This window comes from Diplotaxodon limnothrissa, linkage group LG20, assembly GCF_057381915.1.
Source record: "Diplotaxodon limnothrissa isolate DT_005_m linkage group LG20, D_limnothrissa_male_GT1.1, whole genome shotgun sequence".
NCBI lineage: Eukaryota > Metazoa > Chordata > Actinopteri > Cichliformes > Cichlidae > Diplotaxodon > Diplotaxodon limnothrissa.
In genome coordinates, this window is record NC_140615.1 from 37,869,154 (window position 1) to 37,998,354 (window position 129,201).

At 42.0% G+C, this 129,201-nt stretch overlaps 5 protein-coding genes across 6 annotated transcripts; 2 read left to right on the top strand and 3 right to left on the bottom strand.

Annotated features, from left to right (window-relative positions):
* Nucleotides 1-18,059: 18,059 nt before the first annotated feature.
* LOC146611448 (PDZ domain-containing protein 4-like) lies at nucleotides 18,060-62,329 on the top strand. Of its 2 annotated transcripts, none has more exons than XM_085344576.1 (17): nucleotides 18,060-18,119; nucleotides 42,801-42,854; nucleotides 44,528-44,630; nucleotides 46,381-46,621; nucleotides 46,756-46,840; nucleotides 48,907-49,005; nucleotides 49,732-49,794; nucleotides 53,239-53,340; nucleotides 55,996-56,456; nucleotides 56,561-56,747; nucleotides 57,934-58,366; nucleotides 58,575-58,989; nucleotides 59,097-59,167; nucleotides 59,369-59,721; nucleotides 60,557-60,697; nucleotides 60,972-61,084; nucleotides 62,086-62,329. In XM_085344576.1, the coding sequence occupies exons 1-17, from the start codon at nucleotides 18,060-18,062 to the stop codon at nucleotides 62,327-62,329; spliced, it is 3,225 nt and encodes a 1,074-aa protein (XP_085200702.1). The 2 variants fall into 2 exon arrangements, with proteins under 2 accessions (XP_085200702.1, XP_085200704.1); XM_085344578.1 differs by having other exon boundaries at nucleotides 57,934-58,342.
* A 3,417-nt stretch (nucleotides 62,330-65,746) lies between these two features.
* LOC146611449 (CMRF35-like molecule 8) lies at nucleotides 65,747-68,844 on the bottom strand. Its single transcript, XM_085344193.1, has 6 exons — nucleotides 68,805-68,844; nucleotides 67,819-68,145; nucleotides 67,645-67,704; nucleotides 67,253-67,378; nucleotides 67,146-67,174; nucleotides 65,747-65,887 (listed from the first exon to the last, which is right to left on the bottom strand). Exons 1-6 carry the CDS (start codon nucleotides 68,842-68,844, stop codon nucleotides 65,747-65,749), a joined length of 723 nt encoding a protein of 240 aa, XP_085200319.1.
* A 6,013-nt stretch (nucleotides 68,845-74,857) lies between these two features.
* On the bottom strand, nucleotides 74,858-78,280 carry LOC146611450 (putative C-type lectin domain family 20 member A). The gene is made up of 6 exons (XM_085345619.1): nucleotides 78,247-78,280; nucleotides 77,614-77,798; nucleotides 76,598-76,799; nucleotides 76,119-76,457; nucleotides 75,662-75,753; nucleotides 74,858-74,980 (listed from the first exon to the last, which is right to left on the bottom strand). Exons 1-6 carry the CDS (start codon nucleotides 78,278-78,280, stop codon nucleotides 74,858-74,860), a joined length of 975 nt encoding a protein of 324 aa, XP_085201745.1.
* Nucleotides 78,281-81,193: 2,913 nt separating this feature from the next.
* LOC146611451 (polymeric immunoglobulin receptor-like) lies at nucleotides 81,194-88,057 on the top strand. Its single transcript, XM_085345620.1, has 6 exons — nucleotides 81,194-81,230; nucleotides 85,051-85,380; nucleotides 85,990-86,310; nucleotides 86,644-86,712; nucleotides 87,518-87,747; nucleotides 88,034-88,057. Exons 1-6 carry the CDS (start codon nucleotides 81,194-81,196, stop codon nucleotides 88,055-88,057), a joined length of 1,011 nt encoding a protein of 336 aa, XP_085201746.1.
* Nucleotides 88,058-108,791: 20,734 nt separating this feature from the next.
* LOC146611452 (polymeric immunoglobulin receptor-like) lies at nucleotides 108,792-116,681 on the bottom strand. Its single transcript, XM_085345327.1, has 8 exons — nucleotides 116,642-116,681; nucleotides 115,553-115,888; nucleotides 113,700-113,774; nucleotides 113,109-113,378; nucleotides 112,698-112,760; nucleotides 111,995-112,093; nucleotides 108,996-109,036; nucleotides 108,792-108,911 (listed from the first exon to the last, which is right to left on the bottom strand). The coding sequence occupies exons 1-8, from the start codon at nucleotides 116,679-116,681 to the stop codon at nucleotides 108,792-108,794; spliced, it is 1,044 nt and encodes a 347-aa protein (XP_085201453.1).
* Between the last annotated feature and the right edge of the window lie 12,520 nt (nucleotides 116,682-129,201).

Genomic DNA, 129,201 nt, shown 5'->3' on the forward strand with positions numbered 1-129,201 from the left:
ACTTTCTTTCTTTCTTTCAATAAAGCTCTGACTTGTATTATGAGTCTGTGGTCTGGGAGAGAGTCTGTAACTCTGTCTGCAAAATACAGTAAATAATGACCAATGTTGGGCAGTTAATTATATAGTTACTTCTTCAAAAAAGTAACTGAGTTATGCAAACAACAAAGTTTTTTGCAGCTGTTTACCTAAAAATGCAGCCAAGGCGTTTTTAAACAAACATTTCAAACTATTTACAGAACATGTCTATGAAGGTTCTCAGTCATCCAGGTCATTGTAGTCAAAGGAGCTTACAAAGAATAACACACAACAAAACTATTGACTACACTACACACTAACTACACAAGATTTGCGCTGAACGTCGCAAATCTCTCACATCTCAAACACTCCGTCACTCCTAAAACTTTCCCCTCCCTAAACATTTAAATGCCATGTTGCCATATCATTTTTTGATTGGTCGATATGGTACATTTTTCCACCAATAGGAAAGGGCGGGGTGTGTTGTCTTTGTTCACAGGCTTTCGAGCGTTTTCCTTATAAAACGCCGTTTTTACCGTTTCTTCCCTCAGTAAATATAATATAATATAAGGAAACCAAACATTGCAGATATTTTTATCATAACTCTGGTTTTACGTGGCCGATCAACACAATTTAAAAACTGGTATAAAGTCCACACTTTGTCCGTCAGTTGTTCCGTCTGTCCTGCTCACATCTCCAATGGTTGTACACGTTGTCGTTAACGTGGCTTCACTCGACATCAGCCGCTTTGCTAAAACACCGGCACATAAGGACGCTGTCATAGCCTGTCAGCGACGTTGATTAGCTGCGTATATACGAATGTGAATCGCGTGATTGGCTGGACTATGTGATAAGGTGGCATCGTTCTGATCACATACGGGAGCAGCCAGTCACTGACTAACACTGCAGAACAGAATTGTTAAACTTTTAACTTTAATTTAAATTCAGGTAGATTTGTTTTTTTGTGCGCAACGCATATTTACTGTGCGCAGAGACCGTGCAAGCAGTGCGCAATTGCGCACGCGCGCAGCTTAGAGGGAACATTGGTCAAAAGGTATTATGAGGTCTTTAAGAAAAGGTGGGGCGGATTGTATGTGAGGGGAAGGATTTGAATCTAAATTTTGTTCTGGGTCCAGTAACAACCCAAAGAAGGGCTGCAAAGTGTGTGTGCCCAAGATGGGCAGGAAGACACAGGATACATGCATCAAGTGCAAGAAGCAGATATGCAACACTCTCACTCAGGCACAAACAGGTTGTTTGTCCATTGGTGCTGATGGATAGTGTAGAAGGAGTAAAGCTCAATAATGATCAGAAACCCTGCTTCATCTGTAGATAAACATGTTGCTTCAACACTGGTCTTAGTTATGATCGATTTTTCTTTTTTATTACATTTCATCACAAAAAAGGACATAAATTCATAAATTAGTTTCAAGAGTTGTAAAAGCTAATTATTAACCATACACGTGGCCTGTATTGCTTGGAACTCAGTTAAAGTAAACACCTTTTTTTATATAGATTATTGTTGGTGCATTGATTTAATGAGGCGGTTCCACCAGACCTGCCAATACTGGCTAAGTAACAAAAACAAAAATGCCTCATGGGGCTTAATTACAGCTCAAGTGTTAGGGCCTGAAATTGAGCGTAGTGCTAGCTCACAGCTGGTACCCTTCTTCACACCAAGTAACCAAACCTCATGCAGGATGGACTGTTTAAGCTGCGTCAGAGGCAGGATACTGTCCCTGTGGATCTGCATGCCACTTTGCAACCCAGTTCACCCCAGCTCCTTTCAACTGGGTTCCACTTCCTACTTATAGAAGGTGATAGGTTCGTAGCTTGAACCCATCCGCTGGAACGTTGAAGACAATATAATTACACTGCTAAGCAAGACACAAATAGGCAAAGTTCTTCATGTTACTCGTGCACGGGAGAGACCGGACAGAGCGCCGTCCCTTCGCTTGACCCCAGTCGCTCTCGTCCGTTCTCCCGTACACTGTCCTTTTATTGAGGTTACATGAATATGCATAAGTTCATTAACATATGACGTCTACATACACAAAGAGTACCTTGCCTGTGTGTGTGTGTGTGTGTGTGTGTGTGTGTGTGGGGACTGCTGATCAAAGGGTCAAACATCCTTGGTCAGGAAGAGGGTAGCCTCCCCCTCACCCTAGATGGTTCATCCTAGATAACACGGTGAGGAAGTCCTGCAGTTCATCTAAACAAAGAGCACTTAGACTAGAACAGACGCAACTACGTTAATCCTACCATAAAATAATAAGACACGGTATGACCTCTCATGCTCCCAAAGTGCTGTCTAATACACACAAAGTTTGCAGACTATCAAGGATCAAAACCTCTACCAATCTACAACTAATTACAAAACTCTAAGCATATATAAGTAAATATTTCTAAGCATAAATGACAATCAACAATACAAATCTAACATTTCCCCCCTTTTTGACCTTTATGCCTGAAAAGTTCCCAGGTATGAATACCTCATGTCTGACAGTTTCAATGCAAACATTTTTATACTCAGCATATGTCAAATCACCCTAAATTACTGAAAAGGTACACAGTTCAACAAATGTATTAGCAGTTATCCCATTCATTGAGCTCATCTCATGGCAAACTGCATCTTACGAGCAAACAAAGAAATTGTTAATTTAATAGTGAAAATAAAAAAGTAACATTTTCAAAAACATCTCAGCTTGGTAATGCTTCCTCCAGGTGTGCACATCACATGTCTCTCTGCAGAGTGGTTTGAGTTCTGCAGGGCGTCATGAATGTCTCTTCCAGTTGTTTCCATCGTTGTCCATAGGACCAGAGTCCAAATGTATGTAGAATAAACATTCAAACATACCAGTTGGTTTTGTTGTTTGTCAACATGGTTCTCAGCTATTTCCAAAGCTGCAGACCTCTCAGCACTCTAGTTTTATGGCCTCCCATTACCTCACTTCAGGCCTTCGTCCTGTGAGGGGGATATTTATGACTCCTTCATTGTCCTTCATTGTCCATACTCTGCAGAAAACACCTCTGTGGAAAGGGTGCAGGGTTGTCTTACTGCTATTATGATCCCAGCAGCCTTCAGAGTGTCATCGTATGCACAGTACAGTGGCACAGCGTTAGGTGATGTTCATAGGAAACTGCTGTTATCACCACCATAGCTTCTGGTTCCTGTGCTTTTCACAGAATCATGATGTCATCCTCGAACTCCTTCTACGCTGTCGATGGAGCTTGGCACGCTCCTCATCCCCTGAGTGTTTATGTTCCAACGCTGCTGAAGGTTTAAGGCAGAGCACGTCGTACACCTTAGTCGTCTTCCTCAGCGTCAATATTGAATCTTTCATTGTATTTAAAATCTTGCTGTGGGAAGTCTCCTCTTGATTTCCTGGAAGCTTAGTAGCACAGCTCTCTGTGTGATGTCTGCTGTGCTGAAGATGATCTCTGATCCTCCTGAAGCCTCTCTCCCATCTTGTGGACGATCCTCTCCTCTATTTTGCAGGCAGTTTCATGGTCCTTGCTGTGGCTCCAAGGTCTGATTTCATGATGGGCCCCAATCAGCTTGATCTTTGACCTCAACCACTGCCTGGTCCTGTCAGCTATGCGCTTCTCACTGGGCCTCTGAAGATTTCTCAGGAGATTACTGCTGCACCTGTATTTCCTTGCTAGGAAGACAAACTATTTGGAGAGTATGTCAACAATCATCAAACCACATTCTTTAGTTCAGTGAACTTCACTTATAGGCCATCAAAGCCTCATCTGAACATGGGTGCACCACTTGCATAGGTTTAATATTTGTAAATAAAACGGCTAATCACACAAATCACTGCAACAATAATAAAAAACATTGTTTAATGTTAATCCTGGACCCCTCCTCTTGACGCATGGACACACCCATGCGTCAACTCACCAAACCTGGATTCCAGTCTTAAAGAAAAAGATTAGCTAGATCATATCCCAGGCAACATCAGGGCATCTCCTCCCCTGGAGCAGCACCACCCTGGACCTATAATCCTGCAATGAAAATGTTAGTGTGCTTTGCATATTAAGTTTGCTTAACACCTGGCTCTCCCAGGAGCCTGCATACACACCATCATGGCCTGGAAAACAAAATCTGGAAGTAAAATCAAACTCCATACCTGTAAACAATTGTATCATAAGGACAAGAAGCATTCAACATCAGCAAGACAAGTGTCATGTGCAGGTTTTCTCAAATCAGTAAACTACAATTATTTTCATAAGTCGCCTCAGACATGGATCATCCCATGTACTCAGGCAACATTAATGTAATCGGTGACTGCTCTTAAGCAAAGTCACTCCACTTATATATTACTATGGGCTCAAAAGTGGCCAGCTAATGAGCCCATATCAAACTATCCCAGAAACACTGTATCTCTTATTTGTTTTACTCATGTCACTTGTCCGTTTCAGCTGAATCTTCCACAGCATTCTCAAAGAAACTAACATTAGCAATACACATTGACTGTAGTCAGACAGAGGTCAGACACAGGTCAACAGGTTCCAGAGGTGCCATAAAAACACCATAAAGTCAACCCTAGCTGTGGAAAGAAGTAACACCAGTTCTCAACACAGGAAATTTCACACAGGTTATTCACATTATCAAAGTAACCTTCACATTTTCCCATCAACGCAATGCAACAGCATCACCACTCATAACCTGTAAACACAGTTTTCCTCACACATAAACCCAGAAATCCTGTAGTAGGAAAAAACATCAACCAGTTGTCCTGGTATAAATCACATCATCAATTCACATGAAGAACTGGCATGCTGTAAGAAAAGAAAATGCAAATATTAGCGCTTGCGCAGGCGTATGCATACTTTGTCACAGTTATCTCTGTGAGCAACTCAAGCCTATGAATAACACACCTGATAAATGCACAGACACAGAAAATGGCATTTAAAAGGTTAAATCATCATGCAACCTCGAGTGTTGCTGTCATCTTTCTGCTCCTGTAAAGGGAAGCACACACAGACTCATCTGCACCCCTGCCAGGCGGGGGTCAACTTCACACAGTCGTGTTACATCAGTAAAGTCTTGTCAGCTTTTGTCAGCTTTTACCAGTCAGTCAGTTTGTTTTCCTTTCACTCACTCATTCATGCATTCATTCTTTCTTTCTTTGCTGATAGTGGAACCTATCGTCGCATTTAGTTTCCACTCTCAGCAAAATGACGTCATTTCAAAAGAAAATGAAGAACTTTAGTTTGGATTACATCGCTGAATCCTTTTGGACTGGGACTGTCATTTAATAATTGTCCCAATAAGTGGCTTTCTCCAGAACCCATTTAAATGTGGAGAACTCACTTGGCACAATTTTCTCGACGACGTGTAGCGCTTTTAATTCCCGACGTGCAGATCTGCTTAAAGAACAGAGATTATCAAACAAAACTTTCAGTGCACTGTGAAAGTATCAAAATAAAAAGGCCTTGTTAAGTCATGACACAAACTCCTCATCTCAGGAGGGTAAATCATACCATTAGCATGGTTCATCATACTATCATACTAATCGGCAGGCTCAACTTCACAACAAAAGAAAAATCATCAGCTAGATTCACTCCAAACCAACCATCAGCTGCACAACACACAACATAACCCTAATGTCCTATTAGCTATGAGTTTAATTACCAGGTCTGTGCTCTTCACTCATTTAGGCCACAGATCTATTTTATTCAATTTTCCTTTTTCCTTCATCATAAAACATGTGACATGCTGTCATGCACTTCACAAAAGAAGTTTGTTCTGACGTATTCAGAGTTGTGTATCTAAATACAGGATTCACTCGCACATCAAAGCAGGAAACTCAGTGTTTTAGAGTCTCCACTCAACACACAACAACTCCAACACATCTCATTCACTCATACTAGAATTCAGTCACCTTTCATTAATCTAAAACCGATCAACTAATTTGCATATCAGCTATTAACCCACTAAGTTGACAGGACGACAGAAAAGCATGTTCAAAATAGTATCACAAAAGACAATTTCCCTCATACAGTAAATTACATGTGCTGCCTCAATCAAGCAGGAAGCTTCTCCCAATTTACCATTTTAACAACTAAATTTATTGTCTGATCACTGGTTGGTCAAACCAGGATCTTTTTTCCCACAAAGTTAAACTGTTGTCCTGCAACCTGGAGAGTCAATTTTTTGCATTGGATAAATTCAGTATTTAATAACAAGTGTCTGCTAAATTGACACTATTTTAACACTGATGAAAGATAACAAGCTAATTTTCATTACATGTGTTTGTGTTATTAGGCAGGTCTAATGCATGTCTGTGGAGCTGCATCTCCAGCAGAGCATGTTCTTAAAGCTGCCTTTCCTACACACTTCTCTGCTATTATTTAATCATTTCTTAACTAATGTGCTATGAGTCTTCATGAGTCATTTTGTGTTTGGAATTGTTAGTAGGGTTAATGCATGTTCTGCTTGTGTGTGTGTGATTCTGTATATGTTTCTATTTTCGCAATGTTTCAGACTCCGTCTCAATTTTCCAACTTAAGCAGTCAGTTTTCTTTTCCCAGGTTTGCTAACCCAAATTTTGATTTCCCACATTAAATAACAGCATTCCTCTGTGTTCTCACCTAGTCTTCTCACTCTGTTGTCCTCTCACTCTTTTGTCCTCTCCCACTTCAACAGTCCAAACAGCCGGCAGTTCTCCTTCAGCTTTGTCCTGTGTTCCACTGTCTCTTCTTGCCATTTTACTCCACAGGTGGCAAATGTCAAACTCCAACTGTTCAGTTCTCCTCAAACGTTTTCTTCACATGCACAGTGAAGTCACAGCCTGTTGTAAACACAGTGCCATCCATCCGATCAGTCAGGATGATGGGTTTGCTCTTCTTCTCTGATACTGTTTGTCCACATTGCTGCTGCTTTGCTGGGACTCTTTGCTCAGGACTTGCTGCTGTCTCTTTATCATGTTATTGCTTTGGAGCTGCATTCCTTGTCTTCAGGGAGGGGTGAGAGCTTGCTTGCTTGTGAGGTTGAGAGACACATGGCGCTGTAAATAAGTCAGCCAGAAACTTGGCCTGCATGTTTCCAATGATGTTAAACTATAACTTTCTTCCGACTGCTGCATGTGGAAAATTGATTCAGGTCTGCTTTTCACCTGAAAGTGACAAACTAAGACATTTCATTATTATCATCACTGCTTAATCAACACACATCTCTCTCTCTGTGTGTGTTTTTGTGAACAGTCTTTTCTTAAAAGCAGAAAATGAAATTATAGTTGTTTTTTTGGTTGATCAACACAAAACCTTTTTCCTATGATTATTTTTTTTCTACAATATAAATTCTCCCTCTTATTCACTCCTTTTTTTTTTTTTTTTTTTTTACAATAGCTGGCGACCTGCAAAATCACCGCTGTCACTCACAATCAAAGGCAATTACTTTTGCACAGTGCACAAAAACACTGTGATGTCAGACACATTCACACTCACTTTGTCAGCTGCATAAATAAATCATATGGCTGGAGATATGTGCCATGGTGATCCATAGGCATGATCACACGTTTATTTAATTATTTCCAACCCAACAAAACAAATAAACAAAAACATGATGCTGATGCTATGAACACTCCACACACAAGAGTCAAGATTCAGGAAAACTGCTCATGGAAACGCTGCACACTCCAGTTATCACAGTTAACATAGTGCTGTTTCCCTCTCTTAGAGTAGTTCTCAGACAGCTCTCGATCTGATAATGTGTAGTTTGCTCATCAGCTCAGAAAAAAAACTGCAACGCAACATCACACAGTAGTTGCTCTGCCCACAGCGGCAAAGTCTTACACTTTCATATTCAATTCAGCTTCTCCATCATGTACTTTTAGATGTTTCATACAGGGTTCAGCATATTAGTTGTTTTCACAGGTGTGCTCCATATCTCAACAATGGCTCATAACAAGACAACAGTCTTTCACACAGGTCAAGTGCCTCTATGCACTTCATTAGTTTAAATATTTACCTATATCACTTCACCTCACATGTCATTGTACTGAATTTAAGCAACCACAAGCTTAATGTAGATTACTTTTAACAACTATCCACCTCAATTACGTCTATGGTCTGGCACACAGGCTGTTGTCGATCAGGGCAAGCTAAAGAATAAACATTTTGTGTCAGCTGCCAGGAGCAAAGTCCAGCACAAACGTCTGTCTCCCTCCAACTCACTCTTGGTTGCTTAGAAACCCATGATAACAACAACAGTCGGTGTCACAGACCACGTGTTCTGCTCCGCACACACTCACACAACAACAACAAAAACGACGACGACGACAACAATGACAACAACACAAAATAGGCCTACTCCGGACTCACACCGGACCGCTCGGGACCCTGACCCAGTTGTGGGACGCTCACCCACTCGCGCGACAAAACCCAATGAAGGGACGCTCGGGACACACACCCAGGGCGATTTCAAAACCGGACACTCACCGGACGCTTGGGACCCTTGGGCGATTTAACCAAAACCTCTTTTTCGGGACACAAACCCAGTTATCGCTCCACAAAGCAGCGAACTTCTCAACGCCTCACACAGTGGCGGAGACTGCACAACGACACGGTTATAGAGTCGGCCTCTTTAAACTTACTTGGCGTTGCTTAGCGTGTAATATCAGCCTGAATCCCGCCGATCGCCATTCATCGAGGAGAAGGACAGACAGCGAATCCACAGGAACTTCCTGGCTGACGTCAGTCTTTCAGCGTGTCCCTCCTCCCCTCGGTGAATGCGATTCCAGGGCTCCGGCTCTCGAAGGACCAATTAATGATAGGTTCGTAGCTTGAACCCATCCGCTGGAACGTTGAAGACAATACAATTACACTGCTAAGCAAGACACAAATAGGCAAAGTTCTTCATGTTACTCGTGCACGGGAGAGACCGGACAGAGCGCCGTCCCTTCGCTTGACCCCAGTCGCTCTCGTCCGTTCTCCCGTACACTGTCCTTTTATTGAGGTTACATGAATATGCATAAGTTCATTAACATATGACGTCTACATACACAAAGAGTACCTTGCCTGTGTGTGTGTGTGTGTGTGTGTGTGTGTGTGTGTGTGTGTGTGTGTGTGGGGACTGCTGATCAAAGGGTCAAACATCCTTGGTCAGGAAGAGGGTAGCCTCCCCCTCACCCTAGATGGTTCATCCTAGATAACACGGTGAGGAAGTCCTGCAGTTCATCTAAACAAAGAGCACTTAGACTAGAACAGACGCAACTACGTTAATCCTACCATAAAATAATAAGACACGGTATGACCTCTCATGCTCCCAAAGTGCTGTCTAATACACACAAAGTTTGCAGACTATCAAGGATCAAAACCTCTACCAATCTACAACTAATTACAAAACTCTAAGCATATATAAGTAAATATTTCTAAGCATAAATGACAATCAACAATACAAATCTAACAGAAGGACTTCCTCTATACAATCTGTACTTTCTATAGATTAAACAAATCCAATCTGCGGTTTTTGGTAGTTTTCTGAGCTGGTTGGAGATGCCATCACTTTAACCACTCAGCCACGACACACAAATGCAAACACAAAAAACAGACTGACAGACAGACGACAGTCTACAGACATGTCCTGATTAGCTGAGTGAGAATATTATTGGCTGTTATTTCTAGCTGGGTCAATCAATAAATGACCAGCAGTGCAATAACAGCCGATGGTCTGCTTCGTAATTATTTAACCATGATTATTAGAGTCTCACTGGGTTGGTGCTGCGGTGGTCAGGAGACACTGCTCCGTGATCTTCCCACTTTAATAAAACAAAACAACAGCTGTGTTCATCGAGGCCAACGTGCTCCAGAGGTTTACCATCGCATTCAGATGTCATGACATGACATACTCATTCTTAAATGATCCAACTCCATTAGCTAGCTTTGTGAGGTGATGGACATTGGCTGTTTTTGCAGTTGCCTGGCAACAGCAGGTGGACGCTGTCTGTAACCTGTGTCGTGTGTGATCAGCTTCACCTGGTAATTAAATACATTAGAAATCGATATCTGTTGCTGTGGCACTATAATAAAATCAGAGTGTGATTCCTCCGAGCGATGGTGCTGCTCATTGTTCACTCACACACACACACACACACACACACACACACACACACACACACACACACACACACACACACACACACACACACACTGTTATAGCAGGACTCGTGGTGCCAGTGACGTTTATCAGTGTTTATGAGGTTCATGTTAATATGAAAGTAATTCATGACTCTGTGTGTGTGTGTGTGTGTGTGTGTGTGTGTGTGTGTGTGTGTGTGTGTGTGTGTGTGTGTGTTAGGGTACGGCGACTAAATTAAATTAAACTGGATACATATAAATGTCTGCAGAGTTAATTTATAAGAAGATTAATTGGTTAGGAAACACACACACACACACACACACACACACACACACACACACACACACACACACTGCAATCCTGTAGTTAAATTGTTGAAATGTTTGCTGCCCCTCCCCCTCTGAGCCATTATCTTTTGCCCTTTCTGTTTCTCTCCTTCCTTTCTTCTGCTGTCACCATGTTTCTCTCTTTTTCACCGCACACACACTCAGTAAAAGGAAAGCAGGCTGCCGTGGTAACAAAGACGAGAGGAAGGAAATGAAGACAAAGACAGAAGAAAATGAGAGAGATTGAGAACTTGAGAAATTCGGGTTTCATGGTTTTTATTCCTCCTCTGCAGCTGAGATGAAATTATTTAAAAAAGCCTCGGGAACATTAAAAATAGCAACAAAAAAGTGATGATTTCACTAAGCTCAAAGGGCAGAAGCTCGAAGTTTTGCTAAAAATCTAAACTTTGTGGCATTAGAGAAGCAGCGGGATCATAAACTGGAATGTGATCAGGAAGTTGAACGGAGGACGTTTTGTGTTGCAGAGGATTCATTTGGAATCAGGAATATGTGCACAATATGGACTTGGCTTCTTTCTCCCAATCATTTCTTCTCAAACTGCCACTTCAGGCAGGGCATGGATAATCAGGGGAGTAAAGGAGAATCTGATAAATCTCAGCTGAAAATAGATTTCAGCAACTCTCAGAACGACAAACAGCAGCAAGAGTCTGTGTTTCACAATAAAGCACAAGGTGGACGAATGAGAGACCTCGAACCCCAAACCAAAGGGAAACCGTGTACACGTGTTATCTCACATCTAACAAGGTTATCAGTCAAGAAAGTCTCCAACTCCGCTTTTGTGTCATGTTAATGACACAGATCCCTCGAGACTCACAGAACTAAATGATTTCTTATGCTGTGCAGATAGAGAGGAGAAGACGGTGAATGGCTGATGATCACAGGGCTACATCTGTGCCAGCATCATGCACACGCCTACACCAGGGACACCAACATACATGTGATCCAGAGAAACACTGGAAATTAATATTATTCTCACAAATGATCTGACCTCAGGGAAGAATATAAACCGAGCCGAGGCTCATCCCCTGCTGTTCCCCAGGACTTCATCCTCTTCTCTCCTCTGCTTGCCTTCAGCCCACAAGGCAGATGGCTGCGCCCCACTGAGCCTGGTGCTGCTGGAGGTGTGTTCCTGCTAAAGGGGAGTTCTTCCTCCCCACTGCTAATTCTGTCTATGTACAGTGTAGAGAGCCTTGACATAACTGTTGGTGTGATCAGTGAGGACGTCATCAGACTGATGCAGACTACTTCTGCTGCTGTGTCATTTGTCTTTTTGGGTGTTTATGTGCATAAATTATGACCTGAATTACTTTTTACAGAGAATTAATTAATACCATTAAATTGCCTTCTGTTAAGGCTAATGGGGTTACTGGTTTATTGGACTGGAACCAATTTATACCCGTGTCTGTCTGGTGTGTTTGTATGTGCACAGTAATCGGTGTACTGTTGTCTTCATTTTGAATCATAAATCATCCTCGGTCCTAAATCAGCTGTTTTAAATCCTCCCACATTTAAGACCACTTTCTTCTGATTGGCTGCCCCTCAGCATCAGAGGGTTTGACGAGCAGGTGGGTGGGGCATCTGTACTGACAGTCAGAGACTGAGATGCAGGAGATGAACTGAGTGTTTCACAGAGTCTGCTGGACTAAGACACGTAGGACAGAAAGTAAGAATAATAAAGAAAATAAGTTCTACTTACAGATGTGTTTGGTTGCAGACTGCTTAACTGTTTAAACTAGAAGATTTATTGTAAATATGGGATAAATACACTAGTGTATTCTGGCTGCTATCAGTGGGTCTGAAACCCCCCACACATGCCTGCTGTGTTCTTTACTGTGATTTTTTTCGTCTGACACATTGACCGTCCTCTGCAGGAGGAAGAAGCCGGCCGTATAAAACTCAAATGTTCCTGCTGGTTTAAACTGTTAAAGTTGACATTTTGAAGATAAGAGGATTCCTCCTGACAAACAGCATGCACATGCAGATAACAGTCTGCTCGGTGTTCTTTTAACCGCAAAGACAACACGAAAAATGTTTACATGCATGCACGCTGAGTAAGAGTTGAATGTCAGAGAGATAAATGAACAGGTGAAGAACAATAAGAAGAAGAGACGAAAAAAAAGGAAAGATGGGAGGGCGGACAGAGCAGGTGGGAGGGAGAAGCAGAGGAGGAGGAAAGAGGCATCGTGGAGGGGAAAATTAATTGCCCGCTGCAGGTTATTGGCTGGCTGCACCGCCACGGAGGCTGCTGTTGTTCCAGCGTGGGGAGGATGCTGCAGAAGAAGAGAGAGCGGCGAGCAGAGAGCTGCAGATCTCTGCTGATTCCTGATGCACCGCCGGCTCCTTTTCATCCGTCTGTAGAGAGCCACGGCCGCTCAGACTGGGAGGGAAACGCCACAAATCTGTTTTAATTTGGAAGAAAGCAGAAGGAAGACGAGCAGGTGGGGACACAAGTGTGCCGGTTTTACCCACTTCAGGATCACCTTCTGTGGGAGGAGAAGGCGACTGATTCCCCGGGGAAATCAAGGAGTGGACGGTTCCCAAAACATCTGGAAAGGTGCAGCTGGAAATATTCTTTAAATGAGATTTAAAATGAAATCACTTTGGCTAAATCCTGTTTAGATTTGCTTTTTCTTCCAGGGGGGGCTTTGGAGTTTCTGAATTTTACTTCTTCTTGTAAAGCTGAACTTAAAAAATCATCTTCTTATCCATCTGCAGTTTCAATTCCTAAATATTTTATCTATGAAAGTCTTATTTTCTGATATTCCAGTGCAGTAAATTGTCTTTTATAACTGGGATGCTTTAACAAAGCTGAGATGAAACATTCTTCATGATCTTATTTGATCGACTGATTATTTTCTCGATTTCTCCCAGAATGTCAGAGTCGGTAGTTTTGCATGACTGAACTTCAGGTTTTGATCCTTCAAGTTAAAGACAGATCCACAAATCCACAAATCTTGCAATTTGACAAACTGAGCCTGAACATTGTTGGTAAATTTTATTCAGTGTTTACTGATTTACTGTTGATTTATTCAGTGATTTCCAAATCACGCTTTCTGCCTTGAAAAAAAAATCCCCACCATTTAAAATCTTTTATGGTCGATCTGCATTCCTGCTCTCACCAACAGCTGTGAGCTGATGAGCAGTGAGTGGTCTCATGTCGTGGATAAACCTCTTCTTAGGTAAAATACTTTGTAGCAACATTAGTATGAAATGTCAGCGTTAGCTGCTGTTCATCTGCAAACCACTTTGGAACCCACCCCCACCCTTTCACACTGTCTGACTGAATCGGTGTCATATCTGATGTTTGGCTTTCTGAGGTTAGAGTGAAATGAAAGGGCGGGGTGTCAGAACAGAGCTATACCTACAAATGCTGCGAGAAAACAGGATTGTGGTTGTTTTGTGACAGTTTTCTGCTTTAACAGTCCGATCGCACAGATTTACCTTTCAGTTCGATTTGAAGTTTAAAGGTTGACATATTTTCACTGGATTGATTCCTGATAATAACTGACAGGATGAGCATGTCTGTGGGTCTGAAAGGTCAGCTGCACTGATAATCTCTCGCAGGGCAAAAAACTCAATGACATTTGAACAAAAACAAAAAGCTTAAAATGGAAAAAATTAAAAGATTTTGAGCAGCGAGATCAGCTTTTGGCTGCAGACATGTGAGTCTATTCGCTGCTCTGAGCAGAAGGACAAAGAACAAATTCAGAGAAATTCAGAGAAATGAGCAAAAACCAAGCCTGTGTGTGTTCATGTGCTCATTCAAGAACCTCTTTCTCTCTGTTTTTCTGCATCTCTGTGTCCAGGAGCGAGACTAAGCCGGATTTAACCTCTGTAGAGAAATGACGGAGCAGCAGAGGAAATCAAAGGATGAAAGAATAGAGGAGGAGAAAGGAGAGAAGGCCGGTACTCTCAGGGTCTAGCTCCTCTCAGAAAACCTGCCGGCTGCTCCTGGAGGAGGATTTTTTGGGGAGATTACGCGGAGATAAAGTCAGCTTCATGGCAGACAGAGGGCGACTGTTTGAGGCTGAAGTTTGCTGAAACAAAGCCGGTCTTCACCTGTGTGGATTATCTCACCTGGAGGAGGATTTTTGGGGATTGAGGAGTTCACAAATTGATTTTTCTTTCTGGTCGACAAAGATTTAAAGATACTTGGAATTCAGTGTGGTGACCTAAACACTGGAAATTTCATCGACTGAGGAAAAGAATTCGTGTAATTTTCTGTTTAGTGGCACATTTGGAAAATACAGATCCAGCAGCCTTGGGTCATTTGCTGAATTAGACGCACGTAACTGAAAAACAAAGTGTCAAAAAGGGATTTTGAGAAATTCCCAGAATAGCGTCTCTCCATTTAAACGCCTTTCACGCTGCAGTTTTTCTCTCCCTCTGTTTGTTTCCTGTGAGCACACTTTTTTAATCCTCTCTCTTTGTCTGGGTGCATGTCTTTTGCTCCTTTTCCCTCTGAGACGTCTGACAGGAATCCTGTGCTGGATCAGGGTGCATAAAACAGGTGCTGATGACAGATAACAGGTGCAGAGAGGCGCAGGTAGACTCTGATAAAGCCAGATAACTGATGCTCGGTGACAGAAGCAGCAGGTGATACAGGCTGAATGTGCTTCTGCAGAGAGTCGATCCTGTCTGTCATCTTTCTGCAGGCTAATCGAGGACCGTCTGTGGGCGAGGTGGGCGGTGATAAAACCGGAGGGAGACGCTGTTCTCTGCAAAAAACCAACATGCAAAAGGAGAAAAGTTAAACAGCCCCGAGCAGCAAGTGAGCAATAAATCTTTACTTAGAATGAAAAAGTGAAGGAAAAGATTCAGAAACTGCAAAGCGCTGATTTATAAAACAACCTTTTACACAGAAACATGCAGGCACAGGAAACACCTGTCAGTAAATATTCATCATCAGATCATTTTGGAGCTCACAGGTTTGTCTTTGAAGAAACTTCAGCTCTTTAACACAATAAAATAGTTTGCAAAACTAAATGTGCTTCGAGACTTTGCAGCTAAATTTAGATTTTCTGAGGGAGGAACAGCAAAAAGGACTGAAATCAGGCTCAAGGAGGAAACAACATGTGATATTCAACTGGATATTAAAACACACAGACATAAACTGAGAGACGCAAAGTGCACGTGGCAGAGACCGATGTGAGCCGTTAGTGAACCAGCAGGAAATGTATTTTTAAACTTTATAGTAGACACACAAAAGTGGCCAAAAGTGCACAAAAATGACAGATTTACTGATATAACATGGGAGCATTTTCCATCTGCACACATCAAAGCTGAGTGCAAACGTAACACTTTAGATGGAAACGCTGGATTCAGAGAGGAGAGGCTGAAATGTGGAGTCACTGCTAAAAGCACAAATGCTGCTTCTCCTTTCTGACCCTACAAACGCATCATTAATGCCACAGTGCTCAAAGCATTCAGCTCTAAACACAACCAACCTTTCAAAAAACACAAACGCACAAACTTTGATACGTAAAGTAAAAAACAAATCTCTTGTTTGGTTTGTTAGGTGAGCGGTTTGGGTATAAAACCACATTTTAAAGTTGAAACAGTAGAAACAGATGCTGGCGGTTTCAAAAGAAAAAGAAAGTTCTTTTACTTCTGCACAGACACGATCAGCTCGACTTTTGGACAATGTTTACAGAGGAGCCGCGGGCTTCTTATTTCTTGTGGTGATTCAAACCCTCAGATGAATTATTGAGAGCTCTTGATCCTCTCTCATCAAGAAACGGTTCCAATCTTTTATTGAAGCTCTTGGCGTTTTTACAATATTTCAAAATTTCTGACACAAGCCAGCAGCCTGTTAGAGTCAGATTGGGGGAGAAGGAACGTCGCTCTAAACGCTCACTGATGTTCACATGAATTATTGAAGCGAACTGAAAACAGTTTACAACCGGGAGAAGAGTTCTTTTCTTCAGTTCTTATTAACCGTCACAGGCCTCAATTCCAAACGCACCTCAGGAGACACACAAACTAACATTTAGCTGGAGAGTTTGTGTTTGATTAGAGGCTCAGATTTAACCCATTTTGGAAAAGCAGGAAAAAGAATTTTTTAAGCTAAGAACCTTTTCCTTCCTGTTTGCAGGAACACACACTTTATTTAACCAAACCAACAGAGATCACACAAACGTCATCCTTCACTGAGTTTGAAGTTTGTCGTCTATAAACTTTCAGCTGTTACATTTACTCTAAACAGAAGCTGAAAACACACAATTTGCAGTCACTTTCTTCTCCATCAGCTTTCCTGCGCTCATCATTTTTTAAAAGCACCACGATTTGGATCTATTCTGTTTTTATTCATCACTCTCGCAGAAGCTACCAAATTTATTCAAAACAGAGAGAGAAGCAATTTGTTTGGTCATAAAGATAAAATATTCAGTGCAAGAAAAAATCAAACCGTTTCTGCTGCAAACATCCAACAAAGTGAAGCTTAAGTTGATTTAAACTATTTGATATTTGCACTGAGACTACAGCTGAATGATGCTGTAAGCACACGTGTACACTCTCCCTGTGGGAGCCGTGAACCAGCACTCGGACTTCATCCTTCCATCAGGAGAGATTCAGCCGCTGTTCATTTTTGCTTAAACAAACTGAACTGATTTTTCATGTTAACAGTTTCAAGCACAAACCGGAGATCGCCTTCCTCCTCCTCCTCCTCCTCCTCCTCCTCCTCCTCCTCCTCCTCTTTCCCCCTGTAGGGCTGAAACAATCTACCGTGCATGAATAAAAATAAATTTTGATGAAAAGTGTCTCGCCTCCTCGCTGGCCGCAGGACGCCAGATAAAAGCTGTTTACTGCAAGGAGCAACAGAACGCAGCCTTTTTACGACAAAAACGGAGCCGAACGGCGTTTGTGCTGCTTTTGTCTTCGTTTCATCATTATTTCTGCTTGTGAGTGGGAAACAGTGAGAAACAGAGAAGTGGGTTTTACTTTTGTCTTTAGAGCAGAAAAGAGGACACGACGCAAACTCAGCTTGACTCTCAGCTGGGGTTTCCCTTTCTTGTCTTTGAAAGAGAACTTGTGACTTTGAGCTGATAAAAGGAGCTGCACATGTTTGGAGACACTTCTGGGGCTTCTCAGATGAAGTGGAAATCTCACTTTACTGTATAAAAACTACAAGTACCCTACTTTGGTGCATATTTGTCTAAAAACTGACTGAGTTTGAAGAACAAGCACAGATCTGCTATACAGCTTTTACCTGTTTGAAATAAATCAGCATAAATTTGAATCATTTTTTGATACATTTCTTGACAGATTTCCTCGCAGCCTTATGGTTAACACAAAGAACAAGAATAAAACTTTTTAGATACACGATCTTCATCACAGAATAAAGATTTCACTTTGTTTTGGCTCAAACCTGATGATTTGATATCAGTTTGGAACCTCATTTTAGGCCAACGGTCAGTGGGTGATTAAAAAAGGTTAAACAAGCAAGATCGCGAACACTGACCCGGACACATCAGATTTGGAGGTCAAAGGTCAGACAGACAAGCTGGATTATCGATACGGACTGGCAGCTGTTTCCTGAGGGACCTGCGGTGACAGAGAACAGACGACAGAGATTCAGATCAAGAGGACAGACAGACCGAGACGCCATCATGGGCTGCAACATGTGCGTGGTCAAACGTCCAGAGGAGCAGTACAGGATCATGTTCCAGGTAAGAAATCTGAGTGCTGGTGGCTGAAGCTTAAGCTGCTAAAAATGCTCAGTTTATTTTATGATGTAAGCATTTTTGAGGGGCAGCCAATCAGAAGAAAGTTAAAAAAGGACATCAGAATGGCTCATTTCAGATACGGATGTGTATCATCTGAACGGTGAAGCTTGCAAAGAAATACCAGTTATTAAAGAACTGAGGCAGAGCAAAAGTTTGGTGTTTGCCTTTGAACCGTGCAGTGGGATAAAGTCCAAAGATTAAAGAAGGAGATAAAAATAAATGCAGATGGATTTAGGATTCATGAGCGCTCACAGCCGAGAGGCGAGGTGGAGAATGTGAATTCATCAGCTTTGGTTTCGGAGAGAGAAACGAAGGTTGAGTAAAGACTGTGTGTTTGTGTGTGTTGATACAAAGCGTGGCACCATTCATCACTGCAGCTCGGTCCAGTTACTCTGTAAAGGTCGCGGTGTTATTCTGTCCAGTGGAGGCTGAAAGTCACGAGAGACTCAGCTTTCAGCGCGTTTGTGGAAACATAATCTGATTCTGTCCTTGTAATTTGCTTTTTTAGCATTTCTCTCAAATGAATCCTAATTCTGTTGGCACTTCATTGATCATGTTATGAGGATTATTTATTTTTCAGGAATGAAACAACCAGTTCATGACTCCAGATTTACCTCACAAGACAGCTGAATTTTATTACAGTTTAAAAGATAAATGAAACCTCTGATGTTTTCCATTCACAAAGACTCTTTTCAAACTTTAACATTACAGTTTTGGTTGCTGTTTTCTTGGGCGTATTTGGGTTGTCTGACGATAGCTAAAACAACTGGCAAGAAGTACTCATGAAACAAACAGACATACTAATAATGGGAATTTCACTCACCATAACTCCATAGCAGCACATATTGTTTTTATATAATTGCATAATAAACAGCACAAAGTCCAGTTTATTACAAGTTTACAATGATACGATAACCAGTGTAAATGACATTGAAGAGTGCTCTCCTAAGAATAAAAGCAAAATAAAATAAAATGGGTAAGTTTCTTTAGACCTGACTCCTGATGAACAGGATATTGTGAGTTCAATAGTTTTCCAGAGGAACGAGCTGTATTGAAGTAAATGTTTGTTGTCTGTGGTTCTAAGTCATGACTGGAGCTGTCCATGGTGCTGAAACGAGTCAGACTTTTCTTCTTACATCACTGCTCCTACATCTGTCTCATTTTAGTCAAGCAGGTTTGTTGTACTTTGTAAAGTCCAGTTTATATACTGCCTATCTTCATCCTTACCTTATACAGAGTGCTTAAAACTACATAGCATAATAAAACAATGAAATACGTAATATGTAATTTAAAATATGTACTGAAAGGATTTCGTTGGCAAAAGATTAGATTCTGGGTGAAAACTTCATTAACTTGTTGTTGTGCTCATTCAGTGATGAAAGAATTTAATATTTACATAAACTTAGCTTTTACTTTCCAACTTTGAGAACTGTATAGAGTCAAATACCAACAAGTTATGAACAAGTGTTTAGGAGTGAGTAGCTCTACTGAACTGCACTGTATTATTCAAAGAGTTGTTTCTTTTACTTAGCTAGCTAACAGGGTAAACGTCAGAGTGAACATAACTGGCTCCTTTGAACACAGAGAGTTAAAGTGAGCATGTGTGAAAATGTTACACATGGAGCAGAGCTCAGTCAGAATGAATGAAGTCAGTGACACAACATGAAATATACATGAACACACGTGGTTACTGCAGCTGAAATTCTAATTGGTTAAAATAAGGCACACACACACACACACACACACACACACACACACACACACACACACACACACACACACACACACACACACACACACAGATAGAGAATAAATACTGAACAGGAACCTGAACTCAGGCACAAAATGTTTTACAAAGAGTAACTTAATTCATAATGTGGAGATTCAAATCAATTCAGTTATATGTATGGCACTAAATCACAACACCAGTCACCTCAAGGAGCTTTATATTGTACAGTATATCCTATAATAATAGATACAGAGAAAAACCCAACAATCATATGACCCCCTATGAGCAGCACTTTGGCGACAGTGGGAAGGAAAAACTCCCTTTTAACAGGAAGAAACCTCCAGCAGAACCAGGCTCAGGGAGGGGCGGGGCCATCTGCTGTGATTGGTTGGGGTGAGAGAAGGAAGACAGGATAAAGACATGCTGTGGAAGAGAGACAGAGGTTAATAACAGATATGATTCAATGCAGAGAGGTCTGTTAACACATAGAGACTGAAGAAGAAAAACTCAATGCATCATGGGAATCCCCCAGCAGCCTACGTCTATTGCAGCATAACTAAGGGAGTGGACTTTTAAATACTCTAGGAACAACAAGTAGGCCTGCAGAGCGAGAGCGAAGTGCTCTAACAGGGTGATATGGTACTACAAGGTCATTAAGATCAGATGGGCCCTGATTATTTAAGACCTTGTATGTGAGGAGCAGGATTTTGGATTCTGGATTTAACAGGAAGCCAAAACAGGAGAAATCTGCTCTCTTTCTAGTCCCTGTCAGGACTCTTGCTGCAGCATTTTGGATCAGCTGAAGGCTTTTCAGTGAGTTTTTAGGACATCCTGATAATAATGAATTACAGTCGTCCAGCCTGGAAGTAATAAATGCATGAACTAGTACATCCTACAATAATACAGGAAAAAGCCCAACAATCAAACAACCCCGTGTGAGTAAGCACTTGGCAAGAGTGGGAAGGAAAAACTCCCATTTTAAAGGAAGAACCAGTCCCTTCAGTTAAACTGAATAAGAATCTGTGCTGTTAGTTATAAACTGGCCATATGATTCTCATCTTTGTGAGAAACTAACATCACAGATTTCAAGATTAAATGCTGAAGGATTTCTCTCATACATATTTTTCATGTTACCATCATTAATCAGCGCAGGTGAGTTCACTGACGTAGTCACCGCCCTCTGTGGCAGATCCCTGTGGGTGGATGTGGGATTGTACTGCCAGACTCACCTCTACAGCACTGTGCGAAGGTCTGGGGTAGTTCCTGTGGAATAGAATAGAATAGAATAGAATAGAATAATCCTTTGGGGAAATTTGGTTGTATCAGCAGCAAAAACACACATATACAAACAGAACAGAAACACAATTTTTACATATTTACATCATGGACAATAGTTACCAAAACAGTACTGTACAGTTATTACAATTAGAGTACAGATAGGTGGCAAACCCAGGTTGTAGAGTGCAAACAGAGCAGGATACTGAACGGTGTTTAAATAGTTTAATGAATAATTAGAAAAGTGCAGATTGTGTGATTGCATCTGTGGATTAAAAAGTAGACATGTGACTTCCAGTAAGTTAGTGTATATAAACTGAGAAAAGTAATGTGCAAGTTCTAACAGCAGAAGTTGTTACAGCACTGATGTCAACATCTATGTTTGTTGGGAGCAGTTTTGATTGTACAGTCTGACAGCTGCAGGGAGGAAGGACTAGCAGGCTTGGATGGCAAAGGATGTCCTCTAACATCAAGGAGATCACACTACTCAGCCTCCCTGGAAAAGTGTGCACCGTGTACTGTTACTTGTTCTTGAGTGGAGGGAGAGAGAAGCAGAAAAAACAAAGTTGTTGATTTACTGGCAGATCTGCTTCTGTGTGTGTGAGGTGTGTGTGGTAAAGTGAAGAACAAGATAAAGGATTTAAGTGGCTGGATGAACGTCCTCCACTTAGAAGCTCGGTGATTCGGGAGGAGCTAAGAGTAGAGCTGCTCCTCCTCTGCACTGAAAGGACCAGCTGAGCTGTGGACTCTGATGAGGATGCATGAGGTGTTTTTGGACATGTCCAGATACAGGACATGCTGCAGAGATTACAGCTCATTTGTGGCTTGGAAATACCCACCGAGCAAAGTAACGTCAGAGTGACATCTTTAATAAGTCATTTTTGGATGTACAATTTTGGTCCTCTGAAGGGTTTGTTCTCTAAGGCCTGACGACGCCTTTTTTTCAACATCTACTGAACATCGAGTGCTGACGTCTGTAGGACCTCCGTGTACAGGCTGTTTATAGTCCAAATGTGGTCGATGGGGACGTCTTTTATACTGCTTCTATAGACTCTATATGTTTCCAGAAGGTGGAGGAAACGTGTTCTGTAGACAAACAGTTATGTGTGAAGGAATGCAGAGTGATCAGCCTGCACAGTGGGTTTGGAGCAGAAATGTCTCCAGCTTCTCACAGGCAGTTTCAAAATGCGATGAGATGATTTGTTATGCACAGGTCTCTAATTTCACAGATGACACCACACTGACACCACACGGCCAGCAGACACAGGCTCCCTCTCTGTGGCACACAGGCCTGTTTATCAGGGCATCCACACAGTTCTAATGGAGGTAAATATTTTACAGCAGTGAGTCTGAATCTTTGGTCATAAAGCAGCAGCTCGGCTTCTGTTGCTGTATTAAACTTTATATTGTGGTAGCAATGTTCACAGAGTCACAGTAAGACCTGACTGACTTCTCTCTCTGTCTGTCACACACACACACACACACACACACACACACACACACACACACACACACACACACACACACACACACACACACGCACGCACACACACACACACGCACAAACTCCTCTGAGGGTTGTGCTTTCCTGCCGTCTCGATGATTGTTAGACATCATTGCTGCCTCCACTAGGTCACCTTAGGAGAAACACACAGACACACACCTGGGATTCACATTCATTATAGAACAGTGTTGGCCTGATTGATCTGAGCTCTCAGGGAGTTACAAGACTTCTGCAACCCCCAACACACACACACACACACACACACACACACACACACACACACACACACACACACACACACACACACACACACACACACAGGCCCACCTTCCTGTGTTATACACCTTCCCCATCCGAATAAGTGTTTTTGTTCATGATCCGGTCTTGGTGGAGTGATCACGGTCGAATCTTTTTTTCGTTCTTCTTAGAACAAAACTAAACATCCAGTTTGCTAAAGAAATGAGGTAGGACCCAGCTGTAGCTTTATTCATGTGTTTAAAATGAAGAAACGACCGTTCTGGCCAACAGCAACCTCAGACTGAAAATTGTCTTCGTTATTACATCAGAGAAAAATGATCACAAGTTGTTGTACAGAGATGAAACCACCTCTGTGTTTTTATTGTCCGTTCATCTGTCAGCTCACTTGTTTGTTCTCCCTGCTGCACACTCATGGATTTAGGTTTACAGATGTGCTCAAAATGACCTGCTTTAGTTTAAATCAATCGTCGGGAAGGTGATTTAAAGATTCCTCGATGGTCTAATTTGATGCCACAGATGCTGGAGAACATTATTCTTGTTTATTATTATTATTCTTGTTCCTCTTTCTTGTGTTCTGTTTTTGGTTTTCCATTTTGTTCACAAATGTTTTTTTTTTTACTTGAGCCACAGTGAGTGTGTCAGGAGAAATTATAATCAGAAGCTCTGTTATTTCAGTGTCACTTTTTCTTTCTTTCTTTCTAAACATCATTTATAACTCAGTGGGACAAACTTGGACAACTGTCCTTTACATCCTGTTTTTAAAAGCTGTCCTTTCAGGCTTCCTCTTTGGACAAAATTGTTTCAGTTTCTTCCGTCCAACTTTCTCCTTTTTTCGTGCCTTAGAGGTCTCGGCTTCTCTCTGAAACATCATCACCACTTCCTCCACTTCAGCTGGAGGTAAATGTGTTTCCTATGTAGAGAAATGGGAGCATGGCAGTATGCAGAAGGCTGTTGGTTCATAATGAGTCTCATTTACTAGCCGGCTCATGGTGGTGATTCAAGAGTCTGATGGCAATTTTGTGTTTGCACTTGTTTCTTTGTGCAGGGAAATGATGTTTGCACACACATCAGTGAATGATTGTTTCAGACGTCTTGTGGCTATTTTCTGATGCAGCTTTGAAAAATGAAGCTCAGGTGCCAGCTTCATTTTAGAGAGAAGAGGCTTCCTCCTGCAACCCTTCCATACAAGCCACATTTGTTCAGTCTGTTTCTTACCATACTGTCATGACCTTTAACCTTTAACATGCTAACTGTGGCTTGTAGAGATGGAGCTCTTGGTTTTGTTGTTTCTTTTTTAGCTCCGCAGAGTCTGACCTTGGGGTTAATTTCAATTTACTGACTGTAACTTTAAATTAAAATCATTAAAGTCTGTTGGTGCTGGCCAAACCTCACTGATACAACACTAACAAGTAATCTCAAGGTCAAAGGGTCTCTTCCAGAAGCAACCGTGAGAGTTTGGAGCCTTTAATTAAATGATTATTTAAACCAAAGTCCCGTCTCCTACCTGGGCTATAAAAGCACTAACACTGGAATCCAGTCTGTTAGTGATGTTTCCTGTTCCACGTGCACATTCTTTGTTCTTACAGTCGTCTTTGTCAACTCCTGAGATTTAAATTGAATCCAATGAGGTCTTCAGTAAATTAATCCCCATTTCATACAAATACTTGCTGTGTAGCATTTACTGTAACCAAGCGATTAGGTCAGCATCCTGCTTTGATTTATTGTCTGCATTTCACTTCCTGGTTTCATTTCAACTGCTTCAAGTTTATATTTGTACTTTGATGTTTTTCTCTTTTGTGGAAGGAATCCATTTGTACCCCAAATGCGAATGGGTGTTTGATTTGTCGATTAGTCATGCCTGCCAGCCGCAGCCTCTGGTTTGTCCAACACTGCCTCCGAACATTTGAACGGCCCTCTCGTGGCTTCAGGCTCCATCTGTCTGTCTGAAGCTAAACGACTGCCAGAAAGAAAAAACCCCTCAAAGTCTGAATGAAAATCAAACGTCCAGATTCAAACTGAGCAAATCAAAGAAGGTGTGTAAGTGTGTGTTACCGTCAGGGCTCAGCAGAGCTGTACAGGTGTGTGTGCTGAAGCTGGCGGCTGTTATTCTGATTTCTTTTTGATTTCATTTGATTTCCTCGATGCCCGGCCTGTCAGGAAACCACACAGCGAGTCCTTCCACACTCACAGTTGGATGAAGATGCACATAAATACACATAAATACACATAAATACACATAAATACACATAAATGCACATAAATGCACATAAATGCACACTGCCTTCTTTTGTTCTCTCTCAGTTCCATGTCTCTTTACATCTGTTACTGTATTGGCTTTGCTTCACTTTAGAGTAGAATAGAATAGAATAGAATTCAACTTTATTGTCATTGCACATGCACAGGTACAGGGCAACGAAATGCAGTTTGCATCCATCCAGAAGTGCTTTAGTGATATAGATATATTACAATATATATTAGCAATAATATAGATATGTGAGTATATTACAGAAATGGGTCTATTATGGTATGTTATAATGTACACGGTATGAAGTATGTTGTGAATATTCTATAACTATAAGTATGTACAGGCTGTAGTGAGTACAAGCTATGTACAGGATATGAACAGGATATAAATATGAAAAACTATACAGAATATGAAATAAATAACTTTACAGAATCTGAGATATACAGCTATACAGAAATGGGAACTATGCAAGTTGTAAACAGTTGTAGGGTTAAAGATTATCGAATGTACAGAATGATTATTTACACAGAGCTATACAGTAGTGCAGTTAAGATAAGTGAGGGTGTAGATAGTTTCTACAGAGGTATATAAAGTGCTAGTGGTTGTGAGTGGTGGTTCAGTCCATGTTATTATTGTGTTTGAGGGTACGGTTGTCCATTGTGGGTCTGTGTATGTCCAGTCCATGAGTTTAACGTGGGTCAGATGTCAGGAGGCAGAGTTCAGGAGTCTGACAGCTGTGGGGAAGAAGCTGTTCCGGTACCTGGTGGTCTTAGTCCGGAGGCTCCTGTGGCGCCTCCCAGAGGGCAGGAGGGTGAAGAGTCCATGTGATGGGTGACTGGGGTCTTTGATGATTTTCCCAGCCCTTTTCAGACACCGCTTCCTGTAGATGTCTTTTATGGCAGGAAGTGGTGCTCCGGCGATGCGCTGGGCAGTTTTCACGACCCTCTGCAACGCCTTCCGGTCCGAGGCAGAGCAGTTCCCGTACCAGACTGTTATACAGTTGGTCAGGATGCTCTCGATGGTGCAACGATAGAAGTTCACCAGGATGTCTGAGGACAGGTGGTTCTTCCTCAGAGTCCTCAAGAAGAAGAGGCGCTGGTGAGCCTTCTTGACCAGCTTGGAGCAGTTGGTCGTCCAGGTGAGATCCTCGGAGATGTGGACTCCCAGGACTCCACTTTAAATGCGTGTTTGACTAATTTCTTCACTTCCTGTTGACTAATTTTATTTTTGAATTGATCTCCAGACACGTTTTTTTTCCTCCCCCCTTTCTGGAACATCCCCACCCTCTCTTCTCCAACAACCTCTCAGCCTGCTTGCTTCTATAGTAACCCTGTCTTAAGTTGCTGCACATACAAAACACTAGAACTTGTTCTGTTTGTGTAGACACACAAGATTGATGCTGTCCCCTTATAAGAAACTCTGCAGTTGTGGAATAGGAAGGTTTTACTCGAGCAGCCAGGAGAGGGTTTTAGTGGGACAGTTTAGTTTGATCTGCATAACAGTGACAATGAATTTGTTTTGTGGGTAAAAACAACAGTAGTTTGTGGATGGACGTCTGTGGGTGTATGACACAGACGAACTGCTTACTTACAATGCAGATGCTCAAACTGAAACCAGCTGCATAACTCACATTAAGCTTTTGCTTGTTCTTTGGATCAGAAATACTTCATGTTATCATAAATACGTTGGCTACAGTCATGCAGTTATGAGTCTTAGAGAGTTTAACATGGAAGTCGACCCAAAGAAGAAATTCATTTCAAGCAGGAGGGGCTCTTAGATTTATTTCTTTTATTTTAAGAGTAATTAATTATTACATTAATTATATATATATATATTAAACTAAACTTACCAACAGATAATTATTTAAAGGACAGAATCTCCCCGTGCTTACAACCACAACTCATCATGCTTTCTAGCAACAACCGGAGAAAAGTGCCAAAAAATTACATCTTGCATTTACAAACTCTGTAGTAGTGCTAATATTACACACTGATCATTTTGATACACTTGCATAAAACTGTAACTGCTTTAAAAAACAGCAACAAAACAAACAGAAAAATCTATTGAAGATTCTTCAGTTCTCATGATTTTTATTAGACTCTCTGTCCTGATAAATGCATTTAGAGGTGCTGCCTCCTTCATCTGATACAGTGGCTGCACTCATGCATTACTGCCAGAAACAGCAGCAGCCAGTTATCTGCAGCTCTCTCTGTGTGGGTCTCTATTGGTGTGCACATATTACAGGAAAGCCTCGTTCTCTGAGTCAGGAACTGATAAAAGCTCTTATTTCCCACGCTTCAAAACTGAAAGCACCAGATTCCTGTGGCAAAAGAAAAGGTCTGAAATTAAAACTAGTGCATGTAGTAAAACGTATGTATCTAATCTGTTCTCAGTCTCTGTTTTTCCATGAAGTCGTCCTCCACCTTCCTCGTGTTTGTCTCTTAGATGTAATCTCTACCACCGTCCTCCCTCCTGCTCTTTCTCCCCCCTTCGTTCACCAGTAACCCCACTGCCTCTCCATCTCTGTCGCCTCCTCCACTCACTTCACTGTCAGATTTGTCTCAATGGGATGCTGTTGCCACGGTAACCAGGGTCATTAGGAAAGATGTATTTATGCTTTCTCACACTGGAGTTGGCAGATCTGGTGTAATGAACACACGTGCATGCATGCGCGCGCGCGCACACACACACACACACACACACACACACACACACACACACACACACACACACAGCTGCTTTTATAACACACAGAGAAGAAGAAGGCGAGGTGAAACATGTGCCGTTAAAACATTTGTTCAGCAGATCAGAGAATCAATCAAAACACATAAAGAGGAGAAGAAAACAGCTGATGATGATTTTAAACACATTCATCTATTTTTTAGCTTCAATCTTACATTTTTATCATTTCTGCTCTTCTTCCACCAAAATGAGCCACGTTACATCCGTCTGTTCAATTCAGTTTTATTTATGTGATGCCAAATCATAACAGGAGTCACCACAAAGCGCTCAATATTGTAAGATAAATCTCCCACAATGATAACCCCAACGATCAGACTTTGTACTTCGGTGACAGTAGGAAGGAAAACCTCCCTTTTAACAGGAAAAAGCTCTGGCAGGAGCAGGCTCAGGGAGGGCAGCTGCTTCCTGTCTTTATGCTAAGCTGTTCATAAACAGCTCTCTAAAAGAATACTGGAGATAATTTGTGTGAATTTCAGGGGCGACGACACCTCCTGGTTCTCTGTGTATATTTGCCTTCGTACACTACAAGCTGTTTGGTCTCAGTTTATTGAAAGTTAGATAGAAATCAGTTAAATATAGACAAAGAGTTCTGGGATGGATGTGCTTGTGAATGGGTGAACGAGACGTGCTGTAGTGCTGGAGCCCAAAGCTAAACACACACCGACTAAACAAAGTAAAAACAAAGCCTAACTGTTGAGCCCACAGGACACTTACACTGTCTGCTTTAACGCAATGAGCTCATCGGCCACTGGTGTTTCTTTTCTCTGTGGGACCGATTCTGCTGGTTTCTGAATGAAAAGAGTCAAATGTTCCAGTGATGTCGTTTGATCTTCTATCGTACTTTTGTGTCGCAGTGATAGAAATGCTTCACTGTCTGACTCTCAGTCATTTCAGAATAAAAAAGAAAATCCTCTTTTTTACATCAACGCGTTTACATGTTGCTCTTTATTCTTTATTATCTGAGAGTCGTCAAAACTGCATCAGTCTTAATGAGCTGCCGCCTCATTAGGCCTTCAGCAGCTGAAAGAAGCAACACTCCAGGGACCGAATCGGCCTGTTTGTGTTCAGCTGTGGATCTGAGAGGAGCACCAGGTGGTAACGTGTTGCTACCATTCCCATGCTGCACTGCTGCTGCACCGACAGGAAGTACTCATTGGAAAGAACTCAAGTCAGAGTTCAGAGTAGAAGACCGACTGATGAGCACTCGCTTCAGCAGCTGGAAGACTACATTTCAGAGGACTGAGCCAGCACCCAAACCTGGGTTTGATTAAATGCTCAGAAAATTAACGGCAAATTATTCTTGCCATTTGTCAGAGAAATAATTGGAAGGAGAGAATTTGAGCTCTGGGAAATTAAGGTATTTTCTTTCATAACATTTAATAAACAAAAAAAAATCACATTTTATTACAAATGTTAATTGTGGAGGCCTTAAATAATAAAACCCCTTTAAAGTATTACTTGTGTGACTGTTTCTCAGTTATTGTGTGTTGGCCTGGTGGGTCGGGGGGCGACACACACAAAACTTTCATTACATCACATTTGTTTTTCTAAAGGTCTCAGAGTTGGTTTAAAAAACTACAAGGAGATAAAATGATCCCAGAACATCCCCAAAATTTCCACAGCAATGACCACAAAAAACCAACCACACAGAGATGCAAAACGTCAGTCAATAACACAATAACATGCTTATCTTCCACCAGCATGTATGGGACATGAAGCTGATTGGACAACTGAGCACAACAGGGAGTAAGATTTGGGTTTAATAGCGCTGGAAGGAAAAAAAAGAGAGATTATTTGTGCTGCGTCTGCCAAACAATCGTGAATATCTTGAGCTAGCACCTGTACTTATTTTGCGGAAACGTGTACTAAACAACTGAATTTAAGAACTTGGTAAAATCCGAGCTTGCCCACAAGGACTTGAGCTTCCTGGAAACTTTATGTTACGACATTCTGAAGGCAAGTAAATGATTCAAAAGCTCGATAAATGAGGTGTAAGAGCATCTTCTGCAGGGACCCTGGAAATGTGTTTACAGTATAGAGGGTGTGAAATGTGTCCACAAACACCATCACTGGCTCAACATGAGCGTTAAAGGGATGTTGTTGTCAGAATCCATTATCTGTAACGACGGCTCACATCATCAGAGAAGCCCCCGGGGGCTGAGGAGGGGGGTGGATGATGGCTTGGATCGGCATCGTGTTTACTGTGCAGTTATGAATCTTAAACACACAAGATGGAGGTAATCTATGTGTTAGTATTCAGATTATGTTATACAGTTAAACTCAGAGCAACAAAGCATCCATAACCAGCTGTCTTTATGCAGATATTAAACTCAGACAGTGCAGAAAGCTCTAAATCAAAGCTGTGAGGCTGGAAATGAAGAAAAACAAAGTTTTGCGTATCTGAAATGGATCTGTCAGAGACAGAGGCAGGAGCTGCTGGCATACCCCGTATGGAGCAGGTGTGGGTAGTTGGATAGGTTAAAATATCTCGTATCCGTCACTTTATGAAGGAACAGCTTTCACATGTTTTCCAAACACGTGAATGTTTCAAATTAAATGTAATCAAAATGTTCTTTTGTGTGACGGAGTCGGTCTGGCAGCTGCTGTAATTAGCCGAACCACCAACGAGGGGAAAAAGGTTTATGCACTCAGACTGTGGAGGTCCTGCGTACTCAGAATGCTTGAAACCTCCAGTAACCACAGGTTTTATAGAGGTCAGAGGTCAAATGTGATGTGATATCAGCATGCGAACTATAATGTGATACAATAAACTTCCCGCAGCTACGCCCATCATTGCATACAGACCCATCAACAGCCCCGGGCAGATACAAGCATCTAAGCGGCAGCTCGCAACCAACAATTAGAGCCTTCATAACTGAATACAGAATATATAAATTATAAATTGCATTACCACAGGTAACAGGCAGTAATAACTACAAGTAACAGACACACATACATATACATACATATATATCTACACACACAAGTACATATATGTACATACATACGCACACTTTATTTTTTATTTTTTATTTTGGAATCCATACCAGCAATGGTAAGAGGACAGACATTACAGAGCACACTAAAACCCATCATTGAGTATACTGTGACCAGACCAACTGTTTGTAGAGAAATTTAAATCTATGAATATTTTTGCATTGTTTCAATTGTAAACTCAGACTGTTCCAGATTTTCACACCACATACAGACACACAAAAACCTTTACGGGTTGTTCGAGTTCTGGGTAATTTGAATTCTCCAAAGCCTCTCACATTATAAACCTTTTCTCGAATTTCAAATCTAGTTTGTAAATTTGCCGGTAAAAGTTTAGTAAAAGCTTTATACAAAATTATGGATGTATTGTAATTAACCAGATCCTGGAATTTAAGTAACTTTGCCTGAAGAAAGAATTTGTGAGTATGATCTAGATAACCAGCCTTGTGAATAATACGCAGTGCTCGTTTCTGTACTGTGACTAATGGATTAGTTGTATTTTTATATGTATTTCCCCACACTTCCACACAATATGTAAGATATGGAAGAACCAGGGTACAGTACAGAGTACGAAGTGCATCTTTATCAAGGAATTGTTTCACTTTGTTCAAAACTGCGAGGCTTCTGGAAATTTTGGTTTTTATGTGTCTGACGTGGGGTTTCCATGAAATTTTGTTATCAATTATAACTCCCAAAAATTTGTTTTCACTCACATTATCAATTGGTACACCTTCAATGAAAATTGGTAATTCTATATTATATTTTAAATTACCAAAAAACATTGCTTTAGTTTTATTTATATTTAATGATAATTTATTTATGTCCATCCATTTTTTTATTAATTTTAGCTCCCTGTTTACAGTCATTACAAGATCAGTATAATCATCGCTACTGAAAAATATGTTGGTGTCATCTGCGAACAGTATGAGTTTAAGTACTTGAGAAACATCAAAAATATCATTTATGTATACATTGAAAAGTTTTGGTCCCAACACTGACCCTTGGGGAACACCACATGTAATACCAAGTTTCTCTGAATGGTAATGCCCTATGCTAACATATTGTTCCCGACCTGTTAGGTAACTTTTTAACCAGTTACCAGTTTGACCTTATTTGATCTTGAAGAAGAGGTCAGAGGTCAAAAGTGATACTTAGAATTTCTATTTAATGTAAATATAAGTAATACCATTATAAAATATGATTTCTTACTGTCACTTATTATCACTTTGACCTCCAGGTTAATCTATTCAACCTAAAGGAGAGGTCAGAGGTCAAATGTGACATGAGATTTTAAACGTTTACATGGTTCTTTCTGTATGTTGACAACACACAGAACACTTATAAATATCATAGTTTCTAGTTCTAAGGCCAATAAATCATCAAGTTGGATTTGAAGACGTCGGTTGATGTAACACAAAGATTCCTGTTAACATGACAAACATAATATTTTTCTGATGCTGCTCCAAATGTGAGTTGATCCTTTCAGTCTCTCATCTTAATAACAGAAAGAATGACGATGATGATGAAATGGCTTTTGTTTTTCTCCTTCGTGGAAACTGTACTGCCATTTTCTTTTCATCCATTTGGATGCTGACAAGTTTGAAAGTTTGTGGCTGATGTGTGTGTGATACAACCTTCTGACCAAGTTTGTTAGCATTAGCTGACAACACAGCAGCTAACCCCGTCCTCAAAATACAGAATTGTGTCCTCATAGGGCTGCATCAGGGTAAAACTCTGCCAAATCAAACATGTAAGGACACCATCATCATCATCATCATCATCATCATCCTAACTGTTGTAATAAAGGTTCTCATGAAACCACGCCTAAACGTGATGACCTTTATATGACTGCTGTGTGACTGCAGGAATGCAAAGTTGATAAAAGAAATGATTTTTAGGTCATGAATATTAAAACCCATCATTGCAGTAATGCATGTTTATGCGAGGGCAGTTTTATAGCAAGCAGTGTGGATTTACATAATGGGCACATGACTGAGAATCAGCAGAGATATGTTCTGTAATATGTGCCAGTGCCCATCATGTGCAGCTGAAAGCTAATAAAGCACAATCTGAATGATTTGTGTTCATATTTCTATGCTACATGCTTTGTTTGCGCTTTCAAAATGAAATGTATGTCTGTATGCTGGTGTGAGCACCAGGGGCAGGCTGAACGATCCGAGCCACGACTCAGTAATATCGATGGTGGATGGATACGTCATAGAAAAGAGAAAAACTAAAGGAAGAAAGAAAAATGGTGATATTCTTGCGGGCGAGTTTTTCATAAACCTTTGGGAGCTCTGTTTGGAATAAACATGTTTCTGTTCACATACAGTCTGAATCTCAACCTTTTCCCATGGTGCTCATCGTGGGAACAAAATGCAGAATGTCTGAAAGCAATGAAAAGAGTCTGCTCTCCCAAATCACACTCTCAGGTTCTTCTGTTTCTCCATTTATTTGACAGCAGGAGCAGGAAGTTGGCGGAGAGTTTGAAGTCCTTAAACTTTGGTCTTTGGTTCTGTGCAAATATCTTGAGCTACATGTCTTTTTGCTTCCAAAGAGCTAGACATTTAGGTCAATTTAACTCAAAGTTACACACAAACTGCTGCTCTTAACTGATCTTAGAGTCAGCGACAGCTTGCCTCACACTCTGCTCTCCATCAGTCTTCCCACCAAGAGGTTTATCAAACAAACTGCAGAGCCTCAGCTTGACAACATCCAGTCTTTGTTAAGCGTGCGGACACTCCTGTGAAATGGAGACACGCTACAGTACCTAATCGGGTTTAAGTCAAGTGTAAAGGATCCGTGCAAACAGGCAGGAAGCTTCATGACTGAACAGTGTTTGAAATAACTTTGGTACATTTTCATTGAGGTTGATTTTTAGGTAAACTGGGCTGGCGCCGCTTGCCTTGTTTGTTCTGCATTTAAAGAAACCAAACAACTGGAGGACAAAAGAAGACGAAGAGTGAAGGTCATGTGGTCAGGAAGCAGGAAAACAAATCTAGCAAAGGCCGGACACAGGTCCTGAGTGGAGACCAACACATGTCGTAGTTTAGTGTTGCATTTCAGGCAGGAGTGCTGGAGATCTCAAACACATCTGCAGTGCAGCAAAAGCAAACCTGCACAGAAACACACACAGAGCTCCATCATGGACTGACCTCCTCAGAGTGCAGACCTCAGTGTTACTGAAGTGTGGGATCATCCTGGCACTGAACAGCACGAAAGGCAGAAACATCCAAAGAAGAGCTTTGAATGTCCTTCAAGAAACCTGGAGACCTGTTCCTGGAGATCATTACATTACAAGAAAGCTGCAGTTAAGGAATAAAGGTGGTTAAACCAGACATTGACGTTTGAGCTTATTGGAATCGTGCAAACTCTGTTTTGCTTTTATATACTGGATGTACATAAAAACATTTTCCTAGCAAAATATCAAGTACTTTTACCAGGTACTGTAGATGTGTTTCTCAGTGGGTGTGAGGGCCCCTCCCCCCTCTCCTCTTCCTGCCGGTGTCTGCAGATAAGGAGGATTGTTGGGCTAATATGGGAACGCCTGTGCACACTGCCGCTCAAACAAGCCCGGGGCACTTTCAGTCTGAACACTGTGTAACATTTTCCTCTGGTTACTGAATCGAAGGACATTGAAGGACGTAGGATTTAAGTCTGTTTGCTCGATGTGCCGGCGTTCCGCCTTAAAAAACCTCTGATTAATCAGGGCCTGGTCTGAGACCGCCTCCACGTCACTGAATCCTCTTCTCCACAAATGTTTATCATTTTTTCTTCTTATTTATGTCTTTGTTAAAAAAAACAACCTAATAATTGGCATCGTTAAATGTACGTTTTCCCCTCTGTCACTAGCCACCAACTGACTTGGAAAAGTGCACAAGTGTCTGTGTTCACATTTCCACACAGACACTTGAGTGGAGCAGTGCATTAAAGGAGGGCATCTCAAACTTGCATGAAACAAAAGCTTTCTGTAAAGCTAGAAACCATTAGAGAGTAGAAAGAGTGTTTTTGTGGTTGTTTGAGTAAAATGATCCTTAAAGAAAAGCTCTGGTCTGTAGCAGCAGTTGGGTGCCAGGACACACGCTCAGTGCGAAGACTGGTGAACTGGCTGGTGTGAGTCAGATCTCAGTTTTCAGTCTGGTCATTTATCTACATGCACATGGGCAACAGTCACATTTCTGCAGGGAGCTGGTTTCTTCAGTGTCAGAGAGGTTCTTGTAATTGGGTAAAAGGATGAGGAAAAAGTATCCAGCTGTGTTTCTTCTTAAAGCCAGATGTGTCTACAGTGTCTGAGCAAAGTGCACGGCAACAGAGGCAGAGAAAGTATGGATGTGACAGCGGAGCTGGAGGGGAAAAGGATGCACACGTCCAAAACGATTTCCTCCTTCCAGAGGCTGAAGGAACCTGCTAGAAGTCTGAATATGTCGTTTTACCTCCTTTGTAAAATTAGTCTCGTTCCATTGGTACATGTTTGTGTGCATGCTGCCTCAGTGTTGGAAACTTAAACAATGGCACATGGACAACATCATCCAGAGTCTCCAAACAAAGCTTACAGACTCATAATGGTCCTCTTTCACAAAGGGTCAAAGTTCACATTAGGAGGCTGGAATTCTGATTCAGTAAAAGGACCAGATGTTACAGTCCCTGATCATGCATTGCTTTAACTGGAGAAAATCTTAAAGGATGGCTGTTAAGAGGAAAGCCCAGAAACTTTACCAGCAGCACACATCGTTGTGCGCCTCGACTTTCGGTCTTTAACCCAGGCTAATCTGCCATTTTTTCTTCCTTGGTTAGGGTTAGCGATTAGAGATCTGATCTAGATTATCATTTTAAAACGTGGGACACATCGTCAGTAGTGGACCTTGGATTCATCGGCTGTTTCGGCCGTTATCGCTAGACACCCTCATCCAACGAGGCCCTGCCAGGGTTGATCAGGCCCCGGAGTGTCTCTGGAGTTGCACCACGATGGTGGTTTAATTACTAGTAAAATGCTGTAATAGCTTCCAGTACTCTGCCAGTGTGGACTGTGTAGACTTCATGTGTTTCAGTAATTGTTGTTCTGTGTTTGTTAACCTGATTTCATAGCCCTGCAGAGTAGTTTGCATTTTGCTTTGTCATTTTTATAGACTTTCACTTCCACAGGACAACCCCGTCTCACTATTATGTCTCTGTACATAATAGTGAGATTGCCAAAACAGCAGCATCAGTCTAATTATCTCCAAACTTTCTTGGTTCATAATGTTTCAGTTCACATTTAGTTTTCATGACTCACTGTTGAATATTCACCTTGTTTATTATTTTACTTTATTTTATTATTTGTGTAACTTTGATGTTTGTGCATTTTAAAATCCATACATTCACTTTTTAAACAATCTGTTTTCTCATCATCACATCAGACCAGAGCAGCACCTGCAGCACATCTTTCACTCTTTCCCTGCTCAACTCGTCTCAGCGCTTTTAAGATGAGAAACACGGCCTCAGACTTGGAGGTGCTGATTCTCCCCCGACTCACTTCACTGGGATGCAAACCCTTCACAGCTCAATGAAGATGAAGCCAACAGGACCACAGGAAACAGTGATGAGATGCTGAGACTGTTAAATCTGACATCTAGGCTATTTCTAGAAACCCTGTCCATAAATGGCTTGAACAGAGTCAAAGGGCAGCGAGTCTGACATACAGCTGCCCATGAAAACCAAGCTCTTGCTGGATCGTTTCAATATCCACGTCTATGAATAGCCTGAATATGAGCTTTTATGTGATGCCCAAGCTGACCTTAGCAAACCGAACCATCAAGCTATCTGATCTTAAAATGCTTTTGTGAGTTGAGGAGCTGCTGGTTTCGATGCTGTTTAAAGACTTGTTGTTTCCTCCCGTCTGTTACAAACAGGCTCCATCAGTCAGGCCGACAACAAGGAACAGATGTTGTGTAGGAGGAACGTTGGATTATTGCTGCTCCGGCAGAAGCATCAGTGAAATGCCTGGAAGCTAAAATGGAAATGTTTGAATCATGAATCATAATTAAGAGTGTTTCAAGGAAACGCTGGAGGTTTTCAGTGGGTTGGAGCTCTGTGGAGACTCCACTCAATGTTGAACACAACAGATGTGATTTTGCTGTGAGAATGTGAGCTGAGGTGTTCGTGTGAACAAAGGTTGGACAAAGTGCGTCTGCGTTGTTTGACGGGACGTGTAAATGTGCACGTTTTTAAATTCTTAGATGTCTGTTCTTCAAAAAAATAAAAAAATGCAGTAACCAAGAAAAAAATGTCACGTTTACTGAAATCCCAGCTCGATTTAAATGTAAACGTTGATCATAATAATCACGACTGAGTGTAATTTGAGTATAATGACTGAAAACAAGCTGGACGGTGTCCACTGAAGCCTGGCCCAGTTTCAGATGCTAGCTGTGTTTCAATCACACTTAATTTTGCTCATTGATTATTTAATGATTGCAGCGATTATGATTCATTTTTAAAGCTTTGAGTCTGGATCATCGTCACAGGTGTGAGCTGGGAGGACTTTTTAAAAGTTTCAATTACTTTTTATTTTATAATAATAAAGCTGAGATGTGGGGTTGCTATAGAGACAGACCTACAGTCACCATGTTTGGATGCTCGATGTCAGTCTGTAAAAATATATTAAAAATGTTTGAAATAATTAAGAAAATCGGTGTAAGAAAGGCCTCTTTTCTTATGTCAACCTGTCAGAAAACATTAATATCACTTAATTTTCAGCAGCACCAGTCTTAGTACCATCCTCCCCCTGCTAGCAGCTTCACTGGTTTACCATCACCTCGTTTTAATGGTGCTTGTTCTGCTTTGCTGAACAAAAATAATGGGCTGAATCTGTGTGAGGACGCCGGAGCAACGATTCTCAAAGTTCAGATTCAACTTTGTGTCTGACTTTTCACAGCCTGCTTGGTTAGGTTTGGTTAGTGTTGGTTAGGTTTGGTTAGTGTTGGTTAGGTTTGGTTAGTGTTGTTGCGTCACCCGTCCATGTGTCCATGTGTGCAAAGAGATTCTTAATCGCAGTCGTTTTATGGAAGCATTCAAAAGAATGTTTTTGCTTTTTCTGCTCATAAATGTATGTGTAGAAATTAGGGACCTGTCCAAAAACAGGTGGATGCAGACTGACCACAGAGGCTGAGCATGCCGCGGCAGCAGCCCTCCTCTAAATGAAGTCAGTTCTCCACTGAGGGCCTCTTTGTAGTTTCCACTAATCTTCAGGTCTATTCTTCAAACCTCAGCTTGACTGCTATTAGACTCTGAAAGTCCAGATAACTGAAAGAGGTGAGAAAGAGAAATCAGAGTGCCATTCACTCCTTTTTTCATCTTCTTTGTCACCCATCCCCCATTTTCTCTCTTTCTACTCCTCATTTTTCTTGCAGTTTGTCCTGATTTCATCCTCCATCTCCTCTTTCTTCCTCTCTGACCGCTCCCGTCTCCTCCTGCTGCTCTCTCTCTCTCCCTCGGGTATGATTATAGTATCTCTGCTTTCCCCTCGGCGTGCTCTGAAATGAAAAATGGATCCCTCACACATCTCTCTCGCCTGTTTGTGTGTTCATGCGCTATAGAGACCGGGTGGGTGAAAAAGATAAATGACAGGAAAATGTGTTCATGTGGAACTAGTTCTGCGTGTGTGCTGATAGATGTGGTGGAAGTGTGTGTTGATGGCATCAGTAAATAGTTAATGAGCAGAGAGAAGAAACGTGTTGAAGCCCCAGGAGCTGCTGATGCAAACCGAAACACTGAAAACACGGCAACAACAATGCAGAACAATAAAAGGAGTCACCGGCGGCTCCACGTGCCACGACGATCAGAGCAGCTTAAAGCTGATGGCAGTCATTTTACTCAAAAGCCCAGCAGGCCTGTAAAGTCTCAGCGCACCGTCTGCTTCAGTGGCAGCTTTTACTCGTCTCTACTTTCGCTCTAATCAGTTCTGCTGCCTGTTTGCACGTCAAGTCCCATGTCAGACTCGGCTGTGACGGCCGTTTGTGTCAGCCGGTAAACGTTGAGCCCAAGTGCAGGAATAATAGAGTCCAGTCATCCTTTTAAAGGTTTGTGTTCTTCACATGCCTAAAACTGCACTCTTCATGCTGAGCTTCCTGTGATGGATTTAGGGTTGGGGTTTTGTTAATTTGGTGTTATGGTACTATCACGTCATTAAGATAAGATGGGGCCTTTTATGTGAGCAGAAGGATTGTAAACCCGATTCTGTTTATGGGAGAACACATTTGTTTTTCTCGACAAACTGAACCTGCTGCGCCTATTAATTAAAAAGGAACACATCATGTGTTCTTTGTTAATATTGGCTGAAGAAGTCAGGAGCCAAACAGCAAAGGAGTCTCCCCCACAGGGTTAAAAAGGATGATTTTAGGAATGCTTTCCACTTGTTGAATACAATCAATAATCCATCTTAAACACAACAGGCTTCTGATGGAGTTTCATCCAGCTGAACTGAAAGCTCCATCGGATGTCGGGGTTCTCTCACGGGAAAAGTAGAAGGGCTGTTTCCAACAAAAGGCAACAGTCAGCTCTTTTCTCTCAGTCAATTATTAATTTCACACTCCACTTAGCTGTGATTTCTGTCCGCCTAATGTGGCAGAGCCCAGTCGGGACGAGTATTGTCATCGTCCTGTAGCCACACGTGCACGCCGCCGTAATGAGCCGGAGCGCGGCGGGGGCGGGGGGGGATGTTTTGAGTGCTATAATTATCATGGACAAGAAAATCACACACTCAGAGTCAAGTTCCACATCCACACAAACAAACACAGTGACGCCAGCGTGCTCACCAGCCGTGCCATCAGAGGCGACAGCTAAGACGCGCACGTCGCTCAACTTAAAAACCAAAAAGCAACTGTTTAAATATTAAATCTGCAACGTGAAATAATTAACTAGAAACATTCTGCCTTAAAACTTCTTTACTTTATTTAAATGTGAAACATTCAGAGTCATATAAAAGGACTTAATGGTGCTCTTCAAAAAAGTCCAACTCGCTCAGTTATTTTCCAACAAGCGTTAAAACACAGGACACTTAAACATGAGCTCATAGCCTTTGTACAACACACTAAAGAGCAAATGTTTGTGTCCCATATGCACACACACACACACACACACACGCACACACACACACACACACACACACACACACACACACACACACACACACACACACGCACACACACACACACACGCACACACACACGCACACACACGCACGCACACACACACACACACACACACACACACGCACACACACGCACACACACGCACGCACACAGAAATGTTTTTAGTCAGTGCAGAGATTCCAGGCAGGCGTGTTTAATGGGAGATGAAACACACAATAACAGTGAGAGCCTGATAGATGATTGTGATTATTGACTGGATATTGACCGTCTCAAGCCTCATGTTCACTGACAAACACGTACAGATGCGCGTGCGCGGACACACACACACACACACACACACACACACTGCCAGACAACCTGCAGAGGGCATGTAATGCATAACAATTAGCTCTGAAACAAAGGCAGGGAGGAGGAGGAGTGTGTGTCTGTGTGTCTGTGTGGGTCCATGCATGTGTTCATGAGCTGGTGTGTCTCACCTGGAAGTAGCAGGTTAGGCTGTACGTTTAGTTGCTTCCTGCATGTGTGTCTCCAGGCATTAGTTTGATGAGTGTGTGTCTGCACACATTAATCTGATGTGTTGACTCCAGCACGCCTGAGCAGCTAATAGATACAGTGCATTAATTATTACAGCACATACCTGTAGAAACACTGAACATTCTCATAAATAATTACCTGCATGTTCATTTCTAAGCAGGTGTTTCCTTTAATATCTCCCCCCGAGTGACGGCTGCACACCCTCTGTTCTGCTTACAGCTGTATTACTTATGCTAATGTGTGCAGCTTGTCACGAGCTGTTGATTGAGGCGGGAGCCAACTAGAGGTGAGCGGCTAGCTTGTAAATTGGCGTCTGTTCTGCCTTAAGTGTGCAAAACACTGTGTGGGTTTCATTTGACAGTTTGTGTGCTGTAACATGTGGCACTACACCTGAAGTCTGGACGTGGAGCAGGTCCCATCATAATGTCCACCATGAGGTTACTTAGTGGTAATGTTTTCACCAGGGCTAAAAATGCTAACAGGAACGGTGCTGCACTTTGTGACATCACATGAAAACAGGTTTTCTGCTATTTTATATTTTTGTGCAAAATGCTACAACAGCCATGTTTGCACATCTTCCTGCTGCTGACTGATCACTAAATGGATGATAATTGTCTGATAATTATTTAAAACAGCATCAATAAGCAGAAATGCTTCATGAATGAACTCAGTGTAAAGCTCATGGTTCACTGTGAACAGATCGCCAGCCCCTCCCAGGGCTAACACAGAGAGGCCACCATTCATGCTCACACCCATGACTGAGTACTGTGAGCCAGAGAGAACCCACACAGCCGGCCCGTGGATTCAAACCCAGGACCGTCCTGCTGTGAGGCAGCAGAGGCGCTTTTCTGATGTCATCTGAGCCTTTTGGTTCAGTTTGTAACGTTGAGGGTGGCGTCTTCCTAACACTGCATGAATAGCTTAAAATGACTGAAGGCTACCCTCAGAGTACAGGATAGGAGTACTGCGTGTTGTTCCCGAACAATAACTTGAAAAAATACCAGTTATGAATAATTCCAAAAGTAATTAAACTGCAATTAATTGAGTAAAAATACACAGATGGAGAAAAAATGTTTAGTGCAGGTGAAGATGTTGAGTTTCAGATGTTGAAAGGTGAGAAAACTGATTTGTGATAGAAAAGCTGAACACAGACAGGAGCGACGTCCTGTTTGTGAGACGCCTCCTTTTCTGATCCAGACCAAAACAAAAACCGGGAGAAGTGTTTGATCACAGCTCTCCAACAGCGACACCAAAAATCCACAAAGATCCTCAGTGGAGCAGAAGCTCCTGTTTTAAGCTCAGCTTCTCAGAAAGATTCTGTCGAACATGGCTATAAATCTGTAAAGTGCCAGAGCACAAAGGCAAAACAGTGGTTTGCCATCATCTTAGTGACGTCTATTCGACTCATTTCCAGCACATCATAGCGCTCCGGGTACTTCGACTTGCTCCCACAGTCCAAAGACATGCAGTCAGGTTACACGGTGATTCTCTACAGGAGTAAATGTGACTGTGAATGTTTGTCTGTGGCTCTGTGTCAGCCCTGAGACGCTACCTGACTAAGGTGTGCCCCCAGCCCCAGACAGGCTCCGCCCCCACACGACCCTGAATTGAATAAGCAGAAGAAAATGAATAGATGGATGTAATGCTCCTTTAGTGCAGCCCTCAGTTCAGCCTCTCGTCTTCTCTTCTTTTGTTTGGCTGCTCCTCACAAACAGCAGGTGGGTGGAGCTTCTTACACCACCTCACGATGACATCACACAGATCAAAAAGCAGAAGTGTTTCAAGCAGTCAGACAGAGTACTTCTACACACACTGACCGCATCATTATTACAAATGTATAAAATCAGCAACAACATAGCTGTGCGTCCAGTTTGTAACAAAATACAGAAAAACATTTATTTACGTTTATTTTATTTTTAGACGTCATTTCATTGTTAAAAACATTAGACCCTGATTGTGTTTGTGCGCCTTTTATTTCATAGCATTTATAAAATAACAGGTGGAAAAATGAAATATTTGAGTGGTTTTTAAACACAGTGCAGCCAATGAGGAATGTTACACCTAAAATGTGGAAAACCCTTCGGAAACATTAAATCTCTCCATGTGTTAGACAAGAAAAGAAAAAAAAGGAATTTTGTCTCGTTTTCTGTTCCTGGACAAACTCCAGGGCGTCTCTGTGACCTCACTGACCATCAGTCTGTGTCTTTCTCTCTCTTAGCAGAAAGGCTGGAGTAGCTCCCTGCGGCCGATGGACAGACACGGAAACGTAAAGGTAGATCTCACTGCTGCCATCCGTCAGCTTCCAGTGATCCTCCTCCGTGTCTGACTTCTCTTCCTCTTTGCCTGCTGTCCCGCTTCCCTCCATCCGCCTTCTATCTGTCATCTTTAATACGGTTCCACTCCCACAAAGCTGATGACAGATAGAGAATATTTCCTCCCACTCTGCCGCCTACACAGTTTTTAATAACTGATTTATCGGAGGAAGGTCTGATAAGTGTGCGCCAGCTCTCTGAGCTACCAGAAGCTCTCTTTCATGTTTCCACATCTACATTTTAAGCTTTCTGTATTCACTGCCTCCATGTTTCAACACCTTCCTTTACTCTTACAATACAGCTTCCACCTCTGATTCCAAAACCTTTAATCTCACAGGAACAACATTTTAAATAAAAAGCCCTCAGTAGAATATTACACAGTGACAGGTGGAAAGACTTGGCTTAGAATATTTTATTAAAGAATAAATAAGCAGAGTGTTTTCTTCAGTTTTCTGTTGGGCTCTGTCACCGTTTCTCTTTAATAAGATCAGAGAGGTTCAAAGTTCAGTAAGTGACCGAGCAGCAGTCATTCTAAACAGAACCCACCAAGAAAGTTCCCACCTCGTCCACTCACAGCTCGGGTCCTCTACCAGAGGCCTGGGAGCTTGAAGGTCCTGCAGTATCTTAGCTGTTCCCAGGACTGCGCTCTTCTGGACAGAGATCTCCGATGTTATTCCCGGGATCTGCTGGAGCCACTCGCCTAGTTTGGGAGTCACCGCACCTAGTGCTCCGATTACCACGGGGACCACCGTTACCTTCCACATTTTTCTCGAGCTCTTCTCTGAGCCCTTGGTATTTCTCCAGCTTGTTCCTTCTTCCTGATATTGCTGTCATTGCGAACCGCTACATCGATCACTACGGCCGTCTTCTTCTGTTTGTCTACCACCACTATGTCCGGTTGGTTAGCCACCACCATCTTGTCCGTCTGTATCTGGAAGTCCCACAGGATCTTAGCTCGGTCATTCTCCACCACCCTTGGGGGCATCTCCCATTTTGACCTCAGGACTTCCAGGTTATACTCGGCACAGATGTTCCTGTACACTATGCCGGCCACTTGGTTATGGCGTTCCATGTATGCCCTGCCTGCTAGCATCTTGCACCTGCTGCTATGTGCTGGATTGTCTCTGGGGCATCTTTACACAGGCTGGGGTCCTGCCTGGTGTGATAGACCCCAGCCTCTATGGATCCGTGCTCAGAGGTTATATATACACATATATATGAAGCATAGTGAAAAACACCACAACATTAAACACATCCAGTATTAGTGAGCTTTTAACAAAGATAAGCATCAGATTAGATGTTGATTCTTCATACAAGAAAATAGTTTAACACAACTCAAAGAATAAAAAGATCCTGATTGAATTAAATAAAGTAGAATTTATTCTTTTCTTTTTTCCTCCTTGTTTTAAATGTGTTTTTGTTTATTGATTTTAATCCAAATGCATGTCCATGAGTTTGGCTAAAGGCTGTTTGAGTTCTTTTTCATCAGCCTCTGATATGATGCTAAATTATTGTGTCTGCATACATTTCATCACCGTCTCTGATTTTTGTTTTCCTTGTGAACTTAATTTATTCTTCATGCGTTCATTGTCTGCATATAAATGAAGCTGGATAAACCTGCATTCTTCTTTAGCTCAGAGGAAGAAGACCCTCTCAGCTGCCGCTAGACCGATCACAAAACTCCCAGGAGCCTTTGAGCCAGTCTGGGCTGGGGTGCAAAAGTCACAGGAGGAAAGGTAAACAGTTTATCAGATATTAGACGCATGCAAAAGCACAGACCGTGTCAGTGCTTTTACCTGCTTCTTTCACAGGTGCTTCCTCCTGTCTTTGAAGTTTTGTGTTTCTGTCAGACACAAATCCTTTTTCCTTTCTTTTCCCGTCTCATCCTCACTTCTCTTCCTCACTTTTAGCCCAAACCACACTTAATGCTCTCTCTTTCACCGTTCCCATATTCTTGCCTCATTACATCTCAGCTAATCTTTTCATCCTTTTCTTTTCGTTCTGCCTCATTTAAGCTAATGTTGCAGCTCCCGCTTGTGATATTTTATCTGTCTCGTCTTTCTCCCTCATTTCTTTAAACTTTTCATCTCTCTCGCTCTTAGCATCAAATATTCGTGTCATTGCTGCAGTTCAGCCATCTTTTCTGATGTAACTGCAGCGTTTTAATATCCGTGCCTCTGTTTCACTATCACTCACGTCACCTGCCTCCTTTCAAGTCTGCTCACTTCAGTTACTCGAGCAAACAGTTGCTGATGAAAACACATGTATGCAATATTGTGCAATATTACTATGAAAAACATACAGTCACCTGTGAGCCACACATGATGACGGTGGGGAAAAAGAAAAGACCTCCATCAGTAGGTAACATTTCAGACAACTGCAAAGTGAAAGCAAGGCGATCGAAAGGTCCCACAGCCAGTGAACGCATCTACTGCCACTTGGTCCTTTCATATGAGTCAGTTAGCCCGATTAGGCTCTAAATCAGCCACCACAGCAGGACTTAGTGAAGGCCAGTATCATGGTTTGATTCAAAACCTTGTGACCGGGAGGGGTGAGAGAAGGAAGACAGGATAAAAGACTTATAAATGTAATGCAGCTGTTATTGAGGGCGGAGAGGTGATTTGTGTTTGTGAGCAAATCTCCAGCAGATAGAAAAGACAGTCCAGGTCTGATGTGGACGAAAATGTTGGTGAGCAACAGATCACAGGTGCAAATAGTCTGTAAATGCTGGGAGTCTGGGTTCATGGTGTTCTCTTCTCTGTAGAGCTTCTGAAGGTCAGCTGAGTAAATCTGAGAAAAAGCAAAGCCTGAAATGTGAAGGCAGCGTTTGGCTTCAGATGGACTGCTACTTTGTGTGATAGCAGGACGTCTGAACTCTTCATCATGTTAGACGCCACCTCTGAAGGTTGTAGCTCAAAGCTACTCCTTTGATTTCGCTGACCTGATCATGCACCACCAACCTGGGACTCTCCACCGTTTGACCCTAGAACTGAAGAAGCTTCTCGGATGAGAGGTGAAACGTTTTCAAGCAACTTAAAGAAGTCCAGATGCTTTTCTTTCCAAGCTCCTTAGAAAACATTCTCAGGTTCACAGTTGGAAGAGTAAGACAAAGACAAAATGAAAGGTTGGAGCTAGAAGTGACCAAAAGGATAGGAGTGTGTAGCCCAGTTAACATTTATTTCTGCTATAAAGTCAATCATTCTCATATTAGAGTCTAATGAGGAAGGGCAGTTTTTAACACGTCTACGTCAGTTACACTTTTCACATCTTTCTGCTGTACATGATAAGCCTGGGTTAGCAATAAGCACCCCAAATTATAACTACTTGTTTGGATACAGTTTGTTTGGACGTGGTTCCATGTGGGACATCTTCAAATCATCACAAAATATTATAACGTGTAAATTTCAGTTTGTCCCAAGAGTTTCAGTTTAAACTCGGCTCCGCTCCGTCATCTGTGCTCCTGAATCTCCTGCGTCTCCTCCTCAGGTACGTTGGTGTGCGGAAACGGGACGGTCAGCTCCTCCGTCTCTTCTGTTGCCATGGTGGCGATCCCTGACTGTGTTGACAATGCAACGCAGACTGACATCAGTTTCCAGAACACTCTGACCCTGGGGAGAAGCAGAGGTCACCACCACCACCATGGTGAGGGAGGCTCCTCCTCTCCCCCACCACCTCCTCCATCACCTCCCCTCCCTCACCTGGCAGTGCCGTACGAGATCAATGAGTTGTACGTTCTGACTCGTGGTCATTTCTTCACACTAAAACAACATTGATTTAAAACTTTCCACACATTCCACAAATGTCTCAAACACTGGACACGATGGTGATCGGTTCCTCTGTCCCCCACCTCTCTGTCTCCAGCTGTGTGTTTGAATACAACGACCCCAATGACTACTTTGATGTATCCAACCACGAGGTGGACAGGCAGGATGACCTGGAATATGAGGTGAGAAAGCGTCAGCTGCATTTCCAACAACCAAATGACACAAAATGAAAATGCTCCAAAAATTCCTTCGGCAGTTTTTCCCATTCACGAACACAATGGTTGTCAACCTTTTTCAAGCACTGGGCCCCATCCTGAGAGGAACCTCCACATACCCAGAGGCAAATTTGTGACTCCATGAAAAATACATGCACAAAGCCACATGCAAGTCACTTATCCTGATGAATACGTCTGGAATATAAAGCAGGGCTCCCAGCTGTGGTTCATCATGTCAGCTCAGAGCAAAGACTCAATTTTCATGCATTTTCAATCACGTGTCTCCCCTGTGAAAGCAAGACAGAAGATACCATTCACTGTTTCACTGCATGTGAAGGATATCCAGAATAAGACTGAAACACATTGGTTGGCCTGGCTGTGTTCACATTTTAATTTGATCCATATGAGCCACACAGTGGATGAATTTGACTGCAGCGTAGGAGACGGTAGTTTACGTCTCCGAGACAAATCTTTGTTCGTTGGTCTGGAGATAATTTTTCACAACTGATGCATATTAAGACTTAAAGTAGCACACTCTCTATTTGAGTCCAAACTAAACTGTCTACTGCGCTCACTCTGCATGCACCTTTGTGGGCGACATTTCCATCGATCCACATTTTCTGTTGCTCATCCAGGACGGGTTTCAGCAGTCGCCTCCAGCTGTTCTGGTGGGACACCGAGCTGCTCCCATCCCTGTCCAGTGTGCCTTTGAGCCTCCTCCCTGCTGACCTCAGCCTCACATGACTGCGGTGTAGTTCATTAGTACTCTGATACTAGTCTGTTTTTAATTTATGAAATTAACTTGTGTATAATATTTATCAGTATCAGATTTAGTATTTTTGCATTGTCCTTTTCTCATGGTGGAACCAGTGAAATGATCATTCTTTTAAAGGGAGCATGAAAAAAGACGAGGAAGATGTCAGAGACGAAAAAAATCACTTGAAGTAAAAAATATAAGAATTCAGACATTTATACCTGTGCAGCAACAATCAGGCCATCGAGAGCGGGACTGAAACAAAATGACTTATTTTGTGAGTAAAGGTCAGATCCGTCATATTTTTGGTGTATAAATATCTAATGAGCCGCTGTTTTGGGCTGAATGGACGCTTTTCTTTGTTTCTGCTGCACTGGTTTGACTGTTTCCTCAGACAAATGACAGTTTGGTCATTAGAGAGGTCAGCAAAGTGGAAACGTCTTTTCCAGCTGGTATATCAGAGACTTCCTCTCTTCAAATTACAATCATTAGATAGCGTGCCCCCTTACTTACATCCTTATCTCCAGATTTAATTGCCTTCCTTGAATTTCATCCTTCATTTCCTTCCTAAATCACCTTCTCCTCTCTGTCCATTTCCTCTGTTGATGCCCTCCAGCTAAAACCAGTGAGGTGATTGCTGGATATGTGATGGTCTTAACTGGTCTTTACAAGCCTCATCCTATTATTGATGGTTTGCGGTGGTCTTTGAAGAGCGCTCACTTGCTCTGTCTGCTCAGTTTTATCCTTCAATAAGGTTTCTGTTCAAAGTCAGTTCGATCAGACATTTTAATCGTTTTTATCCCATTTCTCTGACCTCATTATCGCTCCTAACCTTTTTATTTGCCCTCTTGTTCCCCTCACAAACATGGATGCTCTCACCCTTCAACATATTTGTCACGTATCAATTATTAGCAAGTTCTGTGTGTCAGCGTATGAAATACAGTGAAAGAACAGACAACACAAACTTTATCTGATCAGGTCTGTGTGAAGTGTCAGGTTATGGGTCAGTAACTTTAGAAAAGCATTTGGGTCTCTGTTAGAGTGGATGGACTGAGAGCCTCAACGGTTTTTCAAATGTTCAGATACAAAGAACAGTGAGATTTTTCATGTTGGACCGTTTCAGCTTTACACTGAGCTGTAAAGGAGACGGGAGCCACTCAGATAATATTCATGATAATAACTGCTTCACACTTGCAGAATCAACAAACAAACAAAGCTACGTGAAGAGCTGCGAGGCTCACCAGGAAGCATCTAACAGTGTTACCTGTGTTTCCTGCAGGAGGTGGAGCTGTACAAGTCCAGCCAGCAGGAGAAGCTGGGTCTGACGGTCTGCTACAGGACGGATGATGAGGAGGATCTTGGCATTTATGTTGGGGAGGTAACAGGAGACAGGAACCTATCTTCTTTTAGCCCTTTATTTGAAAGTCATTAGTGCATTTACTAATTCACTCTCTAAACTCACTCTCTAGTAGTTTTTCTGTACATCATTTGGTAACACTTTATAACACAACCCTTGAATAAGGCGCAAGTACCCTGTACTTATGTGCAGTTTGAGGGCAGCAAGTCAGGCTTTTGCAGAAAACAATAAAACAAGTACACTGTAAGTATCCTGTAGTTTCTATGGTGTGCTTTGTGTTATGCAGTGACTAAGGTTCTAGTATCCTGTACTTATGATTTTACAGGGTACATGAGATGTAAAATGGGGAAATATTGCTTGATTTTCTGGAAATTTACCATGAAATGACCCAGTACTTAAAATTTTATTTTTTGTTATTATTTTATTGTTTCCTGTAAAACTAAAAACAAAACTGTGCATAATCACAGGGTACATGTGGTCTAACAGCGTAATTATTTTATTGTTTCCTGCTAAAACCTGACTTGCTGCCTGCAAGTACAGGGTACCTGCGCCTTATTCACGGTGTTCTACAGTGTTACCGCTCATTTAATGCATCCATTTAATGACTTCATTCATTACTTCTTAGAACCAGCCTCTCCTAATTTCTATTAATTAGGCCAGCCTATAGTGACTTACTCATGTATTTATTATTAATGCATCTCTTTCCTAACTTATGAGGTAATGTATCACTTCTCACTTTCATGCGAGGTTAATCCAAACAGCATCGCAGCCAAGAACGGACGCATCAGAGAGGGCGATCGAATACTGCAGGTACGCAGACTCAAAACAAAAGGGAGGTGATTAAGAAACACTTCCACACTTTCTACAGAGCACAGTTATTAATAAACACAGGTGTTGTTTTTAACTGATTTGAAATTTTGAGTTTCGTCCTTCAGGTAAGTCAAAAACACGTCCTCCAGAAATAAAGCACAAACGTGTCCTCTCCCAGATTTAATGACTGTGAGGGTTAAAACAGACTCAGATCGAACTATGTAAATTTATACCTGCGACCCCTGGGACACTTCTGTCCAATCAGAGCGAGCTGTCAGCAGCCCAGTTACTGCTTCCCTAAAAATAGACTGCCAGAGAGAAATGGTGGGGGAGACAACATGTCACCCTGCGCTTCCACCGCTGCTCCTGAAGGCTGTGTGCAGACACTCGGAGACAAAAGGTGAACTTAAATACAGCTTTAATGCTGAACTCCAAAAAGGTACCAAAACTAAGACTCCAAGGTAAACTTACACAAACAGAACACACAGCAAGATAAGGATAGATGGCGACACAGAGAAACACAGGGCTTAAACACACAGAGGGAGCAATCAGGGAAAGGGTAACAGGAGGGACAACAGCTGGGGCAACTCAGGCCTAACGAGACAAAGGAAGCACGACCAGATGCATTAACATGAGACACAGACTTTCAAAGTAAAACAGGAAACATAACACAGACTCACAGGCAGGCACTGCAACAGAGGGAACAGAGACGTAGACCGACACAGAGATACAGCAACAGAACAGAACCCGAAAACACAACTGTGACAAAGAAACCAAACGACTGGAAGTGATAAACAAAGCAAAAATCAAAGTCCAATAATAATTCAATTCTATTTTATTTACATAGCGCCAAATCACAACAAAAGTCGCATCAAGGCGACTTTCTTTGTCATTTAATAATGAACACTCAGAACTCTGGGTCGACGACCCAGGCACCCCAACAGTTCCTCTCTGTTTGTCAGAGAATAGAGACTGGCATAACACAGCTGGCAGTCAATCTTAATGTATCTCATTCTAATAGTTCTTGTGCATGAAACGCTGTGCATATGAAACAGCTGCTCTAAAACACAGTGATGGTGAGACGCAGTAAAATAAAGGTAATTAACCTCGAGTCCAGACTAAAAAGGAACCAAATTTGAGTTAGACGTTGTTTGTAATCTGTTACAGAGTGAATATAGACTTAAATAACAAACAGTCAGCTCCTGCTGCCAACATGATGCAGGAAGGAGAAAGAAGAAGGTGTGAAAGCCTGATGTCAAGTTTTGAAATGTGAAAACAGGAAGAAGGATCCCAGAGAAGACGAGCGAGGACAGCTTCGTGCTTTAAGTGAAAACGGGACTCGCAGTAGGGGAATCAAAAAACAGGACAAACAGGAACTACAGGACAAGAGCAGACCAACAAAGGAAATGAGAAGGACACTGCAATCTGAAAAGCTGTCAAATGAAAATGGTATAAATAGAAAAAACACAAACACGTCCTACAAACTCGGAGCTTAAAACGACCTGCTTGATGGCGCATTGATGCCCAGGCTGCCGTCACTACTTTACCAACCACTGTTAGACTACCGTGAGGTTGGGCCGTCTGCAGGAGCTTTAAGCACATGGAGTCTGTGGCTGATCCGTTTCACGTGTGTGTGGTTCTTCATGCTTTACGGAGTGCTAACTAATGAAAACCTCACACTGAAGCTACTGTCTGCTTATCATTGTTGAATCCTTAATGCTGATTTAGATTTCCTCTTCATGGGAAACCCCCAAACTCCACAGCCTCATATGTGATACTGCACAGTGAATTCCCCGTACCTTCTGATTGGATGGGAGCTTACAGCCTGCCTTTAACGTTTTCTACTGTCGTGCCCATCAGCGCACAATGTGCTTTGAAGTAGCAGCCAAGAAAGGTGTAATTTAAGTCTACGAGCAGTGAACACCCGTGTGCACACCTGTGTGGATCAGCGCTTGTATTCAAATGGTTTCCACATGTAATGGTCTTCTAGAGGATGTAGCGAGCCATAGCCCCGTCCCCCAGGGCATGAAGCAGGCATGGAGGAGATCCAGGCCCCAGACATCCAGAGGCCCCAGAGTGCGAGAGCCCAAGGAGGACCACCGGAGGGGCATCGTGCCACCCTCATGGGAAGGGCTGAGGATCCCCAGACGAGGGGTCACCCAGGAGCCACCGAGCAGAAGCTAGAGGGACCTGCACCGGCGTGCCCGCCGGCTCTGCCAGCAGCCAGCTGTGCCAGAGTGAACCAAGCCGCAGGCACAGTTCACTCTGCGGGAGGGCCCCCGCACCCCGGAGGAGGCCTGACCGAGCAACAGGCGCCAGGCCCCTCCAGGTAGCCACCGGGAGTGAGCCGGTACATACCTGAGCGCCCAGCCCCGGACACCAAGAACCACCAACGCACCGACCCCTAAGGGCATCAGTCACCGGCAGGGAGTGTGGTGAGGGGAGATAGGCCTTGGAGGGCCTGGGAGTTCCCAGAGAGGTGGAGTCTAAGACCCGACCTGACATATAGACACAGACAAACAGGCAGACACAGACACAAACATGCATTCCCACCCTCATGCACACATATACAAACACTCAGCACTCACCCAACGTAAGGATTGACATAAATGGACATGTACACACAATCACACTCCCCAAACAGGTACCCTCGCCCCCAGAGGGGGAAACAGAACCCAGACCCAAGAGATGTTACCCTTCCCCCCGGGGTGGAGGCAAGCAGACCGTCCCAGGCTCCGCAGCAGCAGGGAGGCCAATCGGACAGCTAACATCTCCTCCCAGCCCCCCCGCCCCGATGGCTAGCAGAGAACGGGGGTGTGTGAAGACCCCATACCTCCCTCCTATTATTTCTAAACCTAAGAGAACAAGTAACAGCATGAGAACATGAGTGCTGCAGATGGACGGGTGAAATTTCGGATTTTTCCACCAAAAAATGTAGAGAGATACAAAATTCAAAATTCATTACATGTGACAAAGACTGAGTAGTAGTACTCTCAACCACTTTACTGTCTGAGGTGACTTAAGTGGAAGTTTAATTAAGCCTTTTAACATCTGACTGTTCTCAGAGTTTGCCTGTCAAAGCCAAATATGAATAAAATTTATCTTCCTGACATTTCTACTCTCAACCCGCCGACTCACGACCCTGTGAAAACAGTGTCGGGCTAAAGGTAAAGCTGCGATGTGATAAGAATAGAACAGCAGCACCATCACCATGGTAATCCTGCTGTGGACAGATGATGCAAGCACCAGTTCCCATGACATCCATCCCCACAGGGAGGAAGGCCCTTTAAAACAGATGTGCTGTCTCCCTACAAGTGTGGGAAATCCACCAGTGTGGGTATTTTAAAATAAGAAAACATTAAACAAAAGTCTAGTTTAAAAAAAGACAGCTACCTTTTTTATTCCTTCTAATGATTCTAAAATAACTCCTCTCTTCTCTTCCAGATTAACGGCGTGGATATTCAGAACAGGGAGGAAGCCGTGGCCATTTTGACCCGAGAGGACAGCATCAACTTCTCCCTGCTGCTGGCCAGGCCCGACATAGAGGTAGCAACACCATTCAACCAGCCTCCTAAAGAAGTGCACATACTTCTACTGATGAATACTAGTCCTCTTTAACACTGATGAAGGTCCTAACTGTGTTTAAAAACACTAAAGGGCACTAAATTGTCCCCAGAGGATGAATCCTACAAACTTTGATTCATCATCTATCCAGTCCCTCCTCGGTCTTTCCTGGTGTTGTGTCCATAATGCATCCTAGTCAGACTCTTCAACCACCTGAATTTGCTTAATAGTTAATAAAATAATCCTAATTCAACCAGTGTGTAAATAAATAAATGACAGTGCTTTCCTTCCTTTTCGGGAACAGAACAGGAGCTCTGTAACTTCAGGTTGAACAGTGTCGCTCCTGTTTCATCACTCAGCTCGCCTGCAGCCCAGTTTACTAACCTACTTTCTGTCACTTGTGCTGCTGTGGGTGGCCGACATGAGAGGAAACCTTCATAAAAATCATATTCTAGTTCACAGCGTGCTTACAGTCCTGGTTTCCTCCAACAGGAACAATATGTGTTTGCTGCTTCTATCCATCAGTCTGTGACCAATGCAGATGGAAACCCAACAGCTGGGTTGACAGTAAATTGATCTTTTTGTTCAAATATTAAGTCTGGAGCTCTGGTGACCTTTCCTGTCTCGCTACAATCATGATGAAATGCACCATATAATGTTTCAGGGTCACATGAATTAGGCAAAACCTTTAGTTTCCTTTTGATCATCACTGAGCTGTAAATGTATCAGCCATTGGGACACACACACACACACACACACACACACACACACACAGCCATGATAAATGTCTCTGGGATGACAGCAGGTCCCACAGTGTGTCCATATCTGCTGACAGAGGAAGGACGGCAGCCAACCATATTCACACATGTCAGCTCAAACACACCTGCACATACATACTTATGGATGATGTTCACAGAGTGTGTGTGTGTGTACTCACATCAACCAGACGAGTGAGCCGTCACTCAGTTACCAACACACACATTTATGACATCTGCATGTCTTCGTTTATGTTTTGCATATATCATGCATGCAGCAGTTCATTCCACCATCATGTAACTCGTGTGTAAAATCATGTAAAAAGCTTACGTAACAATAAAAGCATTCGAATCCACAAACATCCTGTTTCGCACTTCCTACTGTGGAATAAACAGCAACACGCTGTCAGCACAAACGATCACATGTCCAACAAACCTAAAAGCTCAAAGTGTTGGAAGTTCAGAGTGAGGTTTAAGAAAGCCACTGATAACAGCCGACTCCAGTTTATATGACAAAGAAAAGAAGAGACGATCAAAACACAAGATTCATCTTTCTGGAAAATTCTAAGCAATACTTTCTTTTATTCAATGGACAAACTATGGCTGCTTTAGTTCTGACACCCATCTGTCTAATCAGAATAAAACATCTGGATGCTGCCGTCAGCACTACAGTTACTGACCATCACATTCCTGCAGATGAGGAGCTATTTACCTCTTGCCTCTGTCACACGCCGCAGGCATCAGTGCAAATATGAAAGCTTTTTATAATGACTGTATAAAACAAAGAATAGTAGATGAACACACCTCTTAAAATGAATAAAAAATAAATCAATAAAAAGATAAAAATAAATGATAAAAACAAAGAAAATCCCTATAAAAACTAGTAAAATGCCACAGGAGGGGAAAAAAGTGGGTTTCAGAGCTGAAAAGGGAAGAAATGGATCAACAGAGGAAAATGAAGGTGAAATATTCCTTCTGTCAAGATGCTCACAAAAAGTCCAAGCTCTTGTAAATAAAGGCTCATAGTGGATTAGACCCTCTTCAGTCCAATCACATAAAATACATTTTTAGACTTTAGGAGCTCTGAAATATCTCTCATTATAAATATTTACCATCTTCAGGTGGCCTTCCTAACCAGCTGGTTTCTGTACTTTTCAGCAGAGACTATTTTCCACCATGTTTTTATCCATATGTGGGTTTTGAGTAAGTCGCTGGGCCACAACACACTTCAGTGTTCATTTAATAGTTTTTAGCTAACAATGAGAATTTATGTAGACAGTGACAAAACAACCAAGCCTCTGAAAGCGTGAGGGTTTAAACACACACACACACGCACACACACACACGCACACACACACGCACGCACGCACACACACACACACACGCACACACACTCAACAAATCAGTACTGTGTGCAGATTTTAACAGACGACAGTACAATGTTGACATTAGTCAAAGTCAAAAAATCAATTTCATAAGGAAACACTGATGCATGAGCTCTCTAATAAGAAATCTGCAGCGTCAATAAAGCACATTAAAGTCACATGAATTCATTTTTCTTGTCAACAACAAACCTGTTACAGCAGCTCCCACAGAATACTCCCATTATAACCCAAGAATGGAGCTGGCAGCACGTTTCTACTCTGTTGTACTGACACTAGTGGGGAAATGTAACTTTTAGCTCTCTGTACTCAGTGATGTGTGACGCTGTGCAGCTCCTGTTAACCCTCAGCTACAGTCTGCACACTGAGCTAACACTCTGTGCTGAAAATCGTTGCCTAACCTGAGAAACTGTTACAAAAGGATTTGTCTCGCTGCAGCATGGCTCTTGACCTCTTTAGTTCATTTTCACCTGGACTGGCTTGTGTCTCTTTGCTTCCAGAATGAAAACCCCATCGATCCAGAGGAGGACATGGAACTGACTCTAGAGGGAGCAGACTTTCCTTCAAACCCACACATTTCATGCTCTCTCAACTCCTCTCATAATACTGGCTACTACCGCCTCCACCAAGGAGGAGAAGGCAGGTCATCCTTTCCTTTAGGAGGAGCAGGGGGAGGCAGAGACGGTGAGGTGGAAGATGAAGAGGATGAAGGAGAGGACGGCGAGCGAGGAGAGAAGGACGACAAAGAGCCACCGGTCCCCCTCCCTCCTCTGCTGAACTTGGCACCTCTGCTGTCCAACAGCCAGGAGCTGGACAGCGGGGTGGGTCGGACAGATGACAGCACCCGCTATGAGGATACATCTGAACATGACCTGCTGGGTGATCAGACCAGTGCCTGTAACACCAACACCACCAACACACCAGGCAGCACCAGGAAGTTCAGACCTGGACCCAGCCCCAGGTACCAGAGAAAGAAAGTTTATTCAAATTATTAAGAAAAAAATGACAAACTCACAAGCTACAATTTGACTTTAAGTGTTTTTCTGCTCATATTTCTGTACCCAGGCCAAGTCCTAGACCAAGTCCTGGCCTCGGTCCCAGCCCTGGGCATGGTCGAGGAGACGTCACCCCTCCTTTCCTCCACCTGCGCGATCTCCAGCTCAGCTCTGACTCTCTCCCAGGTCTGGACTGGGGAGCTGGAGGAGGAACAGCAGCAGCAGCGTACAGTCCTCACCACCATCACCACCATAAGGTATACTAAGTTCAAATCCTATTAGGTGATCATTTTGTTGACTTATTGTCAATAAATAAAAAGCTCCAAACCTGGTACTATCCACTTTGTCTGAAAACAGTCACATACATCAGCACAACTGTGCAGCCACAGACGGTTTGTCTTACCCTGGAGACCACGATCATTTGTCAGGTGTTTGTAAAATACTTCTGCAGGAAACAATGGGCTTGAAACTGAGTACCACTGACATGGATCAGAGTACTCTGATGGACTCCTGCACTGTTGGCTTTGGGATTTCTATGGTGCATTATGAAATGAGCAGCATGGAGGTACAGCAGTTACTACTTTTGCCTTACAGCAAGGACGTCCTGGGTTCAAATCCAGTCTGTGTGTTGTTTCCAACAGTGCAAAGTCATTTTGGGGTTTAGGTTAACTAGTTTCATTTTAAACTGACTGTATGTGTCAAGAATGTGTGTAACATGTGAGTGTGAATGGCTGACTACTCTGTGACAGACTGGTAACCTGTCCAGGATGTGCTCTCACTCTATGGTAGCTGGGCCCCGAGTTGTATAAGAGGAAGAAAACAGATTTATAAAAACTGCAGAATAATAAAACGTTTCTTTAAGATGTCCCTAATAATGCAGGCAGACTCTCTGTGGGATGTACTGCATGCTCAGCTGTGACGCTGCACCAGGAAACCCTCAAAGCTGTTATCTGAAGTGGTACTCTTGAGTTGTTTCATAGCAACAAGCCATGGGACCAACACTTCCACTGAAATGGGAATGCAAAAGCAAACACCTACCAGTGCTTGTCAGATATAATGGTACTGTGTTACCAACCATAATGCAGCTATGAAGGGAATTCTATCAGAAACATCTGAAGCATTTCTCTGACATTTAAGCACAGACCAGAGTTGTGAAGCAGCAACTACACGCAACACATCTCACCAACATTTCCTGAGATCTGTCATTGGATACACCATTGATTTAGTATTTAAAACCATACTAATAAATGTTTCTGGTAGATTATTTTGCACTGAAAGGACCCAAACCCAGACTTTGTATTTTGGGTATCCTCAGAAAATATGAAATCATTATTCATATTTATCGTCAATAAAAAAGCCGATTGTCAATACATGTATTTGTGGTTACGCACCATCATAGTTAATGAGCTCTATCTGATGTTACACCTCATGTCCAACCTGCAGCATTACCACCACCATCACCAGCCTCTGACAATGACCATGATGATGCCGGGCCTGACGGAGGAAGAGTGCCAGCGTTACCAAGAGCTGTTAGAGATCAAATATCAGTATGAGAGACATTTGGAAAGACGCCGGAGAGAGCTGGAAAAGGAAACCACTGAAGCAGAAGTTAAAGGCCGAGAGGAGGGGGACGAGGCAGCAGAGGAAGCTGAAGGCACAGCTTCTGAATCGGTAGTGGACGTGAACAGCAAAGAGATGCCAAGTGAGCACGAGTTGGCGTTGATCGAGGAGGAGCTGCGCCACCTGGAGTTTAAGTGCCGCAACATTCTCCGAGCACAAAAGATGCAGCAGCTCAGGGAGAGATGTCTGAAAGCCTGGATGATGGAGGAGGAGACGGTGGCAGGTGGAGCGGGCCGACCAGGACCCTCTGAAGGAGGTAACAACCAGCACCAGGGTAGGAAACAAATAACATCCGGACGTCTTTAGGAAACATGTGAATTATGACACAGAATTATACTAGGAAAAAAAACTGTGATAAAACAACAAGCCATCATTTATGTATCCAGTTTACTTTGGTGTCATTAGACAAAGAAAAGCAGTTTTGATTTTTAACAGTTCATTCATTTCTATTTCTGAACTTATAGATTTGCATAACGAGGATAATGACGATCCTCATCACCACGAGTTGTCAGCCATCAACGAACTCCCGGAGCGCGAGCGATCGGATGACAAAGACAGCACCAGTGCCTACAACACCGGAGGGGAAAGCTGCCGGAGCACGCCATTGGTCAGCACCGAGCAGATCCCGCCTCTTCAGGAGGATGAAGATGAAGGAGGCAGACGCATGACCTCTCCACCTCCGCTCCTCCCCCTCAGTCGCCTCCCCCCTCTAAACTCCCCCCTCACGCCTCGATGTCACAGGAGGGACCGAGACAGAGAGCGGCGTCACTCAAACCTCAGCTGCTCCTTCTCCCCGAGCACCTACAGGAAGTACGAAACCTCCAATGGAAACTTTGCAAATGGCTCAAGCTCCACCCCCTCTACGCCTTCAAAGTTCAGGTGTTGGTTTTGCTGCAATCAGCGTTCTTTTTATTTTCATATGCATATTGACCTTTGTGATATGTTTTAATAATAGTGGATATTTTGATGTATTTCGCCTTCATCAGATCTCTGACCAGAGAAACGGGGTCAGCTTCTAGGAGGGGTATGGCTGATGGAGGGCGGAGCTCCAGAGCAGGTATAATCTTTCTCTGTAAGCATATCGGGGTCATTTTAAGAGCCTTTCCACAGGTTTATAATGAAGAAACAAGCATATGAGCTAAAGAACACTTTCCTTTAAACTGATGTTTGTGGGTAACGTCTAAAACTTCTTTCTGGTTTTTGATGATCATTTCCATCACTTCTATGACTGCAGGTGGAGCCCCCTACAGGCCTGAAGGTGGAAGTGGAGCCCCCTACAGGCCTGAAGGTGGAAGTGCAGAGTCGAGCCCCTATTTCACCCGGAGGCAGCACAGACACAGCAAACCGTTAGAGCGCTATCAGAGCTGCATGACCCTGCCCTCCGAGGGTCTGGTGGACCCCCTGGACCGAGTGAGAGACAGCGGCAGGGCAGACGGGGAGGAGAGGGGGGTAGCCACAGGCAGCAGTGGGCCGGCAAGCCCCAGGAGTGTGAACAGCGCCCCCTGTGGCCTGGAGGACCACCGTGCAGGTGCCTCACGGTTAGGACTGGCCTTACCTCTTGGACTGACTCACTCATCACCAAACGCGTCTCCACAGCGCATGGAGTGGAAGGTAAACGGTGCAATAGCACTGAAGGGAAAAGAATAAACTGGTGGAGTAGCTGCAAAATGACCAGTCCAGCATATCAAGGGACTCATCACAGGTTCCTCTCCTACAAGGCTGGATATCATTTGATGTCTGAGAAAACCCTCTGGCCTTAATAACAACTACAAGATTGTTGTTTTTGATCATGATCACCAGGAAAGAGATTAATTGTTTCCCTGCTGTGTTTTTATTCTTTTTGGTGGTTTCTTTTTTCCCTCTCAGCAGGTGATCAAGCAGGTTGTCAGTGTCTGTTCTCTCTCCATCCTTCTTCTGCTCTATTTTTCTTTTGCTCTCCTTCTGTTAACTCTCTTCCCAACCTCTCCTCCCCCTGTCTTCTCTGTTCTAATTGTAATAAGTCCAAATGAAAACAATAAAAATAAATAATAACAAAGGTCAAATAAAATATGTCAGTCAAGTGGACCAGTATAGCAAAAGCTGTAACGGTCTACTTGATTGCTACAGTGCTGGACGGGACATTCAAAAAAATCTAAAAAAGAAATTAGTTGTTCATCAAAATGATACAGAAGCCTCTGTGGCCCAGTTTAACATGGTTCACTACTGTAAAGCACTGAAAATGATGTCAAGTGATTTACATGATTTTCAGCTAAAGACAACTGAGCTACTGGAGCTACGTAATCAATAGAAAATAAACTTTCTACATTCAGCTTAAAGACTCAAGGCTGAAGAAAAGCAAGAGATCCAACAGCAGCATGCAGCAACAGAAACATTTCAAAGAGAGCTGAAACTTTAAATGTCTGGTCTTCCGTTGACATGAGATGCTAGGTGTTCTTTTCGTGTCCAGGTAAAGATTCGCAGCGATGGGACTCGTTATGTGGCCAAGCGGCCGGTCAGAGATCGTCTGCTGAAGGCCAGAGCCATGAAGATCCGCGAGGAACGCAGCGGCATGACGACAGACGACGACGCTGCCAGTGAAATGAAACAGGTAGAGTCTGCAAACATTAATGACAACATGTCACTGGACTAAAAGAGCTGAGATTCAAACAAAAAGTATGTCCAGTATGTGCCGTTACTTGTTTTCTGACGAGCAAATCTCGATTCATCGCCACAAACATGCTGTGACATCGTTTTCAACTGTCATTAAATCCTAGTTTACATAAAACAGAAGTACTTTAGCCCTTATATTTTGCTTCTGAGCCCAATAAACATGACGAAGTCTCATTGAACCAGCTTTAAACTGGTTTCTGTCCTCTGCACAGGGTCGATACTGGAGCAAAGAGGAGAGGAAGCAGCAGCTGCTGAGAGCTCGAGAGTACAGAAGAAGAAGAGAGTTCATGATGCAGAGCCGCCTGGACTACATGAGAGGAGACAGGTACGGGGCGAAATCTACAACGACACCCCAGAAGTTCAGTCATTATTACAGATGCAAACATAAAAGGTGCCACATTTATCCTCAGAGCATGAAGTTCATCACTGTCAGAGGTCTTTTCAACTGTCGTCTGTCGGAAGAAATGATGGTGGTGAAATGACACATTTACTTTTGACTGATGTTTAAAACGTTGTGCCATGTTTACCCACCTCTGTATTCATCAGCACAGTTGGTGTGAAAATCCTCGTTAATCCGGACCAACAATCCATCAGTCAAACGGCCATCGTGGTTTTCTGTAAATACAGACACTAAAACGGTGAATTCTTTGTGGGTCAGTGAGCCATTACAGACCCGAGATCCTTGAGATCACCTGTGAAATCCTGTCAGCACAGACCTTTAAAGGGTCAGAGGTCAGGAGAGAAGAGCGGAAACCTCACATACCTTCAAAGTAAATAACCCGTTACGCAAAATAATTATAGAGACACTGGTGCTGCAAATCAATGTTTTTAAATCACAGGTCTGAATTCATTGGTCCAACTCACGGTGCTCAACTGATGAGTGACGGCAGATTACAGGAGGACACGTAATGAACACGCTGAATAATTCATATTGTACTATTACACACACTGATATTACACTGCAGTGCAGCTTTTTGATTTTATATGTAGCTTTAAATGTTGCGTAACTTCGTTATGCGCTGAAATGTCGTATCTGTGGCTCCGACCCTCCGACGAGTTCCTCAGGATTCCCTTCAAACAGTAACTTCATGTGTGCAGTTGTATGAAAAGAAAGAAGTTTGAGGTGTCTGCATGTTGAGTTTTTTTTAATTTTATTTTAACAGCTCCCACCTACTGGTGAGAGCCACAGGACTCAATCGTGCAGTACACAAGTGGCTTAAAAAAGTGTTTACACAAAAACAAAATAGAGAAAAAGAAGGAAAATGACACATTTACTTCATTACGTGAAGTTCGTGAAGGCACTGATCACAGTCTTTTTATTTTCAGGGATCTTTTGTCGTCAACAGGGGGCGCTGAAGAGCCCCATTTATCCCAGAGCCTCCAGTTTAATGTGCAGCATAACTCCCCCAGCAGCAACATCCTGCAGCTGAGCCAGAAGAAAATCACAAAGAGGAGGAATCGTCGCATTCTCGACAACTGGATCACCATCCAGGAGCTGCTGGCTCACGGCTCGAGGTCACCGGATGGAAAGAAAATTTACAACCCTCTGCTGTCTGTCACTACTGTGTGACCTCAACAAGGAGACCATGGAAACACACAGTGTCGACCTAGAAGCTCAACGCTCTTTTTTTGTGGAGTTAAAAACATGAACACACCAGAAAGAGAGAAACTTAAAGAATTATAAACAAAGGTGGATAAGAAGAGAAGAGACTTAAAACAGAAGCATTTGGCCTCAGAGGAGGAATCCTCCAAGCATGAAAAGGAAAGAACGGAGATGAGTGCAAACAGAGAATGAAGCTAACAATCCTCTTCACTTTCTGACGTCACTTCAAACTCATTAGAGATACACGTGAGGACGCATGAGCCTCGAAAGGAAACAGAAACGTCCTGTTCTGGCCTCGGCTGTGACATTCTGAAAAAAAGCACAGATTTGATCTCCTGGTCCTTCAACCAGGTGCACAGTCACATCGCTGTTAATTACAAATTTTTCTGTGAATAGCAAAGTCGTGCTCATGCTAAGACTTTTCCATCAAGAAAAAATTACTATAAGTGTAATTTTAAGAGAAAAACAGGCCAGAAGACGTTTATGGAGGATTGAAACTGAAAACATCACAAATAAAGGAAGGAAAACATGAACGTTTTCTTTCACATTCATTAGTTCTTTCTGTCCATGTTGCTACTGAACATGAAGCAGATTCTAGGTTGGACCCCCCCCGTCAGCCTCATGTTTGCTGTGTCTGTCCTCCACACTGGTCGCAGGTGTGAGAGCGCTCTGTGATAAACTGGCAGCCAGTTCAGGGTGGACGCTGCTTCTGACCCCGTGGACCCTCGAATAGGAACAATATTCCTGCCACCATCAATTGGATGAGCGACATTTATCCCTGTATGATATATGACATGCCTACTTATCTATACAAACGTATTGTTGTTCATTCAAAACAAATCAGTTTGGAAAGAAATAGGAGTGAAAATTCCAAAACTTTATACATAAAAAATAAATAAAGTAATTCATTTAATAACAAACTATATGAATGAAATGATTACAAAATGATAAAAAACAAACACTAAAAACTGTAAAGATTCATGGATGTGAAAGGTTTTGGTCCTTCATGAACTCCTCACGTGTGAAGCAGCGCCAGGAAGGAAGTGACATCACTGTTTAAGGACAATACATATTTACTCAAACATTTACTGATACTGAGTAAAATATGATTACAATACTACTACTAGCTGCTGTGTGATCTGTGCTGTCACGGTTACGTTACACAACACCCGTCTTCTGATCATCATTTGTAAATCGCTTTCTCAGAAAACCTTTTAAAGTTATAACTTTTGTAAACAGTTTATTCATGTTGACGGTTGATACATGTTAAATGTTGAGTCTCATATTGTTGTTAAAATTTTATAAATTTTATAGATTGTGTTGTTTATCCTGCAGGAGCGAGCTGCAGGTCCGTCGTTGTGCTGGACGCTGTGCAGGTGTTCAACAGAGAATGCATGAAAATGATGTACTGGACTATTATTGGATGTCATTCTTAAAGTGCTGTAAAGTACATTTTTAGCAGTGAGAGGTGTGAAAGTGTTCAAATAAAATAAAAAGGCAAATGAGAAATAAAACGTGTTTCCTGCTTTCTTTGATATATTTGGACATCTGTTTGTTTTAATTTATCAGCTGACAGAAATGTATTTACTTTAGTAATGAATCTTAAAGAAATAATGCTGCTAAGATTAAGGAAAAAACAGGTAAAAGAGTTTTGCTGACACGTTTGAATTTCTTTTAGTTTCCACCAAGAAGTTAAAGCCTTTGTCACTGCAGTGTGGTTGTGTAGTAAGAGTCTGCAGCTCCGCATCAGTGTGCTCAGTACTTCATACTGTCTGTGGATATATTATGAAAAATGTTGATCAGCAGGCCGAGTGATGCTCATTTTGGATATTTTGGCTCCTATCAGAGGTAATAATGCCCATTTAGGGAACAGCTCTTTGTATTTGACGTGTCCACAGTCAGATCGTCTCTCTTGTGAAACAAAAGCAGGAAGATAGAAGTCAGTGACATCATCAAGATGTGACTAAAAAGACTAGCCTAACTTTAGCTGCTTTGCCTTTATTGCTTCCTAATTAACACCATGTTCTGTGTGACTGTTAGGAGCCTCAGTTACAGCTAAATATAAATCAAACATACATCTATGAGACACCACGATGAAAGAGACACAAAACAACTCCAGTTTGTTCCACTTTTTATTCTCTGCGGTTGTTTTTGTTAAATTGTTAATGACCCTTTGGGTCTCTGTACCCAGTTGTTCTGGTCCGTTTTCCAAATATGATAATAAAGGATCACAGTCAGCTTTGTGCTTCTATCAAAGGACCTGAATGTGTGCAGGGAGTGAAGAAAATCATATTCTGTCGAACCAAGCGAACACTTTCACAGTGTGGACGTCACACGTCACATCCATCACAATAAAACCTGAAATCCACATTTTGTAGAAGGTGTAAATATTATAAATGCTGTAAAATTCATAACAAAGTAAAGGATGTAGTTTTAGAGCGTGTATAATAGACGCACACCAAATGCTGAACAAGTCAGGAGGAAATTATTGGTCAACAGTGACACCTGCTGGGTGGATGTGGAAGCACTTTTCACATGTTTGAGCTGAGGTGGGTGTTAGAGTTCCCCTCTGTGACGCCCCAAGAGACACTAATACCACATTAAATAGTCTAGAAAAAGCATTGAGCTTAATATTCAGTTAAATGCAATTTCATTTTAAAGCTTTTTTACATTTTAGCATTGATATTTGATATTTTTCAATCATTTTTCATCTTACACGTTTACACCGTCGTAGACAAGAGCGTGTTAGTCTTTGAGGACAGTGCGCTCCTTCCTGCTTGTATATGAGTCACTTGCTGATTTGTTTTGTCTGACGAGTTCAGAATCAGTTTGTTTCTGTCAATGAAATTTGATTTTAAATCAACAGTTTTTATTATACAGGGTAATGAATGACAGCATGTGAAGCCTTGTCAAGGTGACTTAAGACTAAAATAATAAAATCAAATAAAAATGAACGTAATACTACTCAAAATATCAAAACATGAAACAAAGCTTAGAATCTGGACAAAGTAGTAAAATAAAAATAAACATAGTAAACGTAAAAAAATCACAGTAAGAGAAGGAACGATTTCAGTGTGAGGTAAGAGTCGCATTTCACAGACGGTACACACACCAGTGTGTTTGTTACAGGAGGCCAATCACAAACTCACTATTACTTCATAATGTGCCAACAGGTGCGCTGACGCTTACGAGGGTGTTGGATCATTTCTGTGGACCAAATTGTATTTAGGAATATCACTTCCTCATGTGTCCCAAACACAAACTCAGGTTGACGCCCATGACCTACATGTAGCTTCTATTTATTTATTTATTTTTATAAGACGTGTGATCATACACGTGGGTATAAAACTTTATAAAACATCCGTTTTTCACCGATAATTGTAATCACTCTTGAATCCCCTTGTGAATCGTGTGAGTGTGTAAGAGTGTCGAGTAGGTTGTGTCCTGGTCACTCCTGATTGGATCGAGGCTCTCGTAGATGGCGTCTTCACGTGTGTGAAAAACGGAGTTTTCATAAGGTTCAATCTGAAAATAGAAACAACAGTTTTAAAAGTTTGTTGGGTGAGAATGTTTCCACTGAAATGAAACTTAAACAGACTTTTGTTAGGGTTCCTGGGTCGGTGACCCAGTGTTTTGTGTTTTTGGTTATTTGATTTTGTTATTTCTTTATATTCTAGCTTTGCTTTACGGGTTTTTCTTAAGTTAAGGTCCTCTGGGTGGGGTTTGGTTAGAGTTTTAGTGTTTTGGTTTTCTGTCTGTGTTCCTTTGTTGCTGTCTTCCCTGTCTGCTGTATTTCCACATCCAGTCAGTGTCTGTCTGCCCTGGTCCCACGTCTCTGTTCCCTTTGTTTTAGTGCTTGCCTGTGAGTCTGTTTATGTTTCCTGTTTTACTTTGGAAGTCCATGTCTGATGTTAATGTGTCTGGTTTTGCTTCCCCTGGTCTCGTTAGGCCTGATTTGCCCCAGCTGTGTTTCCCTCCTGTTATTCATTCCCTGATTGCTCCCTCTGTGTATTTAAGCCCTGTGTTTCTCTGTGTCCATGTCGTGATCTACTGTTTATTTTGCTGTGTGTTTTGTCAGTCCACCGGTGTTAGTTTATTTTGAGTTTTTCCCAGTTATGTTATGTTTGCGTTCAGCATTAAAGCTGTTTTGGTTTAAGTTTGTCTCTGGAGTCTGCATCTGGGGTCCTAGCCCTGTCCGCACACAGCCATCACCTAACAACTTTAAGTTTCCTTTAACTCCGCCCAGCTCTTCAAATAATCCTGCTTGTGTTGCCATCTAGTGGTGACAACTATGTGTGAGTTACACGGGCGTGGCATCCCTCTAGATATGATGCGCGGGCAGCACGGTGAGCTGCCAGCTCGGCTTTTCTCTTTGTTCTGTTGCTTTCATGGTGAAACTACCCTTTGCTGTGGTTCTGTTTACTCTGCATTTCATGCAACAGATACATTCACATATGCTTAGAGCTGAGGATGTCATTTCTAATAAACCCCTCTTTGATTCTGCTTTGGGGTAATCTGAATACATTTCTGTATAGATGGAGATGCAAATAAATGAAATTCTCACACTCTCTGAGGTTCAGACAGATTTCTTTTAGGTTTGGATGCATTTTATTCCAAGTATCTAAAACAATCTGTGTTACTGCACTGAGCCTGTCAGCTGATGGTTGGAGGGATTTGCTTTCCTGACTTTCCTGCTGGGTTTAGACATTGATTAGGTTCAAGAAAAAAATAGTGCACATGGTCAACAATGACAGTAAAAACAATAAATAAAAATAAACAGTACCTTTGTGTTTCTGTAATCAAGGGTTACTCCTGTGAAACAGAGACAAACAAGTCTTGATTTGAATTCATAGTAAAGAAATGATAAACATGCAGTTGGAGAACACTCACCATCAACCTTCCTCTGTGTCTTCTTCTTGCAGCGCAGGAACAGAACGGCTGCCAACACCAAAACGACCACAGGAACACATACAACCAGAGGCAGGAAGTGCTCTGAGCGTGTGTCAGAGACCGAGGCTGAGGAAAATGAGAAGGGATGTGACGAGCCACCAATCAGAAGAAAGATGGCATTAATGGAGAAAGAGCTATAAGACCCCGCTGTTAGAAACAGACTAGGTCCATTTTGAAATGTATTAAGTTTTATTAACTGATTGTGAATTTTGAGTTTGTCATGCAGTCACTTGCTGAACATATCTGCATTTTCTTGGGATTTTTATGCTTTTCAGCACAAAATGTTGTTTTTGAGGCATCACACAGTTTAAGCTCTGCACCTTTAAACTCACGTCTTACCTTCGACCACAGAGTGGTCGAAGGTGTGGAGCTGGGTGAGCTGGTAGTTGGAGCTGTGAACAACAGTGAAACGTCGTCTGTTAAACAGAGGTGAACTTTTCATTTTTCAAATATCCCAAAACAAGTCAATTTCTGGTAAATGTTAATAATAATCTAATAAAACTCACCAGCTTTAACAATGAGTTTAACCTCCTGTTCTGAATTCCCAAAGAACATGCTCATACCACACTTGTAACGCCCAGCGTCAGACATGGTCAGTGGCTTGATGGTCACAAACAGGACAGGAGAATGCACTGTACCTTCATATTCAATGCTAAATTTGCCTTTTTGTGCTTTTTCCTCAGATGTTTCAATAAGAACATTGTCTGGATTGCAATTTTCCTTACAGAAGAACTTCCTGTTTCCAGAGAAAGAAAAGTGGCATCGCACTGTGATGCCTTGTCCTTCAGTTCCTGTAACTGATATAACCTGTGCACTGATGAACCCACACAACTCTGCTGGGAAGAGAAGAAGCATACTCAAAACACGTAACCTAGTAGTGAAACGTGTGACGATAGCAGAAGCAACAGTGAGCAACGTTCAGCCTTTCACAGTTACTGCTGTCGGATTAGTTAATTTTATTAGTCCTAAAATACATAAAGCTTGATAACGTCTCTGAGACAAGTTTAGATTGTTTGTAGTTTGTCTTTAGTTCAGTGCAGAGTGCTGGCTGTGTGGTGAGAGAGCTGTAAAACAAGGTCAATTGTGTCATTTCCTTATTCTATAAACAGACACCTGCAAACAGCAGACGCACGTCTCGTACCGGCCAGCTCGCTTTAACAAACGTATGTAGCAAGCAAACAAAATAATCTTTCATTATGTGCTTCTTTTCAATTTTCTGAAGGTGTGAAAGATTTCTGGAGACGGAGCGTGCACAGGCGACACCTGATAGCAGTAACTCGCATCACTACACGCACAGAGGGAGCGGTCCTCACTTTGTTTTTACTCTATTTTAAAGCTTTTGAACTTTAAAAGATAAAAACAAACTGTGAATCTTGATCTCATACGGAACAGAAACTGGACTAAAGTAAAAGAAAGAATAAAAACAAGTGTCTCACCAATCAAATGTGGCCTTGTGCCTAAAACAAGCCCCTTAAAGAATGAAAGATCTCACCATATGTGATGCAGCAGAGCAGAAGAGGCTGGAAATTCATTGTTCTGGAGAAAAGTCATCAAACTGACAGAGAGCACTCTGAGCTGTCTTGTCACCTCGCTTGCTTTGCCGTGTTTGATCAGTCAGGAAGTTCTGATTTTGAAAGCTGATACGTCCTTCCTCTTTTCTCCCTTCTTCTGTGTAACTGTCCTTACAAGATAAATGACGCAACCAATCTCAAACTTTTGAGATAAATGTTTCTTTATCATTTTATTAATAGTTTCTCTTCCTGTATGTTTTGAACATAGATGAGGATGTGGCTTTGTATTTTTCTTTCAGTTCTCTGTCTTGACCATTATCTAGAGCCGCTGCATCCACTATAAATGTTCAGCTCTGAATGAGACGTTCACCGAACCTTCAGTTTATGTTTCCATTTGTTTCTCCAGGAAACAAATAAGAAATCAGACTTTACATCGACTTTTAAATTAAGTGACGTGTGAATATTTGCAGTAATACTGTAATACGTAAAGCTGGTTCAGGGACCCAAACTTACATCACACTGTAGGAACAATGGTGGCGTGTTTGTGCTGACAGGAAATGGTTGTTTTTTGGACAGTATGAAGATTTAATCATCTACCACGCACGCACGCACGCACGCACACACACACACACAAACAAACACTCGCACAAACAGACGCACACGCATGCACACACACACACACACAGACACACACACACACACACACAGACACACACAGACACACAGACACACACACAGACACACACACAGACACACACAGACACAGACACACACAGACACACACACACACACACAGACACACAGACAGACAGACACACACACACACACACACACACACAGACACACACACACACACACACACACACACACAGACACACACAGACACACACACACACACACACACACACAGACACACACACACAGACACACACACACACACAGACACACACAGACACACACACACACACACACACACACACACACAGACACACACACACACAGACACACACACACACACACACACACACACAGACACACAGACAGACACACACAGACACACACACACACACACAGACACACACACACACACACACACACACACACACACACAGAGAAAACACCCATAAAATAAAAAAATTAGGGCCAAGTGAAAGAGGAAGTAAACATCATGTTTCTGACTCATCAGACAGAAATTGGAAAGCGTAAAGAGGAACATGTGTTTGACGTTTTCTCCAACAAGATCAAATTCAAAAGGAATTTAATCATAATAACATAAATGTATAAATTGTTTTCGTTTGTTTCTGTACACCCATGTAGCATTTTGCAACCTACCACACATTATGCTTGATTTATTAAAATGTTCAGTGATCATAGAGGCAGCATTACCTAAACAACAATATGTATTGACCTGGATCAGGATCAGTTCTATAAGTGGTTTTGGTCTTTCCTCCTCCACCACGGAGGCCGTGGAGACTGTCAGAAAACGACTACAAGAAGACAGCTCCTTGGAGGACAGGACCAACTTCACACCCGATCAGATCTGCACACTGTTAGACCTCTGCCTCACCACTACATACTTCAAATACAACGAAGGCTTTTACAGACAAAAACATGGCTGTGTCATGGGCTCCCCCGTGTCACCTATTGTAGCCAACCTTTACATGGAGGAAGTGGAAAGGAAGGCTCTTGGTTCTTTCAAAGGAAGAGTACCCAGCCACTGGTACAGATATGTAGACGACACCTGGGTCAAAATCAAGACACAAGAAGTGGAATCCTTCACTGCGCACATCAACGCTGTGGATAAAAACATCAAGTTCACCAGGGAAGACACAAAGGACGACTGTTTGCCTTTCCTGGACTGCGCTGTGCACATTGAAGAGAACGGCAAACTCAACATCGAAGTTTACCGGAAGCCCACACACACGGACCAGTACCTCCTCTTTGACTCCCATCACCCTTTGGAACACAAACTTGGAGTAATTAGGACCCTACACCACCGGGCAGAACATGTTCCCTCTAAGCCTGAAGGAAAAAAGAAGGAACACACACATGTAAAGGAAGCACTCAAAACATGTGTTATCCTAAATGGGCGTTCTTAAAGTCAGCAAAGATGCACAGAAAAGAAGACCAGACACCAGCGAGGGAGGATAAGAAGGACAGACGCAACAACATTGTCATCCCCTATGTAGCCGGTGTATCAGAGAAACTCAGGAGAGTTTTCTCCAAGCATGACATCCCAGTGTATTTCAGACCCAGCAACACGCTCAGACAGAAACTGGTTCACCCGAAAGACAAAACGCCAAAACACAAACTTAACAATGTGGTGTATGCTGTACAGTGCAGCGAGGAATGCTCAGACCTCTACATTGGAGAGACCAAACAGCCACTTCACAAGCGCATGGCACAACACAGAAGAGCCACCTCCACAGGACAAGACTCAGCAGTCCATCTGCATCTAAAGGTCAAAGGTCACTCTTTCGAGGATGCCAATGTTCACATTTTGGACAGAGAGGACAGATGGTTTGAAAGAGGAGTGAAAGAAGCCATCTATGTCCACTGTGAGCGACCATCTTTGAACAGAGGCGGGGTTTACGACACCAACTCTCTGCCATCTATAATCCAGTTTTGAGATCCTTCCCAGACGCCTTAACACCCACTCACATCCTGGGCCATCTGACCTCAGGAATTCGCATGATAAGGTGGGGCCAGGTTTCACAATGAACACACCCGAAACTCCGGCTGATTGGGACCCACGCCCAGTTTCCCACCTTGGCTCAGGCGATTAGAGGATCATCAGGGGGTCCTTTTGTCCCTCTGTGGGGGGAAACTCCCACTAGGTTTATATCTGGGACTCTCCACCATTTGACCTTAGAACTGAAGAAGCTTCTCGGATGAGAGGTGAAACGTCTTCAAGCAACGTAAAGAAGTCCAGACGCTTTTCTTTGCAAGCTCCTTTGACTACGATGACCTGGATGACTGAGAACCTTCACAGACAGTTCTATAAGTGGATTTTTATTTTGTGTTTCTTCAGCCTCCACAGCACAACCAACTACACAGAGTGGGTTGCAAAGCAGCTTGTGGGTGTGAAGCATGTTCTGACATGGTAAAGCAACAAACACTGTGCATGCTTTATGAAATTTCCCATCTGGATGCACAGAGGTGAAATGGGATCAGGAAGTATTAACTTTCACAGCTTAAAGTCCACCTGACAGCGACACAGAGTCACAGTTTCACTCCAGGATTCTCCAAACCTGCATCCGATTGTTCAGACTCCTTCTTACCTCTGTGTGTGTGTGTGTGTGTGTGTGTGTGTGTGTGTGTGTGTGTGTGTGTGTGTGTGTGTGTGTGTGTGTGTGTGTGCATAAGTTCATGACCCCATCACTAAACAGTTTCACTATGAGTTTTTTGTGTCATTCACTAGTTTTGGTTCTTATTCTTATTCTTAGTCCCTGTGTCAGAGTTAAAGAGAGTTTGACCTCAGTCATCCTGCAGTGACACTCTGTAACCCTGCTGCTGAAGCAGAAGTAGTGTTCATTCAGTCAGTGTCCACAATCCAATGAAAACCATTGATCAAGCGATTTCTCCGTTTGCACATATGAATGTACCTGCTTGTATTAGTAGAAACGGTGGTGACAAAAAATGAAACTTGTGTAACTACAAGCCTACTCTGGCCTGTCCACGTTGGAAAAGAAATGCCTTAAACAGGTATATTGCTGTGTAATTCAGTGACATCGTTGCCCTCATGCAAAATTAGAATGCAAAATATTTTCCTTGAGGGAAGTGGATGGAAGTCAAATAAAAACACGTCATGCATGTTTGACTGATTACTGTTCAACATCTTGAACACAAAATTTGCATCACAGGGGCATCAAAAGTATGTAAAACTGTGTCCTCAGATTCCCAGAACACGGGATGAAAGCAACTTTAACACTTTGACTGGAAAAACTGAAGAAATGTGCATAAACACTAAATAGATATCCTTAGAATACATTTATTCTGAGTGTATTTTGACTTTATTTTGTTTAGGTTGAAGTTTTTCTTTTATTGTGTTTTTCTTTTTTGCTCGTTTATATTCTTAGATGTCTCGTCACCTTTTGCAAATAACTGAGATGCTCAAAACTACAAAAGTCAACTGGAACAACTGCATTAGGCCAGATCTTAGGGATATTGACACTGATGCTAAAATCCTCAAAGATCTTTTTGAGGAAGAAAATCTCCCTGAAGTCTCACTACAAGCTAAAAGGCCAGAAGAGACAGCTGCTGTAAGTCGTGCAATACTAGGAATGGAGGAATGCAAAGCTAACACATTTGTTTGATAAGCTTAAAGAGTTTCCTTCCTGTTTTATGACAAAAATGAAAACTGGTATCAAAGGTCATCTATTGTGAAATAGAATAGAAAAGACTACTGTGAATGAGCCGCTCTTAGGAGCTCAGTGAATTCCATCATAGGATGCCACCAGTCGGGAAATTTCCTCGCTACTAAATTTTCAACAGTCAGTTGTTGGTGGTATTATAACACAGTGGTGGTGCCAAACTTCAGAGCCTTCAGATTAGTGAGAACAATGTGTAGAGAGCTTCATGAAATTGGTTTCCATGGTGGAGCAGCTGCAACCAAGCTTTACTTCACCAAACCCGGTTTAAAGCGTCTGATGCAAAGATGTAAAGCATGCCACCACTGCCCAGGGTTAAAGTCTTCTCTGGGGCTTTACATTTCTGCAAAGAGTCCCTAAAACAAAGTTCCACAGAAACTTCCAGTGCTACTTATTGATGGAAATCCTTATTTCCAGGAAGCAACAAAGAAGCTGCAAAATACTGCAAAAAATATGTAATGTTTTATAACAGCTGAAGAAGGCAAAGTAATAGTTTACATCAGAACACACACCAACACACACCATGATCAACCTGAGTGAACACAGTCAGATGAGACTTTTGCCTCTTTTCTGGGTTTGTACTTCCTCCATCAAACTGCATCAATGCAAGGATGCTTCTATTGCCTGAACTGCTTTCTCAGAAGTTAGAAGACAAGAGAAAAGAACAAGAATCGTGGATGATCAAACTGTCTTTGTGTTCCCCTGCTTTGGTTTTTGACCTTCTTCCTCTGTCTGTTGTGAATGAAGCTCAAAGTTAGTCGTCTAAGGAGCTTGGAAAGAAAAGCGTCTGGACTTCTTTAAGTTGCTTGAAGACGTTTCACCTCTCATCCGAGGAGCTTCTTCAGTTCTAGGGTCCAATGGTGGAGAGACCCAGATTTAAGCCCGTGGGAGTGGGAGGGACACTGGACCCCCTAATGCTCCTCCTTAGACTACGATGACCTGGATGACTGAGAACCTTCACAGACATGGTAAGTTTTGCCTTTATTTTTTGTGTCATCCTTTTTAAACCACAGCCAATGCAAATGAATAACAAGCTACACAAAAACACTGGATCACTTCTTTATTATCTCCTCAAACAGTTGTATAAGCATCAACATTCTCACACATAATCTTTATTTAAAAGTTGAGTAAAGCATAAAACAGAAATGCAGCTGATTCAGTCTGATTCAAAGAGCATCTAATGTTTGCACAGACAGGCCGTTTCCATTGCTTAATCACTTCTGCTCACTTTGTTGCAACAATCAGTCACGACTTTAAAATAAAGACTTTGGTTGAAAAGATACATAAAGTTGAATATTCGAAATCAATAACTCAAGCAAAAAGAAAACAGCAAAAGAAAAAAAAATACATTAAACGATGACCTACCACCACATTTTCATCAAAGCAGTCTGAGCTGACAGATGCTCCAAAAATATTATAATTACAGAGTGTCCTATCACCAAATCCCCAACAAACCTGCTGTAGCTTCAAGTCCAAGTGTTAAAAGGTATGACTAACATCTGAAACTAGGTAAAGCCTTACTCAGTGACAGTAATCACAACATTTTTTATAGTTTTCTATTCATAAAGTTCTCTGAAATAAGATTTGTATGATTTGCTTTATTTGAGTTTTTCACACAAAGTACAGAATAATATGATAATATTTCACAATAGAGCCTGAAACTTTCAGACGATGCTCTTCCTCTTCGTTTCCTCGTCATCCTTTTGGAAGACCGATCCATCTGACTGCTTCCTCCAGCTCAGTTTGATGTCTCCCTGTACTCCCTGCTCCTTCAGCTTCTGTTTGATCTGAGACACACAAAAAAGTACTTTCTTGAATAACACTCACTCAGTCCATCACTCAGTCTTTCATAGTCAGCTTAATCCTATAGCTCATGCTTAGCTTTTAATGAAAAATGACCAACATTGTAATTTGACTTCGGCAGTTCAGTGTTATGAACTCCAGAGGAAAAGTAGTTTAATAAAGTTCAAGAGATTAGAGGTGAAAGATATGAAACATGATCTAAAGTTTCATCACATTAAAAAAATCCCTTATTTCTGTTTTTTGTTGTGGCTTTCAGACTCCGGTTCCTATTTTTAGATCGCTTTTCACAGTACTCGAAGGATTGCTCACCACAGCTTCATCTGCCAGGATGAAACAGACTGACACTCATGGCTCTTACATATAGTCTAACTGAGAACTCAAAACCTGACTCAGCCTAAGGTACATGAGCTGAAGGAGCCAAGGACAGAACCAGGGTCCTTCCTTAGAATTAGATTAGATTCAAATGCAGGAATCATCACATTGCTTTAAGCTTATATTCAGAAAAGTATATTGTTACAGTTTTGTGTTGACGCAGATACAGTTGGTTAGCATTAGTATGTGTCTGTACACATCACCAGTACAGACCTGTGTTAGACTTAGTGAGATCTTGGACAGACTCTTTGTTGTTTATTAATAAGTATACCTTAAAATGTGTCATGACTTGCCTGGTTCAGCATGGCTTCCATCACATCAGGGTGGGTCAGATCAGGATTGGAGTTTATCAGATTCACTCTCACCACTTGCTTGTAAACAGGCGCTTTGCAATAACCAAGAAGAAAAATAGTTACATAGTTATTACTGCATAAGAAACAGGAACAACTGCTTACAATGAAACAAATCTGAGTGCAATTTGTGCAATGCAGGAAATGTCAAATAACGTATGACCCAAGAGTCTGTGTACAACAATGGTAGATCTTCCCTTTACAGAACGGGGCACAAAGCAAACCATCAGATTATGATTATCTGCTCATTGATTGGGTTAACAGAACTTTTAATTGTGTCAGATTACTAATCGTGTCATACATCTTAAGCTAAAAACGTCTTTGTTTATATGAATGCGTTTTGTAAATTTTGGCTGACAGCAGCAGGATCAGAGGCCAGACTTTCTGAAACATGGCTTACCAATGTAGCAAACAAATTCTTTCATGGAGTCACAGGTCCAGTCCTCCCATTTTGCATTTAGTAAAAAGTTTGCTGCCACACAAGACTCGTGTCCCATCAGATTGTTAGGTTCAATAACTGTCCAATATCCTAATGAGGAGTTACTTCCATTTGTCCACTTCCAGGAATCTCTGAAAAGGCCGATCCACACCTTCACCCCTGCAGGTACCACCTCATCTATCTTCTGGTTCTCTGGCATGTTCCTCACACTGGCCAGGTCTGTGTAATGAAGTCTGCAGTAGGTCTGGGCCTCCGTCCACGTCATGAGATTGTCAATGTAGACAAATGTCATAGTCGACCCTGAAAACAGACCATACTCGAGTGCTGTGTACAACCGTGAATGCATTTTTAAGTGTGAAGAGTCAGGCTGTTGTTGAAACGTCAATAAAAGTTCGGCAACAAAAATTAAAAATATGAGCTGCTTTGTTGAAAATCCTCACCTCTGTTATCAGAGCAGACGAATCTGTAGAAACTCTCACAAGGATAATCAAACCACAGTCCATCAAGCATCAGTACGCAGAATTCTTTACTCATTACGTTGTCTGGTTGCCAAGGTGACCAGTTTCTGAACTCAGCCTCACTGGTTTCTGACATCGACCACCTCCAGCCATTGATGTCATCATACAGCCCGATCCAGGCTCGCTGAAAGCACCAACGGATTTGTTTCATTAGACATAATATCTATGAGTTAGGCTGTCAGATTGTCAGTAAGAAACTCGGTCTCAGGGCAGAACATCTCATTTTGGTATTTCATTACAAAATTGTGTAATTGAGTTTTTAAAATTTACTGAGATTTTATCAGGTTCACTAAAATAATTATTTGCTTGTAAATTTTAAATTCTTTGATGTGTACAAGCAAAAAAGATTTAAGCAGACGGATCCTAACCCTAACCCTGGATGGGATGCTACTGACCTAGCGGTTGTCAGCTATGTCTCCCTGCTTCTCTCCACAGCTGCCTGGTTCCACGTGAGTCTGGTCACCTTTGTCTGACCCACTCTCTCACACGTTCACTTATTATTCTGATTTTATCTGACTACACTTCGTGATATATTTATCTTTCAATCACATTTATCAGGCATTAACATTGATTTTTATGGAGTCAGAATTAAGTCTTCAGCAGTTCTGGGTGTAAGTGGTCACAACCTTTTTTTCCTTTTTACACCACACGTCCCAAATTCATTAGTTGATAAATAATAATTTTTTAGTAAACATCATGGAGTATGAGATGGTGGGGTTTTATTTTAGCAGATTTATTTTACACAATTCTTAAAACAGCAGTGAATCTAGTGTCAATGACTGCAGACGGAGAGGATGTTACATGTAAAACATAACCACACTGAAACAGAAAGCAGTGAAAATCTACTGAAATAATAAAAAAAAATCAATATAGTTCAGTATGTTTAAAGTTAAATAATTAGTTGGCAAGTTTCCAGAAGAAAAAAAAATTGAGTTTACATAGGCGTTCTCCATGATGCTCATTTTGCTCACGTCCACCATGTCGTTCAGCGTCTGCACATCCTGCATGTCGTCTACAGCAGCCAGGTCTGTGTATTTGTCCCTGCAGTAACTCAGCGCTTCAGTCCAGTTCTTCAGCTCATAAACAAACTGGTAGTGATGTTTGGAGGTGACGGCACAGAGCCCTGTAAAAACAGCATATAAGCAAGTATTTGGATTAAATGTGGTCTTAACATTTTAGCTTCACTGTTACATTACATTTCTGTATAATTATTGTTTGGTGTAATTATTAAAGAAAAGCAAAATATTGAAAAAAATGCATTTTTGTGATTTGAGAAAAACTGTGAAAGGGAGACTTTTTTATGACTACATTGAAGTGGCTTTATTATCATTTCAGCTGTGTGCAGTGGTACAGTACACAGTGAAACGAGACAACGTTCCTCCAAGACAATCACAGTCAACACAGGACCACATAAAGTGCAAAAAACAGTGCAACACCAGACAGAACACAACGATACAGACACAAGATGGTGTAACAATGACAGTGGGTTATGCAAAAAGTAAGTATACGGTAATAATAATAATGTAAAAATATTACATTTAATAGAAAATTAGAAGAATCAGACAACTTGCCTGTTGCGGCTATGATGAACAGAACTTTCTCCATCCCTGGATGTTTCGTGCTTTGTCCTTTAGTCTGTTGATATTCAGCAGCTGAAATGACTTTTTTATATTTGTCTCCATGCAAAATGAATATGCAAGGTATTTCCAAGAGCACTATGAATACATGAAAGCTATGAATGTATGAGTGTGTGCAGAGGTCAATTCAAAACAAGTCAAATCATTTTCATTTACATTCTTTATTTTGCATGAGGGAGGAAACAAATCCGCCTCTAAACTTTTCAACTAGAAACACTTTTATGACACTTCATCAAAATATGATGTTCATAGTCACTCTTACATGTACTGACATTTTATTTGTCCACTCCACTACACACACACACACACACACACACACACACACACACACACACACACACACACACACACACACACACTAAAAACTAATAACACTAAAAGCACATCTTGAGCCAAACTCGTGGGGACGGTCCCCACAGGTATAGTAGCATCTTCACATACCTGCACTTTTAAACAGCTTCAGTCTTTCTACTTGTACATGATGTTGATTCATGGATAATATCCAAATCCATGCAGAGCCATAAATCAAGCTGTGTGAAGCACTAGCTAGAGCCAGTGAGTGGAACCAAAGGCAAAACCAGAAATGGGCCACGCCCAAAAACATTGGTTTGCTGTAAGGTGAAAAGGCTCTTTGTAGTCATAGTTACAATAGCAAAACATGGCAGTGGTGAGGTAACATAACAACGAACTGACATCCATCATGACGGATTCAACAATCAGGCAAAGTGTGGCCTGCTGTTCTTTGGATGTTGTCCTGGCTTCTGTTGTGATCTACTTGAAGTACTTCAGGATTATTTTTGGCAGGCCAGTCCTGGGAAGGTTCACCACTACTCCAAGTTTTCTCAATTTCTGTTTTTTGTTTTTGGACATATTCAGCCTACTTTACTTTTACTTTGTCAAACAGACTCTATTTGAGTTACACTCAACAAAAATATAAACGCAACACCTTTGTTACTGCTCCCATTCCCCATGGGATGGACGTAGAGACCTAAAATTCATTCCAGATACACAATATAACCATCCCTCCCAAACAGTGGTCACAAATCAGTCCAAATGTGTGGTAGTGGGCACATCTGCTATATTGAGATAATCCATCCCACCTCACAGGTGTGCCACATCAGGATGCTGATCTGACATCATGAGTAGTGCACAGGTGTACCTCAGACTGCCCACAACAAAAGGCCACCCTGGAATGTGCAGTTTTTTGCACTATTGGGGGTCTGGGGACCCAGAACCGGTCAGTATCTGGTGTGACCACCATTTGCCTCATGCAGTGCAACACATCGTCGCATGGAGTCTATCAGATTGTCAATTGTGGCCTGTGGAATGTTGGTCCACTCCACTTCAATGGCTGTGCGAGGTTGTTGGATATTCGTGGGAACTGGTACACGCTGTCGTATACGCCGGTCAAGCACATCCCGAACATGCTCAATGGGTGACATGTCCGGTGAGTATGCTGGCCATGCAAGAACTGGGACATTCTCAGCTGCCATCTGCCCTGAACAATGTGAACCATGATTCATCCGTGAAGCGCACACCTCTCCAACGTGCCAGACGCCATCGAATGTGAGCATTTGCCCACACAAGTCTGTTACGGCGACGAGCTGGAGTCAGGTCAAGACCCCGATGAGGACGACGGGCATGCAGTTGAGCGTCCCTGAGACGGTTTCTGACAGTTTGTGCAGAAATTGTTTGGTTGTGCAAACCAATTGTTCCAGCAGCTGTCTGGGTGGCTGGTCTCAGACGATCTTGGAGGTGAACCTGCTGGATGTGGAGGTCCTGGGCTGGTGTGGTTACACGAGGTCTGCGGTTGTGAGGCCGGTTGGATGTGCTGCCATATTCTCTGAAACGCCTGTGGAGACGGCTTATGGTTGAGAAATGAACATTCAATGCACGGGCGACAGATCTGGTTGACATTCCTGCTGTCAGCATGCCAATTGCACGCTCCCTCATTGCTTGTGGCATCTGTGGCATTTTGCTGTGAGACAAAACTGTACATTCCAGGGTGGCCTTTTGTTGTGGGCAGTCTGAGGTACACCTGTGCACTACTCATGATGTCAGATCAGCATCCTGATGTGGCACACCTGTGAGGTGGGATGGATTATCTCAATATAGCAGATGTGCCCACTACCACACATTTGGACTGATTTGTGACCACTGTTTGGGAGGGATGGTTATATTGTGTATCTGGAATGAATTTTAGGTCTCTACGTCCATCCCATGGGGAATGGGAGCAGTAACAAAGGTGTTGCGTTTATATTTTTGTTGAGTGTACATTTTTTTCAACTGGCCTTACTTACAGTAATCAGTAAGTGAAGTGCCAGTCAGCAGATGGTTGCTGGTGTATTTTAATAAGATTTTTGTATATTCAGCACTTGTATATTAACTGTCAGCATGTAAAACTGATTCAAAATTGTGAAATAACGAAAGTGAGCTTATTTTGTCCAGTGAGGTCCCTCCCTACTGTAATGTTAACTGGAAGAGGTTGTGGAAGTTCAATGAACTCCCAGGAAACTTCCTTTATTTTGTTTATGACTTGCAGTTTGTGTGTGTGTGTTTGTGCTTACCCCTGCACTCTTTGTTGGCGATTGTTGAAAACCACAAAAGTTTACATCAACGCAGAAAAACAATAAAAATCTTTTAAATACGCTTCAAACTTGTCGCTTGCTTTTATTCCTCTTGAATAAATTACACACAGATCATATGGATTTACTCATATGAGAGAATTGAAATGATTTTGTGTGTGTGTACCTAAAATGTGCAAATGCACACAGAACAGACAGAAAGAGGAAGTAAATGTTAAATTAAAGCAGCGTCAGCTCCCGATTGATCAGACACAGGGACAAGCGACTGACAGGTTGAAGTTTGGATCACTTTGACAATGAAGCTCCTGCATGCTGTGATCTTCTTCTTATCAGGTGAGATCTGATGACCTTTGTATTGCTGTTGCTGTGTGTGTTTTTTTAATTAATCTTTTTATAATATTGATGCTAGCTTCTACACAGGGCGCAGAGGTGCTTGGTTGTGTTCCTGAATTTTTTTGACTTGGCTGATATACTGTGGGATGCAAAAGTTTGGGCAACCTTGTTAATAGTCATTATTTTCCTGTATAAATCGTTGGTTGTTACAATAAAAAAGTCAGTTAAATATGTGATATAGGAGACACACACAGTGATATTTGAGAGGTGAAATGAAGTTTATTGGATTTACAGAAAGTGTGCAATAATTGTTTAAGCAAAATCAGGCAGGTGCATAAATTTAGGCAACACAAATGGAATCAATATTTAGTAGATCCACCTTCTGCAGAAATGACTGTCACGGCGGGGTGCGCCGGTGTGAGGAAAGAGGTAGACCCAGATGCAGACACGGTGGAGACAAAACGTAGTTTCAAAAACAAAGCGAGCCTTTATTGGCTGATTGCAGAAGAAAAACAAGGAACTAGGGAAACTAAGGAGGCTATGAACACTGTGTTAACAAAAAGGCTGTGACACTCAGTGAAAAACTATGACAAACTATTAACACTGAGTAAACTAGAAAACACAGAGAAACAATGGAGTAAACCTATGAAAACTGTGGTGAGGTTAACAGACGATCTGACACTGACTGAGTGGAACACACAGACTAAATACACATAAGGAATGATCAAAGGAAGTAGAATCACATGGGGAAAACAGCAGACAACAATTAACATAATGACAGGACATGTGAAACTAAACATAACACAAAACTCTTTCAAAATAAAACAGGAAACATAAGGAGATCCAGACATGACTTGAACTTGACAAATAAAGAAAACTTGGACATGAAACATGGCAGAATGTAACCAGATAAACCAAAATGAAACTAGACTAAAAAGAATAACAAAACACCAAGAAACTCAGAATACTGGGTCACATGACCCAGGGCCATGACAATGACAGCCTCTAAGCGCTTCCTGTAGGTTCCAATGAGAGTCTGGATTGTGGTTGAAGGTATTTTGGACCGTTCCTCTTTACAGAACATCTCTAGTTCATTCAGGTTTGATGGCGTCCGAGCATGGACAGCTCTCTTTAACTCACACCACACTACAACTGCAGCTCTCCTCCACCAGTGTGTGAATGTGTGTGTGAATGTGTGTGTGAATGGGTGGATGACTGGGTGTGTAAAGCGCTTTGGGGTCCCTAGGGGGGACTAGTAAAAGCGCTATACAAATACAGGCCATTTACCATTAAGGCCTGGGGACTGAGATGGCCGTTCCAGTACGTTGTACTTGTTCCTCTGCATGAATGCCTTAGTGGATTTAAAGCAGTGTTTCGGGTCGTTATCTTGTTGAAATGGTAAATGGCCTGTATTTATATAGCGCTTTACTCGTCCCTAAGGACCCCAAAGCGCTTTACACATCCAGTCATCCACCCATTCACACACACATTCACACACTGGTGATGGCAGCTACATTGTAGCCACAGCCACCCTGGGGCGCACTGACAGAGGCTGGTTTTCAGACCCCCGCTCTTTCACTACTCAGGTTAAACATGATATACAAGTCCCTCGGGTAACTTAAATGTAATTGTTCGCCTTTTTCAGTGGTTTAATTGTTCCGGAGTAAATCGGTTTGGCTGAGATCAAAGTTATTAGATTATTAGATTAAATAAAACTTTATTAATCCATCGGGTGGGTTCCTCCGGGATTTTCACACAGCTGAATAAACGTTAAACTGAAAACTGTGAGAAAAAGTGTGAGACGGTCGAGAATTTACGCCAGTGTCCTGTTATATTTTAGATAGCAAGGAGCAGATGGCCGAGTTTATTAAACTCCACCAAGACAGCGGTGACGCTGATCTGAAGGCTAGACCGTCCCATTTCACAGCCTCGTACTTCCGGCCTTCTCGGCCTTTGAAGGACCCGGCCCACGTAGACCGCGAAGGCAGCCGACGTTTTGGGACACAGCCCTAGAGTGTTACTACTCCTGTCTATGATAGCAATAACCTAGGTGTTGAAGCAATCGAACCACTGCTCCAGTGGCCATAGCAAAGTAAGCTGAAACCCCTTATAATACTGTTAAGTTTTGAAACTGTGTATCAGCCACCAAGTCCAAATGTAATTGCTGGAGTGTTTCAAAGCAGAGTCCAAGTATGTAAACAAACAAACAAACACAAAAAGATGATGTAGTTCAATAAGGACTACTGGTATAACTGAATTATTGAATGAGAACAGACAGAAGGCTACGAATAGATAACAAAACTCCCGTCTCCGTGCAACAGGTATTACGTCATTATCCAACGGGTAGAGGTCAATGAGGTTGCCTCCTTATTTATCAAAGAAAAATAAAATTATTGAGTTAAATGAAAGTAATAATCAGCATTTCGGTACCATAGCATTCAGACTATATCGCTACACTCGGAGGGGAAAAGCAACGTCTTACGTGGATCCCGACTGCGCCTCTATACCTGTATGGAATGTTTGGTACCTGCATTTGGTGTCATTGTTTTATTTGTAATAATTCTTCATGGGGCTTCCGGAGCCTTTGGGAGCCTCTCAATGTACTGTTGAGCCTCGTCCACAGAGCTGAAAAACTTTCTGGCGCCGCTGGCCTGCGTTATGCGAAGCTGTGCTGGGAAGAGGAGAGCCGGCCTCTTTTCCCAATAACTCACAGAGAAGGTTGGAAAAGAAGTGAGTGGGGCGCCCACTTTCAGTGTCTTCAGGCAGTCCAAGGACGCGGATGTTCTGACGCCTATGACTCTCCAGGTCGGTGACTTTGTTCTTTAGCTGGTTGTTGTCTTTGCGAAGAGCGGCACACGTGCTTTCAAGGTCAGCGACTCGTTGGCTGAGGTCTTCAGTTGCAAGCTCCAAGGACAAAACTCTCTCGGCCTGTTCCTCTTGGGCTTGTCGTACCTGGTCCAGTTTTGAATCGAGGGTGTTAAATGAGGTCTTAAATTCAGACACCAACTCATCTCGGTGCTGCTGGAGCAGCGTAGTGATACCCTCCAGTGTTAAGCTAGCGTCCTCCTTTTTGTTTGTTTGGAAAGGATTAAAAGTGTTCAAAACACTAGCAAAGTAGTTACGAGTGTAAGCGACTTAAAGGTGGCAGTTGAAGGGGTGAAACTGGTCAAAGCGGAGTTAAGTTCACCGGAGCAATTCGTTCCTGCGTCTACTCGGGTCGCATGCTGACCGGAAGTTCCCTGTCTTCAGGTCATTTGAGAGTTGTTTTGAGACCCCCATGTTGCTACTCTTCAGAGAAAATTAAAACAGGAGGGAAACTTACAATTGACCCCCTTAAATACTCTTTCTCATTATTGGATTCACCTGTGTATGTAGGTCAAAATGACAACAGTGCCCAAATTTATGCACCTGCCTGATTCTGTTTAATTAATTATTTCACACTGTCTGTAAATCCAATAAACTTCATTTCACTTCTCAAATATCACTGTGTGTGTCTCCTGACATTTTATTATTGTAACAACCAACGATTTATACAGGAAAATAATGACTATTAACAAGGTTGTCCAAACTTTTGCATCCCACTGTAGGTGCTTCAGACCTGCACTGGTTAGCATGCTGTTAGTTTCCCCTGTCAAACCTACGGTCACAGACAGAGGGAGGCAGAGCTGTCTGTTAGGGCTAATTCACCGTTTAGCTGTCACAAGAAACGCACAGCTCGTGACCATGGCGCAGACAAACAGATCACATTTTGTACCCGTTTAACATCTTGTATTGACACTGAGCTGAATCACCTGATTTTCACTGTTTATCTGTCCAACAGGTACAACTGGGTTTGTCAAAGCCAGCATTTGGGTTGCACCTGAAGGAGGGAATTTATCACTTCATAGTTACCTCACTGTGTCTGGAAACACAAAGTTCTTCTGTAAGGAAAAATGTGAGCGAGCAGAGAACATTCTCATTAAAACAGATGGAACCACAGCTCAGAGCGGCAGATGGAAGGTTGAATACAAAAATGCATCTTCAGGAAGAGGAAAGCTGTCTTTCACCATCACACATATGATCAAGTCTGATTCAGGAATGTACCGGTTTGGTTTGGGTCAATCTTCAGCTCCAGATTCATACTCAGACATTGAGGTCAGAGTTTCCAACGGTGAGTTTCTATCAAACGTCATTGAATTCATAACTGTGGAACGCCAGGACTGCCAAAATGAATTAATTAAATACATCATTAACCTCTGAAGCCCCAAGCCTACCTGATCTCCTGCCTTTTGCCCCCGTATCAGGGGGGGTTGGGGCTTAAGAGGTTAAATAATTAATTAAATGTGTGAATAATTAATTAATTCAATGTGTCGTGAATATTTTTTTAAATTAATTATTTCCAATTTGAATTAATTATTGCCACATTTCATTAATTATTTAATGGTGTATTTAATTAATTCATTATGGCTCTCCTCCATAATCCACCTGCTCTCATACCTGCATAAACTCTCAGGCTAAATACAGACCTATTTTAACTCAGACATTTTAACTAGTTATTATCTAATTCATAGATTACACTGACTTGAATTCACTGAATACACTGTATTAAAATGAGTTCAACTGATTTTAATTACACTCAAAGCAGACTAGATTATAACACACTTTGGGTAATAACACACTGAAGCTCTGCGTTAGACTAGCACAGGAAATGTTGTCACTAGAGTGTAACAGCTGACAGGAAGTACAGACAGTACTTAATGAGTTTTCATCTATTTTATAGAATTTAATAAAAGCTCTGGATTCTTCCGTGCGCAGACTGAGGGAGAAGAAATCTCATTCCCATGTTCCAATGCTGTCCATGGACAGAGGAAGTTCCTTTGCAAGAATCCGTGTAAAAAAGAAGGAAATATTTTCATTGACACAACTAACGACAAAGCCGAGAATGGCAGGTACAGCATCAAATACACAAAAGGCTCTGCGTTTGGACTGTATGCAGCCATCAGACAGCTGACCAAGTCTGACACGGGACAGTACTGGTGTGGTTACGGCGACCCTTTGTCTCCTGACTCATACTACACTGACAATATTTTTGTCGTAGAGGGTAAGTTTCTTTACCAAATCATGACAAATTTCTTTGTGTATTTATAATTGAATGTGTTTCAAAATCTGTAATTAACCATTTTCACCAAAATCATTATGTTTCTAACACACACACAGACACACACACACACACACACACACACACACACACACACACACACACACACACCATCAATCCTTGAAGAAGTTTCCTAGTTGGATGTCTACAAATGATATTCATCAGAACATTTTGTGTTAGATTTTACCAATAGGATTATTTAATGATTATATTTTCTTATTGTCATATTGGGTATTGATTTTGTATCTGATTGACTGTTTTGTTTATTGTTCACAGCTTCAAAACCTTCTGCCTCCACACCTTCATCGGGTCAAACTGAATCTGCGAGCAGCAGCTGGGGTCGAGGTGGGTTGCAAAGCAGTTGCAGCTTCACAGCATCTGTCGGGAGGTTAAATGAAAATTACATCCTATTGATCTTTATGGCCGTTCGGAGCGGACATGCTCCGTTTTGCGTAACTATTTTTTAAAGCCTGGTAGAACTGCAACCACATAAGCTAGCGTATTATTATTATTGCATATAAACAGGAGAAAGTGTACTTACATCTTATACATTCAGCTTGTGCTAGTTCACGGTTTCCTTCCACATAAAGCTTTGCAAAAATTGCATGAAAAGCATTTGCAGCAACAAAAACACAATATTCCAGAAACACGCTTTGCCGATCTGACCGTCAGCACGATCTAGCTGATGCCCCAAACCGGAAGTGAGGTCATTTTCACGGAAAATGTTTTTTCCTATAGGGCATTTACAGAGATATGCTGGTGTTTTTAAAATTCATGTTTGAGTTTAAGCCTTTCTGTGTAGTTTCTGGGATGCTTAGAATTCAGATTACACTGTAGGAAATAATTGATTTTGATGCACATGCTGTTTATTTTGCAAATTTGCATTATAACTTGGCTCTATCTTAAAGGTTTAAAAGACATTTTCCAGTTGGTGAAGGTATGTGTGCTGGCACTGAGGTCAGCTGCCCTTTCAGGTTGTGACCAGCTTTGACTAAAGTAATTAAGATAAACTAATGAGATACTTGGCTTAATTGATTATAGTATTGATTCTGTATTTTGTTTCTATTCAGTACTGTTAACACAATTAACTTGCTGAATCGTACCAGCATTTTCTTTAATTGATTAACTACTTTGTGTTGATTGTTTGCAGCTTCAAACCCTCCTGACTCGACACAACAGACAACAACACAGAGTCACACTTTCACTGCAGGACTCTCCAAACCGTCATCAGACTGTCCAGGCTTCTTCCTGCCTCTGGTTGTGTGTCTGTCCTTGGTTGGAGCTTTACTGTTGTGTGTTGGTCTCCTGCTCTACTACATTAGTAAATTGAAGAGGAAAGCTGTATTAAACATCAGAAACAATGACTACACGGTCATGAAGGTGAGTTTCCTTAAATCATTTTGCTTTTTTAAAAGTTTTATTATGATAATCACAGAAACCAAAGAAAATAAAAATCTGTTTACTGCTTAAATTTTCTGATTGACACGTTTCACCACGTTTTCACCAACATTGAGCAGTCTGAACAACATCAGCTTCAAAGTCTGATCAGTGTCTGAGAGAATAAACATAATCTGTGTGGAAGCACAAGGACACACGGTCATTTGGATCAAACTGATTCAAGAATATTAAATATGTTCTCGGCTGAAACTTGTTCTTTTATTTTCAGTTGTCTTCTATCAACGATGATTAGACTCCTTCCTCTGCACATGAAGACTCCAAAAGTACCAGGAACAGAACTACCCTGCATTTATAAAGATGAACATGTAAAAGTAATGCTAATGTTGTGTAGCTTAAGAAGTTTAGTCAAAATTTAATTTTCGTGAAAACAAAACAAAAAATCTAATTGAAGTGTGTGCAGCATCTTTGTTTTTCAGTCAGAGCCACCACACTAGTAAAACGTCAACGTGATGTTGGCAAAAATGCCATAAAATCTTAAGGATTCAGTACATTAAATGTCAGCTGTGTTTCCAGAACCACTAAAAACTGCTGTAATAAAACCTATACTGAAAATGGACAATCTTGACAAGACACAAATGAAAAACTACAGGCCGATCTCAAATCTCCCATTTTTAAGTAAGATCATTGAAAAAGCAGTTTCTCAACAGTTCAATTACTTCTTAAAACAGAATAACTGCTATGATGCCTTCCAGTCAGGTTTTAGACAGAACCACAGCACTGAAACCGCTCTGACCAAAGTGTTCAATGACATATGTCTGAATACAGACAGTGGAAAAATGTCAGTCTTAGTTTTACTGGATCTCAGTGCAGCATTTGATACAGTTGACCACAACATATTACTCAAACGACTGGAGAACTGGGCAGGTCTTTCAGGAACTGTACTAAACTGGTTCAAAACATACGTAGAAAACAGGAAATACTTTGTATCAATAGGTAACTTCACATCTGAGCAGACAAGTATCACATGTGGAGTTCCCCAAGGTTCCATCTTGGGACCCCTTCTGTTTAACATTTACATGCTCCCACTGGCACAGATTATAAAGAACAACAAAATAAACTACCACAGCTATGCAGATGACACACAAATATATATCACAATGTCACCAGGAGATCGAGGCCCTGTACAGGCTTGGAACAAACTCCCAGAAAGCCTCAGATCAGCTGAAACACTCAGTTTATTTAAATCCAGGTTGAAGACTCACCTGTTCTCAGCTGTATTTGAATAAAGCACCAAATCCACACTTTTAAGCTTAAATTTCAAAACTTATATTTTAACTACTGATTTTGGTTCTGATTTTATCTACTGTTCTGATTTTATCTACTTTTTGATCAATTTTAAATCATGCTTTTTATTGTTTTTGTTTTTTAATGTCTTTGTAAAGCACTTTGAATCACCTTGTTGTTAAATTGTGCTATACAAATAAACTTGCCTTGCCTTACATTACAAACCAGTGGCTGTTTACATTGTTGGTATGTTCATCTTTTACAAAGATCTGTGAGCACATCAACATATCATGGTTGAACTGCCTGTTGTGTATTTGTGATATTGACAAAAAAAGAAAATAGTCGGATTTCGAGCATTTAGTTCATAATTCACTCCTCAGCTACGGTCACCATGAGTGCAGAGCTAAAAGCTAAAAGGTGACCTTGAGGGTCACCTTACATTAGTAGAACAAAAGGTGCCTATAAATAAAATGTATTATTATTATTATTATTATTATTAGTATGTATTGAATTCAGTATATTTTACCTGTTCATTGTACCTGATTACAGTTTTGCATTGTTAAAATGTTAAAATGCTGTATTAAATACATATTAAAAAGTTCAATATTACGGTAAAATACTGGCAGCTGTGGTTACCAGAATTTCACGTGGAAAATATAGTGACAATGCAGAATACATAACGATATACTGTGTTGAGAAATGTAAAATTCACAGTGAACTTTGGTTTCTGCACAATAATTACATTGAAATAAAAAACTAATATAATGTAAACCTGTTAAAATACAATTTTAAGAAGCTTGATTACCGTCTCCTATTGACAAAGCACAGAAGAGCTGTTGTCAAGAGATGTACTCTAAGACACTTCTTCAGCTGAGAATCAGAGAGGAGAAACACACAGCTTTTACTGGCAGCAAGGGCAGCCACAGAGCGCCCGCACGAGAGTGAGCGCTCAGGGACTTGCGCTCTGCCACTGCCCTGGTCTTTATTTATAGACATCAGTGGGTGTTTGTTCCTTACATTGGAATGTGGATGTTTATATGTGTGTGTGCGTGTGTGGGGTCAGAGTGTGACCCCATAAAGACTTCCCTAAACCTGCTGGTCTGGAAGTCCAGCAGTTCATCTAAACAAAAGGCACTTAGCGTAAAACAGACATAGATACGTTTATCCTGCCACAAAAAAATAAGAGAAGGTACGACCTCTCCCCTGCTCCCAGGATGTGGGTGTGAATGCCAGAGCACTCTGGAATGTACACAAAGTCTTGTAGTGAACAACAGCCTAAGTCAACATGCAGCATTCTACCATATGCAAACTTATATTATTAAAAGATTATACTGACTACTAAGTACAATTTTCCATTGACAGCTGTATAATACAAAACATGTCTTTTTATTCAAAAGTTCAAATTAACAGTAAATTGTTGGCAGCTGTTTTTGCCAGAATGTCGTCTAAAAAATTAAGCTCCAACAAATGAGGCCATAAACATAACAGGGCTGATTGGTGTAAAATTTACATTCTATGACGTTTTGTTCTAATTTGCTAGAAACATTAATGAAAAAACAGTAGAGACAATGATTAAATTAAACAGTTAATATTCATCCATCCATCCATTTGCTTCCACTTATCCTTTCCAGGGTCGCTGGAGCTGTCATAGGACGAGAGGTGGGGTACACCCTGACCAGTCTGTTGCAGGGCTAACACACAGGGACAGACAACCATTCACACTCACATTCACTCACAGAGTCACACCTATGGGCAATTTAGATTAATCAATTAACCTATCCCCACTAACTGCATGTTTTTGGACTGTGGGAGGAAGCCGGAGTACCCGGGGAGAACATGCAAAGTCCACACAGAGAGACTCTGGCCTGATGGTGGAATTGAACTCAGGACCTTCTTGCGGCAACAGTGCTAACCACTGTGCCACCGTGCTGCCCTAAACAGTTAATATTAAATAATCAAATTAATGACTAAAAAGGCACTGATCTAATTAATATCAAACTTAATCCAACCAAAACAAATAAGTACATAATAAACAGTCAAAATGTAAAACACTTGATACTTGCAGACCTGATAGTAGAGGGCTTTCAAAAAAGGCTCTGATGGTGTCTGAGGAACTGGAACAGGTTTTGAAAACTGCAATTGAAATGAAATGCAAGTAGGGCTGGGTACCAAAACACAATATCTTTTTAGTACTGACTGAAAACATTCAGTAGGTATCCATACAGGAAAAAAAAATTTGGTGCAAAATTTCTGTACTTTTCTAATTCAATCTCTGTTATTGAGCCTCACGGGTCCTTTTCTTCTGCTGCCTTAAAAAGTTCCAGTCTGCATCTGCTGACTGTGACACATGTCATAAGTGCTTGTTTTGCTTGTATTGAAAGAACACGTGTGTCATTTTTACTGAATATGATTTCAAATTTATTCATTTTAAAAGTGATAAAGTTCATGGAGCTGAATTTCTCTTTAGGGCCAGTGAAGGCTAATATAACGAAGAAAATAAGACAGTACACGAATCAAAACAAAAATAAAACATCATAACTTCCTAAACTAAATGAAAAAGGATAAGCATCCAAATTCCAAGAGACACAGTCAGAACCACAGACAGGAAACTACAGACTGAGGATGAATTCACAGCAGATTCATCCAGTCTGTGTACAAACTGTGTCTTTGATGCACTGAAACAAACCCAGATGTGAATCCAGAGAGTCTCATGTGTGATGTGTGAGTGTAGAGTAGGTCTGGTCCTGGTCCCTGCCGGCTGGATCGAGGCTCTGGTAGGTCGAGTCTTCACGTGTAGAACCTGGAGTAAAGTTCTCGTAGTGGACATCCTGAAACAGAGAAAAACTGTCTTCTTCACATAAAAAGAAGAGACTCTGACTTGGTTAAATCATTTGTGCTAGAAAGAAAGTCACCTCCATGTTTGTGCCCTCTGAGTTTCCTCTGGTCCTCAAACCTGTGGAACAAACAAAGGATGTTCCTCTGTTAGAGGGACCAATCATTCAAAGTGCACGTGAGGCTGAAGATCACTGCTGCCCCTCCCGTTCTTTCATCCTGCTTAGTTGGACTTTATTAGGCTTCATTTTAGACTTTGCCTTCAGAATCAAAGACTCACATTTGCTCGAGTCTCCTCCTGTGTACTGAAGAAGTGATCCACAATAATTATACTATTTTACAGTTTTCATATATTTTTCCTGTTTTTACTTCACACGTCTGAAGCAGAGAACATCTGGATCTGATCCTGCTGACAGTGTCCAGAGTTCATGTGTGACACAGTTTAGGATTCAGTTACTTCCAGTGTTTAACATCATCTCTACAAGTCACTCCACTCTCCTCTTAGAGCCCAAAGTGGACAAGCAGGATGAAAAATTTTGATGTTTGACTGCAGCTGTTTGAACAGACTTCAAGTGAAGTGAAAAAAGAGTTTTGGTTAGAAACGAGACGTTCTGTGTGTTTCTGTGTCTCTGTTGTCTTACCTCTGCTGCTCTTCCTCTTGATGCAGATTATTAGAACAGTCAGTGATGAGAGGATGATGATGATGAGCAGAGAGATGATTACATACAGCAGCACACCTGTGACAGCAGAACAAGCTTGTTTTACATGGATTTATTGATTGATGAGTTGCACATGTAGTGAAATAACAGACGTGAAACGAATAAACAAACAGATAAAAGTTCTACATGAACAAGAGGAGCTCACAGAGAATTTAGAAAAAGAAAACGAGTTTGGCACAACGTCACACTCACATCATAATTCTGATTAGAAAAGCTGCCAAACAGGACAGGCTGATTAAAAACATACTGTCTTCTCTCATAGATGGATGTACCTGCAGATGCTGCTCTTTCAGGCTGCTCAGTGCTTCCAGTCAAAGTTAATGAAGGTGTGCAGCTTCCTGTAGTTGTGGCTGATGGTCCAGCTGCTGAACAAGAGCAGAGAGGAAAGTTTGACTTATAAATGTTTGGAGCTGTGAAGAAGAAAAACACAAAGATTCAAAAATCAGCTGAGAAATCAAACGAGCCTTAAATGGATCCACTGATTGAGAAAAAAACAGTTTGGAAAATTTAGTGTTAGATTAAAAAAATGCACTAAAATAGTTTAACAATGAAATAAAATATGAATGTATGTTGAAATATCAGGTTCTTGGAAACAATAAAGACATTTAGGGACATTAATGGTCACCTGTTCATTTCCAGCTCCACACTCTGATTCCTGCTCTCCATCACAGTAACTTTACAAAATTCACATTCTAAATAATCTTGTTTCTAAATAATTCTGTTTCTATCTTGAGATAAACTGAGTGCTGAGAGCAGCCTGAGCTGTTGGCTCACAGGGATCACTGTACAGACACTGAGCTCATTATTAGAAACTTTGCTCGTGTTCAACATGAACATCCACCACTGGAACAGCAGATATATGACAGGAAATAAGGAACAGCTGAACAGCTCCACTCTGACAACATTTGATTAATGTCAGTAAAAACTCACCGTCTGTGACAGTGACCTCAAACTCTCTGAATGAACTGCTGGAAGATCCACTCAGGTAACATCTGTACCGTCCTGAGTCAGACTTGGTCAGCTGTGTGATGCTCACATACAGAACTCCTGAAGCATATCTAATGTTGTATCTGTCGCTCTGAGCTTTGACATCATTTGTGTCAACAAGAAGGTTGCCTCGTCCACATTTTCCCCTGCAGAAGAACGCTCTGTTTCCAGGTAGTTTAAAGGAACATCCGACTGTGAGAGAGCTTCCAGTTTCTTTATCAAAGTGTTTCAGCTGATCATCGTTTCCATCCAGCAGTGCTGTTAAAGAGACAAACGATCAATAGTTACTATCAGTGCTGAAGATGATGCAGTCTGATCACAATAACTGCAGTTTGATCCACAGTTACACTGGGAGCTGCCCAGTTCAACCAGTCTGACAGAGGAACTGTTGGACTAAGTGAGATTTAAACGGCTTCATCATCAGACTGATTGGATTCATGAAAAATCAGCTTTTATGACAAGTATAGACTCTAAAATGTGAACCCTTCATGGTTTTAAGTACATTTAAAGTCTGGATGGACGTTTGTGTTGTGAATGTGATTTTCACACATTCATTGAGGAAGAATCCATTTTGCTGTGAGGGGAACTCTTGGAAAGATCAAACCGACGACACAGAAGCAAAAACTCATCAAAGAAAATCAAAGTTACATCAGAAAATCTTCTTCCATTCATCAGCGTCTGTTTCTGACATCAACATTTCATTCACATCATTATCAGCTGACACACTCACTAATATTCACACACACTCGTGTCCCAGCTGCAGTTCATCGGTTACTTAGAGGAGTCCAAATGTAACCAACAGTTGACAGAAGAACAAACTTCAGCTTCTTTAAACCGTCAGCAGCTGTCAGTGAAACTCAAACTTTGCTTCAGAAACAGAAACTAAACATTTCCACAGCTGAAACAGAAACTCACCTTCAGCAACAACGATCACGAACTGTCTGAGTGAAGCTGATGATGAAGATCCACCCAAACCACAGCTGTACTGTCCAGAGTCAGACTCAGTCAGCTTTGAGATGCTCACAGATAAAACATAAATTAATTCTATTTTATATTCAATGCTGTATCTGCCTGTTTGAGCTCTGACATCAGTTGTATTAATGAGAATGTTTTCTCCTTCACATTCTTCTCTGCAGAACATCTTCCATGTTCCTGGAGAATTAAAGGAGAATCCAGCTTCCAAATCTCCTCCAATGACTCCATAGCGAAGAATCTGAGCATCGGTGACTTCAGGGTTTCCATCCTGCAGAGCTGTTGGAAACATGAACCATCAACAGTTACTGTTTGTACTTCCTGTAAGAAGCTGCAGTCTGATCACAACATTCACACACAGACACACTGAGACTAAAGTCTGAATAACAACAATGATTCATGTCAAATACATTTTATTGTCTAAAGTGGTGGAAAATCTTCTTCCAGTCGACACGACTCAAAATATATCTGAACATGTTTCCTATGCATGTGTGGCACAATGTTAAAGACAGAGACATGAAAATATTAGCCCCCCCATTTTATTTGATGCTCAGAGACATTTTCTTTTAGTAAGGCCACTGCAATGTAAGTTTTACTGTTGTATAAGTTCCGCCAGCAGAGGGCGCTCGGTCCTGTACGCATCGGTAGCTGACGCTACACTAGAAGAAGTAGTGTCAGTGGTGAAGAGGCAGCGTACGGCCTGCGCGCCAAAGAGAACTGATTGTCTTATTTTTCTGTTTTTACAGGTAAGCTGGGTGGTTGATAATATAAACAGATGTTATAAAAGTGACAGACAGCAGTGGCAATTAATGGTAAATGTCTTGTTTGTGGCGAATGTTAAGCTAAAGAGCTAATTTCCAAGTTGGTCCAGTTGTTAGCCTGTGCCGATCCAAGTGTTAGACTGTACCGAAACTCTGTGAGCTCGGTGCAGGTATTTTTGGGTTAAAGCCACAAGATGTATATTTTGCACAATAAGAGAAAATGTGAATTGCTTTATGTTTAGTTCATGAAGAGTGAATGCTATAGAAATATGTTAAGAAAAACATTTATTTGAAAGAGATCTAGTTTATTAAATACAGTTAATGTCATGGTGAAATGGGATTAAAGGACTCAGGTGCGAGACTCCTTGCAGAATGACAGTGAATTTATTCACAGTGAAAAGGTGAGTCAATAGTTTGAGTCTGTAATCCAGAAAGAGCAGTGCAGTAATACGATGACCTCTCCCCGCAGTGACCGTGCTGTAATGATCCAAAACCGCTCCTTGTGCCGGCTCCTCCTCCGATCTCTGAATCCTGGGGGCAGATGAGAAAAGCACACGCACTGTAACACAACCGTTCTCTCTTTCACAAGCTGAGTATACTAGCCACGATTACGCTACCCGGTTTAGTTCAACGTTCCAGCGTTGGTTGTGACTCGACTGCACCGTTAAATAGGGCTGCTTCAGATTAGTTGTAGCCGGCGAAGTAATTACGCACAGGTGCGACGCTTCCAGCTCCGGACCCTCCCCTCGGGTCAGCTGCCATGCCGTGCCACGGCTTCCGGAGGTACATGTTTCCGCAGCAAAACACATGCACAAGATGGAGAGGAGAACACGACACAGTACACACAAACACCCCCAAAAAGTGGCAAGGTGATCGGTGGGGACCACCTAACCGTGACAGTACCCCCCCATCAACGGGAGCCTCCCGGCGACCGACCAAACTTGTCAGGGTGCCGGCGGCGGAACTCTCTCACCATGGCGTCATCGAGAATCGCAGACCGCGGCACCCAGGAACGCTCTTCCGGACCATACCCGTCCCAATCCACCAAGAACTGAAAGCCCCTACCGCGGCGCCGGGCATCCATAATGCGGGTGATGGAATACGCCGGGGCGCCGTCGATAATCCGGGCGGGTGGCAGGGGCCCGGAAGGCGGGCACAAAGGGCTGGTCCGGACCGGTTTCACCTGGGAAACATGAAACACATTATGAATCCTCATGGCACGAGGAAGGGCCAAGCGAACAGTCACTGGGTTCAGAACAGCCTGGATCGAAAAGGGCCCAATGAAACGCGGGGCCAACTTCCTGGATTCAGTCCGCAAAGGAACATACCTGGAAGAGAGCCACACCTGCTGTCCAACACGATAGGCAGGGGCAGGGGTGCGGCGACGATCAGCCAGCCTCTTATTCTGTTCCGCCGTCCTCAACAGAGCCGCCCGGGTGGCGCGCCACGCTCGCCTGCAGCGTCTCATATGATGCTGAACGGAGGGGACGGCCAGCTCGCCTTCAGTGATGGTGAGTAGAGGCGGCTGGTACCCCAGTGACGCCTCAAACTGAGACACACCAGTGGCCGCCGACGTGCTGGAATTGTGAGCGTACTCGACCCAAGCCAATTGGCCACTCCAGGTGGATTGATTCGAGGAAACCACACAGCGCAACATAGACTCCAACTCCTGATTCGCCCGCTCCGCCTGACCGTTCGTCTGAGGATGAAAACCTGAAGACAAACTCACTCCGGCCCCCAGTTCCGAACAAAACGCCCTCCACACCCGAGAAGTAAACTGGGGACCCCGATCAGAAACAATGTCCTGTGGCAGTCCATGTAATCGAAAAACATGATCAGTGAGGAGCCGAGCAGTCTCCAAGGCCGTCGGGAGCTTAGGCAATGCCACAAAGTGCGCAGCCTTGGAAAAACAGTCTATAACAGTGAGTATGGTCGTGTTACCTGACGACGGCGGTAGACCGGTGACAAAATCCAAAGCGATGTGCGACCAGGGGCGCTTGGGGACGGCCAGAGGGTGCAAGAGACCAGCCTGGGGAGCACTGGGGGTCTTATTCCGAGCACAGGTAGGGCAGGCCACCACATAGTCCCGAACATCCCTGAGGAGAGAGGGCCACCAAAACAAACGTCGCAAAAAACTAATGGTGCGGTTCTTACCAGGGTGGCAGGAGAACTTTGCGGTGTGGGCCCAGTGTATAACTCTGCTCCGGACCGTTGTGGGGACGAACAACCGTCCATCAGGGCCCGTCCCTGGGTCTGGCTCCTGTTGCTGGGCCTCTCTGACCGTCCTCTCAATCTCCCATGTGATAGCCCCCACGATGCATGAGGCGGGCAGAACGGGTCTCTGCCTCTCTTCGTCGTCCGTGTGGGGCGCAAATTGGCGTGACAGAGCATCGGGCTTCGTGTTGCGTGATCCCGGTCTGTAGGTTATAGTGATATTGAAACGTGTAAAGAACAGGGCCCACCTGGCTTGACGAGCGTTGAGACGCTTAGCTGCCTGGATATACGCCAAGTTCTTATGGTCTGTCCAAATCACAACGGGGTGTTCTCCTCCCTCCAACCAGTGCCGCCATTCCTCCAGGGCCAGTTTGATGGCGAGGAGCTCCCGATCGCCCACGTCGTAATTTTGTTCCGCTGGAGTCAGCCGTCAAGCGAAAAAGGCACATGGGTGCAGCCTGCCCTCCACCCGCTGGGAGAGAACGGCCCCCACCCCTGAGTCCGATGCGTCCACCTCCACCACGAATGGGCGGGTGAGGTCAGCCTGGATCAAAATGGGAGCAGAGGAAAACAGACGTTTCAAATGAGCAAACGCCCGCTGTGCTGAACTAGACCAGAGAAAAGGCTGCTTGGGAGAGGTGAGCCGTGTGAGAGGAGCAACCACCACACTAAAGTTCCTGATGAACTTCCTGTAAAAGTTGGCGAACCCGAGAAACCTTTGTAGTTCCCGACGTGTCCTGGGCTCGGGCCACTCTACCACTGCCCTCACTTTGGCAGGATCGGCCCGCAACTGCCCCTTCTCCACAATAAACCCCAAAAACGGCACAGACTGAACATGAAACTGGCACTTCTCACCCTTGACGAAAAGCCAATTCTCCATGATTACGCTACCCGGTTTAGTTCAACGTTCCAGCGTTGGTTGTGACTCGACTGCACCGTTAAATAGGGCTGCTTCAGATTAGTTGTAGCCGGCGAAGTAATTACGCACAGGTGCGACGCTTCCAGCTCCGGACCCTCCCCTCGGGTCAGCTGCCGTGCCGTGCCACGGCTTCCGGAGGTACATGTTTCCGCAGCAAAACACATGCACAAGATGGAGAGGAGAACACGACACAGTACACACAAACACCCCTAAAAAGTGGCAAGGTGATCGGTGGGGACCACCTAACCGTGACAGTTAAGAAGACAGGTTCATAAATAGATTAAAACAGTAGTAAAAACAAGATAAAACTGTAATGAGTTCACTATGTTATTCATGTGTATAGTAAAATGTATTTGTGTGATTTAACCAGTTTACAAAGGTGGTGCATGTGAAACTGTATAAGTTACTTGTATAAAGTAATGTCAACTATACTAGAAGAAGTAGTGTCAGTGGTGAAGAGGCAGCGTACGGCCTGCGCGCCAAAGAGAACTGATTGTCTTATTTTTCTGTTTTTACAGAGAGAGAGAGAGAGTTTTCTGTAAAAATAAATATGTTGCACGGGAGATGAGTTGGCCCATCATTTCAGCAGTGTAACATATTTTGGCGAGCCAGCCAGGAGGTGGCGCTAGTGAGTCAACACCATCACCAACCACCTTCTTTCCCAAGAGACGAACCTTCAACCAAAAGAAATGGAATCTCTGCAACCTCTGCGTGACGAAGTGAGTGCAGCCTTGTGGCAGTTGGAGAGAGAGCATCTTGTGGATGTCTGCAGGCGACTGAAATGTTCCGGCCTGGACAGCGCAGAGTCTCACAGCAAGACCAAGAGGACACTCATCAGGTTGGCAGAGGGCATGTTTGATGATGTGGAGAAAAGTGAGGAAGAGGATCAAGTGAAACAGTTTTATAATATATATATGCTGTATACATCCAGAGACTAAGCAAAGGGGAGAGTCAGTCAGAAAGGGAACCCCAAGGCATAGAGTCTATGCAAAAGAAAGATCTTGAGAACACCGCATGTGCTACTCCAGTACATATTGCAGATTGCTCACCCAGAGCCCGACCAGAGGCAATGAGAACTCTTCAAGAGGTAACACTGAAGAGGGAGTTTAAAATCTGTGGGCAGATTGGAGAGCATGGGCAGAAGGACAAGCTATCCTATCTCAGCTTGATTCGCCAGATTGAGAATGGGAGTGAAAAAGGGCACTCGGAGACTGAAATTGTGGAAGCGGTAATTAGGGCCATTAGTCCAGGAACGCCCCTAAGAGACATGTTGGAGATTAAACGTGGGTTAACACTTAGCAAACTGCTCACCATATTAAAGGGACACTATAGGGTAGACAGCCCCACTGAGCTTTACCATCAGCTCCTCAATATCTCCCAAGAGCCCAAAGAAACTGCTTTAAACTTTGTATTTCGTGCCATTGAACTTAAAGAGAAGTTGTTATGGAAAGCGGCAAATGAGGAGACAGATGAACTGTACAGCAGAGCCACCATCCAGCGCAAATTCCTCCGCTCCATTGAAACTGGGCTGCTCAGTGACTCTATCAAGTATCAGCTTCTGCCCCCCCCTAAACGACATAACCATAACAGATGAAGAACTGATTGAGAAAGTCAATGAAGCTTCAAAGGTAGAAAATGAAAGATTTGAGAAACGGAAAAGGTCCACTGCAGCCAAGATTCCCAAGGTCCAAGAGCTCCAAACAGAATGCCAAACAGCCCTGACATCTGCTCAGAGCCCCTCCAAACCCAGAGAATCCCCCGCTACAGTGGCCATGGCAACAGTGAAAAATAAAGAGACTAAGTCAGACACGCAGCAGATTATAGAAGAACTACGTAAAGAGATGAAACAAATGTTTATGGCTGCTATGGAAACCAGTCCCCGCCCCATGGCACCAAAGCAACGAGAAAAAGGCTGTAAAAAGTGCAAAGAGGAGGGGAAAGGAGAGAACTGCCTGCATTGTTTCAAATGTGGGCGAGAGGGCCACTACTCCCGTGGATGCCGAGCACCGAGACTGCCATCGGGAAACGGGGAGGGACTACTGAGATGGGACCAACAGTAGTCCAAAGCCCACGGTCCCATAATGAACAGTCAAGCCCACCAACATCCTCCAAAGAAACTGCAGCTGGTGTCCCATCAGCGATAACTGAGGTTCACTATCTACCCCCTCAACGGAAGTCACGGTTAGTAAGCCTGGTGGGAAACAGATGTACTGTGAACTGTTTTATGGACAATCACCCAGCTAAGGTGTTGTGGGATTCAGGGGCACAGTCCAGCATAGTAAATGAAAACTGGCGGCAAAACCACCTCCCTCACACGGTCGTCAGACCTGTTTCAGAACTGTTAGACAATGAGACGCTCACAGTGTTTGCTGCGAATGACACACCCATTCCCTACATTGGTTGGATAGAAGTCAGCTTCAGACTAGGCAGTGATTTGTCTCCAACCAGTGAGCTGCAAGTTCCAATATTGGTATCCAGTGACCTGGCTGTGGCCAGTGATCCCATCATTGGCTACAATGTCATTGAAGCTATCGTGAACCAAGAAGAAGTAAAAACCAAAGGAGGAAGAAAACAGCTAGCACACTATGTGAGTAAAGCATTTGAAATAACTGTACGCACTGCACATAATGTTGTCAAGCTTGTGCAGAACAGCAGTGAAGGCCCAGAGACCGGTGTGGTAAGGACCGGTGTAAGAAGAGTGCCTTTGTCAGCGAACCAAGTCACTACAGTTTATGTACGGGCACACGTTAGTTCACATGCCCGGGGCCAAGACATGCTCTTTCTACCTGATGGAGCTGACCCACCACCAGAGGGCATAATATTCAGTGATGTACTGGTGAAAATCCCAGACAGAAAAGTACCATATGTGCCCATCCCTGTGACTAACACTACAGACCACACCATTTATCTGGAGAGCCGTAAAGTGATTGGATACCTTGAACCAGTAAAGACTGTATACACAGCTGGCATCCAGACTAAAGTAAACGAGCTGACACAAGAGAACAAAAATGGTACAGAGCTAAAGTCACACAACCCAAGTAACACTCAGACACGAGAGAACCAACAGAGACCAAAGTCATGGGACCCACCAGTGGATCTCCAGCATCTGGATGAAAATCAGCGAGCGGCTGCGAGGAAGATGTTGCAAGAGGAATGTGAGGCATTTGCATATGACAGTGACGATATTGGCTGCATACCATCTCTGAGGATGCATATAAGCCTCCATGACACAAATCCTGTGAAAAAGACTTACATGTCCATCCCAAAACCCCTGCACAACGAAGTGAAAGAGTATTTGCAAGACCTGCTTAACAAAGGCTGGATCACACCATCACGGTCCCCCTACTCATCACCTGTGGTGTGTGTCCGCAAGAAAGACGGCACTCTCCGCCTTTGTTGTGACTTTAGGGAGCTCAACCGCAAGTCAGTTCCAGACCGCCATCCAATCCCAAGGATCCAAGACATGTTGGATGCTCTGGGCGGGAGCTCCTGGTTTTCTGTGTTAGACCAGGGTAAGGCGTACCACCAGGGTTTCTTGGATGAAGAAAGCCGCCCCTTAACCGCCTTCATCACACCCTGGGGGCTCTATCAGTGGGTACGCATTCCCTTTGGCCTGAGCTCCGCACCCGCTGAGTTCCAGAGAAGCATGGAGCACTGTATGGCAGGCCTCAGAGACACTATCTGCCTCCCATACCTGGACGACAACCTGGTGCACAGCAGCAGCTTTGATGAACACTTGGAACATATCCGCCTTGTCCTCCAGCGTTACAGAGAGCATGGTGTTAAGCTGACCCCAAAGAAATGTGAACTGTTCAGGCGAAGTGTCAAGTTTCTGGGAAAGCTGGTAACAGGTGAAGGCTACACAATGGACCCGGCAGAGTTGGCCCCGGTGATGGCATTAAAGGAAAAGACACCTGCAACCGTCGGAGAGGTACGTCAAATGCTTGGTTTCCTCTCTTATTACAGGCCTTTCATCCCCAACTTCTCCCGTGTAGCCCATCCACTCTACAGCCTGCTCAGCCCTCCATCTTCTGAGAACTCTGCTCCAGTCTCAGTCGACAAGTCCAAAAAGGAAGTGAAGAAAAGTAAAGGCCACTTACCATCACGGGCGCCCATTCAGTGGACGACCTCCCACCAAGAGACATTGAACCAGCTTGTAGATGCACTTACACGACCCCCCATTCTCGGGTACCCCGATTTCACAGAGCCTTTTGTGTTACATTGTGATGCATCACAGGTTGGGCTAGGTGCTGTTTTGTATCAGCGGCAGCAAGGCAAGATGAGAGTCATAGCATATGGCTCCCGCACCCTGAGTCCAGCAGAGAAAAAGTACCACCTGCACTCCGGCAAATTAGAGTTTTTGGCTATGAAGTGGGCGATTTGTGAACGTTTCCGGGATTATCTGTACCATGCCCCATCGTTCGTGGTGTACACTGATAATAACCCACTAACATATGTGCTCACTACTGCAAAGCTTAACGCCACAGGTCACAGATGGGTCGCAGAGCTGGCCAGCTACAACTTCAACATCCGCTACCGTCCAGGCAAGACCAACGCAGATGCTGATGGGTTGTCGCGAATGCCGCTGGACATTGACAGCTACATGAAGAGCTGTACAGCTGAAGTTGGACAGGAAGCCATAAGCGCATCAATGGAGTCTGTAACGGTGGAGGAGAGAGACCCTTGCCAAGGCGTTGGAGTTATCCAGGTGAGTGCTCTGAAATTAATCAACGATTCTGACACTACCCAGTCTTTTACACCAGACCAGATACGCAGAGTCCAGGAAGCAGATGAAGTTCTGGCAAGAGTGCTCTGGTATAAGTCGCTGGGTAGAAGACCAAGTAGAACTGAGGTGAAGTCAGAGCATCCTGCAGTAGCTGCACTACTCAAGCAGTGGTTGAAGCTTCACGTCGACCAGAATGGTGTCCTGCGTCGCCAAACATCACGCCGAGAGCAGCTACTGGTCCCTAAAGCCTATCGTCCCCTGGTTTTTAAAGAACTCCACCAAGACATGGGCCATTTAGGGGTGGAAAGAACGCTCGACCTGATTCGAGACAGGTTCTACTGGCCGCAGATGGCGAAAGAGGTTGAACACTTTGTTACAGAAGAATGTGAGTGTCTTAAGAAGAAGAAACCGAGTAAGCAGACCCGTGCACCTTTGTCCTCAATCCAGTCCACTTACCCATTCCAGCTGGTGTCCATAGACTTCCTTCACCTGGAAAGGTGTAAGCAGGGCTACGAGTATATACTTGTTATCATGGATCACTTCACGAGGTTTGCCCAAGCCTATGCAACGAAGAACAAAGCAGCTAAAACAGTCGCTGACAAGCTCTTCAATGACTTTGCACTCAAGTTTGGCTTCCCGACCAGACTACACCACGACATGGGCAAGGAGTTTGAAAACAAACTCATGGCAAGACTGAAAGAACTCTCTGGTATCCAGGGCTCCCACACGACACCCTATCACCCACAGGGTAATGGACAGGTGGAGAGATTCAACCGCACCCTGCTGTCCATGTTGCGGACCCTGGAGGACAAGGAGAAGGATGATTGGAAAGAGTCGCTAGCTAAAGTCGTCCACGCGTACAACTGTACGAAGAATGAGGCAACAGGCTACGCCCCATATTACCTCATCTTCGGACGTTCCCCACGCCTGCCCATCGACTTGCTCTTCAACCTGAAAAGGGATGAAGCTCATGTGGACTATGATGACTATGTTAGCTGCTGGAAAAAGAGAATGCAGGAGGCGTACACAGTGGCTTCTCAAACTGCTACCAAGGAAGCTGCTCGAGGCAAAGCGTACTACGACAAGAAAGTTAAAGGGAGAGATCTTCAGCCTGGGGATAGAGTGCTCCTCCGAAATCTCACTCCTCGAGGTGGACCCGCAAAGATCCAGTCCTTTTGGGAGAATCAAGTCTACAAAGTGAAGGAGAGGAAAGCAGATGACAGTCCAGTGTATGTGATCAGCCCTGCAAATGGCCAAGGCAGAGATAAAGTGGTGCACAGAAATCTCCTACTGCCCTGTGACTTCCTACCAAGTGAGAAGCCATCAACACAGACTGTTCAGCCCCAAAAAGACTCTCCGACTGTGACAAGGAAGAAGTTCAGACCTCCGCGTAGACAGCAGCAGCCAGGGAATGGCGACACATCGGATGATGACGACAGTGGCACCTTCCAGTGGTACCTCAGGCCGGTTCCAGGGAGACGACAGAGGCAGACTCCGCTTAACCCTTTGGCAGAGTCCTTCCAGCCTCATCTGAGTCTCCACTGTCAAGAAGAGGATTTGCCACTACAGAGCGAAGAGGATTTGCCACTACAGAGCGAAGAGGATTTGCCACTACAAACTGAAGACACTGGGCCTGGGCAGATCCAAGGCCCTGACCCTGACAATGACAGGCCACTGAGTGGTGATGCTATGACTGACATTCTAGCTGCAACTGGTGGTGAGACTGACTCTGTGAGGCAGCGACCTCAAAGACAAAGACAGCAACCAACGGTACTGAGCTATGACACTTTAGGTCAGCCAACTTTGGTTCAGAGGAACTGTACAGTGACTATGGCTCAGGTTATTGACTGTAATGGCTTCTGGAGACCATGGGCTGTGGGAGTGTGTTAAAGCTATGGTTGAATAGATTATGCACACAGAAATGTCAGGTGACATTTAATTTTGTGGGGGAGAGTGTGGCACAATGTTAAAGACAGAGACATGAAAATATTAGCCCCCCCATTTTATTTGATGCTCAGAGACATTTTCTTTTAGTAAGGCCACTGCAATGTAAGTTTTACTGTTGTATAAGTTCCGCCAGCAGAGGGCGCTCGGTCCTGTACGCATCGGTAGCTGACGCTACACTAGAAGAAGTAGTGTCAGTGGTGAAGAGGCAGCGTACGGCCTGCGCGCCAAAGAGAACTGATTGTCTTATTTTTCTGTTTTTACAGGTAAGCTGGGTGGTTGATAATATAAACAGATGTTATAAAAGTGACAGACAGCAGTGGCGATTAATGGTAAATGTCTTGTTTGTGGCGAATGTTAAGCTAAAGAGCTAATTTCCAAGTTGGTCCAGTTGTTAGCCTGTGCCGATCCAAGTGTTAGACTGTACCGAAACTCTGTGAGCTCGGTGCAGGTATTTTTGGGTTAAAGCCACAAGATGTATATTTTGCACAATAAGAGAAAATGTGAATTGCTTTATGTTTAGTTCATGAAGAGTGAATGCTATAGAAATATGTTAAGAAAAACATTTATTTGAAAGAGATCTAGTTTATTAAATACAGTTAAGAAGACAGGTTCATAAATAGATTAAAACAGTAGTAAAAACAAGATAAAACTGTAATGAGTTCACTATGTTATTCATGTGTATAGTAAAATGTATTTGTGTGATTTAACCAGTTTACAAAGGTGGTGCATGTGAAACTGTATAAGTTACTTGTATAAAGTAATGTCAACTATACTAGAAGAAGTAGTGTCAGTGGTGAAGAGGCAGCGTACGGCCTGCGCGCCAAAGAGAACTGATTGTCTTATTTTTCTGTTTTTACAGAGAGAGAGAGAGAGAGTTTTCTGTAAAAATAAATATGTTGCACGGGAGATGAGTTGGCCCATCATTTCAGCAGTGTAACACATGAATAAAATGACAATAAAAGATGAAGATAAACAAAACATGTAAATGACTCATAACTCCTCTGTGTGGTACTTGTAGTAATTATGTGTTGAGAGATTGAAGCAACAGCTCAACATGCAAGTTTTTCATGTGTTTCATCCACAGGAAGTGATGTCATCATTTAGTTTAAATGTACTGCTGGTGTCAAAGTTCATGAAGCGACAACAAAACCAGTGATGAAGTTTTTATTTGTTGTAACTTTGTTTTACTGAGGGTGATCGTGGCTCAAGAGTTGGGAGTTCATGTTGTAATCTGAAGGTTGCTGGTTCGAGCCCCGGCTTGGACAGTCTCAGTCGTTGTGTCCTTGGGCAAGACACTTCGTTTTTTTTGAGGAAGTAACAAATACTTGCAATGAACGACATGTTATTGAGTAATTTATGACTCTATTTTAAAGCTCTAAAGCCAAACTCAGCAGCTGATGTGTGTCAGTTACTTTATGTAAATGATTTCAGTTCATTCCAGCATTTAAACTCTGTGCAGTCGTATTTCTGTTCAGCTCCAACAGGACAAACAGGAAGAATTAGCAAATAACTTTTCACACAACTCTGGGTTTGAAGATGCTGACAGATTTCACTCACGTCACTCACAGGTTTATATTTGTCTGCAGGAAGTGATGTCATTTTGTCAAATCTATATGCACTGTGGGAGTGAACTGTGAATAGTCACAGTGAAGAAACATGAACATGTAACAGTAAAAGCAACAAAATGTGTTTTTGTCTTTCAAAGAAAAATTCATTGACTTGATCAACAAGTTTGTATTTTCAAATAATAACTGAAAGTATCAGGTGGAGTTTTTACTTTGATGTTACAGGTTATTTTGAGGACGTAACAAACACTTGTAAGAAACCATCTTTGAAAGGACGAATCCTAAAGCCAAAGTGAGCAGCAACATGTCCATGAATGTCTCACTGTGATGGTTTCTTCTGTCCATACTGGCCACAAACACATCCATGAAATCATGAATAAAAGCAGTTTGAATGGAAGAAGCGTCCATGAAAGTGACTCATAGCTGACTCTGATCATCATGTTTAACAACAGAAACATGTTGAAGAAGGAGAGTGACAGAAAGAACAAGTGAATGTACTCACAAAGGAAGAAGAAGCAGATCAGAGTGTGACGGACTTTCATGATGAGGCTCTGATGGTTCACTGCTGCCTCTCTTCTTCTTCACTGGAAACCAGGAACTTGTGACGCCTCACTTCTCTGACTGAAGGAGTCCCTCCTCCAAACACCACAGCACCTCTACACTCCTCCCCTCTGCATCCGTCTGTGAGTCTGCTGCAGGGCCTCAGGCTTCCTCCTTATATTTATAGTATTATGTGCAAAGTGGAAATACAATGATGACACTTGACTCTGTTAAATTCAGCACCGTGACCAAAACCTCCAACAATGATCATCATTCATCATGAAATCATTTCTCTTTCTGTATCTGAAGATAATGAACTTTAGTTTGGGATCATTTAGAAAAACAGTTTGGGTCAAATGTTAGAAAAGAGTCAGACTTTCTTTCTTCTCACAGTTTGTTTAACATGAGTTTCAAATCTTTGAACATTTAAATACATCTATGAACAGAATATGAAAGAACAACAGTTCTGATATTATATCAAACATTTCAATCACCTTGTGGTTCAAAGTGGTATTACATGGCAGCCTCATGTAATACCACTTTGAACCACAAGGTGACGCACGAGTCAGTGTAGCATCCAGTATGTCCTCAGTCCGACATGAGACATCCCAACATTATTCCAGTTAGCTCAATATTCCAGTTCCAGGAATGCAGGAATGTGACTGTCACACTCAGCCAACTGATCCTCCTGAGACCCAAAAAAAAATCTTTTGACAGAGTAAAGTTTAATATTAAACAAATTAAATAAATAAATCAGCTGTAATCTGATATTTGTGACCTACGGAGACTGAGAGAGAGCAACTTATGTGTTTGGAAACATTTGAAGTGTTGCTGAATTCCAGTGTAAGGCTGAGGGTTTATCCTCGTCAGTGTTCGCATTATGTTCCACGGTTGATGTACCTGATGTTTGTTCCAGAACCACACCCACTGTTACACACTCTGAATGAGGCAATAAAGGGAATCATCTTCCTATTGCTGCCTGGCTTCATTCTGTTAAAGACTTTATTCTTTCCCCCTGAAAGGAGACCTCACTGTGATGGTTACTTTGATGGATTTTCTAATCTTATTGTTTATTCTTGTCTCATTTCCCCTCATGCATTGGTTTGTATTAATCCATCCGCTATAATAAACACTTTCAGTTAATATTAATATGTCTCCACGCTTTTTTGTCTGCATTCGGGTCCTCTATTCTCCACTCCACACAGTCTGCATCTGCTGACTGTGACACATGTCATAAGTGCTTGTTTTGCTTGTATTGAAAGAACACGTGTGTCATTTTTACTGAATATGATTTCAAATTTATTCATTTTAAAAGTGATAAAGTTCATGGAGCTGAATTTCTCTTTAGGGTCAGTGAAGGCTAACATAACGAAGAAAATAAGACAGTACACGAATCAAACCAAAAATAAAACATCATAACTTCCTAAACTAAATGAAAAAGGATAAGCATCCAAATTCCAAGAGACACAGTCAGCACCACAGACAGGAAACTACAGACTGAGGATGAATTCACAGCAGATTCATCCAGTCTGTGTACAAACTGTGTGAATCCAGAGAGTCTCATGTGTGATGTGTGAGTGTAGAGTAGGTCTGGTCCTGGTCCCTGCCGGCTGGATTGAGGCTCTGGTAGGTCGAGTCTTCACGTGTAGAACCTGGAGTACAGTTCTCGTAGTGGACGTCCTGAAACAGAGACAAACTGTCTTCTTCACATAAAAAGAAGAGACTCTGACTTGGTTAAATCATTTGTGCTAGAAAGAAAGTCACCTCCATGTTTGTGCCCTCTGAGTTTCCTCTGGTCCTCAAACCTTTGGAAAAAACAAAGGATGTTCCTCTGTTAGAGGGAACAATCATTCAGTGCACGTGACAAAGAAATACGAGAGATCATTCATAATTATTATTTTTTTGGTTATGAGCAGTCTGACATCTGGATTTTTATAAATCTATCAATTTATTTATTGTTCACTCTATCAGCTCAGTAGTAAAAAGCATAGACTGTATGTTAAAGATGGAATAATCTGCTGTAATGTCAGCTGTTGCTTTGTGCACTCCTGTTTTAAAAGGCTCAGTTCAGCATGTTGGCTGCAGCAGGAAAGAGTTTACTGAGGTCACAGTGAGCAGTCAGCTCATAGATACTGTACAAGCAGATATAACCAGGTCACTGTTTCAATCGGAGGCTCATTTAGTCGTCTGTGGTGAACGCCTGTGTTTTGTTCAATGAGCCTGAACGTCAGATCCTGTTTGTCTTCCTGTTTTCTCCTGATGTTTCTTTGACCTTGAAGTTTCCCAGATATGTACTGATACTTTTGATCCACTTCTTCACATCTCTGCTTTACTAAGACCTGAGTCAATATCTTATTTTAAACTCATGAAAACTGTGCACAGTCTCCTCTTCTACAGGAAAAGACGAATACCTGATGCATTCTTAAAGGGATTTTTCATTTTTGTATTTTTTGTGCTTACTTCAAGACATACTTAGAAAACAGGAAATACTTTGTATCAATAGGTAACTTCACATCTGAGCAGACAAGTATCACATGTGGAGTTCCCCAAGGTTCCATCTTGGGACCCCTTCTGTTTAACATTTACATGCTCCCACTGGCACAGATTATAAAGAACAACAAAATAAACTATCACAGCTATGCAGATGACACACAAATATGTATCACAATGTCACCAGGAGACCGAGGCCCTGTACAGGCTCTTGGTAAATGCATCGAGGAAATTAATGACTGGTTGTGCCACAATTTTCTCCAGCTAAACAAAAACAAACTGAAGTAATAGTCTTTGGTGCCAAAGAAAAATGATTACAGGTCACCAGAGAACTTCAATCTATACACCTAAAAACCACCAACCAGGAGAGACATTTGGGTGTAGTGATGGATGCAGACCTAAACTTAGAAAAACACATTAAGACAATAACAAAGTCAGCTTACTATCACCTCAAGAATATTTCAAGGATAAAAGATCTGATGTCTCAACAGGACCTGGAAAAACTAGTCCATGCATTCATCTTTAGCAGGCTTGATTACTGTAACAGCATCTTTACAGGTCTACCTAAAAAATCAGTCAGACAACTACAGCTCATTCAGAACTCTGCTGCTCGAGTCCTCACTAAGACCAAAAAAGTGGACCACATCAGTCCAGCTCTGAGGTCTTTACACTGGCTGCCTGTCCGTCAGAGGATAGACTTTAAAGTTCTGATGCTGGTCTATAAAGCTCTGAATGGTTTAGGACCAAAATACATCAGTGACCTCCTGACCCAGTATGAACCTTCCAGATCCCTCAGGTCATCTGGATCCGGTCTTTTATCAGTTCCCAGAGTCAGAACCAGACACGGAGAAGCTGCATTCATCTTTTATGCTCCTTATATCTGGAACAAACTCCCAGAAAGCCTCAGATCAGCTGAAACACTCAGTTTATTTAAATCCAGGTTGAAGACTCACCTGTTCTCAGCTGCATTTGAATAAAGCACCAAATCCACACTTTTAAGCTTAAATTTCAAAACTTACATTTTAACTACTGATTTTATCTACTGTCCTGATTTTATCTACTTTTTAATCAATTTTAAATCATGCTTTGTGCTGTACATCAGTTCAGCAGATCTGCCTGAGAAATATTCTGCTCTCGTTTTTTCTCTCTCTTCCTCTGTCACCTGGGCGGAGTTCATCCTGGGCTCCCGCCTTTGACTCATATTACTGCTCTTGGCTATACTGTTGCTTGACTTGTGCCAGTGAAGTCCTGGTGAGGAAACTACTAATCTGGTTGCCTTGGTTTTTGCTTCTTGTGTTAACGTCATTCCCCTGTGTACGGACACTCGGGACCTGTCCTTGGTCCTTACAGAGATTCTGGTGTGAGTGAGAGTGTTCCCCTGCTTTTCCCTGTGGACTCCCTGGAGCCCTGATCCCCGCACTCTTGTATAGCACTTTGTCACTGTCGCACATTTCACCTGGTGTTGGTGAATCAAGCCTCTGTTCTTCCTTTGAGCAGAGGAGTCCTGTGTTTGAGTCCCTCCAGTTACCGTAACAATAAATATAAAAAAATAACAGAGTCAGTTACGCACTGAGTCAAAAGCCTGTTAATAAAAATGAGTTTTTAGCCTGGATTTAAAGACCAACACTGAAGCACACGGCATAGTAGCAGAGTACAGTTCAAAGCTTCGGGGCCACGATGGAGAACGCTCGGTCTCCTCTGAGAGCAACAGTTGAGCAGCTGACTGGAGTGAACGAGGAGAGAACGAGCAGATCTGACAAATATACAGGCACCAGACCATGTAAGGATTTAAAAACCATTAAAGGGATTTAAAATTAGATCCTAAATTCAACTGGAAGCCAGTGTAAGGAGGCCAGAACCAGAGTAATATCCAGCTTAACTTTTACCAGATAAAACCGTACCACAGCATTTTGCACCAGTAAATGAAGAGCGGTCCCTTAATATTTCTTTGCATTTAAATCAATAATTTAACGAAGCAGTGAATCGTGTCCTTCCTCCTGAATGCTCCACCTCTCACCAAGCCAATCAGAGTACTGAGCAGTCAGAACGGAAACAGAGAAGGACTCAGTCCTCCTGAAATCGCCCTCAGTGCAGCCGAACGTCCATCAGTCTCTCCACTGTCCTCAAACCAAAGCGTGCAGACGAGTCACAAAGAACAAGTCAGGGAAAATATTTTTATGTTTCCCTGCAGCTTTGACAAGTGACGTAAAATTAGTTTCAGTGTTTGATCATAAATGGAAAGTTGTGTTTTTGCTTTGTCTTTGTTGTCCTACCTCTGTCGCTCTTCCTCTTAATGCAGATTATTAGAACAGCCAGTGATGACAGGACGATGATGATGATGAGTGGAGTGATGATCACATGCAGCAGCACACCTGTGACAGCAGAAAAACGATGTTTCAGTCTGATTTGCTGATTGATGATTGGCTCCCTGTTTGCTTTGTGAATCACTGAATCATCCTAAACTAACAGACGAGTGTCTGCAACGAGCATCCAGCATTTCTCTGCATGTGGAAACATGAGTTCCAACTCGTGTTTACTGAAGGTTGAAAGAGGGGAAGTTGTTCCACTGATGACCATCAAAGGAAAAGCCTAGAATGTCACGAATAACCAGAAAAAAGAGCAGAAAAAAAGGTTCTGCAGCAACAACAGTTCATAGAAAGTTAATGGAGTGAGTTCATCATATGTAAATATTTGACTACCAGAATAAATACTGTTCACTCTTTCTGGTCGTTACACCAGCTGTAGTTTGAGTTACTAAGTCTTTAGAGTAGATCATGTAAGATATTTTTGTAAAATATTTTGTGACAACATTTATGTTGTAATCTGCCTTTTATTGTGTTTGTGATGGAGAACATCATGTGCATGTTTGACTGGATGGTGACATTCGTACAACAAACTCACAACTGTGCTCAGGACCTAAAATATGAACTCTGATTATACAAAAGTTCCATCTCTTGAACCAGTAGGCAGATGTACCTGCAGATGTTTTCTCAGGCTGCTCGGTGGTAAATGACGAAGCTGAGGCTGATTGGACGACTGCTGAAGAAGGTCAGAGAGTGAAGTTTGATTTAGATGTGGTTGTGAAATGTTATTGTTTAAAACTTTGCTCATTTTCATACACAAAGTTTAATATAATCCATAATCCACTGTGGCAAAGTCAGACATGTCTGAGTGGAAATAGAATATTTTGGAAAATTTTGAAAAAACCATCCTTCTGTTTCAAAACTGTATTTTCTTTTTCTTTTTTTCAGTGATCAATATCAAAATAACTATCAGTAGCTAAATATAACACGGCCTTTAGACAAAACATCATTGCTGTCAGTAAGAAATAGAAATCTTCGAGTCCACAGAGACGTAAAAAATGGGGTCATGTCACTAAAACCTCACCATCTGTGATGTTGATCTCAAAGTCTCTGAATGAACCTTGACCAACAGCTGGATTCAGAGAACATCTGTACCGTCCTGAGTCAGACTCAGTCAGCTGTGTGATCGTCACATACAGAATTCCTCCTCCTTTATATTTCTCCTCTGAAGTTCTTCTAAATCCAATTCTGTATCTGTCTTTGAAATCATCTTCACCATCTGTTTGAAGAAGAATCTCATGCTCTCCACACTCTCCCCTGCAGAGGTACTTATGTCCTCCAGACGGATTAAATGGTAAAACGGCCTGTATTTGTATAGCGCTTTTCTAGTCCCTAAGGACCCCAAAGCGCTTTACACAACCTGTCATCCACCCATTCACACACACATTCACACACTGGTGATGGCAGCTACAATACAGCCACCCTGGGGCGCACTGACAGAGGCGAGGCTGCCGGACACTGGCGCCACCGGGCCCTCTGACCACCACCAGTAGGCAACGGGTGAAGTGTCTTGCCCAAGGACACAACGACCAAGACTGTCCAAGCCGGGGCTCGAACCGGCAACCTTCCGATTACAAGGCGAACTCCCAACTCTTGAGCCACGATCGCCCCAAGTAACATCCGACTGTGAGAGAGCTTCCAGTTTCTTTATCAAAGTGTTTCAGCTGATCATCGTTTCCATCCAGCAGTGCTGTTAAAGAGACAAACGATCAGTAGTTACTATCTGTGCTGAAGATGATGCAGTCTGATCACAATAACTCCAGTTTGACCCACAGTTACACTGGGAGCTGCCCAGTTCAACCAGTCTGTGGCTGGAACAGTGAATTCAACAGTGATTTGAAGTGAATTCTTCAGCTTCAGCCCGACCTCCTCGTGCCATCATCACAACATCATCATAAAACAGTGACACACGCAGACACTCTGCTAGTGTCACTCTGGAGGTTTTACTGTGTTTACTGTACAAAGCAGGATTTAATCTTGTCCACGTAACTTCAGGGTTAATCGTGTTTTTAATATGAAGCTGGTTCACTTATTACCCGTTTACATCACTGTGCTAATATATATGCTAAGCTAATCTGCTCCAGAGCAGGTTATGTTCCAGATCACAGATCACCAGGAAACCACAACCTACTGTCCAATCAGATCTCTGGAACCGAGACCTCTGAGAGCAGATGGTGGTGTTTAATGTCTTTGCTTCTCCCTGTTGATGCCTGAAGGAATATTAATTATTAAATACAAATTTATTCCCTGATTCTTTTTTTCTACTGCAGTTTTATTGTTTCATAATCAAAGTATCTGATCCTAAAACAAGCAGCTGTTCGATGACCTCACATCAGATTTGCACACAACTCTAACAAGAGGTGCATTTGAAAGAGTAAAAACTAAACCTTTCTTTTAAACATGACTTTAATGAAATGCTGATTATGATCCATCAGATTCTCTGTGTTTTAATGAGCTGAGACACTGATCACTTCAAAAACCTAAACTTTATTAATCCAGTAGCTCGTTCACAGTCTTACCGATGGCAGCGTTCATTCAGGCCTTTAACACAGTTTACTTTAGTCTGTATTACTGTGTGTGTTTAACCTCTTTATAGTTTTATCTTCCTTCTTAAAATCAGCTGCTCTGATGTCTCCATGTTTCTGATTGGTCAGATGTTGCTCCCGCCTCTTTCATGTGAACACACTGGCAACGAAGGGGTTAACTTAGCGAGCTGGTAAAAAGCTTCATGCTAAATGCTGATGTCAGGTTCAGTGAGTCCACACAGGACTGTGGTTTAGGAAACTCAGGCTTTAACCCTGAACGCTTCAGTTCCTGTGCAGGTGATCAGAGGAATCAAAAACCCAACATCATCACTGAAACATGAACCAGGACTCACTGTGCCAACAGAGCAGAGCCTCAAATTTAATCCAGCAACATGAGAATAGTGTGAGGTTAAGAACGCCTCAGTGAATCCTGTGCAATACAAACATGGATCAAACAGATAAATTCTAATTTACACACAAACCTTTGATTTCCATTTTCAGACTCAGAAACTGAACACAGTTTAGTTCATGCTCATGACGTCCAGCTCAACCACAGAAAGCAGATCAGCTGATCACTTAGACGAGACCTCAGATATCATATTAGCCGATCTCATATAGAGCTGTTAGTGTCTCCTGCCCACAACCCTCCACCACAGCGTCTGATGAAATAAATGTGTCTGTCTGCTCTGTTCTGTGCAGCACGATTCACTCACATCATCCTGACATGATGGAGATTATGGCACGAATGTTCTTTTCCATAGTTTATATACATGACTAGAGTTAAAGAAACAGTTTAGTAAAGAGGAGTTTTGTTCAGAGAGTCACTGCCTGTGAAAACTGATAAAAAGTTTAAGTAAAAAACTCAGTTTCACAAAACTTTTCTTCAGACTTTCAGAGACAAAGCAGAGAAATCAACATTTCCACAGTTTAGACTGAAACTCACCTTCAGCAACAACAACTTCAAACTGTTTGTATGAAACTGATGATGGAGATTCAGCCACAGCACAGCTGTACTGTCCAGCATCAGACATGATCAGCTGTGTGATGCTCACAGACAAAGCAGGAGTATATTCTACAATTATATATTCAGTGCTGTATCTTTGACGTTGATGCTTCTCATCTGTTGTATTAATAAGAATGTTTTCTCCTTCACATTCTCCTCTGCAGAACATTTTCCATGTTCCAGCAGAAAACCTGAATTCAGCTGTAAGATTTCCTCCAACGACTCCAAATGAAATGTTTTTGTTGTCGTTGACTTCAGGGTTTCCCTCCTGCAGAGCTGTTGGAAACATGAACCATCAACAGTTACTGTTTGTACTTCCTGTAAGAAGCTGCAGTCTGATCACAGCATCCACACACAGACACACTGAGACTAAAGTCTGAATGTGAAACACTGAGAGCTCAGAGTTTAAACATCATCTTCTGTTTCACTTTTCTCTCCTCATTGATCAGAACAAAGATCCACATTCAGTCCTGTTAGAGCTCTGACACTAAACTGTTTGTGATCAAGAGGAAACTAAAAGTTTAACATCACTGAGTTATTCACACTTTGGTTTTAGGCGATGACTCACAGTTTTATATTTGGCTGCAGGATGTGAGGCAGTTTATTCTGTTTCATCTGAGTTATCAGGAACAAAATGTTTGCAGGCAGATTGTCTTAGTTTAGTCAGATTAAAGTTCAGCCAAGTCGATAAACTCTGAAGGCAGCAGGCTGAGTTTGTTCCTTTATTTTACTGACTGTCCAGTTTATTCTGAGGAAGTAACAAACACTTGTAATGAGCTGTGTTTGAAACGATGGTTTCACATGTTATCAAGTCCTGAAGTGAGCAGCAACATGTCCATGAATGTCTCACTGTGATGGTTTCTTCTGTCCATACTGGCCACAAACACATCCATGGAATCATGAATAAAAGCAGTTTGAATGGAAGAAGCGTCCATGAAAGTGACTCATAGCTGACTCTGATCATCATGTTTAACAACAGAAACATGTTGAAGAAGGAGAGTGACAGAAAGAACAAGTGAATGTACTCACAAAGGAAGAAGAAGCAGATCAGAGTGTGACGGACTTTCATGATGAGGCTCTGATGGTTCACTGCTGCCTCTCTTCTTCTTCACTGGAAACCAGGAACTTGTGACGCCTCACTTCTCTGACTGAAGGAGTCCCTCCTCCAAACACCACAGCACCTCTACACTCCTCCCCTCTGCATCCATCTGTGAGTCTGCTGCAGGGCTTCCTGCTCATTCATGCACCTTTACATTTACATTTATCCCTGAAACCAGAATTCACATCACTAATTTAAAATGTGATGATGTGTCCAGCTGATTCTTCCACCTCAGCTAAAATTCATTTAGTCTTCTTCTAATATTAAAACTCTTAAATGATCATAAGTGTCATTGTTATTTATACATATTGTTCTTGAGACTTCACAGCATTTCAGTACCTGCTGACTCTGAGGTTGTAAGTCTGTCCGACCTTCATTAAAGATCTTTGGAATCTTGTGTTCATATTTTTATTAGATAATTCCTTATTTAATTAACTTAGTTTCATTTTGACTGGACATAATAATGAGACTTAAATATTACATCATAACTAACATGACAGCCAGCACAAAGACCCAGGATAGAGGATCATTCTGGTCCATTTCAAAAAGTTGCATTGAGGCTGTTTTTTGTCTATAACAGCTGCAACAGCTCGACTTCCTGTTGATGCGATCTCACTGAGTCTGAGGTCAGCTCGTGGCAGAAGAGGAAGCTGAACGTCAACACTGACCAAGTCTGACAAACTTATTGCTCCACAGCACTGAGGGAACAGTTAATATCTGTGCTGTTTTTACATGGAGAATTATTTTATTCTCACAATAACAAAGAGGAAACATCTCCACTGACCATGAACTGCTGAGACTTTGAAGACATTCAATTTTAGATTTTCAGGTTTCTTTGGTAAATATGAAGTTTAGTGTCTCGGGGTTGCTGTGGTTGCTCTCATTAATGCAGCTTTACTGTCCACTAATGTGCACCACGGGAAAAGAATTTGAATTTCTTTTAATACAACTTTGTCCTGTTAAATATTACTTTTAAACGGTGGAGTGACTCGTTTCACAATAAAATGAAGGAAACTTAACTTCGTAAACTGAGTTCTGCTAATCCACCCTGTGCAAAGCTGCGACGTCTGTAATGACGATGCACACTGAAAAGTTCCCCATTTTCTGTGCCTGTGCCACAAACTCTGAAGTTTAGGTAAGGTTTTTGGTAGTGTTTGCATATGTGCATGTCATTCTGTCTGTGAGCACGAGAGCTCACAAAGTTTTCAATGAATTCACATAAAAGTTTGTACAGTGGGGTCATGTTGAAAATCCATTGAAACTTCCACCGAGGTCTTCAAAGCCAACTTAATGATTTATCGGTTGAAAATTGACAAAACTTCTTATAAATGAGAAACCATGATGCTTCAAAGTGTGGTATGTAATGTCAGCATAATGCTCTATATGAAGGTCGCTGGTTTAGCTGAGCATGCGACCACATGCCGCACGGCTGAGGGCGGGGTTGGTTCAAATTGCCGCATGTCTCCTCTCTCTCCTGTGCTTTACTGTCACTTTTCACTGTAGCTTTTAAAATAAAGCTGTAAAGGGGCAAAAAAAAAGCTACATGAAGATTTAAAATATCATGTCACGTCTGACCTCTGACCTCTCCTTCAAGGTCAGGATTGGTATATTAATCTGAACGTCAGAATGACAGGAATGCTGTTTAAAAATAAGGTTCCTTAATGTCATTGGTTGCATTAACATGCAGTCATGTAGTGAATGATATTAGGGGATTCCCAATATCAGATTAGTTTTGACCTTTGACCTCTTTTTCAAGGTCAGACAAGTTTAAACTTTCATGAGATCAAAGTTTTATGAAACATCTTTTATCTTTAAACTGTTCTTTGAGATTTTCTGCTTTTTGTTTGTGTAAGCGAGTGAATATTGATAATAATGTTTCCCACTTTAGTAAAGCAAGCATCCATTTAAAGTGTGAAGAGAGTTTTTAAAAAGTTAGTTTGTTTGTATGTATGTTGAGTCATTTAATTGTATTGTCCGTGCATTTTCTTTTGTTATCTGCATGTTGCACTTGAAGACGTTCATTTTATTGGTTTGTGTAGTTGCACAATGTGGTCAGCAGGGGGCAGTGTTTAACAGTTAACTGCAGTTTTCCCCTTAAAAGCATTTTTGGCTCTTCCTGTTTTTCTTTTTGCTTCGATGAGACTGTCACGAAGAGGTGATTGTTTTTTAAGCAGTGTTGGTCAAGTAACTTGAAAAAAGTAATTAGCAATTAATTACTGATTACTTCTTCAAAAAAGTAATCCCATTACTTTACTGAGTACTTATGTTCAAAGGTAATTAGTTACTTTTAAAAAACATGATACAACCTGAATACCTAATGAAGCAATAGACCTTTAGCCCAATTCTATTTTTTATACATAATCCATCATATAAAATGTCATCAATTAAAAAAAAGTCTCTTTTAAAAATTGTTTTAATCGTTTAATTTCATTTACGCTGCATTAATCAAAAATTAAATTATATACAACAGTCTTTAATTTAAACCTATTTTCTGCACATTCCAGCACATAAAATAAAATAGTTGTTTGTGTTTAAACTCACTCTTTCAAATAGATGCAAGTAAAACAGCAGAAAATGAATAAAATCAAAGACTCAGCGAGTCCTGTCGCTCTTAAATCTACTGTCGCCTGTTTAGCAGGAGTGGGGTGGGTGGAGGTTTGTCCGGGACTCCGGGGTTTCTCTGTGAGTTTCACATTCCTGTGGTAGCGCACTCGGTGCTTGCTCGGACGTTTGGGGGTTTTTTCGCTCTAAAAAGAAGTTTTCTTCCCACGCAGTGAACAGTGGACACTAATGTTTTTGTCACTTCTTATGGAATCAAACTCAAAGTAAGGTCAGTACTTCCACGCTTTAAACGCTGCACGCTCATACTCTCTCCGCACTCGATATATGATCCACTGTTGATCTGCACACAGCTGTTGCCACTCGCGTACGTGATTGTGATGAGACACTCTCGCAAACAAAATCACGGTTTAGTAACGGAGTAACGCAGCGTGCTTACGGGAAAGTAACAGTAATCTAATTATCTTTTTTGCAATAGTAATCCCTTACTTTACTTGAAAAAAGTAATCTGATTACACTGTTGGTAAGAAATCTGTAAATATGCACATAACTTGTTGAAACACGTTGGTGTATTGCAGTGGTAAAAAGTATTTTAACCAGATGATGTAAAGGACCTGCATGTGCAGCACAGAGTGGACATTTTCTGCGTGTAAGCTGCAACATCATCTGTCTGCTCCAATATCCTGAGTGAGATACTGCTGTGGAAAGTACGTGTTTATAAAATAATACATGTAACACTTGCGCACCTTTTAAACGAGGCTTGTGTAATTTAGCTCTTTGTATTTTGTTCTGTACAGTCAGAGGCCACTGACGTATTTTGTACTTGTATTTTTTTTATTTCTTTACTCCCTCGTATTGCTCTGGTGCTTTTTTTTCCATTATCCTTTATTCTGTTAATTTGCCACATTTCCTCTCATGCTATTAAAGTTCAGCATAAGTCCGTATGGTTGCTGTTGGGCAAAAGTAAAGAGGAAAAAAATACATTTTTGTTCAGTCTGTCTTCACCAACAATAAGAGATGCACATTAAGAAGCCCAGTAATTCTGTCCTGTGCGGCTACATTTGATTTGACAACATTTATTAAACGATACTGTTACACATGGATTCCAACTATCACATCATAGTTTTCAAATATCATGTTTGAGCTCTGATCTCACTCAAAATTCATTAAACATGTAAAGCAATGTTGTCAGTTTTTATTTAATGCAAATGAACAGTTGTTATGCTGCCGTATTTTTGACAAAGAACAAAGAAATGCAAATGAATATATAGAAAAATAAAACACTGTTCCCTGAAAAGGAAATGCTTCCCTGAGCGTGAGCAGCCTTCCTGGAAGTTTAATCCAAAAGTTCAATGTTGCAGTGAAACAAGGATAAAAACGGATCAATAACCAAACTGGATACAGGCTGTTGGAAAGACAGGTAACATCATTTTGACTTGCTGTCACTTGGATCTGCAGCTGTGCTGTAAACAAACACTGACGCCCAGTTTCACCAGAATAAAATAATAAAGTACATCAGCTCCTGGGCTGGACGCTCGTGATGTCCCAGCAGACTCGTGGATCAGAAGGTTACAATGTTGTTGACGCTATTTAGAGAACAAATAAAAATAAGCAGACACTTTATAAGTCACATGATGTCCCTGCATCATCAGGACAGTCTGAACTGTATCTGAGTTAAATTGTGTTTTAAATGTGCATCACTGATGCATCTTCTTTCTGCTGCAGCAGTGAAAGTCTTACTGAGACTATTAATGACAAACAGCCTCTGTGTGAGACGCTGTGACATCATCAACACTGGACATAAACCTGTTTTTGTTCTGTCCTGTACTGTTGTCAATAGAAAGTTAGGAAATTGTACCATTTGAAAATTATTTCAGAAAATAACTCTACTAATAATAATATAGTTATATTTGAGGGTTCTCTTGTGAAATTTGGGGTGCTTGGTCTTCCCCAAAAAAGAACTCGCCTATAAAGAGACGCCAGAATAACACAAGCCAAACCGAGATTAACTCTAAACAAGAAACAGACACAGACATGAATATGAACGGCTCTGACATGTTTCCCTTCATTTATTTCAATTGATCATTTAATTTTTATTCATATGGCACAAACAACAGCAGTTTTTTATTGTAAGAAAAGCTCTATTGTAACAGGAAGGAGCATCAGGCAGACCCAACCCCTGATGGAATTTACCGGATCAAACATAAAAACTTCTAAACTTTTGATATGATGAGAGTCAGTCGAGGACCTGACATGTTAAACCGTCTTTGAATTAGCATTTAATAAACAATGTTGAAGGCAGCAGTGAGAAGCTCTAAAACTGAGACTCTCTGTGGTCACTGTGGATCTTCAGGTCACTGATGTCTTTAGGAAGAGCTGTTTCTGTGCTGTGATTGGTTTTGATCATTATTACATTTACATAAAGAAGCAAATTCATTATGATAGAAATTATGTAATTCAGTAATTTTGAAAGGATTCTGTATTTTATCGATTCTCAGTTTTCAGCGTCTGTGAACAAACTTCAGCCTGAGGCTGGAAAATGATCAAATCCAGAGTCTCCTGTGATGTGAGTGCAGAGCAGGTTTGGTCCAAGTCTCTGCTGATTGGATCCATGTCCTGGTGGGTTGAGCCTTTACATTGCACAAGTTGGAGTCCAGTTCTCATAGTGGACTTGCTGGAAAAAAGAGAAAAGAGTTCTCCACTGAAGGAGTACATCTTTCAGAAACAACACATCCCTACAATCCTTCCTCACCATCAGCCTTTGCGTCTGCCTCATGTTACCTGCTCAGGTACATAAAGTGTCTATTCATGCTGCTGACTGAAGCTACTTTTTCCCACCAGTTGCCCTTCCTGAAATTGGCGAGTAAGGCCTCAGTCACAAAGGCCTTACAGGAAGGAACGTGTCTGTAACAAAAACAATGGAGCCACTTTGCTGTGTTTTGTTGTCATTTATGGTTCTTTGTGTCTGTGTTCAGCTTCCTGTGTCGTAGAGTCAATCACAGGCCAGAGTGTTCATTAAAGATACACTATAGTACTCTGACTATAATCGGCTCTGACGCTCAGACTTTAATGTTCACCGTCACAACTACAGTCCATCAGATGTAGAGAGGCGGACTTTGCAAAGTGGAGTGAGAGTTAGACTTATTTAGAATCATTTAAAAATCACCCAATGAGATTTTTGTTTCCATCCATCCGGTGAAAATTAACAATAGACTTGACAAACTTAGAAACAGAGTGTTGAGAGCAGTGTGAGCTGTTGGCTCACAGGGATCACTGTACAGACACTGAGCTCAAACTTTGCTTCAGGAACAGAAACTAAACATTTCCACAGCTGAAACAGAAACTCACCTTCAGCAACAACGATCGCAAACGGTGTGAATGAAGCTGATGATGAAGATCCACCCAAACCACAGCTGTACTGTCCAGAGTCAGACTCAGTCAGCTTTGAGATGCTCACAGATAAAACATGAGAACCAGTCCATTCATATTCAATGCTGTATCTGCCTGTTTGAGCTCTGACATCAGTTGTATTAATGAGAATGTTTTCTCCTTCACATTCTTCTCTGCAGAACATCTTCCATGTTCCTGCAGAATTAAAGGAGAATCCAGCTTCCAAATCTCCTCCAATGACTCCATAGTGAAGAAACTGAGCTTTGGTGACTTCAGGGTTTCCATCCTGCAGAGCTGTTGGAAACATGAACCATCAATAGTTACTGTTTGTGCTTCCTGTAAGAAGCTGCAGTCTGATTGTTTGCAGACGAACCAAAAGTTACAAAAAATGTTTTTGTTTCATTTCAACAATTTACTGAAAATAGAAAACATAGAGGCGACTCTGATGAAGACTTTGCCTCGATACACATTGGCCCGCTTTGCTCGTTTAACTGCTTTAACCTTTGACAGAGTGCCTCAACAGTTTCACTTTTTCTTTAACGTTTTACACACACACACATCTATCTGCTCTCAGTAGAACTGATGTTAGTCAGTGTGTAGTTTCTGTAGCTACTGACTGAATATGAATGAGTTAACTGACCTCCCCACATCTTACGTGCTGCACAACAATGTTTAATATTTAGTATTTACTGTCATATTCCCATATATCATCGTGATGTTGTTTATTCTATTACTCTCGTTCTCTTCTGCTTGTTTTCTTTTTCCTTTCTCAACAGGTGATCCAGGTGATCGATAGATGTATTTGTTTTTTGTTTTTTTTGTCTGCTTATTTAGTTGGTTTTGGGGTTTTTTTTGCCATTTATCCCTGTCCCTCTTCTCCACTGTTTTCCCCCTCTTCCTTTCTCCCTTTTCTTTTCCTCATTCAAGTCTGTCCCGTATCTAGCAAGTGAAAATAAATAAATAAAATAAACAATAAAAGGTGAATCAAATAGACCATTAAGGCAAGGCTGGGATGGTCAATTTGGTAAAGTAAATCCGTTGGGCATCTTTCTTTGCCTTTAGACAACAATTCTGATGCAAAAGAGCCAAAAAAAAAAAAAAACTGACCTCCCCACAGACACACACACACACACACACACATTCAGCCTCGTCCGTCACTGGTCGAGTGAGCCCTCAACTAGGAAGTTGTGGTTAAACCAGCAGCAGCTTGAATTTTGTTATTCCTCTATTGTTGGTATTATGGGATGGATGCTTAGCTATGAAAAATGCATTGGAAGAAATTTTACTGAAAAAAAATTAGAAGATGAAACCATTACTTTATTTACTCATAACACTTTGTTTTACGTATGACATAAGTAGTAAATCTCCACACTTCTCTACACGTTGTTAGAAAAATCTGACGTAAGGGCGATCAAATTAAAGAGAGAAACAGAGGAAGATTATAATGAAAAGTCCTAAATCTTCAAGGCTAAAGGCAATCACAAAACAGGCCAGTTTAAAAGCAGCGGTGCCTCCTGACGAGCACATAGAAACCATCATGTAGCTGATGAATACGACTTTAGTTTTTTCAGTTTTTTTGTCAGGGATCAGTTAAAGTCCCATGAGATGTCGGCATCTGCCCAGCTAAAGTTTCCCACTAAAATATTTTAGCTGTCGACTTAAGAAAGCAGACTAAATTTGGACCTGAACGAAGAAGAAAACAAACTAGAACTGGGAGGCTAAGCTTTAGTCTACAGGTCAATAAAAATCTAAACACAGGCAAGAACTCAAATAATTAAAAAATAACTGAAAACACTCAAAAATACTAGAATGAAGCTCAACCAAAAAAACCATAATAACCAAACAATAATTAAAAACAGTAGAATAACAATAAAAACCTAAATAGAAATCCAAATTCACACATTGAATAAAAATTAAACCTCAAACTTAACAAACTCTGAGGATTGGAGTAAAAGAAAGAAAAACAGTTTCTTTGTTGTTGGCAGCAGGAGGAGGTTTGTGTCCGTGTCACGGCGAGTGAGATGAGCCGTGTGGAAAATAAAGGAGGATCCAAACGCAGGCACTTGTAAAGGTGTGATGGTGGTTTATTAAACAAAATAAAAATGGACAAAAGGCGAACCGAACAAGGACTAAACTAGACTGGGAACAACTGACTACAGAACACGAACCCGAACATGAATGAAAGCGAGCAGAAACACTTGGCGGTTGACAGCAGGGAAACACACAGATGAAGCCGGGTGGAAGACACAGACGGACCAGCAACTACAAACACAGAAGACACGACTTAAATACACTCAGAGAATCACAGGGAGATTACACACAGGTGGGAGACACAGATGGGTGACGAGAGGTAAAACTGAACACACTCACATGAGACGCAGACCTTCACAATAAAACAGGAACAAGAAACCATCACACTAAGACGCAGACTCGACATTGAGAGACAGACAGAAAATGACACATGGAACTAGACATATACTAAGCAGACACAACCGAAGAACAAATCCTAAACACAAACAGAAACATGAAACTCTAATAATAAACATCATAATCATCATCATTAACACAACAAGAGAACAAGAAAACAATCCCTGATGTAAAATTAAACCAAAACATAATAAACTCAAAATACTGGGTGGAAACTGACCCAGAACCGTGACAGTCCGAGCAGTTTGCAACCAGAGTCAGAATGGAAGCGTCCATGAAAGTGACTCATAGTGACTCTGATCATCATGTTTAACAACAGAAACATGTTGAAGAAGGAGAGTGACAGAAAGAACAAGTGAATGTACTCACAAAGGAAGAAGAAGCAGATCAGAGTGTGACGGACTTTCATGATGAGGCTCTGATGGTTCACTGCTGCCTCTCTTCTTCTTCACTGGAAACCAGGAACTTGTGACGCCTCACTTCTCTGACTGAAGGAGTCCCTCCTCCAAACACCACAGCACCTCTACACTCCTCCCCTCTGCATCACTCTTTTTTCTTTTCTTCCAGAGTACAATGTAACAAAGCACTTTATTAAGCAGCTTCGACTCCTCTCTCCTCATGTGTCTCCCTCACCTTATGGCTGATAGGAGGAAATAAGACCCAAAAGGAGGATGTGATTAAAAGTATCAACCATGTTGAAACTGAGAAATGAGAAAGTGGTTTGAGCAGCAGGACCTGAGGTCTAATGTAAATCCTGGTTTTCACAAAGTATCCTGTGTTTGGTAAAAACTCTGGGGAATTGTTTCTTTTGAGGTTTTTTTTTGTTTGTTTGTTTGTTTTGCAGAATAAGTCATTTTTTCATATTTCATAATGAATTTACCAACAGTGAGTGTGAGTTTAAGGAGGTATTCCATACCTCCTTAAAAGTCGTCGGCAGCTGCTGGTTGCCTTTGAGTGAAATTAGCTTCTTTTTTCTCAGTAAGGTTTTTCTTTGCAGTTTTTTCTGACCTGTAAGATTCAAATTGTGTTACTTTGTTACTTTAAAAAAATTCTTACAGCTTTTAAACAATCAGCAACAACATGCACAACTACACAAAAACCAACTACACACTGACAGTAGAAATGAACAGTAAACACACACACTCAAATTTGTGAGGACCGGCTTGTGTGTCCTCACAAGTGACTGTTGGTTCTCACAAGTATAGCAGAATGCAGATTTCGGTCCTCACAAAGATAGCTAGACAGGAATACACACACAGAAACACACACGCACACGCACACACACACACACACACACACACACACACACACACACACACACACAGCCCGTGTGTAAAGTATTAGCATACAGTTTCATGCTTTCAGGTGTTTGTTGTGTTCATCAGGGCTGCACAATTAATCAGATTTGATGCTCAGTGATTATCTTTCCACGATTAAATGAGCACGACTGAACGATACTGCAGCCTCCACCAATAAAAAAAAGAGCAAAACAAAATCAAGCGCTCCCCGACGTCATTGTCAACCAATGACATGCCTGCATGAGCCAGCTGTTCCTGGGCCAGTCTCCATGAGTGACACTATGTTAAAGATGTAACATACAACAAAGAAGAGCGAGCACTGCTGAGCAGCAGACTAAATGGTAAATGGACTGATTCTCATATGCAACATGCAGTGTAAAAAAGAAAATCCTAAAACAACAGTAATATTCTAGCTGGGGCGCCAAAATAATCCCATAAAATAACAGAAAAGAACTTTCTCGTAAAAATACAGTTATTTTCAGTAATGCCAATACAGTTTGTTGCCCTAATTTTACATGGGATTTTGCCTTTTCCAAGAGTTTTTAAACATTAAATTGGGAACATTTTAATGTGATTAAACAATGAAATTACCTGTAAACAAGGTCAGTGAATGCGGCAATATGAATAATAATACTTAAATGTACAGAAATATAATATACAGTTAACAGTTGGTTTAAATAATAATGGATTGCATTCATATAGCACTTTTTGTGACCCTCAAAGCGCTTTACAATTCCACTATTCATTCACACACTGGTGGAGGCAGCTACAGGTGTAGCCACAGCTGCCCCGGGACAGACTGACAGAGGCGAGGCTGCCATATCGCACCATCCGCCCCTCTGGCCATCACCAGTAGGTGGTAGGTGAAGTGTCTTGCCCAAGGACACAACAACCGAGACTGTCCGAGCCGGGGCTCGAACCAGCAACCTTCCGATTACAAGACGAACTGCCAACTCTTGAGCCACGATCGCCCTAAATAACAATAATAATAATTATTATTTGGTGTAAAAAAAGTTTATAAGAATCATTTTATATATTTTTCCATAGCATTACATTTGAATTTAACAGTTCAATCTTTCAAATAACGGACAAATATTTGTGAAATTGTGATACATTTGTGAAAGTATTTTAACAATCTAAATATGCTCATGTACAGACAGATATATTTAAAAAACGAGAAAATTATGTTTTATTACATTTACAGCGAGTTTACATTAATTTACATTTGAAATATAAAATCACAGCCTATTTATGTAAATTTAATGATATTCTAGAAAAACAGTACAAAACTATAAAATACACAGTAAAATTCTTTTATATTACAATTTTTTTTACAGTGTGCCACATTCACCTCACAAGCACCGTCTCTAAACTGAGTGCTTTTCTAATGACATTCACACTCTGATGCATCGGAGAGCAACTTGGGGTTTGCATCTTGTTCAAAGAAGAGGAGACGCTGCTCAGCGAGGAACACGGCCTGCGTCTGCCATCAAATTCAAAATGAGCTTAGTTTTCTTAAAATGGTTCATTTTCTCAGTGTGAACATTTTATGTTTTCTGTTCTATTCAGAATAAAAATACAGAACCAAATAAATAAAATAGAATTATTGGATATAATGAATAAAATATGTGTTTATGACATTTACAAATCATTAAATTCTGTTTTAATTCAGACTTTATAAATAAGACCGTCACCGCTCAATGGATCAGGATACTTTATTAATGCCTGAGGATTCTGTAAATATAACATGTTTACTATATGAAAGACAAAAGAAAAATGCAGACTCACATGGAAGCTGAAGGCTGGTTTCTCTTGTGTAACTACAATTTATACAAAACTGTGGTTAAGGAATCCCACGGTATTGAAGCCGAGTGTGGGTTTCAGATGAAATGAAAATAGCAGAACATCAAAGTTCCTTTTATACGATTATGAGGAAAAAACTGTTTCAGAGTTGCCCTCAGAGCAGGGAGCTCAAACACACAGATATTGACCTGATGAAATATAACACAGTTTGGCCCCTGAAGTGACTTTTTTGTTTGTTTTTGAGTGAAATGTTAAAATAAGTTCTATAAAAAGCCAAAAATGATTTAATATGAGCAGAGAGCACCAACACGCTGAGGGATCGGCTGTGTTAGTTCAGTGAGAGTCACAAACTCATGTGTACACTTTTTTACTTTGTTACATACGAACAAAATGACAGCAGAAGTGCAGCCACGTGTCTGGACAGACAGAGAGGAGCGATGTGTTTGTTTGGCAAGATTTCAGTTAAGAGTGAGAAACAAATGTGAAGTTTGCAGTTTTGTCTTGTTAAACAATATTTGCAATAAAAAAATAAATAAAACACCAAATTTTCTGAAATATTTACGAGTGTTTTCTTCTTTGTCTGTTTTGTCCTACTTGAACACTAACGTGGCCCTGCAATGAGAAGGGAGTGCCAGCAGTGACCAACAGCTCGTTTGAGGCCCCTCCCTCAGCAGCATCAGTCCCATCACAGCAACAGGGAAGCTCCACATGAAAATATTAGTGCTCTAGAAACAGGCAGATTAGTAACATAAAGCAGAATACAGATCTACAGACATGATTTCATTGTTGTATCATCATAATTATCATGTTGTGGCTAAACAACCTGGATAACATGATTTCCTTATTTGTCCTGGTAAAGTGTCTCATTCAGACTAAAATCTCTTTGGCCAACAAATAAAAAAACAAGTGAAGAAACAAATTCAGCGACAAATGAACACAACGTCCAGATTCTACACAATAACATGTCAAGAACGACAGCAAAAGCAGCCATGTTTCATGTTCCTGCTGTTAAA

What these genes read in the sequence shown, in the direction of transcription:
- LOC146611448 (XM_085344576.1), top strand. Translation starts at nt 18,060, where the DNA reads ATGGGCTGCAACATGTGCGTGGTCAAACGTCCAGAGGAGCAGTACAGG. An exon ending in AGGGCGGAGCTCCAGAGCAG is followed by an intron (nt 59,168 to 59,368) that starts GTATAATCTTTC and finishes ACAGGCCTGAAG; the next exon opens with GTGGAAGTGGAGCCCCCTAC. An exon ending in CACAGCGCATGGAGTGGAAG is followed by an intron (nt 59,722 to 60,556) that starts GTAAACGGTGCA and finishes TTTCGTGTCCAG; the next exon opens with GTAAAGATTCGCAGCGATGG.
- LOC146611449 (XM_085344193.1), bottom strand. Translation starts at nt 68,844, where the DNA reads ATGAATTTCCAGCCTCTTCTGCTCTGCTGCATCACATATG. An exon ending in TCTGTGGTCGAAGGTAAGAC is followed by an intron (nt 67,379 to 67,644) that starts GTGAGTTTAAAG and finishes CATTTTCCTCAG; the next exon opens with CCTCGGTCTCTGACACACGC. An exon ending in TTGATTACAGAAACACAAAG is followed by an intron (nt 65,888 to 67,145) that starts GTACTGTTTATT and finishes TTCTATTTTCAG; the next exon opens with ATTGAACCTTATGAAAACTC.
- LOC146611450 (XM_085345619.1), bottom strand. Translation starts at nt 78,280, where the DNA reads ATGGAGAAAGTTCTGTTCATCATAGCCGCAACAG. An exon ending in GCATCATGGAGAACGCCTAT is followed by an intron (nt 76,800 to 77,613) that starts GTAAACTCAATT and finishes TGGTGCTTTCAG; the next exon opens with CGAGCCTGGATCGGGCTGTA. An exon ending in TGGAAGCCATGCTGAACCAG is followed by an intron (nt 74,981 to 75,661) that starts GCAAGTCATGAC and finishes TGTGTGTCTCAG; the next exon opens with ATCAAACAGAAGCTGAAGGA.
- LOC146611451 (XM_085345620.1), top strand. Translation starts at nt 81,194, where the DNA reads ATGAAGCTCCTGCATGCTGTGATCTTCTTCTTATCAG. An exon ending in TGTGATCTTCTTCTTATCAG is followed by an intron (nt 81,231 to 85,050) that starts GTGAGATCTGAT and finishes TCTGTCCAACAG; the next exon opens with GTACAACTGGGTTTGTCAAA. An exon ending in ATGACTACACGGTCATGAAG is followed by an intron (nt 87,748 to 88,033) that starts GTGAGTTTCCTT and finishes TTTTATTTTCAG; the next exon opens with TTGTCTTCTATCAACGATGA.
- LOC146611452 (XM_085345327.1), bottom strand. Translation starts at nt 116,681, where the DNA reads ATGAAAGTCCGTCACACTCTGATCTGCTTCTTCTTCCTTT. An exon ending in TGAGATCAACATCACAGATG is followed by an intron (nt 112,761 to 113,108) that starts GTGAGGTTTTAG and finishes GACCTTCTTCAG; the next exon opens with CAGTCGTCCAATCAGCCTCA. An exon ending in CAGAGGGCACAAACATGGAG is followed by an intron (nt 108,912 to 108,995) that starts GTGACTTTCTTT and finishes TCTCTGTTTCAG; the next exon opens with GACGTCCACTACGAGAACTG.